General features: G+C 38.1%; 2 protein-coding genes across 2 annotated transcripts; one reads left to right on the top strand and one right to left on the bottom strand.

Moving 5' to 3' along the window:
* Nucleotides 1-12,373: 12,373 nt before the first annotated feature.
* On the bottom strand, nucleotides 12,374-37,311 carry LACTB2 (lactamase beta 2). Its single transcript, XM_082600983.1, has 7 exons — nucleotides 37,105-37,311; nucleotides 30,802-30,965; nucleotides 25,817-25,943; nucleotides 20,011-20,189; nucleotides 17,940-18,088; nucleotides 14,142-14,223; nucleotides 12,374-13,476 (listed from the first exon to the last, which is right to left on the bottom strand). Exons 1-7 carry the CDS (start codon nucleotides 37,224-37,226, stop codon nucleotides 13,433-13,435), a joined length of 867 nt encoding a protein of 288 aa, XP_082457109.1. The 5' UTR covers nucleotides 37,227-37,311; the 3' UTR covers nucleotides 12,374-13,432.
* A 3,304-nt stretch (nucleotides 37,312-40,615) lies between these two features.
* Nucleotides 40,616-65,108, top strand: XKR9 (XK related 9; the record flags this gene model as incomplete). The annotated part of the gene is made up of 4 exons (XM_082601104.1): nucleotides 40,616-40,692; nucleotides 45,710-46,252; nucleotides 58,038-58,258; nucleotides 64,480-65,108. The coding sequence occupies exons 2-4, from the start codon at nucleotides 45,981-45,983 to the stop codon at nucleotides 65,106-65,108; spliced, it is 1,122 nt and encodes a 373-aa protein (XP_082457230.1). The 5' UTR covers nucleotides 40,616-40,692; nucleotides 45,710-45,980.
* Between the last annotated feature and the right edge of the window lie 59,338 nt (nucleotides 65,109-124,446).

Genomic DNA, 124,446 nt, shown 5'->3' with positions numbered 1-124,446 from the left:
TGAATGCCTTAGTGGTTTAAGAACATGGGTTTTTAAGTCAGAATTCTGTTACTCATTATCTGTATGATCATGGTTACTTATCTCCATGAGATTCGATTTCTTCATTTATTTATGTATTCATGCATTCAAAAAACTATTTATTGGGCAGCTACCATATGCTAAGCACTGGGGATACAGAACTGAAGGAAAAGTACAATTGAACCTATTCTTATGGGGTTTCATTTTAGTATGGGAAGAGGATCTTTACACAAGATTTAAAAAGTGAAACGTCTTAAATTGAGATGAGGGTCCTGGAGAAAAATAAAGCAAGGGGAATAGGGAAAGTGTGGGAAACTGCATTTGCCTGAAGACTTGAAGAGGTGAGGGAGCAAACCATATCATCAATAAAAAGGAGATAATTGTAGTACCTGTAGCCTACTTTAGCAATTAAATGAGATGATTCAAGGAAAGTGCTTAGTAGAGAGTTAGGTATAAATGTTAGCTATTATTGTTATTATTTTTTCTTTTTGGTCACGCTGCTTGCAGGATCTTAGTTCCCTGACCAGGGATTGAGCCGGTGCCCCCTGCGGTGGAAGCAAGGAGTCCTAACTGCTGGACTACCAGGGAGGTCCCAAATGTCAGCTATTATTATTTTCCTACTTTCTGATCAAACAATTACTAGTTTAACCTACCTCCAAATACCTTCCAATTTCATATTAGAATGATGCTTCTAACAAAAATTTTTGGTGGCTTCCCTTTTCCTTTATGGGAAGGTAGCACGACTAAATAGTGCTTTACGGTTTCGCTTCTGCCTACCCAGACGTGCTCAAACACTACCTCTATAGGCCCCAATCTCTTAGTACCAGCACTACTGGCTTCCCACTCTATACACATGATAGTCTGCTCTCTTCCCACGCTCTCCCTGGCTTTGTGCTTGCTGCTGCTTCTGTCTGGGATGTTTTCTCCTCTCCCCTCCTCTACGCAGCCCACGCCTACTGTTCCTTCAAATCGCATTCACAGGTGACTTCACTGAAACCTTTACTGACTTCTGTGGCCATCTCTAACTACTCAATTGCATTTTTTTTTTTTTTTTTTGCGGTACGCGGGCCTCTCACTGTTGTGGCCTCTCCCGTTGTGGAGCACAGGCTCCGGATGCGCAGGCTCAACGGCCATAGCTCAGGGGCCCAGCAGCTCCGTGGCATGTGGGATCTTCCCGGACCGGGGCACGAACCTGTGTCCCCTGCATCGGCAGGCGGACTCTCAACCATGCGCCACCAGGGAAGCCCTCAACTGCATTTTAAAAAATAGCTTTAATGAGATATAATTTATATCACGTAGTTCACCTATTTCAAGAGTACAATTTGATGATTTTTAGTATATTTACAAAATTGGGCAACCACCGCCATAATTTAACTTTAGAACATTTTTATTATTCCCCAAAGAAAGACTTAGTTTTTATTCTTGAAACTCATATACCTGGAATGGAAGGCAATAAACAAGTCATTACCAATGTGATGGGTATTTTCAAGACTTGTTTGGTGAAGGGTGACGTGGAAATATTCTAGGTCATTTGGAAATTAATTGTTCCACTAAAGTGAGTTTTTAAACTGAAATGGACTCTTTCAAACCTTAAAATTTAATTATTTTTCACTCTTTTGTGAGAAAATACCCCCACTGGTGTTCTTTTAGTTGCATGAAACCTACCATACTCTGGACAGCTGTAGGACTTGGGATGACCACTGGATTTGGCAAGACAGAGGATGTGAGTTTGTGGCAGTGTGGGTTATCCAGGAAATAGATGCCAAGACAAAGTTAGTATCGTAAGGGATTCGTCGTCAATAACATTTGTGAGAAATAAATGGGAGAGGAGTCGGTAGGGAAAGCCTGCAGACCATGATACCTGTCTGACACCTGTGAAAGGAAGGAGGGAGGACCCGCCAGGAAGACCTCACGCCGAGGTGCAGCCTGAGAACAACTCGGCCAGCCCAGCGGGGCGCTCCAGTACACTGGGCAGAAATGGTGGGTCCTTGTAGTACTGCTCTGCTTAGTCAGGGGCTGGGGGCTCCCGCCCTGCACTCTTGCCATCTTCCAGAGGAAGTCACAGCGTTTGCCAGGAGGTCCTCTCCCTCTTGGGCTCAGTTACCTACCTGCTCCTTCCTCTGGCCCCTTGAATCACTCCATGGTTACAGCCAGTATCCCTTGTGGTTTCCTTACTCTCTGCCCATACCTCTGAAGAGTCCTTTTGTGAAAATTTCCTCAAATTACCCACTTTGAATGTGCCATTTGCTCCTGCTAGGACCCTATCTTACTATGAAGATCATTAGTGACCTTCAAGAGGGTGTTTTCTTCGGAATGATAGGAATAAGTAGCCGATTGGAGTGGGTTTCGAGAGAGTGGGAGATGGAAACATGGAGGCCTGTGTATAAGCAACTCATCTGAGGAGTTTTTCCTATAAGATGAGACAGAAATGGGCAAGTAGGTAGAGAGGGGCTGAAGGGTCTAGGGAAAGTTTTTGTTTTCTTTTTGGATATGATCCCTTTTTAAAAATTTTATTGAAGTATAGTTGATTTACAATGTTGTGTTAATTTCTGCTGTACGGCCAAGTGATTCAGTTATACATATATACATTCTTTTTCATATGCTTTTCCATTATGGTTTATCACAGGATATTGAATATAGTTCCCTGTGCTCTACAGTAGGACCTTGTTGTTTATCCATTCTGTATATAATAGTTTGTGTCCACTAATCCCAAACTCCAAACCTGTCCTTCCCCATGGATATGATCTATTCTATGTTAGCACACAGAGAGAATGACCCATTAGAGCAGGAAGTTTCTTCTGCAGGAGATACCTGCAGGTCTGTAAGAGGTGATGGCATCTTGTATACAAGTAGAGGCACCCACTGTAACAGGGATGGGGTTCCCACAGTAACCAGAGGACAGCAGAGTTTGTGGATAGGTTAAGAATGGCCAGATGAAGTTGTCTTCTTGTTGCTTCCATTTTCTCAGTAACATATGAAATCATCAGGAGTGGGGATACTATACTGGAGACTGAGGAGAAAAAGGGGTAAAATTGTGGGAGGGTGAATGGATTAGAGGAGTATAATCAGACAGCAGTGCTTCCTCCTTGAGGACCTGCATTTAAAGTGAGGCTAGTAAGCAGAGCCCCCTAATTGTCTTTGGTCCCATCCCCCTGCTTGGATACAGCTCTGGAGAAGGCAGAGAGTTGGGGTCTGCCAGGCCAGCATGACAGAGAGGCAAGGATGTTGAGGGGAATTGCAGACTAGGCCAGGGCTGGGAGGAGGTGGCTGTGCCTCTCCTACCTGGTCACCCTCCACCCTCAATCCACCCTGTTTTGCTGCGAAAGGCAAAACCTCTTCAGATCGCGTCACTGAGGCTCCCTGGCCCTCTGACTTCAGCCAATGGAAGGCACTGGCCAAAAACCAGAAGTGAGTTTTGGGGGTTTATTTTCCCTTGACCCCTCCTGGCCTTATGATGGTTCTGGCCGGGCCTGTGTTCTCCGGTGGCCACAGCCCCTGTCAGCCTTTCTCTCCCGTTCCAGCTCTTGCTGGACTCAGTACCTCTTTCTCTCCCCTGCGTCTTCAGGCTGCCCGGGAGCTCCCCTGTCTCTGCTTGGCTCTCTCAGCCTGCCCGCTCCTCTGTCCATAGGCCTTTCATGAAATTCTCTCCAGCTCAGCCCTTCCGAGGGTGCCATCTGTTCCTTGCCAGTTCTGTATCCCCAGATACAGAGTGCTGGGGCCTCGGAATTGGGGGCGCCCACGGGGTGGAAGATGGTTGGAGTGGGGCTAGCTGGCCAAAGAGCAAGTGGTCAGAGGGTGGGGTGCTGGGGATGAGTCCTGAGGTCGTGCGGTCCTGGCAATGAGACGGGAAGGGCGTGATGGAGGGCGCACGTCGGAAGCGAGGGGTCGGGGCAGTAGAAGGGGAGAGCGCCCTCCACGCGCTTTATGGATGGTCTGTCGCCCGGAGGGACTCAGGGAGCAGAAGGGGAAGCGCGCGGGCGCAGACATCCGGCCCGAGTGAAAAGGATGAAGAGGGGTCAGGAGCCTGGCGAGCGGGTGATGGTCGCGGGGCCGCGGGTAGTGAGTGGGTGGTGTAGTTGGAGGGCACGGGCTTCCAGAAGAGCGCGGGTTTTGGGGCGAGGGGGGAGAGCGCTCTGTCGGCAGCTGGGAGGGGCGTGGGCACACCCACTCCTCCCCTCGGCTCCGCGGCTGTGCTGGGGTGGGAGGGAGAGCGGCGGCCTCTTGATGCTCCGGGGGAAGCAGGTTTCAGTTTCCACTGGGAGCTGCCCCAGGTTTCTGTGCAAGAGGGTGAAGAAACTATGCAGAAAAGGGTGGAGGCTGTGGAGGGCTTGGCCGATGACACAGCTGGGGCTCTAGGGGATGCAGTGGAAGGGTGGGGGGAGGTTAGCTTAAGTCAAATCAGGGGAGGAGGAGCCACGAGGGGGAGAGAATGTGGTGATGGTGGACGACCTGGAGGTTCGCCTCCAAGGGGACTAAGGTGGAAAGGGTCCTGCCGCATGGGGCAACTATGCAGATGGTCTTCTAGGGAAAGTGGGGAATCCATTCTAATTTTAGCTTCCTTTTTAGGATGGGCTGCTTCAGAAGCTTATAGGGAGGGAGGACTACCGTTAAGTCCTCTGAAGGTGGGTCATGGTGGTGGGGAAAGTGGTCTAAGGAGGCCCTCAGGACTCTGGAGGTCTCTCTTAAGCAGACTGATTGCTCAGGTGTGTCCAGCTCTGGAGGCTATTGTGTGTCGAGCGTGGTGCTGGCTCCTATGTGTACAGACACTGTCTTGTGGGTAAGTGATGTTTCCGCAAATGTAGCTTGGATCCCGAAATGTTGGGATTCTCAGGATATTTTTAATAATTTAAAAAAGGATGAAAAGCAGACTGTTTGAAATTGGGTCTATCCAGGAAAATCTGTGGCATAGGTTTGCTGTAATTATGAGAAATATAAAAGAAACGGAGAGACAATCTTTGCCCTCAAAGAGGTTATCTCTAGTTGGTGGCACAAGACATATATGAAAAGGAAAAAAACAGTTCTGAGATGATGCAAAAGTAAGTACAACAAGCATGTGCCTAATAAAAGGAAGAACTAAAATGGGGCTGTTGGATTTCAACAGCTCCTAGGGGACAAAAGAATGGAAAAGAAGAAACTAATGTTTGTTGTATGACTGCTGTGTTCCAGGTATTGATATTTTGCTTTCACATAAGTTACATCATTTAGTTTTCACAGAAACCCTATGAATAGTTGTTATTCTAATTTAAAAATGGGGAAACGGAGGCTCAGAGAGGTTAAGTAATTTGCCCAAAGTCCCAGGGCTGGCAACCTGTTTGTCTGACAAACCCATTCTGTTTCAGTATAAATAGTGCTCCAGGAGCTTCACTTACCAGGATGACCCTGAACTTCCAGAGAGCAATGATTCTCAACCTGATCCATTGAAGAGACTGGCTCCTCCTCTGATGGAAACACAAAGCCATTAAAACAAAACAAAACAAAAACAGGTCATTTATCTGTTTACATGCTATTGTTAAATCATTTATAGTAAATTTTAAGAATATAAAATTGCACTCATCTTGTGAGGAAGAAGTTGTATTTCTATGAGGAAGCGAAATCATTGCTTTAATAGTTGGAAATGATATAATTTTCTTGAGTATAAATTTTACTGCTATGGAAACTAAGCCAAATTTATAATGCAGTGTTGTTACTCTTAGGAAAGATTGGCAAGAGAGGACACGTCACCCTTGGAGGGAGAGCCAACTGGTGATGAAAAGGCTGTGGCCCAGCCAGATCACTCTTGGGTCCCCCTAGGAGCAGGACTGTGATCTTCTGACCTCTAGAAGCTTAAGGAACCCAAGATGGAGTGTCTATCCTTATTTAAACTATAACTTAGTTCACTTTATTTAGTCTCACTTTGTTTAGCACACCAAGGGCCTGAGTTAATGCTTCTCTGATAGATAAGAGATCAGTTTCAGAAAGTGGTGAATGCAAAGTGTAAAAATGGAAACAGGAAGTGTAAGTGATTTCAAGAAGTTTAGCTTCAAAGGGGAGGAGAGAGCAGGGTACGTCAGGGAGTTAAGGTAGGTTTTGTGTTTGCTGTTGAATGATGTGACAGTTGATCATGTTTAGATACGAGAAAAGGGAAAAGAGGAAGAGGTTGAAGACACTGGGGCGATGGGGAGAGGTGGGAAAATTGATGGACTGAGGTCTTGACGGTTTGGATCCTCCAGAACATAGGTAGAGGATTAACTTTACATAGGAGGGGACACCTCTTTTCACATGGAAACGAAGGAGGGACAAGGCAAGGTCAGCAGAGACAAAGCAGTCATGGACCTGAGTGGAGGGTCTTCCCCGCTGTGATGAGATCAGGAAGGGCAGTGCCAGGAAGACTGTGAGGCACAATCCTGTTTTGAAGGAATGAGAGGGGAGTGACAGCCACAAGGGTGGAGGGAAAGATGGCCACAGGAACAGGGTGGCCCTGGAGGGGTTTGGACAGGAGGAGACTGTCAGCCCTGCTAAAGGGGCTTGGTGGTTTGAGGGGAGGGCTAGGATACAGTTTAAGCAGCTGGTCAAGGGAATGCTTGGTGCAGGGTTGGAGGATGTAGGGGGTTTCTTTATACTGGAGTGGATTATCTTATTATAACTCTCCTAGTTGCAAGGGACTGAAAAGAAGATTCACAAGATTCAGCAGATTCAAAAGAAAAGCTTTGGGGAACTGGGACGCTCTGTGGATCTTGGGAGCTAGAACCAGGTACCTGACCTCATCCGGACTCTCTCTCAATGTATCTTTTTTCTGTCTTTTGTTTCAGGTTGGCTTCATTTTCCCCTATAGTCAATGGACTTTATTTACATGGCAGAGAACATCGTCACTTGCAAGTTTGATCAGAACAATCCCAAAGGAAGACCTAGACAAAGCTGGCTTGGTTGTATGATCATTTCTGGGTCACGTGGCCTATCTTGGTCACATGCATTTCCCATGGGTAGGGTAAGTGAGTCTATTATTAGAAGGTGCAGAGAAAGGGGTGATGGGCAAATAAGAACATGAACCGACATAGGTGTCCCAGGGACCATGGTGGGAAGGTTCTAGAGGAACAGCAGGAGGTGGTTGGATCAGGGGAGAAAAATCCAACAGTAGTATGACCATGAGTGAATGAGAAGACTAGATGGACGGGATAGAATAGATGGCTTGTATTTCAGGCAACAGCCAAGGACTCTGAAGATGTGTAGTAGGACGGATTTCTGAATTAAACTCAGCAGACACAGGTAGAGGAGTGGTCTTACTTTGAATTTGTTTCGCCTGCAAGAGGGTCTTAGTTCTCATGAACAGACAGGAAAATGGTGGCAGGTAAGTGGTTCCTGGGGAGATGGGTACATGAGGACACAGCAGCAGCAGATTGGGGGTATGCTTCGCAGAGTAACAGGAGACTCACCTCTGCCAGGGAGGTCACCCAGTAGATCACTTTCACCTGAGGAGAATGAAATAATGAGAGCATCATTCTGTGCAAAATGCTTTGCTCAACTGCTTCTAAAATTAGAAGGTCTTATACCTCAGGGAATTTGTGACTGGTGGAGCTGACATGATGTCTTGTAGCCATCAGAAAAATGGTGTATGGCTCGGTGCCTAGTAGAACCAAGGTCTTGGGGTGGTGGCCAAGGATTCTTTGGAGCTGTTTCCTTGTTTGCATCAGCCCTTGTGGTCAAAGACAAAGCTTACAGCACGAGTGAAAACAGGTAAAATGTGTACAGTTCTTTGCAGTCCCCCAAACACTGTTGATATACACATTATGAATTTCAATCTCATATCAACCAGGAACATAATGTTTTCCCTACTTCAAATAAGGAAGCAGAGGCTCAGTAAAATAACTTGTTTAAGATTTTACAACTATTAAATGTTAACTCCCAAGATGAAGACTGTGAATTTTTAAAAGTTATGGTAAGATTTTACTAAAAAGTAAATATGGTGCTTTATGGAGCTTAATTGGTGTTAAGTCCAAGTGAAATAATCATAAGGGAATATGTGAATGTGTTCTGTTAACAACAACAGCAAAATAATAGCAACTAATATTTATTGGGTGCCAAGCACTGTGATAAACACAAAGAACATTTAATACAACCACTCATTGAGTTAGGTACCATTATCATTCTTTTTCTATAGATGAGGAATTGATTGGACAAATAATATTACTAAAGCATCACCACCACCACCATGAGGAATGGAAACAGGAATAGGCCACATACTGGGAAATCAATTAGTAGTAGTTTATTTTAACTCAGGAAATGAGCGCTAGGCCAGGGAAGAAAAGAGAAAGGGATAAATCCCTGAGACTATGTGAGAGAAACGATAGGTTTCATTCCTGTGAAGCAAGCCCCTTTCATTTCCTAGGCAGTTTATCACTCCTGGGCATCTCTCACACCCACCAACATTTCCTTTGGTCTTCAGATTGCATCTGCATCCTCAAACTATAGCATACATATTGCCTTGCTAAATGGTGTGGGGCTTGAAAGAAATAGGAGTGACCAAGGACAGATTCAGCTGGGCCCATGGGGGAGTGGTGATGCTATTTACCCAAATGGTGAGTTAGGAAGGAGAGGTAATCAGGAATATGAGATTGTGGAGTAAGCAGAAGAGTTCAGTTTTAGATATACTGAGTTTCTTCACATTGATGTCTGGACTCTGGGAGACAGCTACATGAAGAGTCCCTGCAGACAGCAAAAGATTCAAGCTCAGGTATACATTTGGTGATGATGGTTAACACGACTAAAATGGATTAGCTCTTTGAGGTGGTGAATAAGAAAAAAGAAGAGCAACGAATTTAGGCTTGGGGGTGCCCATAGCGAAGAGACTAAAGGGGATCAGGATCTTAATTTTATATATACAGCATTTAATAACAGTGGTTTTCAGAGTACTTTTCTAACAGTAATTTCCCATGAAGCCTCCATAAACTCTGGATGATGAAACTTTTAAAAGCTCACAACATTCTTTCACTCTTTAATCCTAATAATGGATTTATTTTAGGCTTAAATGCTATTGCAAGGAATGTGCTGGTCCAAAGACAGTATTATTAGAAATTATTTCCTCTGAAGTTGAAATTCTTTAAAAACATACTAAATAAGACAAGTAATAAAATGGGGGAAGAAAAGGACAGTGATTATATTAAAAATTGAATTCCAAGAAAAATTGCTATAAGACTAGCTTCCAGGAAGTCAAGGCAAAATGTGAACATGTTGAATTAACTAGATGTGTGTCCCATGCAGAGTGTATGAAACATGGTTAATTATCAGTATCACATGGATCCTCCCTAACCTGGAGATTCTCGTGAGTGTGTCTGGCTTGGGGTCTGGGAAGCTGTGCATGTTGTCAAAGTTCCCCAGGTGATTCTAATAGTCAAATTTGACAAGCCCTAGTCTCATAAAGGAAATAGACCAATTCATATAGGAGAGAAAAACTTTTTTTCTAGCTCTGAAATCTGAAAGAGATTTCGTTCCGTGAACACTGAAGAACACTGAATAATAAAATACACAATGCCCTCAATAGCATTAAAAAAAAAACAGGTAGAGATTTTATATGTGTGGATCTCACACTGACCTTTGATAAAATAAAAACCAACAACATGATACTAAATTATAATTCTGTTTGTGTGAATAAAGAACCGTCTGGGTCAATGGGAAAAATGATATTCCTTGGTCCTTTTCAGGAATTCTGATTCTGATTATATAAATCTGGTTAGGGACCAGAAATTTGCTTATTTGTAATAAGTACCCCCACTTGATAGTGATGGAAGTGGTTCAAGGCCATAGTTTTGCACTAAGAGAATGGATGGTTAACAATATTCCTTAGAGTTTCAGGTTTAGATATAAAATCTTGAGATACACCATTTGTGGTCAGCATGTTCACCATTTTTGAAAACTGAAGCAGGGGAAAGAAGCAGGATTAATCTACTTCCACAAAGTAGGCTGGGAACACTTCTGTGGTATAAAACCAGAGAGCTGGGCCTCCCTGGTGGCGCAGTGGTTGAGAGTCCGCCTGCCGATGCAGGGGATACGGGTTCGTGCCCCGGTCTGGGAGGATCCCATGTGCCGCGGAGCGGCTGGGCCCGTGAGCCATGGCCGCTGGGCCTGCGCATCCGGAGCCTGTGCTCCGCGACGGGGGAGGCCACAACAGTGGGAGGCCCGCATACCGCAAAAAAAAAAAAAAAAAAAAAAAAAACCAGAGAGCTTCTTTCAGTGAAAAATTTTCTTCAACCCTTGGGAAAATATTAAAAGCATGGGCTGCATCATATGCCATTAGAATAGATGTTGGTCTCACTAAAAGGAAGAAATGGGTAATAGAATTGACATTCTATTATCACAGGTGATGATTTAGCATTCTCGACCTCCCATTTCCTTTCCTCCATTATCCTGTAACACAATTTTTAATCAGTGTTTATGTTATTGCCTATGTAAAATTGAAGAGTCAGATAGTATTTCATACTTATTTCTTTCCTAGCATCATTCTTATTTTTTGGAATCAATAATTGCCTCATTTCCCCCCTCCGCCACCAGTATAGTTTTCTATTAACTGATTGTCGTTTCAGTTGCTCAATTAGAGTTGTTGTCTGACTACCAGCAGTTTTTTTTCCCCAAAGCCTCAACCATCCCAGAAAATGTTTCATTTCCTCTGCCCTAGAGATCACTCTCTGAAGCCTCCGCTTCCTCTTACTCCAATATGGAGCAGGCTTTGGAGACCCCTTTGTCTTAGAACTCACTTTTTTTGTTTTTGGCCATGCTGTGCAGCTTGTGGGATCTCAGTTCCCCAACCAGGGATTGAACCTGGGCCCTTGGCAGTGAAAGTGTGAAGTCCTCACCACTGGACCACCAGGGAATTCCCTTAGAACTCACTCTTGACAATTTTCTGTATTGGATTTGCTGTTGCACCTGTGGGCCTTCCTTTTTCTTGTTTCTCTGGAGTGCATTATCCAGCAGTCCCCTAAAGAGAGGTGCATGGCAGATACACTTTTTGAGTCCTTACCTGCACATATGACTGATAATTCGGTTGGTTAGAAACTTCTAGGACACAAATAATTTTTCCCTCAGATAGCTGAAGGCATTATGTCCTAAAACCCATTGTTACATTTAAAAAGCCAGTGCCATTTTGAGTCATGCTCCCTTCTAAGTGATTCTAACCACCAATCCTACCACCACACCCATAGCCTGAAAGCTTCTAAGTGCTTCTCTTTATTTCTGATGTTCTGAAATTTTGAAATGGTATGACTTGGTATGGATTGTTTTATCTTTTCTTACACTGTTGAGCACTAAGTAGACCCTTTCAATGGAAAGACTCATGTCCTTCGGTTCTGGGAAATCTTCGTGTATTTCTTCTTTGATAATTTCTGCCTATTTTCAGTTCTTTTCTTTCTGGACCCGTTACTTTGACTTTGTACCTCCTGGTTTCCTTTTAAAGTCTTTTTTCTTCTATTTTCCATCTTTGTTGTTGTTTTCCAAGAACTTTCTCAACTTTGTTTTCCAACTGTTCTATTTACTTTGGTTATATATATTTATTTTCCAAGACTTTTTCACAGTTACTTTTCATAGTAATCTTTCTTATTTTATAAATTATACTTTCCCTTCTCTCTCTAAAGATACTATTAAAAATTTTTTCTCTACATTGACTTTTTTCTTTACTTTTGCTTGTTTTGCTCCATCATTTCTGATGTTTGATTTCTGTTTATATTAAGATATACTGATTGGAAACTGTATATGTGGGTGAGTGTATGAGAGGATTTGTCAAATTGTAGGGAGATATGGCCATTGTGTTGGAGAACCCACATATAACTGTATGTGCAGGTTTTTTCTTTTTTTTCCCCCAACCTGGGAGGATTTGATGAGGGGTTTTATAACAATGGTTCAAAGTGAGGTCTCTAACGAGATTAGGGTCTTGTGAGCAGGGCTTGTGCAGGTTTTTTCTCTAGATCATTCTCTCTCTTGAGATGAAATTTCCAATCTTCTACCTGGCATTCATCTATTTGGAAGCTGCTGTTCTGGGGACAGGTGAGGAAAGGGGAATGGAGGTCGACTGTTCTGACTTTTGCTTAACTTTCTTCTGCCTTTCACCTCCAAGAATAAACTTCAGTCTCTTTTTTGGGGTGGTGGTTGGCTGGCTGTGTAGCACTGGGGTCTGTTGCACATAATAAGCTTTCGCTATGGGGACTTACCTGGTGGTCCAGTGGTTAAGACACTGCGCTTCCAATGCAGGAGGTGTGAGTTCAATCCCTGGTCAGGGAACTAAGATCCCACATGCTACGTGTGAAGCCAAAAAAAAAAAAAAAAAAAAAAAAAGCTTTCACCAATCCCAGTTTTTAAAAAAAACTTATTTATTTATTTATTTATTTATGGCTGTGTTGGGTCTTTGTTGCTGTGCGTGGGGTTTCTCTAGTTGTGGTGAGCAGGGGCTGCTCTTCGTTGTGGTGTGTGACTTTCTCATTGCAGTGGCTTCTCTTGTTGCAGAGCATGGGCTTTAGGCACGCGGGCTTCAGTAGTTGTGGCACGTGGGCTCAGCAGTTGTGGCTCATGGGCTCTAAGAGTGCAGGCTCAGTAGTCATGGCGCACAGGCTTAGCTGCTCCGTGGCACGTAGGATCTTCCTGGACCAGAGCTCGAACTCATGTGCCCTGCACTGGCAGGTGGATTCTTAACCACTGAGCCACCAGGGAAGTCCCCTAACCACTATTTGAAAACACTTCTTATAAAAAATTGTCTTATAATATTCTAATTTTAAAAACTTTGGTATATAATTCATATATGTGTTGATGACTATATATGAAAACCTAAATTTGGAAAGTAAGTTGGTTGTACTAATGGATTATAGAAATAATTATTTATATACAATGACTTTAATTGGGAATTTAATATTTTTCTATTACCAGAAGTTGATTTACATGAATCATTTGTGGGATGCCACTATGAGAAAATATACATGATACAGAGGTATAGAACTGATATATAAACATGATATAATTGATAGAAACATGAAAACAAGCCTGTAATCTACAGATATAGACAAAGGTTGCAGAAAAGGAAGGATTACACTGAAATCTGTGCTGTTAATTGAAGCAGCTAGAAAAAACAGTATTACTGACCACTGGTAATAGATAAATAACCTCTAAGAATAATATCCAGTTTAAATGACATAAATTATTTTAAAAGAAACTTATTTTATGTATTGAAAATGGATAAACTGTTGGATTTTGAATTTTTGGTAAAATGTTATAAGACCTAGGTGAGACAAATAGCTAATATTATAGGTGTAAAATGTAATTTACATATTTTAGAATAAGTATGATGTTATTTTAAAGTATATTTTCAATGTTCCACATGCTATATTCTCTGTAAATAATTAATAGTTAACAAAACATACCATTCTCTAAAAACAAAACAACAAAATCTTTCTTTAAGCTGAAACTAAAGATGAGCTTTCCATTTCTTCTCAGGATCCATGTTGCTAACTGTGGAAAGAAAATTACAGAGTAAAAATTTAACAAAAGATGAGCAAATCACTAGATTTTAAGTTATCTTATAACTAGAAAAAGCATTAATTCCTAAAATAATTTTGTTGCTCAATATAAAGTTGGGGTTTTTCTTGGGGGGGTACATATAAAGATGTTGCTGAAGCTTCTACACAAAGTCCAACTTTGCACCTCTTGCTTTTTAAGGCTCAAACTTCTAAGATTATTAACTTGACAAATTAACTTAACACTAGGGAACAATTATAGAGTTACTGCTTTAATATCTTCGAGTTTGCCACCTTTACTGCTGCTAGACCTTTGGATGTTCCAAAATCTTCTAATCGATACATGTAAAATTCTTCATGGTCGTGTGGTCTGCGAGAGGAGAAGCTCTCTTCCTGCTACATGCCCGTGACTGTCATTCTGGTGGGTGAGGACTGGAACCCCCATGCGAGATTCTCATTCCTGTGGAACCTTTTGTTCTAACTTGTGATCCCCTGGCCTTTTGCTACTGACCCTTCCTAGTGACTGTCTCTCCAACTTACAGTGACCTTCAAGGGAGAACTCTGGTGAGTGGTGTTTTTCCTCAAAGGAAACTAGTTCATTTGTTAACAAATATTTTAAGTGCTGGTAATAAAAGAACTCAAATTTGGAAGAATACTTACATATCTTTCCTTCCTTTTCTAATTTTTTCAAATGAACTACGATGTTATGTTCGGCCATTTTATGTAAATGCTCAGGAGTATCCTAAAAGAAAAATGAGAGTGAAAGTAAAGCATTTCTTTTTTAAAAAAGAACAGAGTTAATCTTTTTGAAACTTTTAAAGAAAAAAGGCAAAATAATACAGTCTTAATTCAAATACAGTTTTATAGAGTAATAACACTGTTTCATCTTATATATGTCTTGCTTTGAGTCACTATATTATTAGAAATATACTTATAGGCAAAACGGATGGTAAGCTCCATAAAGACAGTACAGTAGTAGCATCTGTTCACTACTGAATACCCAGTGCTTAGCAAAATGGCACATAGTGGGAACTCAGTATTTTATAAATGAATGAATAAATAAACATAAAAATCATTCTAGGTAGTTTTGATGATTCTACAGACAGTTGGCCCTATGGTCTATTTATTAGGTTACATGATAATGTCTTTGCACATTTTTATTAAAAGTATGTATGTTTCCACCTTAAAACTTACAATTTTACCTTTATTTTTGTCAAGCTAGTAATGTAATACTGACAACTATTATCTGAATGGTAAACAAAATAAATATTCCTTTTATTCTTTTTTCTAAGTATATATTTTTAATTTTATTGGAGTTTACTTGATATACAATATTAATGTTAAGTACAATATGGTGCTTCACAGTTCTTAAAGGTTATATTCCATGTAGTTATTATAAAATATTGGCTTTATTCCCTATGTTGTACAATATATTTATCTTCGTAGCTTATCTTATACATAACAGTTTATACTCCCCTACCCTTTTATTGCTCCTCCCCCTTCCCTCTCCCCACCAGTAACCACTAATTTGTTCTCTATAGCTGTGAGTCTGTTTCTTTTTTTGTTATATTCACTAGTTTGTTGTATTTTTTAGATTCCACATTACAAGTGGTAACATACAGTATTTGTCTCCTTATATTCTTTAGATAAGAATTTTCCTGAAGTCAAGCTTCTTTTTTCTCTCACTGTTGCGGCCTCTCCCGTTGCGGAGCACAGGCTCCAGACGCGCAGGCTCAGCGGCCATGGCTCACGGGCCCAGCCACTCCGCGGCATGTGGGATCTTCCCGGACCGGGGCACGAACCCGCGTCCCCTGCATCGGTGGCACACAAACCACTGTGCCACCAGGGAAGCCCCAAGCTTCTTGACTAAGTTTACTATCTCCATTTCTCAGCTCCCTGAAAATGTTTTGCAAAGATCATTGAATTATATTTTAATCAAAATTCAAGGAATTCTTTTCAGTCCTCATTTTACCTGAAATCAACTAGCTAGTCTCTCTGTTTGGAAGAACTCTTCTCTTTTCCCTTGGTTATTCTACCTCTTATGATTTCATCTTTATCCTGGATATTCTTCCCTGATTTCTCTTCAATACTGATGTTTATGATGAATTGTATCATTGATTCTCTTCTCTTTTTACTTGATCAACTTGTCACCGCAACATCATGTGTTAATGACTCCCAAGCAGAAACCTCCCACCCCAAACTCCCTGAAGCTCCAGTACCATGTATTATATCCACCAGTGTGATTTTCTAGGTCTAATTATGTGACTCCCTGCCTAAGATCCTTGGGTGGTCATTCCCAGCTTATTGGCTGAAGCCCAAATTATTTTAGCATGGCAACCAAGGGCTTCCCCTGACCTGCCATGCCTGCCTTTCTTGCCTCATTTCCTGGGACCCCCTCCCTGCCCATCTACAATATACATTCTGGGCTCCAGTCAGATGCGTTTTCTTTGTGGGTTTTCAAACACACACGATGCTTTTGTGACTCCCAGTGTTTGAACACATCTTTCCTTCTGTCCAGAATGACTTCTCTTCTCCTGTACTCTGGCCTTACTCCTTCTTCAAGATCCGATTCAATAATTAAGTTTCTGAAGCTTTTCTGGACAAGCCTCATCACCCTGCATCTTCACCAGGCAGAAACGACTCCTCTTTCCTTTATGCCCTGACGTACTGTGTATGGGCCTTGCAGGAAGCTTGGTGTGATAGAAAAACACAAGATTTGAGTATCTGACTTCTGACATCTGAGTGTGTGACATCTGCTAGTTTTGTGCCCTTGGAGAACTTACTTAACTCACACTTTTTAAGTCTATTTTAAGTCTATCTGTTAAGTTGGAATAACAATACCTTTATGCAGTGAAAATTCAAGGTACTTGAAATTAAGTACTTCAAATTACAATTGTAAATGTGAAGCATTTAGAACACTGTCTAACACATAGTAATGTGCTCAAAAATGGGAGCTATTATGATACAGCCAGAATTACAAGAATCTGTTTAACATGTCTGTCTTTGCTAAACCACGAATCCTTTGAGGGCAGGGATCTGTCGTCATCTCTGTATCTCTGCACCTAGTCCAGTGTGTGGCACATGAAGGCATTCAGTAAACATGTGTGGAATGAATAAATGTCTCTGCAACACCTAATGCTGTTCTATATGTGACAGGTGCTTCACACATATGTGCAGTGAACACATCTCTGAACACGTCTCTGAAAGCAGAACCAGCATTTCTGAGGCCTGCATAGTCACTGGATGACCCATCTGTGAGGGTTATCAGAGAGTTCTGCTGTCTGCACTTGGGTTAGAAAAAACCACCCATGTTTCAATGTATAGTCTGGAGCAGCTAAACTTTAGTATTATGAGGAAATGAACTCTTTTGCAGAATTTAAACATTTACATTATTACCCTTTTGCTCCTGGCACTTAGTACTGTCAGCCCTTTTAATCATTCATTCCTCCCTTTTTTTTTTTTTTTTTTTTTTTTTTTTTGCGGTATGCGGGCCTCTCACTGTTGCGGCCTCTCCCATTGCGGAGCACAGGCTCCGGACGCGCAGGCCCAGCGGCCATGGCTCACGGGCCCAGCCCGTGGCATGTGGGATCTTCCCGGACCGGGGCACGAACCCGTGTCCCCTGCATCGGCAGGCGGACTCTCAACCACTGCGCCACCAGGGAAGCCCATTCCTCCCTTTTAAAACAAAGCACATTGAGATACCTGGTTTTTGATAAATTAGGCCCATGGGACATTATGGTCCTTTGCTAATTGAAACCAGGTTCCTTTTCAAGCTCATCTTTAGTTATACTCTCAGGTATCTTATGGCCATACAGGTTATGGTAGTGGGAGTTTTAAAACCCAGATAATCTTATTCCATTCTTAACCCCGAAGCAGGTTATCTAATAAACACTTGCTGAAAAACTGAATTATACTGACGGATTGCCACACAGCGCTGTCATACAGTGACGTGCTCAGAGGCCACTGAGTGAGGGGCCCTTTCTCTCTGTACTAAGTGACTCTACTCGTGCTCTTCTTCATGGCCTTTCTCCTTTTAATCTATTGTTAGCATTGCTGCTACTTCTCACTGCTATTATCCCAGCAGCTGCCTCTAGCAGGTCGCCCCTTACTTGCTGCCGGTCAGGACACCGGATCATCAAGATGGCTAGAATAATACACAAATCATAACAAAGATTAACTGCCAGGCTGTTGGCAATGGTCTCCCCTACAGAGTGGAGTATAAAAGGCTTAATAATGGCTCAGGATGGTTATTTCTGTTCTGTGGGCCAGTGTTTGTCTAACTTCTGTGTTCTAGAAAGTTGAGATTGATGGTCTCAAATCCATACGAGTGACATTACTTAAAAAATTAACAGACTCATTCTGCTCTGGGATGTGATGAGTTTACCACATCTATAGTCAACTGAATAGATTATTCTATTAAAATTGTGGCTTTGAACAAATAAGATAAATGAAAATTACCTTGTAAATAACTTTTACAAGATCCCTTGCTGTGAATGACTTTTCAAAGTTCTCATGAAATAATGTAAGAATTTGCTGTTCTCGGATATTCCTGTGAGAGATGTATTGTAGAATTTTAGCTTCGGCATTATGGATTACTGGGCCATGTCCTGCATCAGAATAATTACAAAAATGATTTCAACCAGATAAAAAATTTTAAGTACAACTGAAGTTAATTTACTCTATTTAAAAATATTTCATATAGTATATTGAAAAGGCATACTAAATACATGACAAATAAGAATTATCTGGAAAACTATACAGGTAATAAGAGATTTAAAAGTTACATATAATGCCAAAAAACGTTCGAGAATTATATCAAAATCTATATATTATTGTGTTCATTAAAAGTTAGAAAATAAAAATTTAACAATAAAAATACAGCAATAAAAACAGTAACCACAACAGTATCAATAGGTAATATTTACAGAGTGTTCATTATTTGCCAGACATTGCTCTAAATGCTTAATATACATTATTCTTACAAGAATCCCATGAAGTAGGGACTGATACTTTAATTATCCTCTTTGTACAGCAGAAACTGAGGCATAGGGAGGGTAAATAATCTGCCTACAGTTACACAGCTAAGAAGGGGTGGAGCTGGGATTCTGATTCAGGAGCTTTTAACCACTCTGTGCTCTTAACCACTATGCTATCAAAGATTGAAAAGGGGAATGTAAAAGGTAGCTTCATGTAAGTGACCAAGAGCTATTAAAAATTCACAAGAACCACAGGAGAACTTTAAGAATCTTATGTATAGGCCAGCAATTCAGAAAAGTTGATAACCTGGAAAAGTTATATTGGAATTTACTCACTCTTTAAGGCAGTGACAATGAATATATTACACAAATCTGCAAGAGGGTTGAGAACAAAATACCAGAAGCAGACAAACCTGTTAGGTAAAGAGCATGGGCTTTAGGATACCGACTATCATTTACTAGCTGTGTGGCTGGGATAGTCTATGAACCTCCGAGTTTATTTCTTCAGCTACCTGCTTCTCTGGGTTTTTGTGAGGACAGCTCTGTGAAGGTCCCTGCACAGTACCTGGCGGGTAGGGTAGCAGGCTTTAATATATGGTAGCTATGGCTATAGACCGTCATTGACATATGAGCTCCTGCTGTGCCAATAAGCCAGTTCACTGGATTTACTGAAGCCAACACTCCAAGAACCTGCACCGGGCAGGCTCTCATTAGCTTTGCTCCAATGTGGGTGCATCAAATGTCTACTGTCTTCTCTTTCAAAATAGCTGTCATCCTCCACTCCTTTTATGTCACAATATTAATCCAAATGCCCAGCCTCACTGTATGTTTTCTATCCCCTCAGCAGTGGGAACTCATGAGAGAATATGAAGGTACTGAAGACACTGTATTTACAGATCTTTCCATGGCTCTTCGGTTAGGAACAAGTTGGAAGGACTTAAAAAATTAAGTAATCGAGTCTCTTTTTCCTTCTGGGGGCCTCTTGTTAGGTACTGTATCTTTCTTAGCTTTCAGGATGGAGGAGAGATTTGTATTGTAAAGCAGGGCAGTGATAGCTAATATACTAACAACAGGTTTCTTTTTCTGGAGAACGGAAATAAATACACAATTTTACAGTTGATATAGAAGCTATTGATATTTCCATACAGTGAGTTAAAAAACTAAAGCTCAGACATCAAATGTTACCCAAGGTTGGTTACATGGCTAAAATGTAGTCCACAACAGAAATCAAGTTAACAAAACTAAAGATAGCTTACAGAATGAAAAAAATTTTCTTGTTCCAGTAAGTTTATTTCATTTGTTTAGTAGTTCTATTAATAGCTGTGCAGATGTTAAAAAATAACCCTCATATCTTTTAAAAAAGTTATTAATACAACTCTCGGTCTTCTTTTTAATTGTATTTCTAGACAAGACTTAGGGGTGTAATTTAGAAAGAAGCAATTTATATGTATCTCTTCAAGGCTGAAACCACAAAGAACACACACAGACAAACCAAAATGAATCTTCCTCATCATTTGACACAAATGGTTTGCTAGATTAATAATATTACCCACCTGGATATATAACTTTAGCTTTGATTTTTAATAACTCTTTCAGGGAGCTCATATAATCATAGAGGTCTTCAAATACGGTTGTTCCTTCCCCTAGGATGCAATCTCCAGAGAAGAGAGCATTTTCCTCTTCTAAAAGTAGGGCCATATGATCATCAGTGTGGCCAGGTGTGTATATAACTCTGGTTGAAAGAAGAAAGAAGAAATAGTAACAATTATGAACTCTTAGGCTTAGAAGAAATTTTGAGAAGTAAATTGTTTTCTGTCTTTATCTCTGGACAAGACACGAATAAATGATGTCAGTAAGTTTTTAAAATAGCTTTTTCTCTTGTGGCCCACTGCAAATTATCATCAGAAAATTCTCTCCTTTAGCTAAATCAAATTTCTCACTCTGAAGTGCAAATTTAATACTTTTGCCACGTCTTCTTTCTTATTTTCTAAGTAGTAAGTACTGATTACAACAAATTTGGAAAACAGAAAAGGAAAGTACTTGAAGGAGATAAAAATCACCAATCATTCCACTACTCAGATAGTGTGCTCTTATTATTTAAGAACACATTTTCTTCAAATCGATATATGTATGTATATATGTGTATATACATACACACACACTTTATGGTAAGACTATGAGAAGAAAGTGCTTTCATATGTTGCTGGTGGGAGTGAAAAAATGGTATAGCCCATATGGAAGGGAATCTGGCATTTTCTAGCAAAATTACATATGCATTAATCCTTTGACCTATCAATCCCACTGCTAAAATTTACCCTGGAAAATACACCTTTACAAATACAAAAAAATGCATACAACTTATTCATTACATTATTTGTAATGACAAAATATTAGGAACAACACAGATGTCCACCCATAGGGCACTATGGATAAAGTATGGTACATCCACACAATGGAATACTATGCAGCCATCAAAGAGAATGAAAAGATCTCTATGAATTGAGATGAAGTAATTTGCAGGATATACTGCACCAGACATTGCACCTTCAGATTTCCATTTATTTCAGTCTTTATAAAATTCTCTTAATGGAAAAAAATTTCAATTCCCTGGAAGACTCTAAACAGCATCTGGTACAGTTCTTTGCTCAAAAAAATAAAAAGTTTTGGGAAGATGGAATTATGAAGTTGCCCGAAAAGTGGCAGAAGGTAGTAGAACAAAATGGTGAATACGTTGTTCAATAAAGTTCTTGGTGAGGGGAGAAGGAACTGGAGGAAAGTAGTCAAAAGGTACAAATTTCCAATTATAATGTAAGTACCAGGCATATAATGTACAACATGATGACTATAATGAACACTGCTGTATGATATGTAAAAAAGTTAAGAGATTAAATCCTAAGAGTTCTCATCACAAGGAGAAAATTTTTCTTTTCTTCTTCTTTCTTTTTATTGTATCTATATGAGATGACAGATATTAGCTGAATCATATTACATGTAAATCAAACCATCATGGAAAAAAATATGTAGGTGTGGGTGTGTATCCTATCTTATAGCCAATCCTATGAACAATCATACACAGAATGCATTTATGGGCGGAACCCAATCTTTTTCAGGGTCTGCAAATTGCCTTATCCGTCAATGTGCCTGCAACACCGCCTCCTTTATTATTCCCCTCCCACTCTCCACGCCAGAGCTCAGTTATGGCTTTCTTTGATATTTTCCAGGCTGAAGGCAATTAAGATTTCTTAAATCAGGGGATCAGAAATTCCAGTTCTTCAGTCACCTGCGTGGCTAATGCTTTAACTTGCATAAAAACACTGTGTTAAAATTCTCTTCACATAGGCAGGAGGGGAAAAGGAACTGACATCAGAGATGCTTTAGGAAAGATCCGAGGAACTGCAGGGGTGACCTTCCCATGCATCAGGTAGAGCACGGATCTAGCTCCGCCACTTCTGTGACAGACAGACTTTGTAACGATGGCTGTCTGAGAAGATTCAGAACAGTCAACAAAAGCTGTTGGACTGATTGTTCTCTGAGAAATTAAACTTAGTTCACTGGAAAATTCCTGAAAGTTACATCCAGAATCAAATCCTTACTGAAAAACCTTGCTAACTTTCTACTAGTTACTAAAGGGTTCTTGGTGGATATTATCTGTTGTTTTTTTTTTTTTTTTTCAAAATTGGCAAGCAGAAAAGATCAACTGGTCATCAACTACTTGGAGACTTAGTAAATTTTAACTTTCTTCTTATGGAACTTTCGCTTAACAATGAGTCTTCTTGTTAATACTTAAAATAATTGGGTTTTACTGACTTGATAAAAATGGAAATTGGAAGCCACGGTCATCAGTAAATTAAATGTTTTATTCAGATTTTAGCGTAATTAGAATTCATATTTTGGGGCTTCCCTGGTGGCGCAGTGGTTGAGAGTCCGCCTGCCGATGTAGGGGACGCGGGTTCGTGCCCCGGTCCAGGAAGATCCCACATGCCGTGGAGCAGCTGGGCCCATGAGCCATGGCCGCTGGGCCTGCGCATCTGGAGCATGTGCTCCACAACAGGAGAGACCACAACAGTGAGAGGCCCGCATACCACAAAAAAAAAAAAAAAAGAATTCATATTTTGGGAAAATATTATTTACAAAGTCTTCTTAAAAAAGTGAGTTTACTTTTTTTATCCTCTGTGTTAGTTTTCCTCTCAAATCTTAAAATAGATAGGTTCTCATACTTTATCTTCATCAGAATGCAGTAAAACAAAACTTAAATAGAATTCAGATAATATGGAGCTCCTTGGCATCAATTCACTCCATGAATGTGAGACAGTATTCCACTGAGAGGGGGTGGTGACACGAAGCAAGATGTGGGAGGCTTTGGGGCACTGATACTGTTTCCTACCTTTTTTTAGGTTAAGAAAAATCTTTTTTTTCTTTAATTGAGGTAACATTGATTTATAACATTACATATGTTTCATGTGTACAACATTATATTTCTACTTCAATATACCTTACAATATGCTCACCACCAACAATTTATTTTCCATCGTCACGGTACAGTTGATCCCCTTTACTCATTTCACCCCCCCACTTCCCCTCTGGTAACCACTACTCTGTTCTCTGTATCTACACCATATTGTTGTTTCTTGATCTGCGTGCTGCTCATAGGGTTTGTTCAGTTTGTAGCAACTCACCATTGCACACGGATGATAGGTACGCTTTTCTGTTTGAATACTCTAATAAAAAGCTTAAAGTATGTGGTCTGTTCATGGCAGATGGGTGGCAGTAACTTCCAAGGACTGAATATTCTCTCTTTTTTTTTTTTTTGCGATACGCAGTCCTCTCACTGTTTTGGCCTCTCCCGTGGCGGAGCACAGGCTCCGGATGCGCAGGCTCAGCGGCCATGGCTCACGGGCCCAGCCGCTCTGCGGCATGTGGGATCTTCCCGGACTGGGGCATGAACCCAAGTCCCCTGCATCGGCAGGTGGACTCTCAACCACTGTGCCACCAGGGAAGCCCAGGACTGAATATTCTCAATCTGCAATTAGGTATAGATCTAATATCCATAATTCTGTGATAACCGGTAAACCAGTACTGTGATACCCATGCCCGTGAGATAGAAGACTCAAGGAACCACCTACTGTCTCGACCCCTTTCATTTTCACTAGGGCTGGTGTGTGATGGGAGAAATTCTGTATTGTCCGAGAATACCAAATACTTTTTGAAGTAGCAGCTATATGATGTTTGTTTTCCTTTGGTACCATAAGCAAATTATACGAGATACTATCATATTTTCAACAAGAGCATTTAAAGAACATTCCCAGAAATTAGTTGGTTTATAAATTAAATTCTGTTAAAATCACTGCATACTGAGAAAAAGGGAATGCTGGTTTGAAAGGTGGCAGGGATACCCATGACTTCATTTTCTCTTTCTCATTCTTCTGTTCATTTACTCGCCTCTTTGGAGCTAGTAAATTTACTATGTGTAGGATAAATACCCATTACCTCCTAAGTGCCAGGGACTGAGGATCTTAAGATGAATCTGGGACCTGCCTGTGTCAGAGTGGCTAGCTTGTCATCAAACCTATTCCCTCTTTTTCCTGGGCACGAAGCTAAGCTCTATTTCCCTGTCTCTGCACAGTCAGGAGTGGCGGGTGACTGAATTTATAGCCAATGCAAGAGATGGCCGGGTCTGTGAAAACCTTCCAGGTAAGATCCCTTTCATGCTCTTTCTCCACCCGCTGGGTTGATGGAGGTGAGCACGGCGACCTCGGAAGCCAAGGAGTGATGTTAATGGAATCACAAGATGCACGGAGCCTGAAACCTCACTTACAGGAGGGTCACTCACTAGTCAGCACCCCGTTTTGGTCTTTATGTGACTGAGAAGTAAACTTTTTTCACGTTTGAGCCATTATGCATTTCTGGGTTGGTTGACCGTAGCGACTAGAATTAACTAATATTGTGAAGCTAAGGAGTTGATGACCTTTGCAGGTACTTACATACAAAAAAACTTACAATACAGTTTAATACAAAGTAATAAAGGTTATAGGAAAGTTAGTGGAGGGAATAGTGAGTTATGCCTGGAAAGGGTTCTTGAAGTAAGTAACATGTGGATTAGGTCTGAAGCATGAACAGATAAGAGTCTGTCAGGGAGACGAGTTGCAGGGAAGGGGCAATGCCTAGTACAGGGGAAGGCACGAGCAAAGGCACGGCCGCACAGAGTGTCCTTGCTAACTGTGCCTGTGAGGGGAGTGATGAGAGCGAAGACCAGAGAAGTCTGGGGCCAGACTGTGACACGGTGAGGAGAACAAACATTACCTTGTGTGCAGGGAGGGTTGTTCCAGGTTTCAACTGACACGGGGAACGAAGGTCAGATTGGAAAGCGGGGAGCCTGCAGACAGGAAGACTGAGCAAGAAGTAGTGGTTGTGGACGTGGAGAAAGAGAGGCGACATTGCCAAATATTTCTGAGGTGAAGAACTAACCTGATTAGACGGGGAGGGCCGCGGGGAGGGACGCAGGGGAGTACGTGGGTGAAGAGGAGTCAGCTTCTATCTTAGAAGGAAAAAAACATCTTAAGTACTGAGAGAGTAGATGTTCTGAAGTCAAAAAACAAGTACAGATTGTGGGGGAGAGAGAACCAGAATTAGTTCAGCTTCAAAGCTGACGAGTTTGAAACATCCTTTTGAATCCCTCAGATAGGTCACGGGGGCTTATGGGTCTGGCCGGCAACGTGCTGACTTTAGGGATGGGTCACCTCCTGGAAGTGAGAGCACGAGAGAACCCTGAACTTGACTGAAGGGCAGAAACCCCTAAATCACCCGAGCAGGAAATGCTCATCTATTTTTTTTAATTTGAATTTTATTTATTAAAAGAAGGTAATCAACTAATTCAAACAATTTTAAAAAGGCAGATAGGGCTTCCCTGGTGGCGCAGTGGTTGAGAGTCCGCCTGCTGATGCAGGGGACGCAGGTTCATGCCCCGGTCCGGGAAGATCCCATGTGCCGTGGAGCGGCTGGGCCCGTGAGCCATGGCCGCTGAGCCTGCGCGTCCGGAGCCTGTGCTCCGCAACGGGAGAGGCCACAACAGTGAGAGGCCTGCTTAACGCAAAAAAATAAATAAAATAAAATAATAAAATAAAATAAATAAAATAATAAAAAGGCAGATAGAGTGAAAACTCCTTCTCTTTTCCCCTGTTTCTCAAGCAACCCAATTTCTCTTCCCAGAGAAACCAATGTTAGCAGACCTCTGGATCTGCTGAGGTATTTCCCTGAGGTATTTTCACTCAGACAAGCAAGTATGTCTTGTCTTTTTACAACACGTATACACAGACCCCTCCCCCCAGCCCTGCCTTCCCTGTCTCAAGCACGTTCACGTACCTTAGCGTGGCGCCTTCAGTCTTAATCACATCTCCATCTTTCACATAAACATACTGTTGCTCTCCATCTCCTACAGTTTCTTTTCTCTCGGGATTCCGTGGGAGTTTTTTAATGCAGTATGTACTGTCTAGTCACAAAACATGTAAAATATATTAAGTCACACTTTAAATGATAATTTAGCCTTTTATGAGATCAACTTCCAGAGAGCGAACACTTGAGATTGGCTGCAAAAAGTCTTAACGGTAAGAGGCAACAGAAAATGGGATGAATTGTGGCAGCGTATCTCTGGGACGGTAACTATTTCCTCCACCTTAACAAAAGAGTTTTTTATTCTCTCATGTCCTTCCAGGTCTACATAAAAGCCTTTGTTTTTTTCTAGTCACTCCTCTTTTATATAAAAATTTGGAAGTAGCACTTCACAGTCTCAGCTAGGTTTGAGATCAAGATGGGTGTTGAATACTGTATAGCACTGGGAACTTTACTCAATACTCTATAATAACCTATATAGGAAAAGAATCTGAAAAAGAATAGATACACGTGCATCTATAAGTGAATTACTTTGCTGTACACCTGAAACTAATACAACATTGTAAATCAACTAGACTCCAATAAAATATAAAGATTAAAAAAAAAAAAGATGGGTGTTGAAGAGGCAGTGATACCAAAACTGGGAACTTTTCCCTATCTAGGTGCCTAACATAGAATAAAAGAGGTTATGGCATCATGGCAGTACTTAATAATAAAAGGCTAATAGTATAAAGTTCTTTCTGTGAAAGCTGAAAGGAAGCCCCAAACCCGGGGCTAAGATATGAAACCATTAAAATAAATGTAACCCATAGTACTCTCACTGACACAAAGAAAATCAATTACTTAACCAATCAATAGCTGAGTGGCAATCATCTAACCAGTATACTATGTACAGTGAATACAAGGACCATGACACCAAAATGCTTAAGAACTGTCATAGTTGGGGGAAATAAAACACAAACAGGCAACAATTAGAGAACTATACTCAGGCCCACTTAAGGGATACTAAATGGACAATTCAGCTAATAAAAGCAGCAGGTGTTTAGAGAAAGGAGAAACAATTAGAAAGGGATTCATAGATAGGATAGAACTTGAGGTGTGACTTACAGGATGAGTAGGATGGCAAAAGGTTCAGAGAAAGACCTGTAGGTAAGGGAAACAGTGTTAGTAAAGGCCCAGAAAGGAGGATGAGCATGGCATAGGTGCCAAACAGTGCTACCAACCTGCCTAGAGCAAAACCCTGGCTGGAAAGAGTGGGACAGTAAGGTGAGCTCAGATCATGGAGGGCCTTGAAGTGCCTTGCAGAGAACAGGGGGATTTAAACTTTACAGTATGTGGCTACCATACACTCTTTAGTAAGAAACTGAAATAGTGTTAATAGGTGGATTAGTATGGCAGCTGTAGGTGGGGAGACTGGAGAGGGAGAGATCAGAAAGACCGGGACAGGGTGACTGCAATAACCCTGCTGGAAGGTAATGAGCATCAGGGCTACAGTGGTATCAATGGAAATGCGGAGGGAGAAAAAGACATGCAAAGGAAAACTGACAAGATATAGAAATCTGGCTAGTAGGAAGGATCAAGGATAGAAATATCGCAAATATAATAAAAATAAAACAACAGCAACTAGACCTTCCCTCTCCAGCGCCAAATTCCATTGCTTTGCATCTTGAGAGGCTGAAGCAAAAAATAATATGCTATTCTGGGAACTGACGTTACACAGTAAGGCTGTCTTCATTTTAGAGTGAGATAGCAACGTGTTTTTGTTTGGTTTTATTTGTAATCTGCATAATTTTGTTTTTCAGTAAAGAAGTGGAGATACTGCAACCCTAGTTGTGAGGCAGATGATCCTTCCAAAAAACTCACAACTATCTCAAAATTACAAAACAAATGTCACACTATAAAATAACTCCGTGTCAGTTTTTAAAATTATGTGCAAATTTGAAAACACATATCTTATTCACAATAGCAATCTACACAGGCAAGATGGAGAAGGGCATGCTGAAATCAATCATATGATAGTAATTACTATTTTAAATAAAAGCTTATTGAGATGTAATTCACATACTATAAAATTCACCCTTTTGAAATGTACAATTCACTGTTGTTGTTGGTTTTTTTTAGTGTATTCAAAGAACTGTCCAACCATAACCACTATAAAATTTTAGAACATTCCGAAACCCTATACCCAGTGGTACTCACTCCCTATTCTCTCCTTCACCCAGCCCTTGGCAACCACTTATCTGCTTTCTGTCTCTATCATGTAATTATTTTAACAGGAGGAAACCCTCAGTCATTTGTTAAGGTTTATGGATTATAACATCATTGCCAATGCTAATTATTTAAGCTGATACAAACGTGATATTGCTCATGTATAATACTTTCTAACATTCTAATTGAATAGCAAGAAGCAAACATCTGACTCCTAGGACTCGGATGTTAAATACATGGCAAAGGCCCAACTTCAGCTGCGAAGTAATAATTATTAGATAACAAAATATATTTTACAAGATTTACCCAAAACCAAGCCAAAACAAAAAACTTGAGCACCCTGGGGCTATACAGTTCTCATGTCTGGTAAAATTCTGGCTCCCTGTAAGCCACTGGGAGTTCCCAAATCACACACTGATCATATTTTAAATTTTTGCAGGCACATTATTTCAGAGTTACCGTAACTTCCCATAGAAATCTTATAAATGGCATTCATAATTTTGGTGTGGCCTGTAAAAACACAGGAAGTCAGCATTGTAAAGAACTTGAAAAATTCCGCCATACTAATAGTTAAACAAAATTATAAAAAACTTAAACTATTAAAATATGGAATAAAAAGAAATTATAAAGCAAAATGGAACAAGAATGCTAGTGATTAAGGATTTAGAGAATGAAGAAATACATGGAACTTTTGGGGGGAGATCCTGAAAGGTACCCCTGAACAACTTCAGTGCTGAGGAACTCAAGGTCTGCCTATGTAGCTATATGTAGCTGGTCTAGCTTCAATAAAGTTCAGAACGAAACACAACAAGCCACTTCTCAAACGAGTATTAAAGTTTTCATGGCTATAAAGCAGTGTCAAATTTCTTTCTGATTTTCTTTAAATCAACATAATAGGTAATCTATCATATAAATATTCATTATTTGTAGGGAACCCCAAACTATTTTAATTTTTAATTTAAAGAAAGTGGGTCAGATGTCCAGTAACAGGTGAATGGATACACAAATGGTGGTATATTCCTACCATGGATGACTACTTGGCAATAAGAAAGGAACAAGCTACTGATGCATGAAACGGGTGAATCTCAAAAACAAGATGCTAACGTGCAAGAAGCCAAAGAGTGATGCCGTATCCTTCCATTCTAGGAAACTTTAGAACACAGGCAAGACTAATCTATGGTGATATAAAGCAGATGAGTGGTTGCTGGAGCTGGAGGGGGAATCACTGCAGAGCAGCACGAGGGGACCTCTATTTGGGGCAGTGGGAGCGTTCTTTATCTTGACTGGAGTGGTCACACAGGTGTTTGCCAAAGTATACATTTTATGGGTACATTTTATGTATGTAAATTCAAGCTCAATAAAGCTGATTTATGAAGGAGAGAAAGGGGGCCATAAACATTTCAATTTTTCAAGCTGACCTGCATGCCAAAAGAGCTGCCCAAAGCTAATTAAGGATCCTCGGCATAGTTTTTTAATTCACAAAATTTAATGATGGACAAGAGAAAGAAAGGTGAGGACAGGTCAGACTAAGACAGAATGATTTCCTGAGGAGGGCAGTCCCTTCGGATTGGAAGAAAGGGGGTTAGAGGGTAAGAGAGTGAGGGGAGACAGGTCTTTACAGTGGGCCGCCTGGTGATATTGGGGGCTGTGCCTGAGAATATCTTGGTGTCCCAATTATAGTCTCAAGGCCTAAAAAGATAATTACAAACATTAAAAAATATGAGTCGAATGTCTACATGCATCCCTTTTGTGAATGAACGTTCTTGACCTCCTTGTCTTTCCTGTGCCTTGGACACACACAAAGTCCCACCCCAGTGTCTCTGCCCTGGCAATGCCCTCTCTCAGGGCATCTCTGTGCCCTCCTCTCAGACACCGTACAGCTCACCCCCTCTCCCTCCACCCCAGACACCACTGCTACCACCCTCCTCTCTGCTTTACTCTCTCCCCCCTTGCCTTCATGTAGCTTCATTTTTCTTCATAGCACCTGTCACCATCTGACCTAAGATTCATTTACCATTTACCTTCCCAACTAGAACGAAGCTCCATGAAGGCGGTCTTTGTTTTGCTCACTGCTAGGTCCTGTGTGCTAAGAATGGCACCTGGATTTAGCAGTGCCTCCAGTATTCACTAAAGGAAACGAAGGGTGGGTGGATGGATGGATGGATGGATGGATGGACGGACGGATGGATGGATGGATGGATCTACGTGTGTGACAGTGGGATGAGGGAATAAGGGAGATGGTAAGGTGTCAGTACTGAATAGGTTTCAGGGGCAGAGAATTATCAATACAATGATCTTTCCCCAGTATTTCAGTTTACTGTGGTAATTGCCTTATGTTATGGAAGACGTGAGGTCCCATTTAGAATGTGGACAACAACATACCACCTCACAATACTCAGGCCAAATGTCAGCACAGTGCCCGGCACACAGTAAATGCTCAACAGTAGTTAGTTACTATTAAATATGAAATATTAATTGTCATACAAACTAAATTAAAACTGATCTTCATCACTGGGCAAAGGGGAAAAATAAGAGGGAAAAGAGATCTGAAATAGAAAATAGGACCTTTCCTTTCCTCCTCTGTTAAAACTGGGGATAGTGTTCAAGTTACAGTAATTTCTGAAAGTACCAGTTAAATATGTAAGTAGGCTAGTAACTGGTTTACTAGCTTACTTAGCTCTGTTAACCGAAGTAAGTTATTCCGAAGACGCGGTCTTCTTCAATGAGCGTAATGAATGTTCTCTGTTTACCGTTACTGATGTGTTTACAAATGTCTCCTACGCCTCCGGTATGATCACGGTGCCAGTGGGTTACTATGATTTCCTGGATCGCTGTGTTAAAGTCTGTCAGAGCCTGCTTTAAACAGGTGATATATTCTGGAATTGCTGGTTCTCCAGTGTCAATGAGGATCCTCCTGAAAATTAAATGGAAGATAATCATACAGTCAGAACACACAGTCTGTATCAGCATATTTCTCATACAGATGATTTACGTTACATTTAAGAAACTGCACAAATTGCCTTGCTTCCAACGTGCTTGAAAACCAGCTGTATGTTATTTCAGCTTAACTATAATCATCTCACCTTCAGAAAGTTCTCTGAAAAAAACTCATAGATAAATGTGAGTCTGAACAAGTTATAATAGCAATGGTATTCAACACTTACACAGCACTTAAAAGAAATAAGGCACTGCTCCAAGGACCTGACACATTTTAACAATTGTATTTCTCGTAACACCGTTTTGAAGTAGGCATTTCATTATTATATCCAGAAATTAAGGAACTTGCCCAAGGTTACTCTGCAAAGATAGGGCAGAAGCAGCATTTGCACCCAGGTATTCTGGCGCCAGAAGACGTGCTTTTTATCCACGCGGCCTTTGAGGTCTTTTACAACATCCTCAAATGTCTCGGAGATATGAAAGCATCTGATTCGATGGTATCCCTAAGGAAACCTAGTCTTCTGCACTAAACACAAAACGGATCACCAAAGTTTTACACGGGCTGCCTTATGTGAAAGTGCAGGCAGCAGGGAAGTGTCGGGGAGTGTCTGAGCTGCTTCCTTTCTCTACTCAGACCACCTCATTAGTTATCTTTTTCTGCTTGTGGTTCTGAACCCACCTTCCACTTTGTTTGCCCTTTCTCACTATTTTATGGGATGATGGTCTTTCTCTCTGAAGTTTTCTGGAAGAAATCAGGGTGACATTTTCCTCCTCCAGAACCAATTCACTGACTTCTTAAATTCACGCTGTTTCACAGGAATCCCTCCCGAATTCAGGCTGGGGGAGAGATGATTCATCTTGATGCAGTTTCAGTCATTCTATTTGTGTATTAATTCATCAGTAACTGTTTATGAACGATCTGCTATGTGCCATGCCTTTCTTGCAAGACAAAAACCCATCCTGCCCTGGAGAAACAACCTGATTTTGTATGTTAATGACGACATCTGTAACAGCAATTTTAGTACATGAACGATGTTGCTGACAACAGCAATTTTAGTCATCTGACTCTGGTGGATGAATATTTAGGTAGCACAGGACTGAGGGCAGAGGGGGACAAGAAAGGGAATAAAGTTTTGGATAGAGAGATTAGTCATAAACTCGGTAAGGAAATGTGGCTTTAGGGGGACTCGGTTTCACAGTCACTTGTCCATTCAAGACACACTGTGTGTCTCTGGAGGAAGTGGACTACATGGGAAGCACCTAGAATCATTCTTCATGTGGCGTAAGTACAACCTCAGCTGTAAACTGGAAAAAAAGGTTGTTCCCTCCTTAACAAACAGCAAGTCTATCAATGATGTCTGTGAAGAGTTAGTGCAGAGGACCGGACACTGTCATCTCCAGGTGGGCTGTGTCCTTCACAGCCCAGACAATACCCCATCTTAGGATGGCATTTTGCAAATGTGAGTTATGCTAATCCAGGGGACAAGAGAAGAGTGCAGAAGAATCTGTACAGGTCTGTGACCAATTTATTCACCAGAGCACAGGGCCTGGCATGCAGTAACAATCTGCTATGTGAATGGAGAAAAAAATTCTTCAACTAATGGGAGTTAGTGGCATCAACTTCCTCAATTAGGTATTTTCTATCAACACTGAGATAGCTATTAAATGGTCTCTGTCAATTTTCTGTCCCTCTTACAAAATCATTAAGTACTTTATGAGCACCTACTATAAACCCAGTATTGTCTGGATGCTATAAGGGAGGAAAAAGTGAGTAAAGTAATAGCTGACGTGCTTTCCCCGTGCTAGAATTTAAGTACTTTAGATATGAATTTTCACTTAAATTTCTCTGAATCCTTATAACATCCGTCTGAGGTGGGTACGATACAACTCTCATTGCAGAGATAAGGAATTTTACGCTTAGTGAATCAACTCTCTTGTCCACAGCCATGAGCCAGGTACTGGGACCTGATAATCAGAGCCCAGCATCTTAACCCCAACGAGTCCACTAGACTGCCTTTTCCTATTAAGAAGAAATAGTATACTCACCCTCAAGGTATTTACAATTTTAATAGTAAAGATTAAAACTCCATCTTTTAGAGGTTCTAGGCAGAGGAGGAATGTGGAAATACTCTTTGGAAGATCTGGCTATTATTGGTCCATTCAAATGTTTACTGAATCCCTCTGTACTGGGCATCACAGTAAGTCTGAGAGCTTTAGGGAAATTCATTTGGCGTCTATGGGCTGATCAGAAAGAGGAAGGAAGACTGGTTAAAACTGCAGTTATCCAGCAGTAATAGAATCCTAACAGAGCAAATGAAGGGAAAAAGAGAATGCTCATTCATTCAGCAAATATTTACTGTACTATGTACAAGGCTCTGTGCTAGGTGCCAGAGATATAGTAATAAATAAGCCTTCACTGAATTTATAGTCTAGTGGGGAGTGGAGTTGGGGAAATACATTAAGCTTCTTCCTACACACAAAAAATCATTTTATTATTGACATAAGGGCCATGACAAGTATGGAGTGCTAAGGCAGTGTATTACATTAACCTAATACAGTGTGAGGCATCAGGGAAGGCTTTATTGAGGAAATGTTATTTTACCAGAGCTCTAAAGGATGCGTGAGGTTGGCTGGGTGAAGAGAAGGATAAGTGGGAGACAGAGAGGAAAGTAGGCATGAAAGCTCTGAGGCCGGGTGGGTAGAGCCCGTGTGGCCGGATGGGAGAGAACCTTGACTCAGGGTGAGGACAGATCGGAGATAAGAATATCACAAGGCCTTCTAGTTTCCATTTTCCAAAAAATCCAACTCTGTTATCTTGGTGAATCACAAAGTTTTCAGTGCAGCCAGACACATCTCCTCTGTGACTTCTGATGTCAACTGAATTGCGACACCCTTACGAAACCTCTCGACAGGGACTAGATTAAAATCTTTAATTATACGGTTCCAGAACTCTAGACTTACTCTTCATCGGCCTCGTCAAATGGTAAATTATATATCCATTTTGGGGGCTATACGTTTTTTGTTTTTTGGGGATTTTTTTTGGGCACACTGAGGCTAGTGGGATCTTAGTTCCCCAACCGGGGATTGAACCCAGACCCTCGGCAGTGAGAGCATGGAGTCCTAACCACTGGACCACCAGGGAATTCCCTGGGGGCTATGTGATTTATGGTATCTACAATTCGCCAAGCCAAGTGAAAGCAAAACTATTGTTAAGTGTGTATTTTTTCTACCAAGTCCATAGGAGACTCCTAGTATATTGCCTGAGGCACAGTAGGCACTTAGAAATGTTTCTACTATGAATGAAGGCTTTCTTTTTTTTATCAAATAACATTTAAAAGAGTCAGTACGAAATATTATGTCTCCAAAAACTTTAAAAAAATACCAGAGGTGTTTTATTAAAGGGCAACTTAAGATAAGACCAAGTCGTATTACTACTTTACAAACAGACCTCATTTTAAGCATACTGCAAGGAAAAAAAAGTTTCACGTTTCACCTACGTATAATAATGTCCCTTGAAATGTCACTTTGAAGCTCCTCCCATCAAGGATGGCAGTCTGTTTCCTCATCCTCTGAGTGTGGACTTACACTGGGTTTTCCTACTGAAAACAGACTGACGTGAAAGTGACGGCTTGCCATTCGTAAGCCTCAGCCTCCAGGTCTTTCCGTGCTTCCTCTCACTCCACTGGAACCCTGAAACTAGCCAGTGAATAAGCTAGGCTACCCTGCTGCAGGATAAGAGACCAGAACACAAAAAACAAGAACCCCACAATACTCCTTTGGCTACGTGGGGGAGAATGGATTGAACAGGGACAAAAGTAGATGCAGAGAAGCCTGACTATTTCAAAAGCCTAAGCAAGAGTTGTACTGGCTTGGACTGAGTGACAGCGGTGAAAATGCTGAGATCTTCTTAATGGCTTGGATGTGTGTATGCAGGAAGCAAAGCAAAATGTCAAGGAGGGTACGTAAGTATTTGCCTCGATCAAACGTGGGGATGGGTCTCTTCACCAAGATTTGGATGACTGGAAGAAGACCAGTAGGAAACAATGAGTTTCAAGTGGCTGTGAGGCTCCAACTAGAGATTTAAGAAACCAGTTGGCTATCCTAATCTGAAGATGAAGCTTGGATTTGTCTACACTGGAGCTATAAATTTGGGAGTTATTAATGACTAAAACAGGTGAAGCCAAGGAAGTAGACAAGATCCCCTAGGTAAAGAACATAACAATGGGACCAAAGAAAGAGTAGGATTGCCTTGTGAAGGGCTCAAACACTTAAAATACTTGGTAGAGAGCATGATTCTATAAAGGAAATTGTATAAGAGTAGCTAGAGAGGTGAGAGGAAACCAGGAGAATGCGGTGTCAAGCAAATCAAGGAGGGAGTGGTCAACAGCATCAAAAGATACTGAAGTTCAAATAAGATGGAAATGGAAAAATGCCACTGGGTTTAGTGATACAGGAGGCACCTGTGATCTTAGTGGAACAGATGGATACCATTATCAGAACCACTTACTTGGACCCAACTAATATTCATTTCTAGCCACCTAACATCTACTTTATACAGCAGAGCAGCAGCATCTGTACATTAACTTATTCTAGTTCAACTACATGGGTTCATCATCACCCCTCTCTCATCTATGAGTGATTCCACTGGCCGTTCCACTCCCTAAGCTTATGTGGGTAGTAGTCTAAGCAGTGTAAGATGGAAGGCCGTGAATCTGCTCTTCCCTCAATCAGTTTCATGTCTTTTAGCACCAGCACCTTGCCACGCAGTGTGTGATTCTAGTGTTTAAAGACACAGTATGGATTTTTCATACAACATGGCGCCTAAACCTAAGCCGACTTCTTCATCTGGTTTTCAAACAGAACCCGCCATCTGTTTCACCACTGGAAGAAAAGCAGGCTGTGGTGAACCTACTGAGAGAGTACACTGATCTCCAATACAGTGTTTTCCTGAGAGACTTTCTAGGGTAATTTTGACTACATGCAATTTTCATATTAGGTACTGTCTTTTAGAGCTCATTTAAGATGACACACTGAAAAATGAAGAGCATACCTATGGATTTCCTAGGGTGAGGGAGTCTCAGCTAACCCAGACTCTACGTCAGATATCAGGTATTTTTTCTGCTTAATTTTCTGTTCTCCTCGATTCCGGAGGCAGCTTAAAGCTCTGACCCTGCCTTGTTTACCCTGGACTCAACTTGTTGCTTTCTGCTTAATGTGCAGTACTTCCAGACCCTCCATCCTGCTGCTTCTAAAATTGTGATTTACTGGAAAAAGGCAAATACAGTGGATACTTCAAATGAAAGCCCAATACACTATACTTATTAAACCGTTTTTAGTAATCAACTATATTTTACTAATTGTAACACGTCCGGACTGAACAATTAAATTCTGGGCTCAAGCGGAACTATATCTTATTTTCATTTTCTATTATCTAGAGTATACTAAAGACTAAGTACTACACAAAAATCGCTCAATGCACTTATGGTTCAGTAAATCACATGTTCCCATTTCTGCATAATTCCACTAAAACAGAGTGCATCTGAACAAGAGAAAAATCTTAGAAATACAGAGAGGTTATTCCCTGCGCGGAGTAATTTAAATAAGGCCACACAACAGCAACAAAAACAAACTCAGTCAGCTTCTCTTTCCCAAGAGCTAGGGGGCTCTTCAACAGACTCGAGCAATTTGAAGCAAGAAAATCCTGCCCTCTGCTGCTGAGTTAAGAAAAAGGCCTCAGCACAACGAATCGCTTTTGCGAACCGAAGTTAAACTCCGGGCCAAACACCAGCGAAAGTCAGGTGTGGAAAGCAAACGCTTTCCAGGATTAACTCCAGGCGATTTTAGCTTCTAAACAGCTTAAACACGCGCATCCTGGCATTCAATATCATGCAAAGTAAATTAGGTCTCAAAACCACGAAGTGGTTTTTTTCATTAGCCAGCTGTAAGCTAGAGGGTTGACCACCCAGGGTGGTCGTGATCTGGGGGTGGCGGGACACCGTGGTGCCGGCTGCGGGCGCACAGCCTCTCCGCCCGCGGCGAGCAGCCCTCGCAGCCCCAGCTCCGGGCGTCCCGCGGGTCGGTGTGTAGGATGCGGGGTGCGGGGGGGAAACGTTTACCTGGGGCCGGTCCCCACCAGGTAGGTGTTGGTGCCCTGCAAGGTCATGGGGCCCGGGTTACAGCCCAGGACGCGAATCACCCGACTGGACAGCCGTTCGACGCGCTGCAGGGCGGCTGCCATCTCCACCTCTGCCGCTCGCCCGCGCTGAGCGAGAAGAGCCGCCGGAGCGCGGAACAAGCAACCAGGCCGGTGGGGGGGGGGGGCGGGGGGCAGCTGTCACGTGACGCCGCGCGTGCGGAGCGGGGCGTGGCTCGGCTACTGGACCAGGGGCAGTGGTCACGTGAGGCGCAAGGAAGGGCAGGGGAAATCAGCCGCTGTGCCGCGGGCGGGGCCCGCGAGCACGTGACGACGCGCGAGTGGCGCGGGAAGGGAGGGGAGTCGGTTGCTGCGCGAGGGGCGGGGCCAGCAGTCACGTGACGCTGCCCGGGTTTCGCGGGCTGCAGCGCGAGGGAGTTCGCGGGCGTGTGGTGTGAGGCGGCCCGAGGCCAGGCTGGGTTCCCGGCCTTCGGGCGCTGCCGCCTGTCATAAAAAGTGGTGCCTTCGCAGTAGTTTGTGTCCAGGCAGGCGAGTTCATTCAAGTGCACTAGAGACCTTTTAACCGGGGAAGTCTTGTGATGGAGCGAGGGGTTTGGGGTTAGTTACTGAGGACGAAGTCCCCGGAAGGATCGCTCGTCGGGTTCTCAGGCGAGGGTGAGGGGTGTGTGTGTGTGTGTGTCCCGTGTGTGTCGTGTGCCCTGTGTGTGTGTCCTGTGTGTGTCGTGTGTCCGTCCTGTGTCGTGTGTCCTGTGTGTGCCCTGTGTCCTGTGTGTGCCCTGTGTCCTGTGTGTGTCCCGTGTGTGCTGTGTCCTGTGTGTCTTGTGTGTCCTGTGTGTCGTGTGTCCTGTGTGTGCTGTGTCCTGTGTGTCCTGTGTGGTGTGTCCTGTGTGTCCTGTGTGTCCTGTGTGTCTTGTGTCCTGTGTGTCCTGTGTGTCGTGTGTCCTGTGTGTCCTGTGTGTGTGTCCTGTCTGTCCTGTGTATCGTGTGTGTGTGTGTGTGTGTCCTTTTACAATAAACAGCAGTAACGAAGGTTTATTTAGCGCTTACTGCTGTGCTGAGTGCCGCTCTCTCATTTAAGCTTCCCAACGTGAAGAGGAAGGCACTATTTTTATGCCCACTTTACAAACGCAAGACGGAGACTTGGGGACTTGCCCAGGTGAGCGTTCTGGGAGCCCAGCCCTGCGTCTCAAGCCTTGTTGTCCCGCTGCCCTGCGCCAGCACCTGCCCCGTGCCCGCGGGTTCAGGGAGCTCCTCTCCCGCTTCCTGCCGCTCACCCGCCCAGAGAAGCAGGGCGGCCTGCGTGTTGGGGGCTTGGGTCCAGGACGTGAAGGAGGCCTTTTCTCATCCGCTGAGCGTTAACTACCCCAGTGTTAACTAACCCTCCCCATTAAAAAAAAAAAATCGAGTTACAGTGTACTTAAAAGGAAATGCACGGATCCCATGATCACTTGTATCCAGTTACAGCAATTATGTAACCGGCACCCCAGACCCCTTTTTCAAAACGTGAGAACTTGACACATGAGATGCCTGTGGTTCTACAATTTGGACGTGCATTTTTTTTAATATACAAAGATTAATTTTATTTTTATTTACTAGCAATAAACATGGACATGCATTTTTAACATCTTTTTTTGTCAGGAATTCCTGAAGAAAGGACTCTTGCTATTTATACAGTATTTATTTTACAAATCATCAGTTTAATACTCCAGATTTCTTGAAAACACACCTGGATTATGTGTGACAGATTTCTTTGCCTGTGTCTCCAAGGTCTATTCTTCATGTGTTTCAAAAACCTTCATTGAAATAATCACGTAAATTATCCCCTTTGCCATGGGAAGGCAAGCAATAAGTCCTTTAAAAATTGCTTGGGGGCTTCCCTGGTGGCGCAGTGGTTGAGAGTCCGCCTGCCGATGCAGGGGACACAGGTTCGTGCCCCAGTCCGGGAGGATCCCGCATGCCGCGGAGCGGCTGGACCCGTGAGCCATGGCCACTGGGCCTGCGTGTCCGGAGCCTGTGCTCCGCAACGGGAGAGGCCACAACAGTGAGAGGCCTGCGTACCACAAAAAAAAAAAAAAAAAAAAAAAAACAAACAAAAATTGCTTGGAATAACCATCAAAATTCCTGACATCAGGTATTTTCAGTTTACCAATATTTATTTATTTGTCTGTTAACAGTTAATAGCTCTTCAGGCAAGAAGCTATTTTCCCTTTCTAAAAATTCTCTGCTGGAAAGTCAGCAAACCTTTGAAAAGAGGGTGGAACTAATTACATGGGCAGCTCCATTCTCTTGTCCCTTAGCTTTTTTTTTTTTTTTAAATTAAAATTTCCCTTGTGCCTTCCATCAAGATTTCATTGAATTCACTGTCAAGCTCCTCACTGGATAGATGAAGAAATGGGCCCAACAAATAATTTAAAAGTTAAGTGACTTGAGTAGAGTCATAGAAGGAGAGATTAGACACTAGCAGAAGAGGAGCAACAGAGGGTAGGTAATGAACTTGGTTTAGACTAGTTTAAATTGAGGTGATTGTGGGATATCCCCATAAAGAAATCTACAGACATATATGGGTTGAGCTCAGAAGAAAGATACAGGCTACAGAGAGAAAATTGAGTCTTTGTGAATATGTTTAGCAATGAGACTTGAAGTTTAAGTTCCTCCCCAAGAAATAAGACCAATGATTTTTACATTCTGTTCAGTTACATTTACAATAATTTATCCTCTACCTATAACATGTAAAGTACAGTTGTGGATGTGTGGGTGTGTGTTAAAATGAATAAGATAGCTTTCTAGAGGTGTATTACCAGGAAGGAGATGTACATGATCTTATTTTAAAGCATATGTGGGTAAATCCTAGAGAAGTATAGCTGAAGTGATGGGATTGCAAGGAGGAAGGAGAGAATCAAATTGATTGGGAAGATCTCGGAAAACTTAGAGGGGGTGGGTTTTGAGCTGATTCTTAAAGACTGATAGAACTTCAGGAAGATGGAGGGAGAAGTAAATAGTAAATAACCTTGAGCAAAGGCTTGGAAATAGAAAAACTGTAGTGTTTATTTTCAAAATAGAAACCAACAATCATATGTTCTTGGGGCATAGGGTTTGAGGAGGTATATACAGTTTGAAGAAATAGGTAGGCTCTGTTAATGATAAGTTCTTTGAGTATTTCAGATTCAAAAATCTCTCTCTCCCTTTCAAACATGAATTGTCCACTTAGATATACTGTGAGGCAAATTGTATCTTCTTAAAACTTAATTGATAATACAGTAAAGGCTTGTAACCTAGTCAACCTGTAAAAGGAGCCATGTAATTCCTTCCCCCAAGGTGATGGTTAAAAAGGAGTGTACTGTGGTCACAATGATACAGACTCTGTTATCACTGGATTAGAAAATCCCACATATGACTACCCGGTGATTTCAGTTTCATTTTAGTTTCGATGTTCAAGGTTTACACACCCCTTAATTATGCTTATTTTCAGTGAAGAAGAAATGAAAGATTCCCAGGATGAAGATTTTCCAGAAGGGACTTTGAGTTAAAGAAGACTTCTTCTATGTAACAAGTAAGTCCGTATTTTACGTGTTAAGTTTGATAAACAAAAGTTTGCTTGTTTGTATTTCTTTCAGGTATCTTCTTTATTGTGAAGAGATCATCTACAGTGGGCAAAGGTTATGTATTTTGGCTGGCAGCCAGATAGCCACACAGCTCGGTTGACCTCTGAAGCGAATTGTATTGAAACTGTGCTCTGACGTCAGGAAGTGTCCTGAATTCTCTACGTGAAGTCAAAGTTTGTAGGTGGCATTACTTCTGCTAAGGTGGTATTGGGACAGGGATCAAGTGTAGGGATAAAGGTGAACTATCCTTCATACAAGTTATACAACTATGTGGTTACTGAAGGAGCTGCAGGCCCTTTTTTATGAGAGCTGCTATGTTGATTATGTACTTTGCTGTGTAGTTTTCTTTCGAGTTGGCGTTATGTTCTGTTTCACTAAATTAGGAATTTAGAAGTTGCCAGATCAAATCAGTTTATTGAGTCTGATGTTCTGCCAGTAATGCAATTTCTAAGTTTCTTAGAAATTATTTTTTCCCACCTTGTAAATCTTGTCTCAAAATGGCTAGTGTTTTCCTTATCCATGCCAGGTAAAGGAAGCTCTCTTTGTGGGGAGAGTGATTAAGAAATGCACACATGGAGGTCTACCTCGTTTTATTGCACTTTGCTTTATTGTGTTTCTCAGATATGGTGGTTTTTACAAATTGGAGATTTTGGCAACCCTGCATTGAGCAAGTCGACCAGCACCATTTTTACAGCAGCATTTGCTCCCTTTGTGTCACTGTCACATTTTGGTAATTCCCACAATATTTCAAACTTTTTCATTATTGTTATATTTGTTATATATTGTTATGGTGTTCTGTGATTAGTGATCTTTTACTCTTTTTTTAAAAAATATTTATTTATTTATTTATTTGGCTGCGCTGGGTCTTAGTTGCGGCACGTGGGATCTTTTAGTCGCAGCATGCAAACTCTTAGTTGTGGCCTGTGGGATCCAGTTCCCCGACCAGGGATCGAACCCAGGCCCCTGCATTGGGAGCATGGGGTTTCACCCACTGGACCACCAGGGAAGTCCCAGTGCTCTTTTACTTTTGCAAAAAGATTTTGACTTGCTGAAGGCTCAGATCATGGTTAGCATTTTTTATCAATAAAGTATTTTTTAATTAATGTATATACATTTTTTAGACACAGTGCACACTTAATGCACAGGCTTTTAGACAGAATTGCACACTTAATAGACTACAGTATAGTGTAAACATAACTTTTATATGCAGCCAAAAAATGCGTGTGACTCACTTCTTGCGATATTTGCTATATTGTGGTGGTCTGGAATCAAACCCGCAATATCTCCGAGGTGTGCCTGTATATTGAAATCAGTTTACTCATTAGAGATAACTCACCTAAATACCAACATCTCTAAGCCTCAGCTCCATGATCTGTAAAATGGGACCAATGATACCCTTCTTATAGAAATTTGTGAGAATTAAATAAAATAAAGTTTGTAAAACACTTCACACATAGTAAATACTCAGCAGTGGTAGCTACTATTCTTACTATCTATTCTTCCACTATATATGGCAATATTTTTTTTCCTAGATAGTAAAGCTTAGGAAAGTACATTTTTTTAAATGATGTTAAAACAGGGCTTGGGTACACATCAAACACATCCAATATAACCATGTTAAGGCATCTGCCAATATTCTGTGGAATTTTGTTCCACATGCTTAAAATCTAGTACATTAGACTTCCGAACTCACTATTCCTTCCACCTGGCAATCTTTTTCATATGACAGCCACATGGCTAATTTCATTACTCAAATGCCACCTTCTTAGCGAGGCCTGCTCTGACCATTCTAATTCAAATTGCAGCCTGTGGTGCACCTGCCTCTACTCCACCTCCTGATTTCCCTTAACATTTCTCTGTTCTTTCTGTAGTGCTTATCACCTTCTAATATGATCCCTAATTGACTTATTATTTTTATCGTTGATTGACTATCTTTCTCTGCTAGGATGTAAGTTCCATAATGGCAGGAATTTTTGTCTCTTTTGTCACATGATCTAGCTCAAGAGCTTAAAATAGCACATGGTAGGTTTAAGTAAATATTCAATTAAACAGAACCTTTTGATTAAATCTCATCCTCCTAAGCTCCATGCTTATACTGGGCATGATGTCTTTCATTTTGAGATTAGAAACTTATTGCAGGGAAAGTTGTGGCCTGCTAGATTGGAAATACTCAGATTTTAAAATTATTTTTCCATCCTTGTTTGGCCACAACATTCTTGACAGGAAAAGTAGTGATAATGAGCTTTTGTTTTTTTCTGTAAGAAGAGTGAAATATCTTTTAATATTATTCTGAAGACTTTTAAACAAAATACTTAAAAGTGCTAAAATGACAAGAACACTGTTAAGTATTAGGTTGTGTGTTTTTTTAAGTAACACTTTCTCCTCCTAATTTTTAAAGTAATAAATGTTCTTTATAGGACACAGGATGTTAGTCTACTCAGGCTGCCTTAACAGAATACAACAGACTGGGTGGCTTAAATGACAGAAATTAATTTTTCTCACAGTTCTGGAGACTGGAAGTCCAACATTGAGGTGCCAGCAAGATTGGTTTCTGGAGAGGCCTCTTTCTTTGGGTTGCAGATGGCTCCTTTCTTGCTGTGTCCTTTCTTATAAGGACGTCAGTCCTATTGGATTAGGGACCCATCCTTGTGACTTCTTTTAACCTTATTACCTCCGTAAAGACCTGTCTCTAGATACAGTCACATTGAGGGTTAGCACTTCAACATATGAGTTTTGGGGGGAAACTATTCAGCCCATAAATATAGAAAAGAACGAAGAAGAAAAAAATCATCTATAATACCATTAATTCCCCAGATAAAATCACTGCTAACATGTTTTGTATTTCTCCAGTCATATTTCCTTTGCATTTTCAAAGCTTTGAGATTATAACATAGTATTTTTTCACTTAACATTCCTTAAAATGAAGTCAAAGATTGCAAATGCAGATGCTTACAGATATCAGGCAGACAGGCAAGATAATAATGATAACTAACATTTATTAAGCCCTGACCATGCCAGGTACTTTTCTAGAGGTTTGTATGTATTATATATATTATCTTTCTTAACCTTCACAGTAACCCTCTGTGGTATATTATTATCTCCATACTTCAGAGGAAGAAAATAAGACAAAGGGAGGTAAAGGAGCATATTTAAGGACACACAGATATTAGGTAGGTGAATTGGCATTGAGACCCAGCTGTTGAAATGACTGAAGTGCGGTGGCTGGCTACTGTGGTGAACTTGAGAGAGCCTATGCCATTAGGGGGATGCCCACTGCTCATGAAGGAATGATAGTCTACTGTAGCAGATCTTTGAGTTTTTCAGTAGCAGGGAAAAATCTAGATTTTTGTATGAAATGTTAGCAATTAATTAGGGACTTCCCTGGTGGTCCAGTGGTTAGGACTCTGCGATTCCACTGCAGGGGGCATGGGTTTGATCCCAGGCTGCACAGCATGGCCAAAAAAAAAAAAAAAAAAAAAGTTAGGACAGTTAAAGAAACCACTGTTGAGTCAGACAGATCTCATCTGCAGATTGCTTTCAGCTTACATTTATAAAATAGGGTTCATAATAGTAATATCTACCTCCTAAGTTTGATGTAAGAATTAAATGAGGACATTTTATGTACAGCATTTAGCTCAATGCCTGGCACGGAGTGGTAAGTAAATGTTAGCTATTATTAGTAGAATAAATACTTTCCCCAGTCATCAAAATTCTTTATAAATATCATTTACTATTGTTTTTATTTTAAGAAATTATATAATACATTAGTACATGTCTGTTGTAAAAAACTCAAACAATATGAAAGAATATTTAAAGGATTAAAATTGCATTTACTTCCTACTCCCAACTCCTTTCTCCTCTCCATGTATATAATTAGGAAGCATATATTGCAATATGCTATATTTATCTTTTTGGTACTTGCTTTTTTCACTTAATGTTCTTGAGATCTTCCAAAGTAGGTTATATAAAGCTACTTCATTCTTTTTAAAGGTTGCATGGTGTATTCTTTAGTACGGATGTACCATAATTTATTGAATTAGGCTTCTCAATTGTCATTTGGGTTGTTTTCAATTTTTTGCTGTTTTAAAAAAGATTCTGCAAAGAGCATATATCTTTGTGCACATTTGTAAGCATTTCCCTATGCTTGATTCTTAGATGGAATTACTGTATCAAAGCATATTGAGAATTTTCGGGACTTCCCTGGTGGTGCAGTGGTTAAGAATCCGCCTGCCAATTCAGGGGACATGGGTTCGAGCCCTGGTCCGGGAAGATCCCACATGCCACGGAGCAACTAAGCCCGTGTGCCACAACTACTGAGCCTCTGCCCTAGAGCCCGCACGCCACAACTACTGAGCCCGCGTGCCACAACTACTGAAGCCCATGTGCCTAGAGCCCGTGCTCCACAACAAGAGAAGCCACTGCAATGAGAAGCCCGCGCACTGCAACGAAGAGTAGCCCTCGCTCGCTGCAACTAGAGAAAACTCGCGTGCAGCAACGAAGACCCAATGCAGCCAAAACGAAATAAATAAATAAATAAATAAATAAATAAATAAATTTAAAAATGCTTTAAAAAAGCATATTAAGAATTTTCACAGCTACTGTACCTTTGTTAAATATATTTTTAGTAGCTTTGTAATATTCCATTTTATGACTCTACCATTATTTATTAATTCCTTTTGTTGACACATTTAGATGATTTCCAGTTTTTTGCCACTATAAATGGTCCTGTGGTAAACGTCTTTGTGAGCAAGTTATGTGTTTTAAAAGTTAAGTAGTCTGAGAGGAAGTTGTCAACTATTAAGTATATCTCTGGCACTTTACTTTCCCAAAGGTATATATTATAAAAAGTATATTTAGTGGTAATATATTATTTTTAGAAAAAGTAGGGCTTTGATAAAGTCATGGCCTAGGGTTTTTAATACTATACTCAAGATTTTTAGAATCTTTTATGATGTTTCATTTTAGGTGTTGTCAGCTGTAATGAAGAACACTGTGAGACAGAAGATTGAATAAAGCCTTGTAACAACTGGATTAGAGGTTTAGAAAAGAAAGTTAAAATTAGTCACTTTGGTTTTAGTGTTCCAATTTCATAATATTTATTCTTTCTTTTAAATAGATTTAGGGAGTAGAAATTAAAATTCATTGCTACACGAAAGGATGCACTAATATTTGTTCTTCTTTTTTTCTTTTTGTATGAGAGAAGGAGGTAGATAACCAAGAGATATAGTGATTCATAATGAAATATACTAAGTTAAATTTTATGATGTCGGTTCTTGGCTTTATAATCTATGTAACTGATTTAATTGTGGATATCTGGGTGTCTGTCAGGTTTTTCTATGAGGGACAGTATGTTTTCGGTATTTTAACAGTGAGCTTTATGCTCTTTGGAACACTTGTGGTCCAGTGTTTTAGTTATTCTTGGTTCAAGGACGATTTAAAGGAATCAGGCCAAGAAAGTCAGCATTGTTTACTTCTACTTCATTGCTTGCAAGGAGGAGTTTTTACAAGGTGAGCATATACTTTTGATCATTAACACTATTATTCTTTTTTTCAGACAGAAGCTACCTTTATGTATCTGGGTAGTCAAATGTACGAAGGTTCCCTATTTGCATGTAGCACAAGGGTTACTTGCTTCTCAGTAGCAGTGCTTGTGTGAGTCATTGAACTGTCAGAATTTTCCAGGTTCATTAACATAATGTTTTAACTTACCTAATTAAGTTACTTTTTCTAATATGTTATCACTTTTTTATGAGAAGGAAAAGGACTCATTTCTATGTCTTGTGAATCTTTTCTCATCTATTTTATATTTTAAGACTGATTATGTAAATATAGCCTTTCACTTGCAACTCTGATAGAGCACTTAATTTTTTAAGTTACTTGTACCATTGATTTAATGAAGTGAAATTTTTACTGCAATAACGCAGTAACCATGTGGTTAGCTTGGTACAGAATCATCCACAGAACTAAACACAACCTTAAGAATCATGTTGTTTAAAGCCTGTTTTCTGGTTAAAGAAAATAGAATCTAAATAAGCCCTGAGAATTCTGTGATTCTCCATATACCTAATTTCACATGACCTTTTCTTCATTATCTTAAGGGATTTAATTCTGTTCAAAGCAATATATATATTAAAGGTAAAGAGAAGAATTAAAGACAGATATAAAATCACTGTTTTTCATAGTAAATTTTATCTGTATAAACAGTTGAATTAAAGCCTAGCTGTTGGGCCTCCCTGGTGGCGCAGTGGTTGAGAGTCCGCCTGCCGATGCAGGGGATACGGGTTCGTGCCCCGGTCTGGGAGGATCCCATGTGCCGCGGAGCGGCTGGGCCCGTGAGCCATGGCCGCTGGGCCTGCGCATCCGGAGCCTGTGCTCCGCAACGGGAGAGGCCGCGGCAGTGAGAGGCCCGCATACCGCAAAAAAAAAAAAAAAAAAAAAAAAAAAAAGCCTAGCTGTTATGGCAACGTGGTAATTCAGCTTTTGAAAATGGACATTTACAATGTATAAATGTAAAATTGCAGCTTATAGCTGTTGTCACTTTTTAATGTGTTATAATTGACCTTGCATGGTGTGAAATAAAAGTTTAAACACTGGTGTTTAAAAAAAAAGAGACATATTAAGAGGATAACGTACTATTTTGCTACAGTTAGGTTTTGAAGTTGGGCCATTTTAGTAGCCATCTTTCCTGAGAAAGATTTTAGTGGCTGTAGAATTCTAGATGAGTAGTTATTTTCTCTCTGTATATTATATTCTCTCATCGTTTTGTTTCCATTGTCACTATTGAAGAGTTAAATGTCAATCTTACTGTTGCTCTTTAAAAGTATTTTGTCTTCTTTTTTCCCCTCTGGCTGCTCTTATGATTTTTCTCTTTATCTTTGGGTTTCTAAAGTTTATGATATATCCAGGTATATATTTACTTTTATTTCTCCTGCTGGGGATTTGCTGGTTCTCTTGATACTATAGATTATTATCTTCCATGAATTCTGCACAATTCTCAGCCATTATCTTTTCTAACATTTTCTTTACCATATTTCTGTCTCTTTTCCTCTGGGACTCCAAACAAATTTAAGGTAGACCTTCTTGCTGTATCTAACATGACTGTTACATGTTAGATTGTTGATCTGAGATTTTTCTTGTTTCCTGAGGTAAGCTTGTATCACTATAAACTTCCCTCATAGAACTGCTTTTGCTGTGTCCCACAGATTGAGTATCATTGTGTTTTCATGTTCATTTGTCTCCAGGTATTTTTTGTTCCTCTTTGATTTTGTCAGTGATCCATTGATTGTTTAGTCGCACATTGTTTTTGTTTTTTGCATTCTTTTCTCGTAGTTGATTTCTAGTCTCATGCCATTGTGGTCAGAACAGATGCTTGATATAATTTCAATATTCTTAAATTTATTGAGACTTGTTTTATGGCTTGTCATGTGATCTATCCTGGAGAATGTTCCATGTGCACTTGAAAAGAATGTATATCTTGCTGCTTTTGGATGGCATGTTCTATATATAATCTGTTAAGTCCATCAGGTTTAATGTCATTTAAGCCCAGTGCTTCCTTACTCATTTTCTGTATGGATCTTATGTCTCTCCACCGATGTAAGTGGGTTGTTAAAGTCTCCTACTATTGTTGTGTTACTGTCAATTTCTCTCTTTATGTTTGTTAATATTTGCTTTATGTATTTAGGTGCTCCTATGTTGGGTACATATGTATACCCATATTGTTATATCTTCTTCTTTGATTGATCCCCTATCATTATGTAAGTCCTTTTTTGTCTCTTGTTGCAGTCTTTGTTTTAAAGTCTATCTTGTCTGATATAAGTATTGCTACCCCAGCTTTCTTATGATTTACATTTGCATGGAATACCTTTTCCTATACTCTCTCTTTCAGTCTGTATGTCTTTAGATCTGAAGTGAGTCTCGTGTAGGCAGCATATATACAGGTCTTGTTTTTGTGTCCTTTCAGCCACTCTATGTCTTTTGACTGGAGCATTCAGTCCATTTACATTTAAAGTAATTATTGTTAGATATGTCTTATTGCCGTTTTGTTAACTGTTTTGGGGTTGTTTTGTAGTTCTTTTTGGCTTCTTCTTCTTTTGCTCTCTTCCCTTGTGATTTGATGACTATCTTTAGTGTTATGTTTGGGTTTCTTTCTCTTTTTTTGTGTGTGTATCTATTATAGATATTTGGTTAGTTATTACCATGAGGTTCATGTATAACAATCTGATCATTATACTGATATGTGATTATTTTAAGGTGATGATGGTTTAAGTTCAAACACTTTCTAACAACCATGCATTTTTGCTTCCTACCACCCATGTTTACTGTTTTGACATCATATTTTACATCCTTCTGTTTTGTGTATCCCTTAACTACTTATTGTGAATATAGATGATTTTACTACTTCTATCTTTTAACCTTCCTACTAGCTTTATGAGTGGTTGATCTACTACCTTTACTGTATATTTGCCTTTACCAATGAGATTTTTCCTTTCGTAATTTTCATATTTCTAGTTGCGGTCTCTTTTCCTTAGAGAAGTTCCTTTAACGTTTCTTGTAAAGCTGGTTTAGTGGTTCTGAACTCTTTTAGCTTTTGCTTGTCTGTAAAACTTTATATTTCTCCTTCAAATCTGAATGATATCCTTGCTGGGTAGAGTATTCTTGCTTGTAGGTTTTTTCCTTTCATCACTTTGACTGTATGGTGCCACTCCCTCTGGCCTGCAAAATTTCTATGGAAAAGTCAGCTGATAGTCTTATGGGAGTTCCCTTGTACATACAGAGGTTCTTCATTCTTACTGATTTCTTTGCTTAGTAGTTAGGGATGTGGGGACAACTAGGTAGCCATTTGGAAAAAAAATATGTGAATTATAACTGGACCTTCACACAAAGTTCAGGGTTAGCCCATGCTCTGACATGGCACGTAATCTTGAAAAGAGTTTAGCCTGTTCTGTGGTGAAGGTGAAATCTTTAGAAGTATATTGATAGAAACATAGAGATGAGTACAGTATTGGGAGAGTTTTAAAATGTTGTAGTTTATGTCTTCAGCTTCCCAGTCTTTGATATGACAGAACATGTGCTCTAACTCCTCCTAACCAGAAGAAAATCTGAAAGGATAAACTGGCAGAGTTTTGTTTCTGGAGCAGCACTAGGCACCCCCCCTCCCCAACCCCCAACACTAAATCCCAAACCACAAGGACAAGAAAATAGTTTTTTCCCCTGTTTGCCATTCAAATGGACAGACCACAGATTGTAGAAATTGACCAGAATGGAAGTAAGAGGAAGCAATAGCCAGTATACGCAGCATAAGAACAGTAATGGTTTTGATTCACTTTAGAGTTGGGATAATTTCAGATTGCATGTTATGGACTATACATCTAGGTAAAATACCAGACACCAGGATAAATTTCAAATGAATCAAATATTTAATGTAAAAATATTTATATTATAAGAAAACATGGGAAAATTCCTTTATAGCCTTGAAATGGGGAAATCCTTTCTAACCATAACTTAAAATTCCTAAGCTATAAAAATTATAGATTTGAAAATAAAAAATACATGCCAATATGGGCTTCCCTGGTGGCGCATTGGTTGAGAGTCCGCCTGCCGATGCAGGGGACACGGGTTCGTGCCCCGGTCCGGGAAGATCCCACATGCCGCGGAGCAGCTGGGCCCGTGAGCCATGGCCACTGAGCCTGTGCGTCCGGAGCCTGTGCTGTGCAACGGGAGAGGCCACAACAGTGAGAGGCCCGCGTATCACAAAAAAAAAAAAAAAAAGCATGCCAATAAACAAAAGCAAAAATCTCCCAAACAAACAAAAGCAAAGCAAAAAGGAAAAGAGCTTTAACAGGAGAAAATATTTGCAATTTTGAATAGAAAAAGGGCTAGTCTTTTAGTATTTAAAGAGCTTCTGAAGTCAAAAAGAGAAAGGTCATCCACCCAATTGAAACATGGGAAAACAGTGAGGATAGTTCAGAGGAGAGAAAATGCAAATGGCTCTTAAGTTGTCTGAAGGATGCTAAGCCTTGTTCATAATTTAAAAATTGCCAACTAAAACTTCGCTGAGATATTCTTCACCTACCAGACTGGCAAAAATCCAAATGATAATACACTCTCTTGGTAAGGCATGGGAAAACAGGTAGTCTCATACTTTGTTGATGGGAGTATGGATTGGTTATGGGAGTATGGATTGCCCACCATCCCTGTGGAGGGCAGTTTGACCATATTTCAAGTGCACATACCTTTAGGCCAGAGGTTCCTTTTCTGGGAATTTATCATACTTGCAGACATGTAAAATGACATATGCACAGCTTTTCAATTGTAGTATTCTTTGTAACAGCAAAATATTAGAAACAATTGAAATGTCTGTTGGTAGAGTTTATGGTATACCTATGCAATGGCACACTACATAGCTATTACAAAGAATGATAAAGTACTTTATGTACTGAAATGGAAAGATCTCCAATATGTACTTTTAAGTGAAAAGACAAGGTGCAGACAGCAGATATGATATGCTACGGTCTGTGTAAAACAAAGTGGTGAAAAGGCATATATACTTATGCTTGCTTGTATATGCATAAAGAAACTCTAGAAGGGTACACATGAAAGTAGTAACCGTGAATTCTTATGGTCATAGGGGAGGGTGAAAACTGGGTAGTTAGGTCATAGGAGTGGCATGGAGTTTTCTCAGTGAATAACTTTAAAAAATTTTTTTGAATTATTTGAATATTTTGCCTATTCAAACAAAAAAAGAAGAAAAGGAAAAATTGAATTAGGTTTGCTATTAGTGATAAACAGCTACTTGATAAACAGACACTTCCCTCCTTTTGTTTTTCTTTTTCTTTGTATTTTCTTAGTGCAGGAAGTGGCAGAATACTGAGATGAATAGTGAGAAATAAGCAAAAATTAAAACATAATTAATTTAAAACATAAGTTCATAAAAATGGGCAAATTATCCAAGGGTCTGTCTAAACTAAGTACGGAAAAACGTGAGATTTACTGAACTACAGATTCATTTCCCTATAGAATAGATAAATTGAGTTTGTGTTGGTAGATGAAAGACAAGGAATGTCAACATGCATTATTTATTAGGTGTAAGTGCCTGTTGCTACTAAGTATGTTCTCATTGCTCAGGGGTCTGTGGAGTAGAACATTTCATTTTCCAGAATATAAATTAGATGACACTTCTGTATTTCCATTTTATGTACTATTTGTGATAAAACCTTTCTCCTTGCCAAAGGAGACTTTTCCTTTGATGGGTATATGAAAGGCATTTGTATTATTTAAAATATGGAAGTTATTGTTGCTCTTTTAAAATAACTGGTAGAAAAAGTTCAAATCATGTGAAAGAAAGTACAATGGAGATGAGTCTCCTTCCTTCTGCAGGTCCCTAGGCCCTTCTTTATGGAGTTTCTTAAATGGGCATTAAATAGTTGAACAATTTTTCTTACCTATTCTTCTATTTAAAATACTTCAGAGAGAGGTCATCTGGTAATGTTCAAATTTCCTAGGGTGCAATATTTATGAAACTTGAGGATCTGGGCCCTTTACTTAAATCTCTAAATATTTGAGGATTTTCCTAGGTATCTTATTGTTGTTGATTTCTCATTAAATATTGTTTTGATCAGACAACATAATTTGTGTGATTATAGTCTTTTTACATTTATTGACTTCTTTTATGGCCCAACATATAGTTGGTGAGTATTCCATGTGCATTTGAAAAGAATTTGTAAATTGCTGTTGTTAAGTGTAGTGTTCTATAAATGTATAAATTAGGGCAATATGTTGATAATGTTATTAAAATCTGCTATATTCTTACTGATTTTTTTCTTTTGGCCTACCTTTTTCAATTACTGAGAGATGAGTGTTAAAACACTCTAATATTGTGGACTTATCTTTTTCTCCTTGTACTTTGACAATTTTTGCTTCGTGTATCTTCAAACTCTATTATTAGGTACATTCAGATGTCTTCTTGAAAAATTGATTCTTATATCATTATGACATGACTCTCTTTATCTGTGTTAATACTTCTTGATTTGAAATCTATTTTGTCTGGGATACTAATATAGCCATACTAACTATTTTTTTGTGATTTCCTTTCAAACTCTTTGTTTCTTTTTTTTTTTAATTTAATTTTATTATTTATTTTTGGCTGCGTTGGGTCTTCATTGCTGTGCGCAGGCTTTCTCTAGTTGCGGTGAGCGGGGGCTACTCTTTGTTGCGTGCGCGGGCTCCTCATTGCTGTGGCTTGTCTTTGTTGTGGAGCGTGGGCTGTAGGTGCGTGGGCTTCAGTAGTTGTGGCATGTGGGCTCAGTAGTTGCAGCTTGCGGGCTCTAAAGTGTAGTCTCAGTAGTTGTGGCACATGGGCTTTGTTGCTCCGCGGCATGTGGGATCTTCCCCTACCAGGCCTTGAACCTGTGGCCCTTGCATTGTCAGGCGGGTTCTTAACTACTGCGCCACCAGGGAAGTCCCTCAAACTGTCCGTGTCTTTATGTTTAAAGAGAGTCTCTTCCAAATCATATGGAGTTGAATCTTGATTTTTTTATCCAGTTTGACAATCTTTTATTGAAACGTTTAATCCATTTACATTTCATATATTACTGTAATTATTGATATAGTTGTCTTCTGGGCCTACATATTGTTTTGTTTTATTTTTTCTGTTTGGGTTCGTTGAGCTTTATGTTGTTTTTTTTTTTGTTTTTTTTTTTTTTTTCTTTTTGCGGTATGCGGGCCTCTCACTGTTGTGGCCTCTCCCGTTGCGGAGCGCAGGCTCCGGACGCGCAGGCCCAGCGGCCATGGCTCACGGGCCCAGCCGCTCCGCGGCATATGGGATCCTCCCAGACTGGGGCACGAACCCGTATCCCCTGCATCGGCAGGCGGACTCTCAACCACTGCGCCACCAGGGAGGCCCTATGTTGTTGTTTTTGATCAAATTTGGAAAATATTTTTCGTCAGTATGTTGTCAAGTTTTTTTTTTTTCCTGCCCCATTCTCTCTCTCTGTTTCTTTTGGGACTTCAATTACACTTTTGTTATTGAGGTTCTGTTAATTTTTTTTCCCTAATTTTTTCTCTCTGCGTTTTGTTTGCTAATTTCAATATCTGGGTCATCTGTGGGTATGTTCCTATTAACTGATATGTTTCTATGAACTGATTATGCTCTTTAGCATAAGTTACATTTTCCTCTTAATTTGCATATCATTTAATTTTTTATTGTGTAGTGGACATTGTGATTGATACCTTGTAGAGACTCTGGTTTCTGTTATCTTCCACTGAAGAGAAAGCAGATAGTTAAATTATTGGCAAATTACCCTGACGTGATACAGAGGCTTGGTTTAGGCTTTGCTAGGGAAGGTCTATTTTGCTTTTGTCCTTAGTCCTAGGGGAAGTCTTACAGACGTGAAGTATGGTCTTTACTCCTAAAGCATCACCCTTTTGGTGTTTCAATGGGATGCTTGAAGTATTTACCAAGCCCCTCCAGTTTGGTGGAACTTAAACTCCAAACTCTTCCCTCTGGTAGACAGCTGCCAAAATCTCTGCTCATTCTTGCCATTTTCCCTCAGTTCCTTGGAACCTCACCCTAGATATACATAGTAAGGGGTTGGCCAAGGATTTAAGGAGGGTATATGCAGATTTGGGAGTTTTTTTTACTCTGTGGCTCCCTCTTTTCTAGGATCACTCTTAATTTCTAACCACTCTGGCAGATTCAACCTTAGTCCTCTCACTCTTTGAGCCAGTAATAATTCGACTTTCTGCTTGAGCTGTATCTACTTTTTGCCATTTGGACTGTGGGATGCTGGTAGAGGAAAAGCCAGATAAATGCATCTCATGCAGTGTGGTTCCCTTCCTTCAAGGGTTAAGTGCCCTCATCCTTCTTCCTACTTTTGGTTGCTCTTTAGTGCCTTGTTTTCTTTAATATTTTGTCTGTAATTTATCATTGTCATCAGTAGGAAGGTGAGCTTGATACAAGGGAATCCATCATTACTGGAAGCTGTTTCCTCTTTATCTCAAATAAAAGAATACATTGTGATAAAATATGCTAAGAAAGCTCCTTCTGTTTCTTTTTCTTTGGCCTCTTCATCATTTCTCCCATAAAACTGAAACAATATCCTATTGATTAAAAAATTATATTCATACTCCCCTTCTCATGAAATTATCCTCAGATAAGCAGAACTTTGTATAGGTTTGCTACTAATTGCTACAAAATTGGAAAATATTCCTCTCTAAAGTCACTGGAAATATTAATGTGCACCTCTGTAAACAGCTCCATCTTTTTTTGTTGTTGTTGTTGTTTGTTTAACAGGCACTGATATACCACTTAACATGTGCCAGTTACTGGTCTAAACATTTTACATGTATTAACTCCTTTAATCCTCATATCAACCCAATGAGGTAGATATGATGATTACCCCCGTTTTCAGATGAGGAAACTGAGGCATCACTAGGAAGTGATGGAGCAAGGATTTGAATCCAGGCATCCTGGCTTTTTTAGAGTCTGTACACTTAATCACTGTACTCTGCTGGCTTTCCCACTCTATGCTGTCTGTACTGATTTTGTTCTAGGTATGTACTTGTTAATGTTTGTGAATTTTTCAAGTTTTTCAATTAGCAGTATCTATCCTCCTGCTTTAAAAGGATAGATACCTTTAAGAACATACTGTATTACATATTAGTCTTACATAATATACATACAGGAACTCCCTGTTGTGCCAAATACCCAGAAAAGACTCAAACATAAATTCACTTATAAATCTCACCTATAAATCCTAGACAGTGTTAATCATTTTTTTCCCTATACTTTTACAACATAGTATTTACATTTCTGTTGAGTGGTTATTTCTTCTGCCTTGTATTGCAGCTAGCAGTTTATAGGCTTGACCTTCCGATTAGGTTGTAAGGTCATTGAAAGTAGAGGTCATGTCTTCACCATTTTTGTAGACATTCTACCCTGGCATCTAGTCCACATTGAATATAATGGACCATGTTATTCTAAAACTGTGATGGTAAAAATATACTTTTATTTGCTAGGTGAAGAATCTTTGCATATCCATATATGTATACATCTTGTTTAAAATGAGAATATCTTATATTTGTGTTTTACTTTCAACTTTTCAAAGTCCTTTCACATCTACTGTCTCTTTATCTTTATGGAAAGATTATCATGAGCTCTCACTTATTCATTCATTCAGTAAATATTTTCTGAGAGTGGCTATGTACCAGGTACTATTTTAGTTTCTCAGGATATAGCAATGAACAAAACAAAGTCCCTGCTTTCATGCAGATTTCATTCTTGTGAGAAGGTACAGATAAGCAAAAATAATGTGTCAAGTCATGATAAAGAAAATGATGTAGGATAAAGAGATAGAATGCGATGGATGGTGTGATCTGGAAAGACCTCTGTGAGGAACTGGTACTTGAATAGAGACCTGAATGAAGTTAAGGAGTAAACTTGCAAAATCTCTGGGGTTTAGGAGAGTTCCAGGAAGAGGGAGTAGCAAAGACAAAGGCCTTTAACTTGGGAAAAACAGTAAGAAAGGTACACTGAAATCGTGGGAGAAATGAGAGGGAAAGGCACATTATGGAGGGCCTTGTAAGATGGGGTAAAGACTTTGTGTTTTATTCTAAGTATGATGGAAGTCATTGGAACATTTCGAGTGGAGGGATAACATCTAAATTATGGTTAACAGGTTCAATTTAGATGCTGTGTAGAGAAGAGGATGTATAGGAAGCAGGAGTAGAATCAGAGAGACCAGTTATGAGGCTATCAAAGTAATCCAGGCCAGAGGTGTTGGCTGCTGAAACTAGGATGGAGGCAGTGGTGAGTGATAAGATGTGTTTAGATCTGGATATATTTGAAGTTAGAGCTAAGAACCAACAGAACCCGCTGAGGAATTTTTATAGGGTATGAGAAAATGAAAGAAGTTGGAAATTATTCCCACATTTTTGGTCTGAGCAACATGGTGCATCTTAGTGCCATTTACTGAAATGGGAAACATTGACAGAAGGAGCAAGTTGAAACAGGATATACATCACTGCCCTCATTTTATATATGGGGAAACTGAGGTGTAGATAAAGAGTTCTGATAAGCTTTGGGCTAGAATCCTGGTTGTCTTATTGCTAGCCTCAGATTTTTTTTTTTTTTTTTTCTTTTTTTGCGGTATGCGGGCCTCTCACTGTTGTGGCCTCTCCCGTTGCGGAGCACAGGCTCCGGATGCGCAGGCCCAGCGGCCATGGCTCACGGGCCCAGCTGCTCCGCGGCATATGGGATCCTCCCAGACCGGGGCACGAACCCGTATCCCCTGCATCGGCAGGCGGACTCTCAACCACTGCGCCACCAGGGAGGCCCTAGCCTCAGATATTTTTGAAATAAATGTTTCAGTTATTTTTGTTATTAATTTTACTTGGATGATGATAAGTCATGTTCATTTAAAAATTCTTTGTAAAGAAGAGCCTGAGCAAGGATGTTTTAGGAGTCTTTGAAATTTTATGTTTTCCAGGGTGGTAATGGTCACAGAGCCTAGCACCTTGTAGATTATGGAGTATAGTTGACCCTTGAACAACATGGGTTTGAGCTGTGTGGGTCCACTTATATGTAGATTTTTTTCAGTAGTAAAGACCACAGTACTACATGATCTGAGGTTGGTTGAATCCACGGATGTGGAACTGAGTATACAAAGGGCCAGCTATCAGTTATGCGTGGATTTTTTGACTGCACAGAGGGTTGGCATCCCTAACTCCACGTGTTCAAGGGTCAACAGTAATTATTTGCTAGATTAAATTGAAAGAAGATTCAATCTCATCTTCAACCTTGACATTATCATAAGGGCATGTATTTATCTTTTAGTTAAGATAAATTGCATGAAGTGGAAATTGCAGTTTGTCTTTCAGAAAATAGTGGTTAAGACTTGGAATGATAAGATATAGGTTTGGACTCTAGGTCTGCCCCTTACTCTCTGCATAACTTTCAGCAAATCACTCTACTGTTCTCAGCCTGACTTTTCCTGTCTGTGATTTGGGAATAATACCTCCTCATCTCTCATAATAACTGTGAAGATGAAAGAAGAGCATGTATGCTACACAGTGCTAGCACACACTGGCACATCAGACATGCAATAAAAATTGTCGAGTCTTGAACCTGAATAAAGCTACCATGAAATATTTACGAAATTGAGAGAAATTTGTAGTAGAGAAAGTTTGTGGGAAAATTCTATTCTTAAACACGTTGCTTTTTTTTCAAAATTATTATGTAAATTAACACACATGTTATAAAGAATATATTACTGAAGATAAATCTTCATGTTTACAGGTATTGGTTTGCCTTGAAAAAGGGTTATCATGTGGCTTTCAAGTACACCAGCAAAACGGATGACTTCGTGGAAGAACAAATCGATCCTCATAAAGAAGTTATAGATAGGGTGACAGATTTGAGCATGCTCAGGCTGTTTGAGACCTACCTGGAAGGCTGCCCACAACTTGCTCTTCAGCTCTACATCCTTCTGGAACATAGTCAAGGAAACTTCACTCAGTGTAGGTCTTTCTTAATAGCCTGTGTTAGATGGATGCCACTGGTATTTTATGTCAACTGTGTAACTCTTTGGCAGGTTTTAGAATTATTTTTATTGTTTTTCTTTTTAGAATTATTTATTTTTTTTTGAAAAAGAAGTACATGGTTCAAAGGTACTTTGAGGTATATAAAGGTATATAAAGGTATACTGTCTTCCTCTCCCTTCCCTTCTCTGCCCAGAAAACAAACTATTTTTTTTGAACATTTTATTTATTTTTTATTTATTTTAATTTTCTTAATAAATCTTTATTGGAGTATAGTTGCTTCACAACACTGTGTTAGTTTCTGTTGCACAACAAAGCGAATCAGCCATATGCATACACATGTCCCCATATCCCCTCCCTCTTGAGCCTCCCTCCCATCCTCCCTATCCCACCCCCGTAGGTCATCGTAAAGCACCCAGCCGATCTCCCTGTGCTACGCTGCCGCTTCCCACCAGCCAACTATTTTACATTCAGTAGTAAAGCAAACTATTATTGTCAGCTTTTTGATGATTCTTTCAGAAAAAAAAATTTTAAAGCCTATCTTTCTCTTTCCTTCTCTCTCTCTCTTTTTCTTTTTATAGAAATGGTAACATAAAAACCATCTTTGTTTTTTGCACTTAACGTATCTTGGAGATCTAAACATATCAGTACAGATAGAGCACCCTCATTTATTTTTCTTATCTGCATAGTATTACAAATTATGGATGTATCATGAATTATTTAACAGGCTCCTTCTTTATGTTAATTTAGGTGGTTTCTAATATTTTACTATTGCAAAAAAGCTGCAGTGAATAGTCTTATGTATGTATTCTTTTGCATGTGTGAAGTTTAGCCATAGGGTAAATTCCCAGAATCGCAATCATTGGGTGAAAGTGCAAGTGCTACAAAACTAATGAAAGTTTTGCAAATTGGCCGATGTGTTGCTCTTTTATAGCATATTTCCTCATTAGGGATAAATATACATTTTTAAAGGACAATTTGGTATTTCCATTAAGAAAATCTTTTAATAGGTGTTTAATTTGAGATGTTAAAAAAACTATTTATTTGCTAAAAATAGTCCCAGTTTTCATTAGAGACTAGGATTCCATGCAGACTTGGATTCACCTCAGAGTAGCAGATTGTCCTTTCCCCTGGAGTTCCCTCTATGCTAGACTCACCTGTGAGAACACTTCACTTCCCCAAACAGTCTTCTTGTTCCCAGTTTCCCATAAACCTCTAGATTGTAGTCCCTTCTAATATTTTTACCTTTACTTTGATTGTGAGTGCACCACTGAAATGAACCTACTGTGTATGAGACCTCTTTTTCCTTCTGATGCAAAGAATTTGTGGGTTGGGACTTATTAGTCCCTGAAGCTAAAGTTCAGCATATAGAGCTTACAACCTGTATTACGGTCGATCTGCTGATGTTAACTGTGGCTGCTTCTGTGTGGTGGAATTGTGAATGATTTTATCTATTTCATCTTCCTTAGACTTTTCTGAACTTCCAAATTTTCTACAGCAACCATGTATTGTTTTGATAATCAGGAAGAATAATTCAAAATGTAAAAATCAGTTTATATATAGAACTACTTCAGAAGACTGAACAAATTTTTTTATCTTTGTTCCTTCTGAAATCATGCTAAAGAGGAGAGTAACAAGGAAAAACAGTATAAACCCATAAGGACAAAGAGAATGCAGAGTAGAATAGCAGATTAGAAATGTCAACAAATATTTAGAAGATGGAAAACAGATAGAAAACTTGGGTTATTCAAATCAGTTCCACCACCACTAAAAGGCTAGATTATTTGAATCAACTCTCCCCCTGAAATTATCTAAAACGGTTGGTTAAGTATTTTCAAAAGTCTTCATAAAAGCTTAAAACAATCTGATACAACAGGCCAAAATATGCATGAAAGTGGGAATGCAGCAGGGTTGAGTAGGACTGTGAAGGCTTTATACCCTGAGGGTTTTTACTGAACCTTATAAACAAGCAGATTCAGTTTTGATGGCTTCTCAGGGTGTGGAGGACTGGAGAGAAACTCAGGGTCTTCACAAGGGAGGGACATCTGGTAGAAAATCCTAATCCATAAAACTGGCACTCCAAAAGTCACCCTCCTCAGGGTAAAAGTGAAGTTACCTACCTCTAAATGAAACTTGACTGCATAAACAAAAATAATACTATGTGGCTAAGAAAAAGATAGGATGAAGACAAGCAGTAGCATGCAAGTCAGGTGGAAGATGGATGGAGTTAAACTGTTTTAAATTCTTTGTATAGTTGAGGAGAAAGGTAAAGCAAAAGTGGATCTGCGTTTTTTTGAGGTGTAAAACAAAAACAATTAGAGAGACCCTATTTTTGAAAAGAAGAATGTAATATTAGGAAAATAGAATTATGTTAGTCTGCTTGGGCTGCCGTAACAGAATACTATAGACTGGGCAGCTTAATCAACAGAAATATATTTTCTTACAGTACTGGAGACTGGAAATCCAAAATCAAGGTGCCAGTAGGGTTGGTTTCTGGTGAGGACTCTCTTTGGGTTACAGATGACCACCTTCTTGCTGTGTCCTCACATGTCTTTCCTCTGTGTATGGAGAGAAAGATCTCTGGTATCTCTTTCTATTCTTACAAGGATACCGGTCCTATTAGATTTGGGCTCCACCTTTACGAACTTGCTTAACCTTAATTATCTCCCTAAAGGCCCTGTCTCAAAGTATAGTCACATTGGGGGTTAGGGCTTTAACGTATGAATTTTGGAAGAATACAGTTCAATTCATAAAAGACATGAAAGTAAGCATTTTTTTAAAATAAAATAAAGAACAGTAAATTACAGGGAGAAGAAAGCTGACCAATACCACAAATTTCACAAGAGAAAGAAAAGTAATATATTTTTATTATTTTAATACTCTTTTATCTAATTTTTTTGGCTGTGTACTCTGATTGGCTTTTGATTTGATAAAGATTTTATGATATAATTTCCACAGAGAGAAAAGAAAAATTCAATCTTTTTTTCTAGCATAGTTAATAGAAATTAGTTTTTTGTTTATTTTTAATTTAGAGAAGTTTCAACTTAACAAAGTATTGATAATATTTTAAGTATATTTTTTGATTGTCACATTTGGGGAAAACTCTACCAGTGTCTTCAATAATGTGGTATAAGATCAGAGTATATCAAGATTTTTTTTTGATGAAGTAACTAATTTTAAATACTGTTTGAATTGACAACACTTGTTTATTGTCAATGTCTCCTTTAGTGAATAGTGGGAGTCTTTTGTTTTCTTTACTGGTGTCAATAATGTCAAATCAGAAGAAATTAATAAGAATCTGTATAGATGTGATTGGGCAAGGTCATTTCATATCGGGAGAAATGCATAAGCAAGGGCGTGGTTTGGCAAAGACAAGGAACTCCGTTTGGATAGAGTGTAATGTACAGATTAGATTAGCAAAATGAGCAGAAAAAATGTATTGGAAACAGGTAGGTAAGTGGGAAATGGGAAATAATGTCAAACTAATAGTGCCAACTGGATGAGGATAGACCATCATGCCTTAATATTAAGGAATCAAAGGCCTGTTGACAGCAAGATAGTGAAGTGTTAAGATCAGGCAAACTGCTTGAGAATCCTAGATCTGTTACTTACTAATCATAATTATTCAAGCAAATCTTGTAAACATATCCCCCTAAACCTAAACTATTCTCAACTCAATTTCCCTTTAGCCATATCCCCCAAATGACCACAGCTTGCTTCAATACACCTAGGGAAAATGTGAGAGAGGAAAAGTAGGAGACAGGGAATTTTAGCAACTGCAATGAAAATACCTTATTTTTCCAAATTTTATAAAATATATATGACAAAGTGAACACATTGCCAGGGCTTTGCCAGGCTTGGAGTGAGTCTGGGCAAGTGTGGGTCCCTGAAATTTAGGCTTCACTACCTTCATGATAAATCTACCTGTGAGGTAAAAATACTGATTAACTTTAAACTTTGATATGTTTAATATGCATGTTGTGATTTCTAGGGAAGCCATCAAAGAATAAAAACAGCATATCTCTGAAGGATGTGGGTTACTAGATTGAAAGGTTGATAAAAATGGCCCATACCAAGCCCATCATTATAACATTTCAGAGACACAAAGATGAAGATAAGATTCTAGAAGATTTGAGAGAAAATAAAGATCATTTAAGGATAGGGAAATTGAATGGCTTTGAAATTCTTAACCATAACACTTGAGATTAGAATTTAATAGGTCAATGACTTCAAAGTTTCAATGGAAAACATTTTTAAACTTTGAATTCTATTTCTGTTGAAACTGTGTATCAAACATGAGGGTAGAATAAAGACATTTTGAGACGTACATGGTCTCAAAAGTTTAGCTTAGGTACACCTTTTCTCAGGAATGTCTGGAGAATGCTTGATCAAACCATGAGAACGAAGCAAGAAGGAAATATTGGAACAGGAAACAGGAAGTCAGCACTGAAGAGAGGTGAAGGGAAGTTCTGGGAAGACAGGAAGCAAACCTTGACAGCAACCACCTTTGAGCAGAAGGATCATATTCTTAAAAAACCAAAAACAAACAAAAAAAACCCCTAATAGATGTATATAGGGGAGTTTAATTAATTAATTTGAAGAATTTGCTGAGAAATACTGATAAGAGTCATGAAAAACTAAGCAAAGTAACAATGAAAAGTTTTAAAAGAAAGGAAATATGATCAGAATGTAGTGCTTGGCTGAGCAGTCAAAGAGGCTGTACTTATGTAGTCATAATAAGGTAAACACTGAATATTGATTTTACCAAAAATTGTGATGTTACTCTTTTGGGTAGAAGGAAGGAGAGGAAAATGGAAGGAGGGTGTGTATATATGTGTGCATGTGCAAAAATTTTCCCTTCCCATGTAGGAAATTAATAATCAGTGTCTAAAGTAGATAAATTAAGAAATAGCATGGTATGTGTTTTATTTAGAAATATGGCAATACATGTCAGAAGTAAAGGTAGAAGTGTTGACAGTGATTTTTTCTGAGGGTCATGGCTAAGAGGTGAGAAGGGGGAGAGCAATCTCCTGCTATTTTCTTATACGTTCTTTAGCACTTACCAACTTTTAAAAACGATGTATATGTACTGGTTTGGTAGAAATGAAAACCAATTATAAAAAAGATATCACAGGGAAATTTAGGGGAAAGTGATGTTTTAATTCAAATATTTTTGAATTAAAGAAGAAAGAAAAGAAGCCCAACTAATTGTGCAGTTCAGAGTGGTATATGCTAAAACCAGGAGAGTGGACAAAGACATTTATAATCGTCTTCACTAGAGGATCTATCTTAAGTCTGCCTTCCTATCCTAATATATAGCCCTCCAGTGAGGCTAAATGGGAATGATGAGCATTCTCTATTTTACTCTAAATTATTTCCTTCTAATTCTCTAATATCTTTGCTTTCAGTTTTATAAGTCCCCAGCTTTGAGTTCATGTCCTTCTACTCTACCATCTTGAGCTAATCTCAGTCTCCAGCTTTGAGGCTGGGGCTAATGACATGCCTTTCCAAAGCAGTAATGAACTTACTTTTCTATTATTTGTTGGGGGAAAAATGGGATAAAGATGCCAAGCCTACAGAAATTTGTAAGTTTTAGATCGTGTTTGTTCATCTGATCCATCATCTTAAAGATATGGGAAATTGAGCTATTGATACCTCATACTTACATTAAATTTTCTGTTTAACCTCTCTCCCTCCCTTTCTTCCTGCCCGCTTCTCTCTTGTGATGTCATTTCTTACTGAATTAGGTATATGCCCAAGGTCAAAGCCAAAAAGACTGGAAAAGCTAGGACTATAACTGTAGTCTCTTAGAGAACTTCCAGACTATGCAGTTTCCATTGTACCAGTTGCTCAATAAAATTTGTCCAGTGAATTTATTCACAATCTTATAAAGCAGTCTAATGTAGTGTTTAAGCACACCAACTTTGGAATCAGGCAGATTTCAGTTCAAATCTCATCTCTCTGAAACTTGCTGGCTGTGTGACTTGGGCCAAGAAATGTATATATATTCTCTAAGCATTAATTCCCTCATATGTAATAAAGGAATATTAATATCTATTTCAAAGGATTGAATGAGATGAGTATATAAAGTACCTGACGTGTTTATGGGTGTGTATATACAGATGAAGCATGTATGGCATATAGTAATTTAATATTGCTATTATTATTCCTATATCTTAAAATTTTTTTTTGTTTTGTAGATGCAGCCATCATGGTCTCTTGCTGTGCTATTTCTTGGTCGACTGTTGACTATCAAGTAGCTTTAAGAAAATCCTTACCTGATAAAAACCTCCTTAATGGACCCTGTCCTAAACTCGTATATCTCTTTTACAAGTTGTTTACATTATTATCTTGGATGTTAAGTGTTGTGCTTCTTTTATTCTTAAATATTAAGATTGCTTTACTCCTGTTGTTATTTCTTTGGTTTTTAGGTATATTGTGGGCATTTAAAGAACAAACTGATTTTTGTGCCTCCATAAGTATGGAATTCATATACAGGATTGTTGTTGGATTCATTCTTGTGTTTACATTTTTTAATATTAAGGGACAGAATACCAAATGTCCAATGTCTTGTTATTATATTGTAAGGGTATTGGCCACATTGGGGATATTGATTGTGTTCTGGTTTTACCCACTTTCTATTTTTAATTCAGACTATTTTATACCTGTCAGCATCACTATAGCTCTTACTCTTCTCCTGGGAATTATTTTTCTTATTGTTTATTACGGGACTTTGCACCCAAACAGAAGTGAAGAAACAAAACTGGATGAAGTTGATGGAAAACCAGTTCAAAGAGATTGTAGATTGAAGTATTTCCTAATGGAATAAGTTATTCACTTAAGAGATATGTTTTCTTATTTTTTTGTTTCATTGGTTAGTAAAGAAAAAGTTTGTATATATGTGTGTTATGTCTTATTTTTGCCTTCTTTAATTTGAGGGCAGTTCTAGTACATTAATTATGACTGTTAGAGAGTATAATAATGTTTTTACTATCTAAGTTAATTTCTCACTTGGTTTTGAAGATCTTGGGGACTTAGATATATTTGCCTATGGCCTGGTAGAGTTGCCATCTTGAGCCTGAACTGAAAGAAATGGTCTCATTTCCATAATTAGAAGGCTGGAATTGAACTTCCCTCCAACTTTTCCCTCATTGTTTCTGAGCTAAAACTGATGTACTCGTAGTGGGGAAATAAAAGGAAGAGAAGAGCAGGATACTCATTCTTCTTTACTCTATTTTCTTGATTCAGTGAATATATTTTGAGTTGGGGACAGGTTGAGTAGAGGAAAAGGGAAAGGAGGGAAGAAGAAGAAAAAACAAAATTGACCGTTTTAACCCATCTTAACCATTTTTAAGTATACAGTTTGGAAGTGTTAACTATATTCACTTTGTTGTGCTACTCTATTAACATTTTTATCTTGCAAAACTGAGACTCTGTTCCCATTGAACAATTCCCCATTCCTTTCTTTCTCCAGCCTCTGGCAACCCCAACTCTATTTTCTATTTCTATAAAGTTGGCTACTGTAGATACTGCATATAAGTTTAATCATACAGTCTTTTTGTGACTGGCTTATTTCACTTAGCATAATGTCCTCACAGGTCATCTATGTTGTAGCCTGTGACAGGATTTCCTTCTTTTTAAAGGATGGATAATATTCCATTGTGTATATATATGCCACATTTTCTTTATTTATCCATCATTGGGTTGCTTCCACCTCTTGGCTTTTGTGAATAATGCTATAATGAACATGGATTTGCAAATGTTTTTCCAACAACCTGCATTCAACTCTTTGGGATATATACCCAGAAGTGGGATTGGTGGATCATATGGTTTTCCTATTTTTAATCCTTTGAGGAATATCCATACAGTTTTAGTATAATGTCTGCACCATTTTACAATCCCACTAACAGTGCACAAAGATGACAATTTCTCCACATCTCACCATCACTTATTTTCTGTTGTTGTATTTTTTTTTTGTGGCGATAGTGGCTATCCTAATGGGTATGAGGTGATACCTCATTGTAGTTTTGAATTGCATTTCTCTAATTATTAATGATGTTGAGCAACTTTTCATATACCTGTTAGCCATTTGTGTATCTTCCTTGGGGAAATGTCTATATTTGATAAGGGATTAATATCCAGAATATAGAAATAACTACAACTCAACAACAAAACACCCAAAAACTTGACTAAAAAATGGGGAAACCACTTGAAGTAACCAAATCATATTTAAATAGTTTTCTGCATCATTCCTTCTAGTAAGAACTAAATTTTGGTCCTAGGGGTAATACGTAAGACAGTTGGGTTAAGTTGAACTCCTGGAAATAATCACACATTCTCCATCAAATTATCCTTTCTTTTTCAGTTCTTTACCCTTTCTTTTCCTTGGGTCAGCTCTTAATGAGTGAGTCCCCAAACAATAGCCTTCTCTATCACCAAGATAAAAAAATGTCCGTTTCTACATTTAGTCTTGTAACTTAATATAAAATTGCTGTATAGCTTTTGGGAAGAAGGGTTCAACTACCAAAGCTATTGGAAAATAATAAGTATGTTAAGCATTAACTCTGTGCCTAGGATTCTGTTAGGTACTGTTGTGGATACAAAACAAGTGTCGAGTAGAGTTACGTTCCTTGAGAAGGTTACGTACTGAGCATTTATAGAAACTGACTTTCTGAATGTTTACTGTTTGCAATTTTGATTTTATAGTAAATGAAACAAATAAATACTGAATAACAGAAGTGGTTATATTTATCTACCTACATAGAGTATATAAAACTCAATCAGATGTCCCCTGCACTACTCTTTGAGAAAGTTAGGCAATGTGGAAGAACCATTTATTCTTGCAGGAGCTAGAGAATCTAGTTTACTTTGGGCACATGATCTTTGTATGTGTGAACCCCACTTACTGTATTTCTCCCTCTCTCTGCATGTTTTAGTGTGTATGTATACATGTATATTTGAGAGAGTGAAGATGGGAAAAGTTAGGCTCATTTAGCAGCACTTGAGTCAGAACCTTTGAGTCATAAAAGACCAAAAGACTTTGAGTCATAAAATGAAAGTGCTCTTTATTCCTTCCTAAAGATTTAGATGTCCATGTGTTATTTCCCTTCAGCCACGAGAAATTCTTTTAGCAGTTTCTGTTGAGGTTTGTTGATGATGAATTCTTTTTTCTTTTTCCTTTATCTGAACATGTCTTTATTTCTCCTTCATTCTTACAGGATTATTTTTGCTGGATATAGGGTTCTGGGTTGACAGTATTTTTTTCATTTAAGCATTTTTAAAAATACATTTATTTATTTTATTTATTTTTGGCTGTGTTGGGTCTTTGTTGCTGCACACAGGCTTTCTCTGGTTGCAGTGAGCGGGGGCTACTCTTTGTTGTGGTGTGCGGACTTCTCATTGCAGTGGCTTCTCTTGTTGTGCAGCACGGGCTCTAGGCACACAGGCTTCAGTAGTTGTGGCACGCAGGCTCAGTAGTTGTGGCTCGCGGGCTCTAGAGCACAGGCTCAGTAATTGTGGCACACGGGATTAGTTGCTCCACAGCGTGTGGGATCTTCCCGGACCAGGGCTCAAACCTGTGTCCCCTGCATTGGCAGGTGGATTCATAACCACTGTGCCACCAGGGAAGCCCCTTTTCCTTTAAGCATTTTAAAGATAATTCAACTAATTTCTAGTATCCATTGTTTTTGTTGAGAAGTTAGTAATAATTCAAATCATTGTTGCTCGATATGTAATTTGTTATTTTTCTTTGGCTGTTGTGAGATTTTACCTTTAGTTTTTGGTTTGCAGTAGTTTCACTACTATGTTTATGGGTATAGCTTGTACTTATCCTACTTGGGGTTCTCTGAGATTCTTGAAGCTGTACATTTTGCCATATTGAAAGTTTCTGGTATTCTTCACATATTCTTTCTATCACTTTATCTCTCTTCTTGGACTTAACTAACACGTGGTAGACCTACTGATATTATCCCATAGACCCCGAAGGCTCTGTTCATTTTTTTCCAGTTTATTTTCTCAGTCCTTCATATTAGATTTGTCTTCAAGTTCACTGACTTTTTCATTCATTCATTTAATCTGTTAAGCTCTTCCAATGAATTTTTTTAAAAAAATTCAGGTATTTTTATGTTCTAGAATTTTCATTTGGTTCTTTTTTATGGCTTCTATTTCTCTGTTAAGATTTTATATTTTTCCTCATTAAGGCATGTTTTCCTTTATATCTTTGATAATACTTATAATAGATGCTTTAAATCCCTGTGTGTTGATTCCAATATCTGGGTCATCTCAGGATTGGTCTCCATTAATCACCTTTTCTCTTGAGTATGGGTTACATTTTCCTGTTCCCTCATATGTCCACTAATTTTTTTTTTTTTCTTCTTTTTTTTTTTTTTTTTTGCGGTATGCGGGCCTCTCACTGTTGTGGCCTCTCCCGTTGCGGAGCACAGGCTCCGGATGCGCAGGCCCAGCGGCCATGGCTCACGGGCCCAGCCGCTCCGCGGCATATGGGATCCTCCCAGACCGGGGCACGAACCCGTATCCCCTGCATCAGCAGGCGGACTCTCAACCACTGCGCCACCAGGGAGGCCCTGTCCACTAATTTTGAATTGTGTCCTGGATACTATGAGTGATGCACTTTAAATCCTCTTGATTGTTTGTTTTTTAGAGGAGTATTTTTTTTTTTTTTGGCAGGCATTTAACTTGAACTTTAAACTCTGAACTCTAAACAACCTTTATTTGTTTAACCTTCAGTGTACTACTTGGAGCCTACTCCTCATGTATATATAGTTCAGAGTCAGTCAGAGATTGGGGAAGAGTTAATATATGGAATGAGGCTGTCTCTGTGTTAGCTGTCTCCTTTCTAGAATTTTCACCATCACTTTTCAGTTAATGTGGTCACTCCATACTCTGTTCTCTGGGACTTTAAACCATTAAGACTGCAGCTTTTCTATCTGGGTTTGTGTATGCAGTGTACTGACTGGGGTCTATCTTCACTCAGTGCCATTCCTTCTCCCCAGTGTTGACCGCTTTCCAATGTCTGCCTGCTTTTTTGCTGTCAAGTGTTTTCAGGTAGTTTTTTTCATATTTTTTCCAGAGTTTACAGTGGTTGTTTGTGAGAGAGTTTAAACAGTGGGAGTTATACCCATCTTTTTTATTAATCAGTAACATTTTCAGCAATCTTTCTGTAATGTTTGTATTATTTCTGTGATATTTGCTTAAAATGATGTGTAAATTCCTTTTATTTAACATTTAATCCTCTCATATCCTTACTTATTTGACCCTCACAAAAAACTGGGCAATATAGTTATTATTATTATCACTACCCTTTAGCTGGGAAAAGCAAGCCTCAAAGAATTTAAGTAACTCACCAAAGTTCACACAGATCAAATCTCATACTTTTGACATCATCTAGTTTACTTTCATTCTGTTCTTTATTTGATAAATAGATGAACTGACCATCAGCAGCCTAGAGCTGTACTAAATTAAACATGATTTTAAAACTATTATTAAATTACTTATTTGCCCACAAAACAATTTTTTTTTTTGTGTGTGTGATATGCGGGCCTCTCCCGTTGTGGAGCACAGGCTCTGGACACGCAGGCTCAGCAGCCATGGCTCACGGGCCCAGCCGCTCCGCGGCATGTGGGATCTTCCCGGACCGGGGCACGAACCCGTGTCCCCTGCGTCGGCAGGCGGACCCTCAACCACTGCGCCACCAGGGAAGCCCTGCCCACAAAACAGTTTTTTAAAAATCTGGCCCCAATATCTTTTGGCCTTAGTTCAACATGGGGCTGAGGTTGTGTCACTGATAGTTTGAATAATTCAACTAACAATATATGTAATGGGAACTAGCAATTCATGTAATGGAAAAATGGGTAGAAAATAATATACATCTACTAAAGAGTCTGAATATTAAATGCCCCATCCAAACCTGGATTGAATATTCATTCCATTCAACAAACATTTTTCCATTGATTTTTTTTTTTTTTTTTTTTTTTTTGTGGTACATGGGCCTCTCACTGTTGTGGCCTCTCCCATTGTGGAGCACAGGCTCCGGATGCGCAGGCTCAGCAGCCATGGCTCACGGGCCCAGCCGCTCTGCGGCATATGGGATCCTCCCAGACCGGGGCATGAACCCACGTCCCCTGCATCGGCAGGCGGACTCTCAACCACTGCGCCACCAGGGAAGCCCTCCATTGATTTTATATCAAAGAAACAAATGGGTGGATCCTGGATCCTGATCAGATGTTTTGGCTAGTTAGCAAGCTCTTAAAATGAATTTTTAATATCGAATTAATTTACCTTTATTCATTTTATCCTATTTTCTATATCATTCAGTCATAGATTTATAGCACTTTTAAATCCCCCGCCAACTAAGTGTCAGCTTTTTCTAGATTATTCTGCACATATGAAGGGCCTTTGAAAATTTAGAAAAAGCATAGGAATAATTATGAGCAATAGTCTCATAAAAGAGCACTCATCTGCACTGTCCTAGTCAGGGTTCTCCAGAGAAACAGAACCAATAAGATATATATGGATACCTGTAAGAGGGGATTTATTATAAGAAGTAGCTCACGTGGTTATGGAGGCTGAAAAGCCCCACCATCTGCTATCTGCAAGCTGGAGAACCATGAAAACCTGTGGTGTAATTCTGTCCAAGTCTGAAGGCCTAAGAATCATGGGGCTAATGATGTAAATAATGATCTGACTCCAAAAGCTTGAGAACCAGGAGCACCAATGTCTGAGGACAAGCGAAGATAGATGTTGTAGTTTGAGCAGAGAGAGCGAATTTGCCCTTCTTCTGACTTTTTGTTCTATTTAGGCCCTCAACAGATTGGATGACACCCACGCACACTGGGTAAGGCATTTGCTTTCCTCAGTTCACCAAATCAAATGCTGATCTCTTCAAGAAACACCCTGACAGACACTCCCAGGAGCAATGTTTTACCATCTATCTGGGCATCTCTTAGCCCAGTCAAGTTAACCCATAAAATTAACCATTACATGCACCTATATACTTTCACATTTACTTCAAATACAAATAGAATGCTTCCCTTAGACTAGTGGTTCTCAAATGTTAGTGTGCATCAGAATCACATGGAGGGGCCATTAAAACAGGTTACTGTACACCATCCACCGAGCTTCTTTTCAGGAGGTCTTAGGTGGGGCTTGAACTTTGTTACGTCTAATAAGTTCCTGGATGTTGCTAATGCTGCTGATCTGCCCGTCCAGCTTTGAGAACTGTTGCTGACTTTTGAAGGCAACAGTTATATATCACTGTTAATAACTAGTTCTAAAATAGCCACTAGAGGGCAATGGAACCACAGACAAATTGGATGTGCAGCTTAATAGGTTCCCTGGTTTATGCTATCAGTTACAGTATTGGCACAAGCCATAAGAAAACCGAAGCCAAACATTAATTTCCTGTACAATATCTTGAGGCTCATTCTCAACTGTAATATAAATCAAAGCTTGTCTTTATGATTGTGGGGGTCATAGAAGTATAATGCAGTTCTAACGCTGGCTGATGCCTGTTTTGTGATCACAATAAATTAAAAGTTGGACTTTTCCAAGTGGGTATTTGCATATATACCTAGTAGTTTGGGGGGTTAACATGAACAATTTGTGGTTTCCCAAAGAGACTACATTTTGATAATAGGTTTAGTTTGTTATGGAGATAATTCTATACTTAAGTGGTATTCATTGTTTTAAGACATGCACTTTTTATTGTGTGAAAATGAGACCTAAGTACTTTTTAAAAAATATTAAACCTAGTATACACTAACCTCAATTCACAGAACATAAAGATTCACAGAGTATAGGGAATTTGTAATTCTTTTCTCCTAGATACATTGTTTGATGGTACAAAAGGACTAGAGAAAAATCAAAAGATGTAGTTTGCACGGTGTTGTTATGTTTTCTTTTTCCTCTTTGCTTTGAAAGCCCAAAGACCTGAGTTTGATTCCGTGCCTTGACATTATTACCTGGATGACCTTGATGATTTAATCTCTCTAAGTCTCAGTCTCTATATACGTAGAGCGAGAATTATATAATAGAACTATCTCTCTGGGATGCTGTGAAAAATCAGTGAGATACTATATATGATAGTATTTTATAGATTGTAACTATCTCTGAAATTTTCTATTTTTGACATACTTCCACCAGCATGCAGTATATTTTGAACTTGGTTTTGATGCCATTATTATACCTTTGTAAAATTGCTTCCACACATATAAAATAGTAATACTCATATAAAAAGTTTGGAATTATATGGCAAAGAAGTTTAATTTTTTTGCATGTAACATCTTAGTTTTTCATTAGCTTTTTCTTGTGTGGTAAGTATTGTTCCTGATATGTAGAAAATAGAATCTACAGGGACTGGTAAATACAATTAGTACTGAAATCAGGATGAAGCTTAAATTTCAAATCATTTTCTGGCCTTTGGGAGTATGCGTGAATATGTGTGTGTGGGGTGTAGATGTGTGCATGCACTTAATGAATGGTAGGATTTCATTAACTATTTGTTGGTCAGTATTATTTCTCTTATTTTTCTGGACCACAGAACCTCTTAGTTATGGTTGCTTTAAGATTAAACATTAGTTTTACTTATAGTTTTTGTTATGTGTCTAACAGTATGCTTGCTAACTAGACTATAAGCTTGTATAGATCGGGGATTGTATTTCTGTGCCCCCTTGGAGGACTTTGCATAGAGTTTTCAGGAGTTTCCAATAGCAACAAAGTACTGTTACTTTTTGTGAACCCCTGGAAAAGTGAATATATCTCATTCCATAGACTACTAGGAAAGTCATCGTATTCCTCTTTGGAGCAATTAATCAATCCAGCAGTTTGTACTTCTGAGCACTGTCTGTGTATTCAGCGCGGTGGGAGGATAAGGCATAGTAAATACCTGTTTCTTAATTGATTGATCACCACTCCAGAGAGTGATTTGTGTGTTTTGGTGGTCTATGGATAAAAAGCACTTTTTAAAAAATTGTGGGAAAATTACTGTGGTAGTCTGTTCTTTTTTTTTTTTTAAGAGCTTTATTGAGATATGTCACATACAACTCACCTACTTAAAGTGTACAATTCAGTGTTTTTTAGTATATTTACAGACATGTTCAACCATTACCACAGTCAATTTTAGAACATTTTCATCACCTCAAAAAGAACTTCAGTACCTTTATCACACCTGTGATGGTTAATTGGTATGTAGATTTGGCTGTGCCAGAGTACCCTGATATGTGGTCAAACATTATTTTGGGTTTTCTATGAAGATGTTTTTAGATAAGATTAACATTTAAATAGGTAGACTTTGAGTAAAGCAGATTGTTCTCCATAACATGGGTGGGCCTCATCCAACCAGTTGAAGGCCCGAATAGAGCAAAGGACTGACCTCTTCTGGAGCAAAAGGGAATTCCGGCCTTTGGACTTGAACTACAGCATGAGCTCATCTTGCTTCTCCAGCCTGTTGGCCACCCTTCAGATTTTGGACTTATCAGCTTCTATAATTGCATGAGTAAATCCCTTAAATCTTTTTCTATATATACACATCCTATTGGTTTCATTTCTCTGGAGAACACTAATAATAACCCACCCTCCCCAATCCCAGCCTCCCCATCTTCCCTTCCACTGCTCCCAGCCCTAGGCAACCACTAATCTACTTTCTATAGATTTTCCTATTCTGGAATTCCATGTGAATGGAATCATATGTGGTCTTTTGTGATTGGCTTCTTTCATTTAACATAACATTTTCCAGGGTCATTTATGTTGTAGCATGTATCAGTGCTTCATTCCTTTCTATGTATAATAATATTCCATTGTATGAATATACTACATTTTATTTATCTGGTTGTCCATTAATAGATGTTTAGATTGTTTCCACTATTTGGCTATTATGAATGCTTCTATAAACATTTGGTACAAGTTTCTGTGTAGATGTATGTTTTCATTTCTCTTGGGTATATACCTAGAAGTGGAATTGCTGGGTCATACGTTTAATTCTTTGAAGAACTGCCAGACTGTTTTTCAAAGCCGCTGCACCATTTTACATTCCTGTCAGTAGTGTATGAGAGTTCCAGTTCCTCCACGTCTTTGCCAACAATTGTTATCTGACTTTTTGATTTTAGCTATCCTAGTGGGTAGAAATAGTATCTCATTGAGGTTTTGATTTGTATTTCCCTGAAGATGAATAATGTCAGGCATCTTTTCATAAAGGTATTATTGGCCATTTGTATATCTTTGGGGAAATGTCTATTCAGATCTTTGCTCAATCTTTTTTTTTTTTTTTTTTTCTTTTTGCGGTATGCGGGCCTCTCACTGTTGTGGCCTCTCCCGTTGCGGAGCACAGGCTCCGGACGCGCAGGCCCAGCGGCCATGGCTCACGGGCCCAGCCGCTCCGCGGCATATGGGATCCTCCCAGACCGGGGCACGAACCCGTATCCCCTGCATCGGCAGGCGGACTCTCAACCACTGCGCCACCAGGGAGGCCCCTTTGCTCAATCTTTAACTGGGTTATTTGTCCTTTTATTATTGACGTGTGAGGTTTCTTTATATATTCTAGATTCAAATCTCTTATCAAATATATGATTTGAAAATATTTGCTCCCATTCCTTGATGGTGTCTTTTGCAGCACAAAAGTTTTGAATTTTGATAATGTGCAATTCATCAGTGTTTCCTTTTGCTACTCATATTTTTGGTGTCATACCTAAGAATCCTTTGCCAAATCCAAGGTCATGAATATTTGCCATTATGTTTTCTCCTAAGAGTTTTATGGTTTTTGTTCTTACCTTTATGTCTTCAATCTATTTGAGTTATTATTTGTGTATGGTGTGAAGTAAGAATCCAATGCCATTCTTTTGTATGTGGCTATCCATTTGTCTCAGCACCATTTATTGAGAAGACTAGTCTTTACCCATTGACTGGTCTTGGCACCCGTGTTGAAAATTAGTTGGCCAAAGAGGTATCAGATTATTTCTGGACTCTCAATTCTATTCTATTGGTCTGTATGTCTGTCCTTGTGCTAGTACCACACTGTTGTGATTACTGTTGCTTTGTAGTAAGTTTTAAAATTGGGAAATGTGAGTCCTTCTAGTTATTTCTTCTTTTTCAGGGTTGTTTTGACTATTCTGGGTCCTTTGCAATTCCATATGAATTTTAGAATCAGCTTGTCAAAGAAGTCAGCTGGGATTCTGATAGGGATTGTGTTGAATCTATAGATTAGTTTGGGAACTATTGCCATCTTAAAATGTTAAATCTTCCAGTCCTTGAATGTAGGATGTTTTTCCACTTATTTAGATCTTTAATTTCTTTGAACAATTTTTTTATAGTTTTCAGAGTGTAAATTTTATGCATTTGTTAAATTTACTCCTAAGTATTTTATTCTTTTTGATGCTATTGTGAATGGAATTGTTTTCTTGATTTCATTTTCAGATTGTTCATTGCCAATGTATGGAAACACAACTGATTTTTGTGTATTGATCTGGAATTCTGCAACCTTTTTAAACTCATTTATTAGTTCTAATAGCTTTTTAGTGGTAGGATTTTTTAGGATTTTCTATATACAAGAGCATGTCAGCTACAAATAGAGATAGTTTTACTCCTTCCCTTCAAGTTTGGATGCCTTTTCTTTTTCATGCTTAATTCCCTTGGCTAGAACTTCCAGTACAGTGTTGAATAGAAATGGTAAGAGCAGACATCCTTGTCTTGCTCCTCATTTTAGGGGGTAAGAGTTCAGTCTGTCACCATTAATTATGATATTAGCTGTGGGTTTTTCGTAGATGCTCTTTATCAGTTTGAAGAAGTTCCCTTCTATGCCTGGTTTGTTTAATGTTTTTATCATGAAGGGGTGACGTATTTTTTTCAAATTCTTTTGAGATGATTATGTGGTTGAGATGATTATGTGATTTTTGTTTTTTGTTCTGTTGATATGATGTACTACCTTAATTGATTTCAAATGCTAAACCAACCTTGAATCCTTGGAATAAATCCTACTTGGTCATGGATCTTCTTTCTCCTCTCCTTCTGGTACTGCCTGTATCTGTATGTTGGTGTGCTTAGTGGTTTCTCACATTTCTCTGAAGCTCTGTTTATTTTTCTTCCTTCTTTTTCCTCTCTGTTCTTTAGCTTACATAATCTCTATCAATCTGTCTTCAAGTTTACCATTTTTTTCTTCTGGTAGTTCAAATCTATTGTTGATCCCTTCTAGCAAATTTTTTATTTCAGTTATTGTACTTTTAACTCCAGAATCCCATTTGGTTCTTTTTTAAAAAAATTTCTCTCTCTTTATTGGTATTCTCCATTTGGTACAACACTGTCAGTATTCTTTCCTTTATTTCTTTAAATATGGTTTCCTTTAGTTCTATGAACATATTTATAATAGTTACTTTGAAAAGTTTTTACATTGAATCAGGCATCTGGTTGCTCTCATAGGAAGTTTCTGTTGCCTTTTATCTTTTTTGGAGTAGGGGGTTATAATTTCTTGTTTCTTTGCATGCCTCATAATTTTTATTGGTAACTAGACATTTTAGATAATATGTTGTAGCAACTCCGGGCACTGGTCCCTTCATTCTGGGGCTTGTTATTGTTATTTGCTTGCTTATTTGTTTAGTGATTGGCTGGATTATTCTAGTGAAGTCTATCCTTCCCCCACCCTCCACCCGCAGTATTAAGCCTCTGATGCTGCTAGGCACAGCTTTGGTTTGCCCACAGTCACCTTGGGATGACTGCAGCACTCGTAGGGGTCTTTTCCACTCTGTCCCTGACCACACTCAGCTGTTAAAACTCTACTAATTGTTGGCTGGTTGCTCTACTTTTTACAAAAATGCCCTGGAGCATAAATTGTTCTACAAATGAATCCAATCAAATTATGGCTTTTTGGACAGAAAAGTTTCTGAGATCAGTGTTTGATATTTGCTCTGACCCCAGAAAGACTCCTCCTAGCTGTCTTATTCCCCAGTTCTCTCCTGCAAATTAGCCAGCCTACAGTCTAAGCTTTTTCTTTATTACACACAGAAATCTCCTCCCAGGCGCCTTTCATCACAGCCTCCACTGTTCTTGAGAGTGCTCTTAGGTTAATTTCTCCAAGCTCTGTTGCAAATGAAGTCAGTTTCTATGGGAAGAGATCAGGAGCTATCTGTTGATGACTGCTTCTCCCCCAGGTAAAATCTCTGAGCCAGGGCCCTGGAGCTGAGGGGGGAGGGACAATGGCAAGCCCCTCTCTGTGTGATATCCGCACTGCCTCAGTTCCATAAGTGGGAGTGGGGTGAAAGTAGGGAGACCCCACTTCTTGACTGCGCTTGCCTGAGACTTATCCCCAGCAACAGGCAGCTGGGTGCAAGATGAGGAACACTGAAGTCTTGCTAACTCTCAGGAAGAGAGAGCTAAGAGGGAGCCCTGTGCTCCTGGCTGCAGGAGTCTTGAGTGGAGTGTCTGCTTCATTGTGCCGGGTGTGGAGTGGGGAGAGTGGTCTTGATTCAAATACCACAGATTCTCACCTTTCTTCTAGAAACTTTCTTAGGTTTTCTTGAATAGATGTTTATTCTTTTGCTGTTTACACTTAGGACCACTTCCAGAGGCTTTAATTGCTTGCTTTTTAATAATTCTCACAGTTTCACTAGGAAGTGATTCGGTGGAGCTCTTCATGCCGACGTGCCACTATTCACAGCAGTGTGTTGTTCCTGACAGCTGTCCACTAGCCTGACATTATGAAGATTCATAAAACTCAAGCCAATAAGAGAGTCCCTTGATCCACTGTGGGAATTCAGGGCCCTTCAGGCACCCATTTAAAAGTAACTCTTCTTCATAATGGAGCTGCTCAGGTAATTTGAATCCAGGATGCTCTAGGTGACCCAGCTCCCACTTCGGTTCTTTCTATCTTTCTAAACACTTTTCTGTGATACAATGGTAACATTTTTTGTCTTTCACAAATAACAGCTGTATTTATACAGTGTCCTTTTTAAGTCAGTCAGTCTTGATGACATAATTTCTTGGGCGTAAGATTAGAGTAGTTCAACAGTTAGCATTTTAAGTTGTCGCTCACCCTCTTGTTTATATTATCAGCAATAGCCAAGCCAGCAGGCTTGGGCAGTGCAGTTAGAGTAACAGCAGAGCACTGCATGTGTGGCCTTACCCTACTGGCACTGCACATGGAGCTGCCTGGCTAGTCAAGAGGCAAATCCCTGATGTTCTGGCCTGTGGTACTTGTGATTGTTAGGGATGAATTAGGTAGAGGTCTGTCTAGCAGTTTGTGACAGGCAGAGACCTCTGAGTTTCCACTGCTAAATAGTGATGTGTAAACAAAAAGGGCAGAAGCCCTTTTTAACTGTGTTGTATAGGGGAACATAAAATTTCTATTTCCGTCACGGAATATACTCAAATATCTTAAATCATATGTATCATTCTCTCTATAAAGGAAAAGATACTTTGCCTACCTAGAAAGCAAAACTGGGTCAGTTAAGGACTTATATAACAAGGAAAGATTTAAAATAGTTAGAGATAGTTTTAACAAATTTGGCAGTATTGGTAAGAGACAGAATTCTTAGGTTTATGCTAATCACTCAGGTCTGATTTTTCTACATCTTTCACTGGGATTTGAAAATCAAACGTCAAGAAAATTTCCCACTCTTGGTTATAATATGCAAATGCCTGCTTTCATTAAATACTTCATCCCCTCCCTTTTCATGATTAGTACATTTGGGCTATATAGGGACTTCTAAAAGTCTTTAGAGTTAAAAGTCTTTCCAATTTTCAGTTGAAATGGGTTTGTTGTTCTGCCAGAATTGTCTTGCCAACTGTTTTCTTTTTGGTAATGAAGAATATAAGCTTTTATCACGGAATTTTTCATCCAGCTCAGGTCCATGCAATATACAGCTGAATGTGTATTGGCCCAGGTACACTAAGCGTTGTTAACAGGACTCACTTCTTCAGGAAATAACAGCTATTTTAAAAGCGGAGTGGAGGACAAGGAAGGGAAGGAAAAAAAGAAAAAGGAATCACTTTTCTAAGGACATAGTTCAGTCATGGAGTATATGCAGATGAGATTTTTTTCCCTTTTTATTCTGAGGAATGTTTGAAAATCATCTGTCTGACAGATCGTACATCATTCTTAACCTTGTCCTTTTAATCCAACAGTAAATAGAAAACAAATGTTTTTTTTCCCCTGGAAGGTATGATCATGACATCTTGCAACTTACATTTTTAGTAAGTTAAATTAAAGATAATAAGCTATTTTTCCTTCTGGCATTGTGTAGGAGCGGGACAGCATTCCAAGGAGTTGTTTTAATTACCCTATTGGTATGTACTGTGACATCTGGTGGCATTGGTGAGCTTACCTGATGGACCACAAAGAACCCTGATTTATGAACCCATAATTGGGTTTCCAATAAACATTTGTCAAAATAATGTATTAGTTCAAACCAAAGCCTTCTCTATTTATTCATATAAAAGAGCACTTAACTTTCAACAAAGAATTGCCTATCATCAAAAACACTCTATAAAGGAATCAGATTTATGAAGACACGATTCTAGAGGGTGACTGCTCAAAGAATACAGCTTATTTTAACTCTTTAGAGGACAGTGTTCTAACTTGCTTGTTCTCACCATATTCCTTCATATTTTTAAGTTCAAATAAAGTAGATTTAAGTATTCACTTGTTAAGGTACTTGTTACAAAATGAATCTAGTGACTTAAAAATACTTATTCAGTTATGAATCTTTAGCAGGTATCATAGCTGTTTCAAATTCTGTTATGACAACGTATATCCATTCTTATTCAATTTACTTCTAAGTAAGAGCAAAACATACACTGCCCACATACTAGTTTGTAAATTACTAAGACTTCTGATAAGGGAATCATCATTGATCTTTATTTTAAATTTTACTTGTTTACTCTTGAACAGGTTAGTCTTTGTTCCTGTTGGAGTTTCACATCAATAAGTAAGATATGTTATTTACACAGCATGTATGCCTTGGAGCCTTCACTTTGTACATTATTATAAAGCACCTTATGAAGCATTATTCTAGTATTTAAAAGTTATTATCCTCTTTTTTGTTATGGTATACATAACATAAAATTTACCATTGTAACCAGTTTTGAGTATACAATTCAGTGGCATTAAGTACTTCACAATGTTGTGCAACCATCATCACTATCTATTTCCAGAACTTTCTCATCATCTCAAACAGAAAGTCTGTACCCATTAAACAGTAATTCTTCATTCCTCCCTCACCCTGCCCTGGTAACCTCTATTCTATTTTCTTTATGAATTTGACCATTCTAGGTATCTCATGTAGTTGAATCATACAATATTTGTTCTCTTGTATCTGGCTTCACTTGTAATGTTTTCAAGGTTCATCCATATTGTAGCATACATCAGAATTTTATTTCTTTTTATGGCTGAATAATATCCCATCATATATATAGACCACATTTTGTTTATCCATTCGTCTGTCAATGGACACTTGGGTTGTTTCCACCTTTTGACTATTGTGAATAATGCCACTATGAACATTCATGTACAAGTATCTGTTCGAGTCCCTGCCTTCAACTTTTTTGGAGTGGAATTCCTGGATCATATGATAATTCTGTGTTTAACTTTTTGAGGAACCTCACTATCCCCTTTAAAAATTTATTAAAAGTGTCATTCCTTATGCTAAGTATTGGAGTCATCCTAAGTCATGATATTATTTGAAAAAGTTAATTTATAAACAGGTTGAGTTCAGCTGTTCACATCAATAAGTATTTAAAGAACATTGATCATGTTCCAAGTAGAGTTCTAGCCATTGAGGTCACAAAAATAAATAAGATAAGGTCCCTGATCTTAAGGGGTCCTTATAGTCCCCGAGTCTTAGGAAATTCAGTCACTAGTAATATTCTCAAGTCTGCTGTACTTTATTTATTTGAGTTACGAACCAGAAATGAGTTTTTCATGTTCTTGTTATCCTTTTAAGAAAACATACAGAGTCACTACTGAAATTATGAACCACATGTGGTGGATTTTGGGTAAAGAAAGGTTGATTCTGAATAATCTTGTGATCAGATCCAGAATAATTTTGTGATTGGAGGATGTAAAAAGGGATTTACATGAAGGAATCTCAGCTTGGGGTCTGGGAGAAAAAGATTAGAGAGGGAAAACTGTGGGATGTAAGGTAAATGAAGGGATTCCCGCTGGTATATTCTCTACCTATAATTTGGGGGAAAGCTTAATACATGTAGGGGTGGAATATGGTTCACCACTGCTTCTGAAGAATGGTGATTAATTTTGAAAAATGTCCTGAGGCAGTGGTCTTGCTTACTTATACTTGGTCCTGGGACCTTCTGGGCCTTTGTAGGATAGAGCAGGGATCATTCAGCTGAAGATCTTTAAGAACCTATGGGTATCCTGTCAGTTTGTGCTCTGCTACTTTTCAGCATTTCTAGAGATTTGGGTTTGAAGTCAGAATCCCCCTGTAGGCTTCACCTGAAATAGAATTTGAGAATTCATGGTTGGCTGCTCTGGCCCTTGGGAGGTCCCAGTAATGTCTTCCTTCTATTTATAATAAATAATTTTCATAAACAGTACATGCATTCAATTTATAGGTGTTTGAACTTTTTAGCCTACATGGAAATTTCAGATTAGAAATTAGGAAAAAAGCAGATCTAGAACTTATTGAAAAAAAATAAAAAGAAATTCTTTTTCTCCTGCCATCTTATAGTATCAATAAGTATAAGGCCAGTGAGCTGTCTCCGTCTCCTATTTGAAGCACAAATGCAAACGGTGGTGTTGCTTCCATTCAAATTAGTCTTCACGTGTGTTGGGGGAGGGGAACTTATGCCCTAGTCTTGTGTTGATCTTGAGTATACACTGGCTGATAACTGGTGAGCTGGATTTAGTGGACTCCATTTCTGGATAATATATTGGCATTTGCTTCCGAAGTCTGCAGTGGATCCAACTTCTGTAAATTTAGACTCAGCTTTGTCAGGACCTGTTGGTTCATCCTATCAGTCATGGCTTTACCTTAGCTCTCACTGATGCTGCCTTTGTCTCAAGTCTCTTGCCATGAACTGCAGAGAACACTGACTGCCTCCTTGAGCTGCTTCTGTGGGTCTCTTGGCTCCACAGCATAGAAAGCCCCATCATAACTGCTATCCTGTTAACTTCTTCTTTCCTCAGGCGCATGTGGAAATCTTTGCGTTTACTCTGCTAAATGAGAGATTAGGAATGATAATTAGGCTTCTTTCTGCCTGACTATCCTTTTCTGCCTTCTTTACTCTGCTGGGGCTGTGCCGTGTCAGCGTAGTGTTGCCTTTGGCGCAGTGGTTTTGTTCCTGAGACCCAAAGGGCAAAGAACCCCTTTGCCTTCAACTTTCTCTTTATCTCACCTAAAGGTTCTTTTCCCCCCTCTGAGACTTCAGCTTGGAGAGGGTGAGTCAGGAGATACTTTTCTTTTGCTGCTTCCCTTCCCTCTGTCTTCCTTCCTCTTCCCAAAAGCCACTTGCAAAAGAAGGAATAGGCTTTCACACTTCTTGCTGTCTTATCTGGACTTCTGTTATGTAAAAACCTCTGATCAAGTCAGCCAGATCTGCCTCTTCACCCGTAAAAGAACCTTAAAAATCCTCTTCTCTCATACAAAGCCTGACTTGCCAGATTATTTCCTATCTCTGTTGACTTGAAAATTCTATTTGGTGGCCCAAGTGATTACAAACTTTTATTTCTCTTTATATTAATGCTGCAATAATTCTGATCTCCTCACCTCACTTCTCAAGGAAGATGGATACTTCAGGATGCCTAAATGGTATGTAAAAGAAAAAAGCCTGGTAATATATTTCAAAAAATATTATGTGTGCTATCTATGGATCAAGTGACTGTTTTAGTTCATCTGTCTTGCATGTGACATTAACCTGTAAGGAAAGATAGGGTTAGACTAGCTCAGAAGAAAATGTGGCCTGTACTGATTGATTCGTAGGCTGGTAGTACCTAAAATGTCCCTCAGCTGTATCCACTAATGACAGCTTATACATTGATCTTCAGATGATCCATTCTCACTTGTCAAGCCCCGTTTCCTAAGATTTGGGTAAAGCAAATGGCCCAATCCTGCTGTAGAATGAATCTTTTAGGACCTGGCAAAAAGAGAATTTTGAATATTGACAAATCTTTGCAAGATAACTTTTTAAAAATAAATAAAAATTGGCTTATGAAAAAAAAAACCCTAAGAAAATACTCTAAGGTTTTAAATAAACAAAATAAAATATACAAAATAAAAATGTTTTGCTTCCCATGTGTCATGTTGAACACTTTTTTGTGGAAGGAATTTTAATTTTATTTTTTAGAAGTTATTAGTATATTGTGTAAGAGGTGAGAATGACATTTTAAAAGTCTTTATTCTTGTTGGGATTGAACTTCCATTATTTTCGGCCTTATGACTTCTCAAAATTTAAACAGTTTGCCTATAACAGGTATTTCTTTTGTAAATCTCTTGGATAATAAGGTTCTTCCTACAGGAGAATAAAGAAATTCCAAGTTCTCCAAATATGTATATGTATATGAGAATATGGAAACTGTATAAGATAATGATGATTTTGTCAGAACTACCTTCAGTATGCATCCAATTATGTTTTTTTAAATTTTATTTTATTTATTTTTTTACACAGTAGGTTGTTATTAGTTATCCATTTTATACATATTAGTATATACATGTCAATCCCAATCTCCCAATTCATCCCACTACCACCCCCTCCCCCGCCACTTTCCCCCCTTGGATCTAGAGACTGTCATACAGAGTGAAGTAAGTCAGAAAGAGAAAAACAAATATCGTATATTAACGCATATATGTGGAACCTAGAAAAATGGTACAGATGAACCGCTTTGCAGGGCAGAAATAGAGACACAGATGTAGAGAACAAACGTATGGACACCAGTGTTGAACACTTTTATAGTTAGACTTTATTTAAGATGGTCCAGCCAAGCACCAAACTTATATTATACATGGCAAGTTAATGCCATAATCATGAGAATACCTCTTTCTTTGCATCATTACAGTATGTTTTCTCTACCAGACTATAAGCAACTTGAGACCAAGACTGTGTCTTATTCACTTTTGTAATCCCAGACTCTAAGGTGATAACTGGAACAATGTAAATATTAACACGTATTTGCTGTCTGTTTAGATCTTTGCTGATCTCTAAACAAAAGGCATGTGAAAGAGAACTGAGAGGAAATGATGTATATCTCTTTTTAATGTTGTATGCTTGGGACAATACTCCACGACAAAGGAACCTAATAATTTGAGTTTTAACTTGTGTTGACCCCAAAATGAATTTGAATGGCCCAACTTAATAATAGGCAGGGCTTTGGGTGAAAAACAGATTTCTTGGCAATCTAATCTAGTTTATAACAGCATGAAATGCCTTGGTTATCACAGTCTTCGCAAGCTAACAAAGCCAGGAGTTCTATAACGTTTATGATACTGATAGGAGTGTAAAAATGTATAAGGTTTCATTTGATGTACTACAAGTACTCTGGATTGTGATATCTCCTGGTCATAACATCATACTGAAATACCATGGCAACTTAAAAAATATATACAAATGTTGAAAAAATAAAATTAAAAAAACCTTTTGAGATGAACAGCAAAACAGTCCTTTGATTTTTAATTTATGAGTTGCAAGTCTTTGCTTTTTAGGACTTGAAAATGTTTCAGATTTCCCCATTTCTAAGGGGAATATTTTGGTATTGAAAGTTTAAAGAATTTTAATGGCAAGAATAAAGCATTGTTAGTTCCAACTGAATAAGTGTTTTGAGAATTGTTATTGTTTTATATAAAAAGGTTATTTGTGCATGTAAGGGGAACATATTTTTGTGATAAACCTGTCACATAGTCATTGTGCTATAACAGAAGTCTTGTTACTTTGTAAAAAGCCCGAATATTATGATTACTGAGTGCTCAGAAATGTTCCTTGAGTGGTTATAAACAGATCTGACCAATAGATATGGTGAGGTAAGCAGTTCATAACTGTCTTTGAGGGATTCTTAGTTTGGGTTGCCCAACTGAAAAAGGAGTATTATTTGACATGTCTATGGATATAATGGTATGCTGGGCAGCAGGTCTGTGGCCTAATTCAGCCAGAGAACGTGCATTAACAAATTGGCTCTGTCAATGATGGATTATGCCTGAAAGAAGTTAACTGAATGCAGTCTACTGGTGTGGTCATAGAGCAGCTCAGCTTTTTTTCTTCTTCCCATCAGGCTGACTTTTGGCTCAGCACTTAACAAGCTCCACATGCAAAACTGGATGATCCTGGTTGTCATAAAGCGCCCTCAACGTGTGCGTTTGGGGAAAGTGAAGAAATACTTGGATTAAATTTTGTGTGTTAATCTTTTGGAATGTGTGTGGATCAGACTCTGGGAAGGAAATTGATAGCTTCATGGTGAAATGTTGGCATACAATTTCTAACTTCCATTTGTCAGCTAAAATGGGAAGTGTTCAGGGTCAAAAACATTTATTTGCTACCTACAAAGATAATGAACGGACAAAAATGAGTGTGTTATTGTAATATTTGGAATTAAAGCCCAGCATAAAGTCAAGCCATTTAATTAGTCCTTAAGCCAGTTGGTTGCAATGGACTCTTCATTTGTTTGTAATTTTTGTTAGATTTAGTAAGAAGGCAGAGCATGGCTGTTAGTACGGGGCTGCCTTTATGCAGAATAAAAATATGGAGCTTTAAAATTTAGAGCAGTGGTTCATTAGAAATAACTCCATGCCATTCTTTTGGACTCTTTAATAGCACTTTTCAATTTTTCTTTGCACTGCCCAGAAGATGAACACATGTCACCTTTAATAGCACATTTCTTCATTGAGGTTATACTTCTAATTTCATGCTTGATGGAAGTTCTCAACTGATGATATGCCAGCTTTCTATATGAGAAGTGTCAGTAAGTCTTTACATTTCTAAGAAAAATAGCATTTGAATTGTGTAACCAATCCATTTATTACTGATCAGTCTAGAATATGCTTTAGTAATAAAGAATGCTCAAATCTCAGTGGCTTAACAAAACAAAGGTTTAACCCTCACTCATGCTTCATGTCCACAAATGATTGGCAGGATCTCTGACAGAGGTTCCATTTGGACAGATTCTTTCTTGATTACATGGAAAAGGGAGCATGTTAAATCATATCCTGTCTGTTAAAGCTTCCTCCTCATATCCATTCACATTTTATTGGCCAAAGCAAATCAGTATTTTCCTACCCCAAAGTCTCAAAGATTTTTCTCCTATGTTTTCTTCTAGAAGCTCTGTAATTTTTACATTTAGTTTTGTGAGCCATTTTGGGTTATTTTTGTGTGTGATATGAGGTAAGGATTGAATTTCATTTCTCCCCATATGGATTTCCAGTTGTTCCAGAATAATCTGTTGAAAAGATTGTCCTTTCCCCATATAATTATCTTAGCACATTTGTAAATAGCAAATTAACTATCTATCTGTGTGCCTATCTATCTATCTATCATCCATCTGTCTATCTATCTATCTATCATCTTTATATATCCATTACTGGGCTGTCTGCCCTGGTCCATTGCTATATATGTTTATCCTTAGGCCAGTGCATACTGTTCTGATTACTGTAGCTCTAAGTTTGAAATAAGTAGTGTAATTCCTATAGCTTTGTTCTTTTTCAAAATTGTTCTCACTGTTCTAGGTCTTTTACAGTTCCATATAAATATTGTAATTAACTTGTCAGCCTTTGCAAAGAAGCCTCCTGAGATTTTGATTAGGATTGCTTTGAATCTTTGGGCCAATTTAGGGAGGGAGAATTTATATCTTAACCCAGTTGAGTTTTCCAATATGTCCTTATCTATCTAGGTCTTTAATTTTTTCTCAACAATATTTTATTATTTTCAGCGTATACTATTAAATTTATCCCTAAGTATTTCATTTTTCATACTAATGCAAATGGAATTATTTTCTAAATTTCATCTTCTAATTTTCATGCTAGGATATATAAATACAACTGATTTGTGTATATTGGCCTTGCATCCCATAAACTTGCTAAATTCACTTATTAAATTCTAGTAGCTTTTTGGGGCAGATTTCTCAGTATCTTCTATATATATAATAATTTCTTTTGCATGGTAAGATAATTTACTTCTCCTTTTTCAAATAGTATGCCTTTTATTTCTTTTCTTGCATTATTTCACTAGTAGGACCTCAAGCACAATGTTGAACAGAAGTTGTTAGAGCAGATATCTTTGCCTTGTTTCTGATCTTTGGGGGAAAGATATTGTCTTCACTATTAAGCGTGATGTTAGCTGTATAGGTTTTTAGTAGCTGTAGGTTTTCAGTAGATGCTTTTTATCAAGTTGAGGAAGTTTTCTTCCAGTCCCAGGTTTCTGAGACTTAAAAGTTAAGGATGGGTGTTGAAGTTTGTCAAATGTTTTTATGCATTTATTGAGCTGCTCAGATGTCTTTTCTCCTTCATTCTGCTAATATGGTGAATTACATTGATTTATTTTCAAATGTTATACCAATCTTGTATTCTTGGGAAAAACCCACTTGGTCATAATGTATTAGACTTTTTATGTATTACTGGATTTAATTTGTTTGTATTTTGTTAAGGTTTTTGCTTCTGTGTGTATGAGATATATTAGTCTTAAATTTTCTTTTCTTGTAATGTCTTTGCCTCTTATTGTTTTTTTCCTTTTACAATAGACATTCAAAAAACTTTACTTGTATGAAATAGACATTTCAATAGACATTGTATAGTGTTCAAAGTATATACAATGACTCAGACTTACCACTCAAATAGGATTTGATCAGCCTGCTCTATGGACTATGTAAGGTATACTCAAGTTTAGTACAATTGTTGAAAGCCTCAGTATTTTCTTTTTTCTTTAATTTTTTTCTTTTTTTTTAATTAAAAAAAAATTTTTTTTGGCTGCCTTGGGTCTTTGTTGCTGCACGGGGGCTTTCGCTAGTTGAGGTGAGCAGGGGCTACTCTTCATAGCGGTGTGCAGGCTTCTTATCGTGGTGGCATCTCTTGTTGTGGAGCACAGGCTCTAGGCATGTGGGCTTCAGTATTTCTGGCACGTGGACTCAGTAGTTGTGGCTCCTGGGCTCTAGAGTGCAGGCTCAGTAGTTGTGGCGCACAGGCTCAGTTGCTCCGCAGCATGCGAGATCTTCCCGGACCGGGGCTCGAACCCGTGTCCCCTGCATTGGCAGGCGGATTCCTAACCACTGCGCCACCAGGGAAGTCCCAGGCCTCAGTATTTTCTTCCAGTTTAAAGATTTTTTTTAAAAAGATCTTTATTGGAGTATAATTTCTTTACAATGGTGTGTTAGTTTCTGCTGTAAACAAATTGAATCAGCTATACATATACATACAACCTCATATCCCCTCCCTCTTGCATCTCCCTCCTACCCTCCCTATACCACCCCCTAGGTGGTCATGAAGCACTGAGCTGATCTCCCTGTGCTATGTGGCTGCTTCCCACTAGCTAGCTATTTTATATTTGGTAGTGTATATAGGTTCATGCCACTCTCTCACATCATCCCAGCTTACACTTGCCCCTCCCCATGTCCTCAAGTCCATGCTCTACATCTGTGTCTCTATTCCTGTCCTGCTCCTAGGTTCTTCAGAACCATTTTTATTTTTTTAGATTCCATATATATGTGTTAGCTTATGGTATTTGTTTTTCTCTTTCTGACTTACTTCACTCTGTATGACAGACTCTAGGTCCATCCACCTCACTACAAATAACTCAATTTCGTTCCGTTTTATGGCTGAGTAATATTCCATTGTATATATGTGCCACATCTTCTTTATCCATTCATCTGTCCATGGACACTTAGGTTGCTTCCATGTTCTGGCTATTGTAAATAGTGCTGCAATGAATATTGTGGTACATGACTCTTACTGAATTACGGTTTTCTCAGAGTTTATTCCCATTAGTGGGATTGCTGGGTCATATGGTAGTTCTATTTTTAGTTTTTTGAGGAACCTCCATACTGTTCTCCATAGTGGCTGTATCAATTTACATTCCCACCAACAGTGCAAGAGGGCTCCCTTTTCTCCACACCCTCTCCAGTGTTTATTGTTTATAGATTTTTTGATGATGGCCATTCTGACTGGTGTGAGGTAATACCTCATAGTAGTTTTGATTTGCTTTTCTCTAATGATTAATGATGTTGAGCATCCTTTCATGTGTTTGTTGGCCATCTGTATGTCTTCTTTGGAGAAATGTCTGTTTAGCTCTTCTGCCCATTTTTGGATTGGGTTTTTTTTTGATATTGAGTGGCATGAGCTGCTTGTATGTTTTGGAGGTTAATCCTTTGTCAATTGCTTCGTTTGCAAATATTTTCTCCCATTCTGAGAGTTGTCTTTTCATGTTGTTTATGATTTCCTTTGCTGTGCAAAAGTTTTTAAGTTTCATTAGGTCCATTTGTTTATTTTTGTTTTTATTTCCGTTTCTCTAGGAAGTGGGTCAAAAAGGATCTTGCTGTGATTTATGTCATGGAGTGTTCTGCCTATGTTTTCCTCTAAGAGTTTTATAGTGTCTGGCCTTACATTTAGGTTTTTAATCCATTTTGAGTTTGTTTTTGTGTATGGTGTTAGGGAGTGTTCTGAGTTCATTCTTTTACGTGTAGCTTTTACGTGTCTAGTTTTCCCAGAACCACTTGTTGAAGAGGCTGTCTTTTCCCTATTGTATATTCTTGCTTCCTTTATCAAAGATAAGGTGACCATATGTGTGTGGGTTTATCTCTGGGCTTTCTATCCTGTTCCATTGATCTATATTTCTGTTTTAGTGCCAGTACCATACTGTCTTGATTACCGTAGCTTTGTAGTATAGTCTGAAGTCAGGGAGCCTGATTCCCCAGCTCCGTTTTTCTTTCTCAAGATTGCTTTGGCTACTTGGGGTCTTTTGTGTTTCCATACAAATTGTGAAATTTTTTGTTCTAGTTCTGTGAAAAATGCCATTGGTGTTTGATAGGGATTGCATTGAATCTGTAGATTGCTTTGGGTAGTAGAGTCATTTTCACAATGTTGATTCTTCCAATCCAAGAGCATGGTGTATTTCTCCATCTGTTTGTATCATCTTTAATTTCTTTCATCAGTTTCTTATAGTTTTCTGCATACAGGTCTTTTGTCTCCTTAGGTAGGTTTATTCTTAGGTATTTTATTCTTTTTGTTGCAGTGATAAATGGGAGTGTTTCCTTACTTTCTCGTCCAGATTTTTCACCATTAGTATATAGGAATGCAAGAGATTTCTGTGCATTAATTTTGTATACTGCTACTTTACCAAATTCATTGATTAGCTGTCATAGTTTTCTGGTAGCATCTTTAGGATTCTCTATGTATAGTATCATGTCATCTGCAAACAGTGACAGTTTTACTTCTTCTTTTCCAATTTGGATTCCTTTTATTTCTTTTTCTTCTCTGATTGCTGTGGCTAAAACTTCCAAAACTATGGTGAATAATAGTGGTGAGAGTGGGCAACCTTGTCTTGTTCCTGATCTTAGAGGAAATGGTTTCAGTTTTTCACCATTGAGAATGATGTTTATGCCTCTTACTGTTATTGGGTAAGACTTGTGTCATAAAATCAGCTGAGAAAATGTCCTTCCTCTTCTATTTTCTAAGAATTCTTTTTAAAGAACTAATATTTCTTTCTCAAGTATTTAAAATAATTCACCAGTGAAGTCATCTGGGCCTGGAATTTTATTTATGAGAAGAGTTTATTCTAATTCAGTTTGTGTAATTGATATGAGGGCTATTCAGATTATCTATTTATTCTAGAATCAGTTTTTGTAATTTGTGTCTTTAAGGAATTTGTCTATTTCATCTAATTGATCAAAAATATTTTGCTCAAATTATTTTACAATAGTCTCTTCTTTTAAGTATCTGTAGGATCTTAGTGATTTTCCTTCTTTTAATGCTAGCATTAGTAACTGAGTTTTCTTTTTTTTTTTAAACTAGAGATTCTTTTCAATTTTATCAGACTTTTCAAATAACTGGCTTATATTTCATTGATTTTTCTCTTTTGTTTGTCTTCTGTTTTATTGTGTTTCACTCTTATCTTTATTATGGTATATCTTTTTACATGTTTTAAATTTGAATCTATCAGTGTTTTTAATTTGATGTGAATTTATTGTAGATAGCATATAGTTGGGTCTTGGTATTTATTCAGTCTGACAATTCCTGCCTTTTAATTGGAGTGCTTAGACCATTTACATTTAATGTATTTATCAATATATTTGGGCTTAATTCTAACAATATAGTTTGTTTTCTATTTGTTCTATCTGTTCTTTGTTCCTTTATCGTTTATTTATTCATAAATAATTAATAAACTTTATTGTTTTAGTACAGTTTTAAATTTACAGAATAATTGAACTCATACATAGAGTTCCATATACTCACTACCTCTGTCCCCACAGTTTCCCTTATTATTAACATCTTACATTAGTGTGGAACATTTGTTACAATTAATGAGTCAATATTATTATGAACAATGGTTTATAGTTTACATTAAGGTTTATTTTTTGCGTTGTATAGTTCTGTGGGTTTTAACAAATGCATAATGAAATGTATTATTATTACAATTTCATGCATAATAGTTTTGTTACCCTAAAAATACCCTGCATTTCACCCATTCATCCCTTTCTTCATTCCCCCAGAACCCTTGGCAACTACTGATTTTTTTCTGTTCCTTTTAAAAAATGTCATGTAGGGCTTCCCTGGTGGCGCAGTGGTTGAGAATCTGCCTGCTAATGCAGGGGACACGGGTTCGAGCCCTGGTCTGGGAAGATCCCACATGCCACGGAGCATCTAGGCCCGTGAGCCACAATTACTGAGCCTGAGCTCTAGAGCCCGTGAGCCACAACTTCTGAGCCTGCGCATCTGGAGCCTGTGCTCCACGACAGGAGAGGCCACGATAGTGAGAGGCCTGCGCATCGCGATGAAGAGTGGCCCCCGCTTGCCACAACTAGAGAAAGCCCTCGCACAGAAACGAAGACCCAGGACAGCGCAAAATAAATAAATAAATTTTAAAAAAATAAAATAAATTAAAAAAAAAAAAAAGAACTCTGGTATTTCTCCTGAGTTTAAAAAAAAAAAAATGTCATGTAATTGATGCAGGATCCAATCAAGGTTTATGCATTACATTTTCTTATTATGTCTCTCTAGCCTATTTAAATCCGAAGAGAACTTCTGCTTTCCCCCACCCCTGCCCCACCATGACATTGACATTTCAAAAGAGTTTGAGCCACAGATATAGAAAACAAACCAGTGGGGAGGGGAAATGGGTAACATAGGGGTTGGGGAGTGGGGGGTGCAAACTATTGGGTGTAAGATAGGCTACAAGGATGTATTGTACAACATGGGGATATAACCAATATTTTGTAATAACTGTAAATGGAGTGTAACGTTTAAAAATTGTATAAAATATTAAAAAAATAAAAGGGAATCTCAAAAAGAAAAACGTCCTAGAAGAAAACATAGGTAGTATGGTCTTTGACATTGGTCTTAGAAATGTTTTTTTGGATCTGTATTCTCAGGCAAGGCAACAAAATTGAAAATAAGCAAATTGGACCTATTCAAACTACAAAGCTTTTGCACAGTGAAGGAAACTATCAACAAAATGAAAAAGGAACCTACTGAATGGGAGAAACTATTTGAAAATGATATGACTGAGAAGAGTTTAATTCCAAAATATATGAAGAACTCATACAACTCAACATCAAAAAAATAAACAACCCAATTAAAAAATGAGCATAGGACATGGATAGGCATTTTCCCAAAGAAGACATACAGATAGCCAACAGGCATATGTAAAGATACTCAACATCACCGATCATCAGGCAAATGCAAATCAAAACCACAATGAGATATCACCACACACCTTTCAGAATGGCTATTGTCAAAAGACAACAAATAAAAACTGTTGGCGAGGATGTAGAGAAAAGGGAACCTTAGTACACCATTGGTAAGAATGTAAATTTGTGGAGCCACTATGGAAAACAGTATAGAGGTTCCTCAAAAAATTAAAAATAGAACTACCATTCAGTCCAGCAGTCCCACTCCTGGGTATTCATCTGAAGAAAATGAAGACAGTAATTTGAAATGATACATGCACCCCGATGTTCATAGCAGCATTATTTTCAATAGCCAAGATATGAAAGCAACGTAAGTGCCTATTGACGAATGGATAAAGAAGATGTAGTATACATATGTACAATGGAATATTACTTAAAAGATTGTATCATAATATTATATAATATATACTTTAAAAGATATTATAATATAATATTATATATAATATTCTAAAAAAGAATGAAATCTTGGCCATTTGTGACAACGTGGATGGACCTGGAGGGTATTAAGCTTAGTGAAATATGTCAGACAGAGAAAGACAAATAACAGTATGTTTTCACTTATATGTGGAATCTAAAAATAAAAGAAATGAATAAATGTAACAAATCAGAAACAGATTCATATATAAAGAACAAACTAATGGTTACCACATAAGGAGGAGTAAGGGGAGGGGGAAATGGAAGGGGATTAAGAGGTACAAACTACCAGTTATAAAATAAATAAGTCACAGGGAATGTAATGTACAGCACAAGGAATACAGTCAACATTTTATAATGACTGTATGGTTTGTAATCTGTAAGCATATTGAATCACTATGTTGTAAACCTGAAACTAATATAGTGTAGCAAGTCAACTATATTTCAAAAAAACTGTCTTCTTTCACTCATCATAATCATTTGAGTCTTATTCATGTATCAGTAATTTATTATTTTTAATGCTGAGTAGTATTTTATTGCATGGATATACCACACTATGCTTATCCGTTTGTGCACTGATGGACATTTGAGTTGTGTCCAGTTTTTGGCTTTTCAAATAAAGCTGTTTTGAACATTTGTGTACAAGTCTTTGTATAAACATATATTTCCTTTCTCTTGAGTAAATACCTATGGGTGAAATGGCTGGTTATATGTTTAAAATTTTAAGAAACTGACAAACTGTTTTCCAAAATGATTGTATCATTTTATATTTTTAACAGCAGTGCATAAGATTTTCAGTTGTTCCATATCTTTGCCAACACTTGGTATGTTCATTTTGTTAATATTAGACATTCTAACTGATGTACAGTGATCTCTCAGTGTGATTTAAATTTGGGTTTTACTAGTGATGAATGATGATAAGCCACTTTTTATATGCTTATTTGCCATCTATATATCTTCTTTGTTGATGTGTTTGTTCAAATCTTCTGTCCATTTAAAATATAGATTTTTTTTTATGTTGAATTTTGAGAGCCCTTTATGTCTTCTGGATACAAGTCCCTTATCAGATATGTGCTTTGTAAAGGTTTTTTTCCCAGTCTATGTCTTGTTTCGTAGTTCTCTTAACAGGGTCATTTGAAGAGTAGAAGTTTTTAATTTGTTGAAGTCCAATTAATCAATTTATTCTTTTATGGATTATTCTTTTTGTTTCATATCTAAGAAATCTTAGCCTAATCCAGAGGTCAGCAAACTATGACCTGTAGTCCAAATCTGCCCTGCTGATTGTTTTACATGGTCTGTGGGCTAAGAATTTTTTTAAAAATTTGTTTATTTTGTTTATTTATTTTTGGCTGCGTTGGGTCTTCGTTGCTGCATGCGGGCTTTCTCTGGTTGCGGTGAGCAGGGGCTACTCTTCGCTGCGGTGCGCGGGCTTCTCTTTGCAGTGGCCTCTACTGTTGTGGAGCACAGGCTCTAGGCATGCGGGCTTCAGTAGTTGTGGCTCACAGGCTCTAGAGCACAGGCTTAGTAGTTGTGGTGCACAGGCTTAGCCGCTTCATGGCATGTGGGATCCTCCCGGACTGGGGCCCGAACCCGTGTCCCCTGCATTGGCAGGCAGACTCTCAACCACTGCGCCACCAGGGAAGACCTGTTGGAAGATTTTTAGTCACAGTCTCAATTTCAGTGCTTGTGACTGGTCTGTTTATATTTTCTATTTCTTCCTGGTTCAGTCTTGGAAGGTTGTGCTTTTCTAAGAATTTGTCCATTTCTCCCAGGTTGTCCATTTTATTGGCATATAGTTGCTTGTAGTAATCTCTCATGATCCTTTGTATTTCTGCAGTGGCAGTTGTTACTTTTTCATTTCTAATTCTATTGATTTGAGTCTTCTCCCTTTTTTTCTTGATAAGTCTGGCTAATGGTTTATCAATTTTTTCATCTTCTCAAAGAATTAGCTTTTAGTTTTATTGATCTTGACTATTGTTTCCCTCATTTCTTTTTCATTTATTTCTGATCTGATCTTTATATTTCTTTCCTTCTGCTAACTTTGGGGTTTTTTTTGTTCTTCTTTCTCTAATTACTTTAGGTGTAAGGTTAGATTGTTTATTTGAGGTGTTTCTTGTTTCCTGACGTAGGATTGTATTGCTATAAACTTCCTTCCTAGAACTGCTTTTTGCTGCATCCCATAGGTTTTGGGTTGTCATATTTTCATTATCATTTGTTTCTAGGTAGTTTTTTGTTTCGTTTTTGATTTCTTCAGTGATCTCTTGGTTATTTAGTAGTGTATTATTTAGCTTCCATGTGTTTGTATTTTTTGCAGATTTTTTCCTGTAATTGATATCTAGTCTCATAGTCTTGTGGTCAGAAAAGATACTTGATATGATTTCAATTTTCTTAAATTTACCAAGGCTTGATTTTTGACCCAAGATATGATCTATCCTGGGGAATGTTCCATGAGCACTTGAGAAGAAAGTGTATTCTGTTGTTTGGGGATGGAATGTCCTGTAAATATCAATTAAGTCCACTTTGTTTAATGCATCTTTTAAACTTGTGTTTCCTTATTTATTTTCATTTTGGGTGATCTGTCCATTGGTGAAAGTGGGGTGTTAAAGTCCCCTGCTGTGATTTTGTTACTGTTGATTTCCCCTTTTATGGCTGTTAGCACTTGCCTTATGTATTGAGGTGCTCCTGTGTTGGGTGCATAAATATTTACAATTGTTATGTCTTCTTCTTGGATTGATTTCTTGATCATTATGTACTGTCCTTCTTTGTCTCTTGAAATAGTCTAAATTTTAAAGTCTATTTGGTCTGATATGAGAATTGCTACTCCAGCTTTCTTTTGATTTCCATTTGCATGGAATATCTTTTTCCATCCCCTCACTTTCAGTCTGTATGTGTCCCTTGGTCTGAAGCGGATCTCCTGTCAACAGCATATATACAGGTCTTGTTTTTGTTTCCATTCATCTGGTCTGTGTCTTTTGGTTGGAGCATTTAATCCATTTACATTTAAGGGAGTTATCGATATGTATGTTCCTATTACCATTTTCTTAATTGTTTTGGGTTTTTTATTGTAGGTCTTCTCCTTCTCTTGTGTTTCTTGCCTAGAGAAGTCCCTTTAGCATTTGTTGTAAAGCTGGTTTGGTGGTGCTGAATTCTCTTAGCTTTTGCTTGTCTGTAAAGATTTTAAATTCTCCATCAAATCTGAATGAGATCCTTGCTGGGTAGAGTAATCTTGATTGTGGGTTTTGCCCTTTCATCACTTTAATTATGTCCTGCCACCCCCTTCTGGCTTGCAGTGTTTCTGCTGAAAGATCAGCTGTTAACCTTATGGGGATTCCCTTGTATGTTTTTTGTTTTTTTTTCCTTTACTGCTTTTAATATTTTTTCTTCGTATTTAATTTTTGATAGTTTGATTAATATGTGTCTTGGCGTGTTTCTCCTTGGATTTATCCTGTATGGGACTCTCTGCACTTCCTGGACTTGATTGACTATTTCCTTTCCCATATTAGGGAAGTTTTCAACTATAATCTCTTCAAATATTTTCTCAGTCCCTTTGTTTTTTTCTTCTTCTCCTGGGATCCCTATAATTCAAATGTTGGTGCATTTAATGTTGTCCCAGGAGTCTCTGAGACTCCTCATTATTAACCCTAAGGGTAATAATGAAATTATTTTCATTCTTTTTTCTTTATTCTGCTCTGCAGTAGTTATTTTCACTATTTTATCTTCCAGGTCACTTATCCATTCTTCTGCCTCCGTTATTCTGCTATTGATTCCTTCTAGAGAATTTTAAATTTCATTTATTGTGTTGTTCATCATTGTTTGTTTGCTCTTTAGTTCTTGTAGGTCCTTGTTAAATGTTTCTTGTATTTTCTACATTCTATTTCCAAGATTTTGGATCATCTTTACTATCGTTACTCTGAATTCTTTTTCAGGTAGACTGCCTATTTCCTCTTCATTTGTTTGGTCTCGTGGGTTTTTACCTTGCTCCTTCATCTGCTGGTTATCTCTCTGTCTTCTCATTTTGCTTACCTCACTGTGTTTGGGGTCTCCTTTTCGCAGGCTGCAGGTTCATAGTTCCCATTGTTTTTGGTGTCTGTCCCCAGTGGCTAAAGTTGGTTCAGTGTGTTGTGTAGCCTCCTGTTGGAGGGGATTGGTGCCTGTGTTCTGGTGGATGAGGCTGGATCTTGTCTTTCTGGTGGGCAGGACTGCCTCCGGTGGTGTGTTTTGGGGTGTCTGTGACCTTATTATGATTTTAGGCAGCCTCTCTGCTAATGGGTGGGGTTATGTTCCTGTCTTGCTAGTTGTTTGGCATAGGGTGACCAGCACTGCTGCTTGCTGGTCGTTGAGTGGAGCTGGGTCTTAGAGTTGAGATGGAGATCTCTGGGAGAGCTTTCACCATTTGATATTACGTGGACCAATGTCCTGAACTTGGCTCTCCCACCTCAGAGGCACAGGCCTGACAACCAGCTGGAGCACAAAGACCCTGTCAGCCACATGGCTCAGAAGAAAAGGGAGAAAAAAAAAGAAAGAAAGAAAAATAAAATAAAAAAGTCATTAAAATAAAAAATAGAAAATTTAGAAAGTAATAAAAAAAAAAGAAAGAAAGAAAGAAGAGAGCAACCAAACCAAAAAACAATTCTACCAATGGTAACAAGTGCTAAAAACTATACAAAAAAGAAAAACAAAAATGGACAGACTGAATCCTAGGACAAATGGTAAAAGCGAAGCTATACAGACAAAATCACACAAAGAAGCATACACATACACACAGAAAGAGAAAAAGGAAGAAATATATATATATATCTGTATATAAAAAAAGAGAGCAACCAAATCAATAAACAAATCTACCAATTATAATAAACTCTAAATACTAAACTAAGATAAACATAAAACCAGAAACAAATTAGATGCAGAAAGCAAACCCCAAGTCTACAGTTGCTCCCAAAGTCTGCCTCCTCAATTTTGGGATGATTCGTTGTCTATTCAGGTATTCCACAGATGCAGGGTACATCAAGTAGTTTGTGGAGATTTAATCTGCTGCTCCTGAGGCTGCTGGGAGAGATTTACCTTCCTCTTCTTTGTTCGCACAGCTCCTGGGGTTCAGCTTTGGATTTGGCCCCGCCTTTGTGTGTAGGTCCCCTGAGGACCTCTGTTCTTTGCTCACACAGGAGGGGGTTAAAGGAACAGCTGATTAGGGGGCTCTGGCTCACTCAGGCTGGGGGGGAGGGAGGGGTAAGGATGTGGGGTGAGCCTCTGGTGGCAGTGGCCGGCGAGATGTTGCACCAGCCTGAGGTATGCAGTGAGTTCTCCTGGGGAAGTCCCTGGATCATGGGACCCTGGCATTGGCGGGCTGCACAGGTTCCCAGGAAGGGAGGTGTGGATAGTGACCTGTGCTTGCACACAGGCTTCTTGGTGGCTGTAGCAGCAGCCTTAGCATCTCATGCCCGTCTCTTGGGTCTGTGTTGTTAGCCACGGCTTGCGCCCATCTCTGGAGCTCGTTTAGGCGGTGCTCTGAATCCCCTTTCCTTGCGCACCCCAATACAATGGTCTCTTGCCCCTTAGGCAGTTCCAGACTTTTTCCTGGACTCCCTCCCGGCTAGCTGTGGCGCACTAGCCCCCTTCAGGCTGTGTTCACGCATCCAACCCCAGTCCTCTCCCTGGGATCCGACCGAAACTCGAGCCTCAGCTCCCAGCCCCAACACATCCCGGCGGGTGAGCAGACAAGCCTCTCAGGCTGGTGAGTGCTGGTCGGCACTGATCCTCCGTGTGGGAATCTCCCTGCTTTAGCCTCTGAACCCCTGTTGCTGTGCTGTCCTCCATGGCTCCAAAGCTCCCTCACCCCGCCACCCCCACCTCTGTCGGTGAAGGCACTTCCTAGTGTGTGGAAACTTTTCCTCCTTCACAGCTCCCTCCCAGAGGTTCACGTCCTGTTCCTATTCTTTTGTCTCAGTTTTTTCTTTTTTCTTTTGCCCTACCCAGTATGTGGGGAGTTTCTTGCCTTTCGGGAAGTCTGAGGTCTTCTGCCAGCGTTCAGTAGGTGTTCTGTAGGAGTTGTTCCACACGTAGATGTATTTTTGATGTATTTGTGGGGAGGAAGGTGATCTCCACATCTTACTCCTCCGCCACTTTAAAGGTCTCCCCGCATTTATTTATTGTGGAATGAGTCAATATCTGTGCTGAAAGAATGCAATATACATTGATTATACATTACCAGACTATTCATCACAATATTCTCAACTCATAGGAAAGAATAGTCAGGAAAAATTAGAAATTTTGATATGAAATATCTCATCATGGCAAAATTTCTTTCCAAAGATTAAAAAATGAGGCTGTAACAAAAGTAAGTTTTCAAGTGGTCCATCAGTTAGCCAAGCAGAGATTTCTGATGGTGAGTTAATTAAATCTTGTTTGTAGCAGCTGAAGAAGAAATGTGTCCAGAGAAAACATTTGTTTAAAATAATTAGTTGTTTGGCAAAATCGGTTGCTCAAAGAGTTGAGGACATTAGGAGGAACATCAGTAGTTTAAAAAGGCAAATGATTTCAAGCAGGTTCCCTTGGCTCTTGATGAGTTGAAAAATGTTACTGATATTCCTTAATTGTTAGTGTTTTTTCAAAGAATCAATACCAAGTTTGAAGTGATAAAGTATTAGCCCTATAGAGAGTCTGCATGGAACAACTACAGGTGAGAATATTTTCAAATAATTTATGAAAACACTAATTTAGTACAAGCTGAAGGGTGGTATTTGCTAAAATGTGTTACATCTGATGGTGGTAAAAACATGAGTGAAGCAGGAAAGGTTTGGTTGAACAAATTAACAAAGCTTTTGAAAATAAAATTTGTTTAAAGCCTTTGGTTATTCAGCGGTACTTTCCAGAAAATATTTGAACCTGTTATTTGTTTTCGAAACAGTAGTTTTAACAGTGAACTTCATTCACTCTCATGGGCTTAATGGTTGTGAGTTCTGTGAATTTTTGTCAGAAACAGAAGCAGAGTATCCTAGCTTGGCCTTCCACATGATGGTTCAATAATTTAGCAGTGGTAGAGTTCTACTGTGATTTTTCTGAGTTCAGGGCTAAGATTGCAATTTTTCTGAAAGCGAAGAACCTCTTTGAATTGTTATTATCAAACACTGAATGGCTTTGGAAATTAGCTTTTGCTGCAACTTAACAAAGTTTATTAATGAATTTAATTCAATATTACAAGGAAAACAGTGCTTACATGAGTAACTTATAATGAGGCAAAGTCATTTTGATTTTTGTTGTTTAAATCTCAAGTAATGTCAAACTGCTTTATCCACTTCCTATACTGTCCAATGTTAAAACAAGAAATGAGACCTTCATTCATACACAGATTTGTGGCAGGTATCTTTTCCAGAAGAATTTTAAGACTATAATGCAAATGCAAGAGAAATTCCAGGTTTCAAAATCCATTTAACTGTGCAACTGAGGAGCTTCCATCTAACCTTCATTTGGAAATAATTAATCTGCAATGTAATGACATGCTGAAAGGAAAATACCAAGAAAAGAATCTAACAGAATTCTGTAAATGCCTTTCAAGTGATGAATATACTCAAAATCACATGATTTTGGATTGCTATCAGTATTTGGTACTACCTATCAGTGTGAAAGACACTTTCAAAGATAAAAATGTGTAAAATCTCATTACAGATTAGCATTAAAAATGTATTATTGCAATTAATTTTTTAAATTTATTTTTATATTGAGATAGAATTCACATATCATAAAATTCATCATTTTAAAGTGTATATTTTAGTAGTTTTTAGTTTTTTCACAAGGTTGTACAATTACTATCTGTTCCAGAACATTTACATCAGCACCGAAAGAAACCCCATACCCATCAGCAGTTACTAATTCCCCCTTCCTCTAACTGCTATTTACTTACTCTCTCTATGGATTTGCTTATTCTGAACATTTAATGTAAATGAAATTGTTTATGTGGCCATTTGTCTGGCTTCTTTCCCTTAGCATATGTTTTCAAGGTTCTTCCAGTTGTAGCATATTTCAGGACTTCATTCATTTTATGGCTGAATAACATTCTATTATATGGATATACCACATTTGTTTATCCACTTATTAATTGATAGAAACTTGGGCTATTTCTACTCTTTTTGCTGTTATGAATAATGCTCCTATGAGTATTCATGTACAAAATTTTGTGTGTACACCTATTTTCAATTATCCTGGGTATATACCTAGTAGTGGAATTGCTGGTTGTCATGGGTTGAATTGCATCCCCCCAAAGGATGCGTTATAGTTCTAATGTTTGGTGCCTTTGCTATGGTCTTGTTTGGAAATATGATTTTTGCAGATGTAATAAAATTAAGATGAGATCATACTGGGTTAAGGTGGATGCTAATCCTGTAATGGATGGCCTTATAAGAAGTGGGGAATTAGGCCACATGGAGACAGACATACACAGAGGGAAAACAGCAGCAGAAATTGGAGTAATACAGCGACAAGCTGAGGAATGCTAAGGATACTGGTAACCACCAGAAGCTAGAAGAACCAAGGAAGAATTCTTCCCTAAAATCTTCAGAGGGAGCATGGCCTGAAGTCACAGCCTGATTTTGGATTTATAGCTTCCAGAACTGTGAGAGAATACATTTCTATTGTTTTAAGTCACTCTGTTTATGTTAATTTGCTATGGAAGCCCTAGAAATCTAATATACTGGATCATATGATAATTCTATGTTTAACTTTTTTAGGAAATGTCAAACTGATTCAACAGCAGCTGTGCCATTTTACAATCTCACCAGCAGGATATGAGGACTCCAGTTTCTCCACATTTTCCCCAACAATTTTTTTTTTTTTTAAATTGAAGCCATCCCAGTGGGTGTGAGGTGGTAGCTCGTGGTTTTGATTTGCATTTTCCTAATGACCAACGATGTTGAGCATCTTTTCATGTGCTTGTTGGCCACTTGTATATCTTCTTTGGAAAAATATCTATTGAAATTCTTTGCCCATTTTAAATTGGGTTATTTGTCTTTTTATTGTTGAGGTGTAAGTGTTCTTTATATAATCTGGATATTAGATCCTAATCAGATATATAATTTGCAATATTTTCTCCCATTCTGTGTATTGTCTCTTCACTTTCTTGATAGTGTCCTTTGATGTACAAAAGTTTTAAGTTTTGATGAAGTCAATGTAATAATTTTTGTGTGATTGCTTTTCCTTCTGTTGTCATATCTGAGAAAACCATGCCTAATGCAATGTTGTGATGACTTACACCTATGTTTTTTCCTAAGAGTTTTATAGTTTCACCTCTTATGTTTAGGTCTTTGATTCATTTTTTAGCTAATTTTTGTGTATGGTGTGAGGTATGGATCTAAATTCATTCTTCTGCCTGTGGATATGCAGCTGTATCAGCACCATTTGTTGAAAAATTATTTTTTCCCCTTTGAATGGTCTTGGCATCCTCATCTGAAACCAGTTGACCATAGACGTACGGGTTTACTTTTTTTTTTAATTGAAGTATAGTTGATTTACAAAGTGATTCAGTTATACATGATCTATCTATCTATCTATCTATCTATTCTTTTTCAGCTTCTTCTCCATTATAGGTAATTACAAGATATTGAATATTGTTCCCTGTGCTATATAGTAGGTCATTATTGTTTGTCTATTTTAATTATAGTGATGTATATCTGTTAATTGCAAATTCCTTATTTAACACCCCCCACCCTGCTTTCCCCTTTGATAACCATAGTTTGTTTTCTATGTTTGTGAGTCTGTTTCTGTTTTGTAAATAAGCTCATTTGTATCATTTTTTTAGATTCCACATATAAGTGATATCATTGATATTTGTCTTTCTTTGTCTGACTTACTTCACATAATATGGTATGGTTTACTTCTTGAATCTCACTTCTATTTCATTGATCTATATGTCTATCTTTATGCCAAGACTACATTATTGTAGCTTTGTAGTAGAATTATTATTATTATTATTATTATTATTTTTTGCGGTATGTGGGCCTCTCACTGTTGTGGCCTCTCCCATTGCGAAGCACCGGCTCCGGACGCGCAGGCTCAGTGGCCATGGCTCACGGGCCCAGCCGCTCCGCGGCATGTGGGATCTTCCCGGACCCGGGCATGAACCCGTGTCCCCTGCATCGGCAGGCGGACTCTCAACCACGGCGCCACCAGGGAAGCCCTGTAGTAGAATTTGAAATCAGGAAGTGTGAATCCCCAAACTTTGCTCTTATTTTTCTAGATTGTCTTGTCTTTTCTGGATCCCTTGTAATTCCATATTAACTTTAGGATAAGCTTTCCATTTCTGTGAAATAAGGCAGTTGGAATTTTAAAAGGGATTTTGTTGAATCTCTGGATCAATTTGGGGGGTATTGCTATCTTAATAATATTAAGTCTTCCAATCAATGAACACAGAATATCTGTATCCACCATTGATATATTTAATTTCTTTCAATGAGACTTTGTAGTTTTCAGTGTACAATTCTTATACTTATGTTAAATGATACGTATTTTATTTTTGTTTCATGCTTTTTTTAGATTAATTTGCTTTATAAATTTCATTTTCAGATTGTTCATTGCCAGGGTATAACTAATTTTTGCATATTGATCTTGTATCTTGCAACTGTGCTGAACTCATTTATTAGTTCCAATAGTTTTTTAGTGGTACCTTAGGATTTTCTGTATACAAGATAATGCCATTTTCAAATAGAGATAGCTTTACTCCTTCCCTTCCTATCTGATGCCTTTTATTTCTTTTTTTCTGTCTGATTGCTTTGGCTAGAACTTCCAGTACATTTTGAATAGAAGTCTTCTATTGTCTTGTTCTTCATCTTAGGGGAGAAGCTTTCAGTCTTTCACCATTAATTATTATGTTAGCTGTGGATTTTTCACAGATACCCTTGATTAAGTTGATTAAGTTCCCTTCTATTCCTAGTTTGTTGAATGCTTTTATCATGAGAGGTGATGAATTTTGTTAAATGCTTTTTCTTTTTGTACTGTCTTTTAAAAACCTGTATTCTATTATATGGTGTATTATATTGATTGATTTTTGTATATTGAACCAACCCTCATTCCCAGGATAAATCCCTCTTGGTTGTGGTGTCTAATCTACTTCTGTTAAATGTTTTTGTGTATATATTCATAAGAAATAGTGGTCTGTAGTTTTCTTTCTCTTTCCTTATTTTTTTGCAATGTCTTTGTCTGATTTTGGTATCAATCAGGGTAATACTGGCCTCATAGAATGAATTAGGAAGTGCACCCTTCTTTTTTGTTTTTTAGAAGAGTTTATAAAGAGTTCGTGTTAATTCTTCATTAAATGTTTAATAGAATTTACCAGTGAAGCCATTTGATCTGGGTATTCCTTTGTGGGAAGGTTTTTGATTACTAACTCTCTCTCTTTACGTGTTATAGGTCTATACAGCTTTTGAATTTCTTCTTGAATTAGTTTTGGTAATTTGTGTCTTTTTAGGAAAATTTCTACTTTACTTATCTAATTTGTTAACATACAATTGTTCATTGTTCATTGTATTCCCTTATAATTCTTTATATTTGTGTATGGTTAGTAGTAATGTTTCCCCTTTCATTCATGTTTTTAGTATTTGAATCTTCTCTCTTTTTCCCTTTGTTAAAGTTCTGTCAATATTGTTTACCTTTTCAAAGAACCAACTTTCCTTTTCAACTCTAGAATCTCTATTTGATTCCTTTTTATAATTCATATTTCTTTATTGATAATCTTCTATTTAATGAAACATCATTTTAATACTTTCCTTTATTTCTTTAGGCATGATTTCCTTACTCTTTGAACATTTTCAGAATAACTGATTTAAAGCCTTTTTCTAGTTTGTCCAATGTCTGACTTCCTCAGGGACAGAATATATTGATTACTTTATTCCTGAGTTTGTATAAATCTTTCTTGTTATTTGCCTGTCTTGTAATTTTTTTGTTGAAAACTGGACATTTCAAGTACTATATGTGGCACTCAGGAAATTAGATTCTGTCACATTTTCAGGATTTGTTATAACTGCTACTTGTAGTAGTTTTTTGTTTGTTTTGTAGCTTTTCTGAGACCTAATTTTGTAAAGTTTCTATCTTTTGTGTGTGGCCACTGAATTATCCATTGGTTAGCTTAGTGGTCAGCTAATGATTAAACAGAGATTCCTTAAATGTCTGGAATCATTAAGTCTCCCAGTATTTTTCAAGAGATGATGGGTGCTTTTTGAGGTATGCCTTCAATACTCAGCCAAGAAGTTTACAACTCTACTTTATACTTCGCTTCTTTTCTTAGCATATTTACAGCCCTGGGTATTCGTATGGCCTTCTGTATTCTCAGGAATATGCCAGATCTTTTTTTCAAAGCACATATGGACAACTTAATCAAGCTTTCCTCCAGGTTTTCCTTTTAAACCTTTTTGTTAGTCTATTGTTTGCCCTGACTGTTATCCATTGCCTCAGGCATCTATGATGTTAAACATTTGACAAATACTCTTCAGGGTGAGGCATTTAGTATTGGGTCAGTTCAAGTGAGATTAAACACAGCTGTGCTTTGGTATATGCAGGGGTTGGTACCAGGAGCTGCTGCAGATAGCAAAATCCATGGATGCTCAAGTCCCATAGTTGGTCCTCTATATCTGTGAATTCTGTATGTGTGGATTCAACCAACTGGGGATTGTAAACCTGTTAGTATATGTATTAAAATATATCCACAGGGGCTTCCCTAGTGGCACAGTGGTTGAGAATCCACCTGCCAATGCAGGGGACATGGGTTTGAGCCTTGCGGGAAGATCGCACATGCTGCGGAGCAACTAAGCCCATGTGCCACAACTACTGAACCTGTGTGATGCAACCACTGAAGACCACGTGCCTAGAGCCCATGCTTCACAACAAGAGAAGCCACCACAATGAGAAGCTTGCGCACTGCATCGAAGAGTAGCCCCTGCTCACCGCAAGTAGAGAAAGCCCATGCGCAGCAATGAAGACCCAACTCAGCCAAAAATAAATAAATTAAATAAATAAATTTATATAAATATATATATATATATATCCACGTATAAGTGGACTTGTGCAGTTCAAAGCTGTGTTTGAGGGTCAACTATAAATACAAGCATTTTGAATGGGGAGCTACCAGACGTCAAATAATAATTCTTTGAGAATGTAATCTGTTCTGCTCCCTCTGGTACTGGGAATGTGAGCTGTGATTTTTCAAGACTGCTGCTGGGCTGGGTATAGGACGTGTGCAAGTTAAGACAAAGCTTAGTTTCTTACTGAGATTTAGATTTTTTTTTTGATTAAATGCTTCCTGGATTGCTGCAAGCCTTTGGTTAATTTCCAGAGTTAAGAAAAAGTTTATTTTGACATTTTTTGCTACTTTTTTGCTGCTTTTCTGGAGGGGCAAACTTTTGGAGGTCCTTACTCTGCCAGTTTTCCTGATGTTGCTCTGCAATTAATTTTGTTTTTAGGAAAAACTAACTTTGACCTCCAGTTAAGTGAAATATTATCCTCCTCAAAGAATTCCATTATTCATATTCTTATCACTATTGTGGACCTGTATTAAAAATAAGTTGCACTTGGGGGCTTCCCTGGTGGCACAGTGGTTGAGAGTCCGCCTGCCGATGCAGGGGACATGGGTTCGTGCCCAGGTCCGGGAGGATCCCACATGCCGCGGAGCGGCTGGGCCAGTGAGCCATGGCCGCTAAGCCTGTGCATCCGGAGCCTGTGCTCCGCAACGGGAGAGGCCACAACAGTGAGAGGCCCACCTACTGCAAAAAAAAAAAAAAAAAAAAAAAAGTTGCACTTCGTTATTTAGTTCCACTAAATTTGTGGAAATATTTTTCTTTCTTATTATGTATGTACCTATAGACTATCCTCATTTTTTCTTCTTGGTCCAAAGCTTAAAATATTTACTCTCTGACCCTTTACAGAAAAATTTTGCTGACCTCTGGTCTAATCCAAGGTACAGAGATTTTCTCCTATGTTTCTTTGAGAATTTTATAGTTTTAGGTTTTAAATTTAGGTCTATGATCCATTTTGAGTTAATTTTTGTATACATTGCAAAGTATGGATCCAAATACATTTTTTCCTATATTGATATGCAATCATTCTATCACAATTTGTTGTAAAGGCTGCTTTTCTCCACTATTTTGCCTTTGAATATTTGTCAAAAGTCAGTTGTCTGTACATGTGTGGGTTTACTTCTGGAATTTTACTCTTTTCCATTAATCTATTTGTCTTGTCTTTATGCCAATACCATGCTGTTTTGATTACTATAGATTTATATTAATTCTTGAAATCAAGGAGTGTAAGTTCTTCAACTTTATTATCAGTTTTTTCAGAATTGTTTGGCTATTATAGGTCTTTAACATTTTTATACATAATTTAGAATTAACTTGTCAATTTCTACAAGAAAGTCTTGCTGAGATTTTGATTGGGAAGAATTGACATCTTAACAATATTGGGCTTTTGGAACTATGACCAAGGTATATCTCTTCATTTGTTTAGGTCTTCTTTGATTCTCTCATAAATATATTGTTTCTAATCCCAGGGCCTTGGAATTTAAGGACCGCACCTATTACAGTGCTAAGTGGGAGCATACAAGTTCTTGACTCTTAGGCCAGGTTGCCTGCTTTTTCATTCTGGCTAGCTGTGTGATCTTGGGGAACTCACTGACCCCACTTTGCTTCAGCTTACCATTTATAAGACAGGAAGGGGGACGATAGTACTTATTCATAGGATTAATATGAGTTAATATATAAAAATTGTTTAGAACACTTTCTGGCAGAGTACTATGTAAAGGTCAGCTTTCAAATGCCGTGATAAGAAACTCATGTATACATAATTTAACTAATACTCTTAATACTGAGGGATGAGTATGCCTAAAACCTTCTTACTGTATAAGGGTAAGTAAAAATGAATTATATATAGCAAGTGGCAATAACTGCAAAAACTTTTTTTATGTCAGCACAATCTTTAAATTCACAGGGTGGTAATGAGCCTAAGTGACAGTAAAGTCCTTTGAGGCTTGTGAATAAAAACAGTTTTATAATAATTATAGTTTACATTTGTAAAGAGCTTTTAGCCTTTAACTACTTTCATGTGTATTATTTGAGCACATGATGACTGTGAACAGCTTTTAAACTACAGAAGAGAAACTCTAGATTGCTAGCCAAAAAATATGAGTTAGACTATTTCTTATTTTGATTTTAAAATAAGCACACAAAAATCCTTACCTTTAATGAATGAATGCTTTGTATATAACAATAGACAAACAGACTGTGATTTATAGTATATATAGCATGATGGTTAAGAGTATAAGATGCTGAAGCCTGACTGACTGGGTTCAAATATCTGCCTCATCACTTTCTAGATGTATATGTACAGGCAAGTTACTTAACTGCTTCATGTCTTGGTTTCCTCATCTGAAACTAAGGATAAATAATAGTACTAACTTCCTAAGGTTGATGATTAAGTGAATTAATATATGTAAGATATGTTTATTTACTCCTAGTTACATACTGTTATTTATTATTAGTATAGTAGTAGCAACCATAGTAGCATTTTGTTGTTATTGCTGTTTATTACTTTTTTAATATTTTTTTTTGCCCAACCCTATCCCCACTGGTTACAGATTTTGCTGCTTCCGTTGTATAGGATCCTATGAAGTTGTCATCTTTGTAAATGAGAAATGGTTGAATATCAGAAATTTCAAAAGGTTCAACCTCATACATAATAACAACTAACACTGTAGGACAGCTACAGTTGTAAAGAGGGTTGTGTGTGTGTGTGTGTGTGTGTGTGAAAGGTGGGAGAGAGAAAATGGAAATTTGTGAGCATTTTATACTCCTTGGGGAACCCCAGCTGAAAACCTTTATTCTAGCCTGTGGTTTTAGGCATTCAAAATCAAATACAATTGCCCTAGTGTGCTTTCCTACTTCCAATTAATGCAGAAAATAACATTTTTTTTCTGATTATAAAAGTGATGCCTGTACTGATGGAAAACATAAACAGTTCTCAAAAAGGAAAGGAAAATAATTTATAGTCCTATCTTCTGAGATAATTGCAACTAACCCATTAGTATATATGCATCCAAACTTTTTTCATTATTATAGTAGGGTTTACTTTCTTAAAAATAAAATATGTGGGATCGCACTATATATTTTCATTTTGTATTATTTTTTTATTCAGGTTTAAACTTTTGGGAGAAAATAAATTTTGGTCTCCTGAGGTTCTCAGCTTCATAGGTTAGTAATTACATAGCCAAAGGCAAGTTTCCTACCTTTCTATGCCTCAGTTTCCACATGTGCAAAATAGGGTAATCATTAAAAGAAATTAAATGATATTGTGCATGTAAGGTCTTAGCATACACCTGGCATAGCATACACCTGGTATATTGCTGATATCATTAGATAAAAACTGGGAAATAACTTGGAAATATAAGGTGTAGTAAAGGCTGGTGGTAGACACGTTTTCCATGGATAACAAACATGGCCAAGGAATTACAAAACATACCTTTTTCTCTAAAAATGAGACTTTTACCCTAAATGGGAAAGGAATTTGAAAAAGAATAGATACTTGTATATGTATAACTGAATCACTTTGCTGTACACCTGAAACTAACACAACATTGTTAATCAACTATACTCCATTATAAAATAAAAATAAATAAATTGGAAACATAAAAAATCAATAAAATGAGAGTTTTTATATAGTAGCTGAACTTAACATGTTACCTAGCAAATTATACCGGTATAGAAGCTAAGTCCATCGGTTAGTCAAATAACAGGCATTAGTTATTTCAATTTGAGCAACTAGAGAATAGTGACAGAGATACTCCTTTAAAAGCCTTTGGTGAAGGAAAAGTATAGGAGTAAAGTCTATTGGGACACCCTTGAAATGGAATTGAAAATGTGACTGGGAGGTCTGTACCAGGTGATCACAGTGGTGAGGGAGGCTGCATGTTGAGAGGAAGGAAGGAGGCGTGTGGATGGGACAGATCTTTCTCAAGATATCAATAGATTCAGAGACCTTTGTTTCTCTCAAAGGGTGGATACAAGTCTGGTTCTATGCAAGGATATCTTCTGTACATTCAAATCCCAGGCCAGATATTTGGGTAGAGGAGAGGTGTTTGTGATAGAAAGGTAGAGGGTTAATAGATATCCACCCTAGAAACCAGTTGGTCTTAAAAAACATGAAGAATTTCTAAGAGAATAATAATGACCAGTATTTACTGAGTGCTTCCTTTGTATAATGCACCATTCTAACTCATTAGAATATGTTTAAGAAGTATTACTTTATTTAATCTTCACTTCAATCCTATGAGATAGCTATTATTGTTGTCCTTATTTTCAGATGAAACTAAAGCACATATAGGTTAATCCACTTGCCCAAAGACACACAGAAATTTTAAAAGCTTCAGTAGAAACCATGTAGTTTGGCTCCTTAACACATTCCTTCTATTTTCAGTGTCACCTCATGGTGCAAGATACTTATTGGAGCTCCAGCCATCTCATGTATTTCAAGAGAGCAGTAAGAGGAAAGGGAGAAAGACACTAAGAGCACACCCCTTCCCTTTTAATGACTCTTCTCACAAGTCTCATACAAGACTTCCACTTGTACTTATTTGGCTTAGAAGCTAGTCAACATGGCCACACCTAGCTTCAAGGTAAGGATTTTTTATTTTGTTCTGTTTTTTACATCTGGGCAGAAAAAGGCTCAAGTTAATAATGGCTTACTATTACTGAGGAAAAAGAGAAGGGCTGGGCAACTAGTAGAGTCTGTAATACCCATCATCCTCAAACCATATTGAAACATATCTTCCCTATATCCTCCTTTAGAGGACCCCTGAAACTCTTGAAAGGCAGTGTGCACAATGGTTAGGAGTGTGGCTCTGGAGCCAAACTACCACAGTGGCATCAGACGGGTGTTTTTCTTCTTGTCTCATTCCTTCCAATCCATTTCCACATACCAATGAGGAGAGCAAGTGGTCTTTTTTTTTTTTTTTTTTTTTTTTTGCTGTACGCGGGCCTCTCACTGCTGTGGCCTCTCCCGTTGCGGAGCACAGGCTCCGGACACACAGGCTCCGCGGCCATGGCTCGCGGGCCCAGCCGCTCCGCGGCATGTGGGATCTTCCGGGATCGGGGCACGAACCCGTGTCCCCTGCATCGGCAGGCGGACTCTCAACCACTGCGCCACCAGGGAAGCCCCAAGTGGTCTTTTTAAAAAAAAATGTAAATAGATTTATGTTAGTCTTCAGCTTAAAATACTTGACCGATTTCCCATTGGGTTTATAAATAAAATCAAAACTTTGTGTTGTGGATTATGAGGTCTAAAATGTTCTACTTACCTTTCTAATCTCAATGTTCTTCTCTTTGCTTATTATACTCCGTCCACAGCGGTCTCCTCTCAGGTCTTTAGATACCATTCTGTTTTATGCTTTAGTACTTTTATTCAGGTTGTCTGCTTGGAATGTTTTTAATGTAATTTTTACATGATTATCTCTTTTTCAGCTTAAATCCTCAGAAAGTCCTTCCCTGGTCAACCTAAAAATCATTCCCCATCCAGGCACTGTTACTTCTTGTTACAGTGCCTTATTTATTTATTTATTTATTTATTTATCTTTTGGAGCACTTTTCTTACCTTATAATTACATTCTTTTAATTTAACAATGTACCTGTTTATTGAATATCTCTTACCTAGACCATAACCTTCATGATTGTAGAGATTATGACTTTTATTTATTGTGATAAACCAACACAAACTATGACTGTTTACCACAGTATAACTAGTGTCTGGCACTGTTTGTTAAATGAATGAATGAATCTATCTGGAGATCCTCAGAGATTCTGGAGAAATCTATAAAATCTGGAGGCAAATGGCCATATGTATTGGTAGCATTAGACAACATTTGTGCTGGGTCGTGCAGAATACATTTGATGGTCTGGGACTTCTGTGTGCACTAAATTGCTATAGGGAAATGTAAATGGGGCTTGAGTGGTCTTCGAGACTGTGCCATTTTGACATACCTCTACTAAGTCATTAAGAGAGAATTGGGTTACACACTGGTGTATTGACAGTGTGGTTGCAGTTTGGCAAGGCCAAGTCCATGGCTGGCCATCTGTGTCTTAGGTCCTTCTTTAGCTCTGGAATGGTGAGACAAAAACACTCCTGTCTTTCTGAAGCTGATGAAGAACAGACTTCTTCCCTGGCATGGGGCCGAATGGTAATGTGCCTCTAAGGACTGCACTGAGTAAACCTTTAGAGCAAGGTACAGTCAAAACTGATTAAAATCGCACTATTTCATAACACTGCTCACAGGCAAAGACATACACCAGGAAGCTGTGAAGAAAGAGAGCTGACTGCCCAATCAACAGCAGCCTGGATCTGTTCTCTCACCCCTTGAGCAGTTTGTTTAGCACTGCATGGAAACAGATTTCCTGGTTTGTCTATTACACCTCCAGCTTCCCTCCCTGTCTGACTTATTGGTAAGATGCCTGTAGATGTCTAAGAGTTTTCTACCTTGAGATTGAAAGTTGAGATAACACTCTTGTTTCTCTGTTGCTTCCTTGAAAGAAAATATTTAGTGATATCTTAGGAAAATTGAGAAAAAGAATCATACCTCTTAGAAGTCTTCAGTATGTTACTAATATATAAAAAGTTTCCATTCTTTCTTTGAGAAACTGGACTATGTTTCCAGGAAGCCATCCACTGGTTTTCTAGTATTCAGTCTTTTTCTGAGTGGTGATGAAAAGAGTGTTGTTCCTGGAATTTAAAGAAAGGTTCAAATTATGGCTCTGTCACTTAACAATTTGAGGACTTTAGGAAAGTCTCTTAACATCTCTGAGCCTTAATTTCCTTTAGGTAAAATAGAAATAACAGCTGCTCTACCTAGCTCATAGAGTTGTTTTAAGAATCAAAATAATGAATGTGAAGGTACTTTGTATCCTGTAAAGCTCTTTGCAAATGTAAAGTACCATTGTCCTTGCCAAGGCTTTTTTTCTCTCCGTTCATTAAAGAGAATGTTGACATTCTCCAACCATTAGTTAATCATTCCTCTAGGGCCCCACTTTTTTGCAGACAGAACAGGTGTCAGGCTCTATGATGAGATTTGGAGGAAAGTAGAGAAGAAACCCTAGAGTCTTTTAAGTGACCTTCCAGCCTTCAAAGAAAGGAAGGCTGGTTCGTATAAAACCCTTTTCCTTGTCATGTCTCTTTACCGAGGCCCCTAAGGAAATACAAATTCCAATAGAAACCATACACTTGGAAGAATATCGTTAGTATGTATTTATTAAAGGGGAATTATAAATGCATTAATTTAATTGACTTAACCCATGACTTCATTGTAAAGGAAAACATATATCAACCTGATTAAAAATCAGTTTAATTCACTGTATTGTGTAACATTTTAATGTTTTTTTCCCCAAGCAACAGTATTTTGATTAAAAGCAATCTTATTTTCCTTCTCTAAATTTCATCAGGACAGTTTTAATGGTTTAATTATGTCTTGTCCCTTTATCATAACTGTCATAGAAGATCTTGTCAAAATTATTTCATATAGTTTGGGAAGAACAGGAATACTTGTGGCCATGAGTAATACAAGTAGGAGATGAAGGACTCTTTTCTTTATATTTGAATCTGCTAGTTTCCCCCAAGCTATTACACTATTTAAATTTGCCTCAAAAGTTAGGAACATAGGGCTTCCCTGGTGGCGCAGTCGTTGAGAGTCCGCCTGCCGATGCAGGGGACACGGGTTCGTGCACCAGCCCGGGAAGATCCCACATGCCGCGGAGCGGCTGGGCCCGTGAGCCATGGCCGCTGAGCCTGCGCGTCCGGAACCTGTGCTCCGCAATGGGGGAGGCCACAGCAGTGAGAGGCCCGTGTACTGCAAAAACAAAACAAAACAAAACAAAAAAAACAAAAAAAAAGTTAGGAACATAATTTAGTGATTATATTTTTATAATAATTAATTTAGTAATAAATAATATAATAATTTATATTAAGAAAAGAAAAGAGGAATAGATTAAAATTCTGGCAGCAGGAATATAGGTTAGATAATCACTTTAACTTCAGGACCACCCAGGACAGTGAAATGAGCACTTTCAGTACTTAGTGGTGGGTTCTGAGTAGGAAGTTTAGCTTTAGCAGCAAACATGACTTGTTTCCATCCATCCCTGCTCCCCACCCCAGACTTAAGATTTTACCTACTCTTAAAATGCAAACAGAGTAGACCCTTCCATCCACCCCACAGCCCCAAAACACACACACACACTCCCACACACACGCCCCCCCACACACACACTGAGAGGGCCAAGTTCCTGAAAATCTCTTTGACAGGAAAATTCACACTTAAAGAACATAAGGCATTATCAGATAAATTGAATTAGAAAGATTGAAGTTTTTAGTACATGAAATAAAGAGAACAGTCAGTAGCGTTTCAACCCTTTGATATGAATAATAATGGATACTTTACAATTAATTCCATCAGTCACTGCTTGCTGCTGGAATATTTTCAGGATCTCTATCTGCTAGAGTTTCAATGAGAGGTAAAAAAATATTCAATTTGCCTTATAGGAGATAACACATATACTAAAGGGCTGTTTCTTTTGTGTCTGATGCCCTGTCTGGATCCAGAATTGTTGACTCCAGTTTCCCAGACAGTGGTCCCAGAAATGCAGCATAACGTAGAGACTTGGCATAGCCTTTATCTTACATATTTGACCTAACTAAATAGATATTTCATAAATTATGGATCAAATTAAAGATTCTGTACCTTGGCTCTAATCACTGCAATTTGCATGAAAACACACCACCAGCTCTTATGTGTAACTCAAATTCCTCCCTCCTTACAGAAGTAGAGTGCAGTTTCAAAGCTCAAGGGTACTTTTCCTCAGCTGCCTTTATCTCTGGAGAGGGGTCAGTGTAAAAAGTTCTATACCTGCTCTGCCATCCACTCTGTCTTTTCTATTCCTAATCACTAGTTCCTTCTTTTTCTACTTATCACTAATGGGAATGATTTATAATCTAAGTATTCGGGAAATCCAATTCTAAAAAATGGTTGCTAATAAAAAGTATACAGGAGACTAGAATTTCTTGTAAGAGAAGATTGCTGCTGGGAAAAGATTCTTGTGCTTGGGTGAAGATATTTTTATTTAGTATTTAAAAATATTTTCGTAGCTCAGTGAGGTAGGTTTATGAGATTGTCCCTTGAAAGAAGTTTTGGACGGCGATGGGAAGAAAGGTTGAGTCCTTGGCCAAGTGGACAGGGGTTTATATGAAGGACTTGGGGTGATGCTGAAGGAAGGGCACTAGCGATGCTGAAGGTCAACTTTGCCCATCTCACTACTTTGCCTAAAGTAGAAGTAAAGTCTCCATTCTCCAAGAACTTGAAATCCGGTTTCTATAGCAAGAATTTCTTGCCGTGGAATTGTGAATTACTAGAATCTATTATCAAAATAATTTGTAGTCGTTTGAAAATTTTTTTAATGAAAAAAGTTAGAGCACACTATTTTTAGAGGTAGATTGGATTAAATATAATACTGCAGAGAATACTGGAAAAAATGAGCTTATATAGACTATGACTCTGAGATAGTGACTAAGGAAATACAAAAGATCATTTTCATTTAGGAAAAAAGAGACCATTTTCAGCCATGGTGTATTTTAGAGAAGGAATATCTGAATACTTGGTTAACTTTATCCCCTATTTTTTTCCTGTTTTAAATGTCAGCATGGTGTCTGGCACATAGAAAGTACACAACACTTATATGTTGTTTTTAGCCAACTATAAGGACAAGATTATTGTTTTCAGTCTAGAATCTAGAGAAGTTAAGGCCTATGTCTGCTTTTCTCTTTTTTTCATTAGGTTTTATAGCTCTGTCCTTTATTTAGGGCTAACCTTTCTTATTTAGCTCTCTGTTTCCTAGCTTAATAATTCTATTCTCAAGTTTTTTCATTAGCATTGTATTAGTTTGTTAAGGCTGCCATAACAAAATACCACAAACTGAGTGGTTTAAACGACAGAAATTTATTTTCTCACAGCTCTGAAGGCTAGAAATCCACTATTCAGGTGTCAGCATATTTGGTTTCTTCTGAAGCTTGTCTCCTTGCCTTGCAGATGGCCGCCTTCTGGCTGTGTCCTCACATGGTCCTCCCTTGGTGTGCATGTATGTTGTTTGTATGCTAATCTTTCCTTCTTATAAGGACACCAGTCATATTGGATTAGTGCCCACTTCTATGATCTCATTTTACCTTAGCTACCTCTTTAAAGGCCCAATACAGTTTTGGGTATGGGGGATGAGGACTTAAACATATGAATTTTGGGAGGACATAATTTGGTCCATAACAACCACCTTGAGCAATGCCTTTTATTGCTTCAGGAGTTCAGATAGACCACCCCCCAACCCAAATTGGCCTATGTAAAAGACCAAGATGAGGACTATGTAGATTTGAAAATCTTCTGTTAAGATGATCATATCCTCTTGCCAACTACATACCAAGAACCAAAAGAAATTGAGCACCAAGTCTAAATAAAGTTATATATTCTCATTTTCTCTCTCATTCTATATAGTAGCCATGGGCAGACATTTATACCCTAGAATATTAGGAAGGACAAAAAATGGTGTCTGGTGAGTATCTATGATTACATGAAGAAAGCTATTTTATAGTCTTGAATTGTGGTATGTGGTCTTAGATTTTGGTGCGCTTGATTTAAATGAAAGAAGCACTTCTTGAGAGATGTAACTCTCTGGTACAAGGACTCATTAGGGCAACAAATACTAACTAGTATTAATAGAGATGTTAATCATAATTACAGAGGTCCTGCAAGATATCATTGCTTTCTCAACGCTCAAAGGAAGATTAAAATGTTCAGTATGCATGGTTTCAGTGGCAAGATGATTTAATTTTGAGTTGACCCAAGTTCCACATTCATCATGATTCTCTGGGTTCTTCTTTTCGTGGCTCTCTGAAACATGGAGTTCTGATCTTTGAAGTTTTTCTAAGAAGTTCTCTTTCCTCTGTTTGAGTTATTTGGTAAATGATAAATTGTTAATCTATAGCTCTTCCCGTGTACCCCTCCCACCTTGGCCCACTCCATTACTGATCATAACCTCAGGCTTTTTCCTGCTGGAGTTCTCAGCTGGACTTGGTCAACTATCTTATCCTTACCTCATTGAGTGGCCTGCTCAGATACCTTGAAAATTTGTTAGCTGGCATTCTTCTCTGAGTCCCTTGCCTGGGAGATTTATTTCTTCCTTTTATGCCTTCCCTCAAAGTTTTCTTGGAATAGAATGTTTTAAACTCATACAAGTCTCTCACAGAATCCTGACAAGATATCTTACCTTGAAAAAATTATCTGCAGGTTCTAGTAAAAAGGACATTTCCTTGAAGACTGACTTACTGGTTCTGTCTTCAGTTCCTGAAAATACCAAGTTTCTATAGTTCTTTCATGGGACCACCCTGAAGAGCTTCTTTTGTTGAAGATTCAGTCACTTCTGTGTCTCCCAAAGAAATTGCACAGCCATGTCTGTGAATGTCATTGCTGTCCTCTAGAATTTTAATAGATAAGCCATGGGGAAATCTACTAGACACCTGGAAAGTTAAGGATCCTTTGAAAATTGATCATTCATTTGTGGGATCTATGGACATGCTCTATTAACTATCCACTTCCTTCCTCTTTCCTCCTCTCCTGCAATGACCATGCTAGAAAATGGAATTTGCTGCAAAGAGATTTAAAAATGAATTATACTTCCTTCAGAAAGGTCCAGTTTGTTCTTTTGGAGATACATATATATAATTTATCTTGTAATTGACTTTTAAATTAGGGGATGTAGTAGAATAAATAATTCATCAGGAAAAAATTGACCTCAGAATGGTAGATAAAGGTATGTTGATAAAAGTGAGTTTCTATTACAGCTTGTTTTGGTCTTTGTTTTCTAAGGGAAGACTATTAGCTGTGTGTTGGGCTAGGCATTTGTATAATAAATGCTCAGATTTTAAATTTTATTCTCATTTCCCAAGTTTTGACTGGGTCTTGAGTCAAAACTGAGTGTGGACTGCAGAAATCAGATGAAATTTGGACTCATCAGTTTTGTGTTGTGTCAGAGCTTTGTAAAAGGTCTATTTGTCTTCTATTATTAGCAGAATCAAACACTGACTTCTTTTGGTTTGTTTACTATTTGTTTTTCATTGTTGAGCATTCTTCATCCAACGACATAATTAGATAACAAAAATTTTGCCTTTTTTGGGGGGGGATAGAAGACATCAGTTTAGCCTAATTTAAGTCAGACAAAATGGCTTAAATGGTTCTTATACTTAAATGATGAGAAATTTAGAGGCATGGAAACTTGCTTTCTTCTACCCATATAAAGTCTTTTATATTGATTTATGTTATTTCCTTTAAGAATTATGATAGCTCAGGCTGGTTGGTTTTGCAGGCTTTCCATTGCCCATACATATAGAGAAGATCTTATTCTGTTATAGCTAATTTGATAAACTCTTCAGGTAATGTTGCTGTTCTAGTCTCAAATATTTTATAAGTAGAAATGGAACTTAGCTGTTTAATATGTTGATATAAGTAAAGGATTATTAACTTCTTTTAAAGTAAAAGTGCTCATGTTGTAACATTAAAATGAATAAGTTTGTAGTGATACATTTGTATCCTATTCTAAGTGTAGTTTAAGAAAAAAAATAATTCCTTGTAGCTGTTTTTTGAGACCATTAAAAAAAAAGAGGTTAACAAGTAAAACAGTGCAGGCTACAGGCTCATAATATGTAGCTTCTCTAATGATCCCTCAACTTTTAAAATTTGTTGGACATAAAAGCGGTGCTAATCTGATTAGTAACTGTGATTGAGTAAATCTACTGTAAAAATGGACCGTGTTCTGGTTTTTAACATGATACCATGAAAGTCATTTGAGAACTGCCTCTGTGGAACATAAAAGTCTCTTTGATGGAATATTTATTCCATGATTAAAAACTATATTTATACATACATATACACATATATACATATATGTGTGTATATATATGATTTGTGTTGTTTATGTGCATAAATAGTTATAAAATTTACTTCTTAGAAACTGATAGAAAAGAAAAATAGTATAACACAAACAAACATCAGTCAAGTCTGGATGTGAACGTGGTTACCAAAAATTAAGACCTAAGATTATCCAGATTATCCAGTACTCTTTTTAACTTCCATCCTGCCCTTCTCCAGACGTATGTAGAGAGAAGTGAACTAATATCTGAGAGACAGTTGTGTGTAGGCATTTTACATATGGTAACTCATTTAATTAGAAGAGTAAGAAGGACATTTGGAGATCCTGTGATGTTGAAAAAAATCTGTTAGCTATATTGTGAGACCTTGGAAATATTCCTCAGGCCATCTATCTAGTTTGTAGCATATTTTCACATGTCACTTTAGCAGTCATGGATACTTCTTTTAAAGCAAAGAAGTTCATTCCTTGGCCTCCACATACACTACAATTAGACCTTTTGCAAAATGCCAAAAATCTCTGACAGTTTAAGCAAAGTCCACAGAAATGCCAGCACTGCTTATTAATGTATTTATTGGAAAAAAAAGGAGTTCATTTTCAAATTGTTAATATGTATGAAAATATACCAAGAGAGGAAGGTTTTAAGGAAGTAAAATAAAATTGCTTAATTCATAGTTAATCTGGAATTTAAACTGAACCTTCCATTTTTATCACAGTAGATTATCTATTAAGATGTCAAATTCTGTGATCCCATTTTAATATATTTTATAAATCCAGTGAATACCTTATTTATAAATAAAATCACTTATGCTTTTATAAGACTTTTTGCACAAGAATTTTGTTATTAACAATGTTATAAAACATGAGTGCAGACATCATGAAAGACACTTTATAATATGTGAGATGGGAGCAATTGGCTGAACAAAGTTAGGGTTTTGTTTCAACTTGGCCATTTGGCATTTTTCCTTAGTTGTGTGGCAATTTTTAAAAGAATTGACCAAGTTTGCTCCTATTTTAAGGATTGCAAACAGCACATCACTTTGTTTTGTGCTGGAGTCTTCCATCTTCAAAGAAGAAGATTAATGAAAAGTTTTCTGAGAATAAAAAAGTAAATTCCAAGAAGACTTGTATTTTTAGATGCATTTTACTGTGAAATCAGCAATTTCTATATCCCTTAGTTCACAGTTATACTAACACATGAATTGTCTCCGTTCTGTAGCTTATGTATATATAAGGAAGAAGGTAGTAGTGGGGACACTGTATGGAGATTGGGACAAGAGCTTTCAAAGTTTGGGTGGGACCTTTGGGTTGACTACCTAAACATTTGATTTAATGTGTAGGGAGGACTGGTGGCGGCTGGAGATAGTGGTTAGGAGAATAGAGTATATAACAACCATCATGGTTAAATTATCCTTAATTATATTACCCATTGGGTCACTGAAGAGTCCTGAGCGTGAAGTCCAAGTTCCTATTCTAAGATCTTTACATGCATTAATTTTTCCATCTCTACCTGTTACTTCCCCGAGGAAGGATAATTTTCAGTTATCACCTTTTAGAAGAAATAAACTGTATTCACTGCCAATGAAATGCAATCTGTTTCTATCCAAGAAGGAGAAATTCTCCTATTGAAGACCACCATAACTTTTACCAACAAAATAAATGGCACATATGATATTTCTTTGGCATTTATTGTCACAAATTCTTGAGTTGTGGTTTATCTTTTAAATAAAAAGAGCAGAATTTATTGTCCAAGTGTGAACTAAATCCTAGCTCTTCTACTTACCAAATGTGTGACCTTGCGTAAATTACTTAATCTTACTCCGCCTCAACATCTTATTTGGGATAAGAAAATAATAAGGCTTCTGCATGGATTAAACACGAAACTACAAGTAAGTCACTTCGCACAGTGAGAACTAGTTAAGTGCTGGCTACAACCACCGTTGTTGTTGTTTGTTATTGCATACTTTACTGTCCAGGAATTTCTGGGGGTCCTTAGGACTGATCTCTGGGTTAGGAAGTAGAATTTTTGGGCCAAGGAGTTTATTTCTAAGCCTCTTCATAGGTATTATTGAACTGTTTTTCTAAAAAGATTCTACTAATTTATGTTCCCAAAGTACCTGTGCAAGTTTCCATTTCACCTGTACCAACACACCATGATATGTAATTTTGAATCTTTGCTACGTAATGCTCAAACATAATACCACATTATAGCTTTAACTTTCATTTCCTTGATGATTAAATAGGTTGAATTTAAAATGAGTTTATTTATTTGTAAAAGGTTGTTGTTCTGTTTCTCTTTGCAGTCTGATTGTTTTGCTCATCTATCTTTATGAGGCCTTTGTTTAAGGATATGAGCCCTTTGTCATATTTGTTGTAAATATTTCTTTCTTTTAATTTTATATTTCAGGTATATGGAAATCTTGTGCTTATATTGTGAAATCTGTTGTTCTTTATCATTTGTGATTTCTTCCACTGAAAATCTACCATCCTTAAGGTTTATGAAAACTGCTGGTTCAGACTAAGTCCTGATTAGAGTAGTATAGAGAATTGTTTGCTCATCAGTTTCAAGGACTTGGAGTCATTTATTTGTGTGAGCTTAGGAAGTCACTTACTCTTACTGTAATTAAAACTTATCATCAGTCATCATAGCAAACATTTCCTACTAAATATAAATTTATATTTATATAAACCAATTAGATACCCAGTTTATGTTGATATAACACATTATAGTTTACAAAACACTTCTAACATGCATTTTGTGATTTTATTTCACTCTTCATGACAACTTTATGAAATAGAATAAGAAGGGTATTATTACATTATTATATTTCCATATCTCAGAAATGGTTGGCTTTTCTGAGGTTATGCAACTAATAAACGGCAGAGTTTGGACTTGAATAATCTACCGAGTAACTTTTTAAGGACTTAACTTCTTTGGATTTTAAAATTCCAAATTCTTGCTGTTCCAGATACCTTGCTAGAGAAGAGGAAAGGAAACATTTGTTGAGCTAATATTTATATTTAAAATATTTACATTTGAGCCTCTACCTTGATTAAAGTAACCTTTAATTTGTTTTAATATTCCCGTTGGCATGAACTATATAATTTCCTATTAGAAAAGACTTCTTTTCATTAATCTCATTTCCATGTTAGAAACTGTCTTTTTTTTCTTTTAAATCATCTTTTGGTAAGGCTCTGCATTTTTACTTCTGTAGCAATTAGTGCTCATTTTTGCCAAATTAATCAGACTTCTTTTCCTTTCTTTCCAAAGATGAAACTGATTTTTGGCTCTCATAAATGTTTAGTCACAGGATGCTTTACATAATCATTATCTCCTTTAATTTTCAAAATAGTATATAAGGTTGATATTATTATTAAGTTTTCCACTTTACTGGTAATGAACAAACTTAGACAGATTACCTAACTTGCCCAAGGCCTCACACCTAGGAAATATCCATGCTTGAAACCCAGGTATTTCCCTGCTGCATCCTACCACCTGCCTGGCAGGGATGACTGAAATTCTTTTCACCTGTTATGATCCTAGAAGCAGTTTTTCTTATGTGAATGAGCAGCTGTAAATGCACTTCTTGGTTCCCATCCCATAAACCTAATTCCATCTCAGGGTCATTCTGCACAGCTTGACTTACACATAAAAGTTAACTTTTAAGAGGTTTACTTTAGCTTGATAGCCATCTATTCACTGATCTAGAAAGCAGGTATCCTGAGTGCAATTTCCTTTCTATAAATGAATACATTGCCCCACTCTTCTGTGAGCTCATTCTTATAGAGTATCACATTTGCATTATTGTTCCAGACTAGATGAGGGCATACAGACCTACAGTTCTCAAACCCTCTTGGTCTTCAAATTTCCACAAACAACTGGGCCTGGACATTCCTGGGACCCGGATATTGAATTTTTTTCTCTTTTGGAGAAAAGTAAAAGAAAAGAGAAATGGAAAGTACTTGGCAAAAATAGCCACAAATTGATCTTGGAGTGGAAGAAAAGATTTATAGAAAAAGATGAAAAAGGCTGAATTCCCACAACACAGACAAAAGATGATTGAGGGGGGAAGTCTTTACTTACATGGTTGACATTAAAAAGGAATTCTGCTGAGGAAGTTTAGTTGTAGCAGCGTGTTTAATGTAAAACATACATATTTATATATATATAAACTTGGAATGCTGTGTAATCACTGGATTATTCATATTAATAGTACTAGATAACCCCTATACAGCGTTCCTGTGTGCTAGACAGTTAACTTATTTAATCCTCAAAATCATCTTGTAAGGTATACTTTTATCTCTGCTTTATAAATGAGATTTAGAGAGGTTAATAACTTGCTCAAGGTTACAGAACTGGGAAGTTGTGGAACTGCTGAACAAACCCTTAGTAGCACTTGCCATGCTCTGTAATTATTTATGTGCTTACTGTTCATCTCCTCCACTAGAATGTAAGCCCCATGAGGGGAATCCAATGTTTATCTGTTCACTGCTTCTCAAAGTGCAATCTAAATATAAGAAAAAAATCATATAATACTTAAGACATACAAACGATTTAAAGAATAATGCAGTGGGTATCTGCAGACTCACCACCAGATTAAAAATATGGCATGTCACCAAATTATAGTTGAAACTCTCTGCATAGTTCCCCCAAGTGAGCTCACTTCCCCAAAGTAATCATGTATTTCTGTCTTTTAAAAAATTATATACTTATGTAATTCTAAGCAATATATAATATCATTTTGCATTAAAAGTTTTGAACTTTTATAAAAATGTTCATATGTATATATTGTTCTGCAACTCACTGTTATGTTTGTGAGATTCAACTAGGTTGATATATGACACTTTAGTTCATTCATTTTCACTGTTACATTGTATTCTATTATAATAACTGTAACTCTGTTTATCATTTCTCTGCTGGTGGACATTTAGGTTGCTTCCATTTATTTTAATGTAGTCCA

The sequence above is a fragment of the Mesoplodon mirus genome (genome assembly GCF_964341445.2).
Source record: "Mesoplodon mirus genome assembly, chromosome: 16".
NCBI lineage: Eukaryota > Metazoa > Chordata > Mammalia > Artiodactyla > Ziphiidae > Mesoplodon > Mesoplodon mirus.
This window is presented reverse-complemented; position numbering and strand designations above follow the sequence as displayed.

Coding starts and splice junctions, on each gene's coding strand:
- LACTB2 (XM_082600983.1), bottom strand. CDS start 37,226: ATGGCAGCCGCCCTGCAGCGCGTCGAACGGCTGTCCAGTCGGGTGATT. Junction 20,190..25,816: donor ACTGAAGGCGCCACGCTAAG/GTACGTGAACGT, acceptor TCTTTCAACCAG/AGTTATATACACACCTGGCC. Junction 13,477..14,141: donor AGAAAAGGAAGGAAAGATAT/GTAAGTATTCTT, acceptor TTCTTTCCACAG/TTAGCAACATGGATCCTGAG.